This window comes from Camelus dromedarius, chromosome 5, assembly GCF_036321535.1.
Source record: "Camelus dromedarius isolate mCamDro1 chromosome 5, mCamDro1.pat, whole genome shotgun sequence".
Taxonomy (NCBI): domain Eukaryota; kingdom Metazoa; phylum Chordata; class Mammalia; order Artiodactyla; family Camelidae; genus Camelus; species Camelus dromedarius.
In genome coordinates this window covers 69,172,758-69,294,653 of record NC_087440.1, presented here as the reverse complement: position 1 = coordinate 69,294,653, position 121,896 = coordinate 69,172,758, and the positions used below count along the sequence as shown (strand labels likewise).

Here is a 121,896-nt window from a genome sequence, read left to right as displayed (position 1 = left end):
TCCTTGGTCTCTAGCCACTAGATGCCAGTAGCACACATCCCCAGATGTGACACCCAAAAATGTCTCCAGATGTTGACATATGTCTCCCGGAAGCCAAAATCGCCCCAGCCTGAGAATCACTGATCTAGAGCAGTGCTGTCCAATAGAACTTCCTGTGATGATGAAAATGCTCTATATCTGGGCTGTCCAATACAGTCACCACAAGGCACAAGCGCCTATTGAGTACACGTAATGTGGCTAGTACAAATGAGGATCTGAATTTCAAATTTTAACTAATTTTAATTTAATAGCCACACATGACCAGTGACCACTCTATTGGACAGCACAGGTCTAGAGGACCTCCAACATCCCAAGACATGTTATCCTGACTTTTATTTCCAGTGTCAGAACTCTTTCTCCTCATTCTCAGTTCTGTGTTCTTGCACTAGCACCTATTCCGTTCTATCTTGTGTTACTTCTATTCTTTGAGGACTATCTGTCTCCTCGTTAGTGCATTACACATAGGCAGAGGCTGTGTCTAAATAACTTCTGGGTTCCAAATCTCATACTCTTGTCTTAATCGAAGCAGTATGGCTTGGCATGCATTTTGGAAATTTCTGAACAATGGGAGCTGTCCTTTTCTGAATCAGGGAGAGGAAGAGTGAGAGAGAGAAGGGTCCAGGAGGACCAGCGGGAGGGTGCCAGTCGGCCAGCAGGGAGCAGGGACCCCAGGGTGCTTCTCCTTACTTCTTCTTCTTCTTGTCTTTATCTTTGCCTTTGTCTTTGCTCTTGCCTTTCTTTTTGTCCTTTTCCTTCGACGGCATCTTGGCTTTTTCAGGGCCCCCGCTGTAGTCGTGGCCTCTCGCCGCAGCCGGGGCCGGGCTCCGTCTCCAAGGACACCAGGACGCTGCGCGGGTAACGTTCCGCTCGGGCCGTCCTCTGCGCGCAGAGAGCGCACGCGCCGGGGACGTAGCCCCAACGCCACTGTGCGAGCCTCGCCCTCCGGCCGGGCGCAGGGGGCGGGGCGGAGATCGCGCAGAGGGCGGCGGGCGGCCGCGCCGGGGCGGCGCGCGCGCGGTGAGTGTGCGAGCGGCGGAGGCGCCAGAGCCTGACCAGCGTCCGAGCTGGGCTGGCAGGCGGCAGGGAGCAGGCCAACCCCGGGCGGTGATGGTGACGGTCGGAGCGTCCTCGCCTAAGGAGGCTTGTTTCCCTCTGGGTCCGACCGCCCCCCGCGGGGTTGCAGCCTTTCGCGTCTCGCCCTCAAGTTCTCCCCTTCCCTCGCGCCGCAGCCAGCGTGGCCGCGGCCTCTCCCGAAGCTGCCCGACTCTTTTGGTTTCCTTCTCCCTCTCTTGGCTTCTGACTCTTGCTAATTCTGTAAGGGATGGCGCAGTCAGGAGATTTACCAAGCCAAACATTTTTTTGATGAGGCAGTGTGAGGACTTTTCCGAGAGTGATGTTTGGGGGTGAGGCGGGCAGCGCGTGCCGGCGTCTGGGAGCTCGGCGAGGAGAAAAGTGTTGCCACCTGGGGCGGGAGAGGCTCCGGGGCCTCGGGGAGAGTTCTCGGAGAGGGGAGTCCTGTTGTGGCCAGCGCTGCCCTTCCCAGACCCGGCCCCAGATTCCCATTTGCTAGTACCTCATGCATCCGCAGCCCATTTTTTTCTGCACGTTGCGTGAAGTTGAAAGCTCATGTCTTTCGGTCTTGTATTTTTGTTTTATTTTCTTCCCTGAGCACATCTATGAAAAGAGGTATTACTTAAAATAATCGTTTCCCCTTTTCAGGGAGGAGCTCTGTGATTATGTCTTCATTCAGTGAGTTAGTCCTCGAGTCACTGAGCTTCCTAAGATAGGGAATTCTGGTTGCCAAGAAAACAGTTAGGAAACTTGTGATTGAAGCCCTGCTGTGCGTTATCCTCCATTTCAAACTGAATTTAAAATGTCTTTTTAAAACTTCATTTTCCATCTTCCCTCTCCATTTCTCTAGGGAGGATTTAATCCCCACACCCCCTCCAGAGATCTTTGACCGCTGTTGCAATCCCCACCCCACCCCCTTTTATTTTTTCACTTCTGTAGTTTCTGAATTCTGTGGTTAGAGGGAACATGCTGATTTGTTAATGAGCACAGAAAATCTTTTTAGACATACTGTCTTCTAGCATGGTTGTGGTTTACTCTGTTTCCCAGTGCATTTCCCCCTCTATTTGCATGTCATGTTTCCGTGGGTCAATGGCGGAATCACCATACATTGAAGGGGTTTATTTTGAAAGAAATCTATAAAGTTACGATTGATTTTATATGTCTAGGGTTCTGGAAATGCACCCTATTGATAACTTGCAAAAAAGAGAGGATAGGGAATCTTCTATGAGAGGCTTTATATTTGAAATTCATTCTAAAAATTGGTTACTGTATAATATGAAAGTCAGTCCAAGACTTTTGTTGTTTGAACGTAGGCCTACAGACTCACTTAAACATGAAAAACTGTAACAAAATTATTTCTTAATATATATGCATAATAGTTTAGTTACATGTGCTGTATAGTTATTTTATCATACAACATTTTTATTGATTATAAATTTGACTTTGTAGTTAAAACTCTTGTAACTTGAATATGGCTAAGAGAAATACCCAGGTTCACGCTGTAGTAGAGGTAGTTCTAGAATCCACAGTCCTCTGAATCTCCACGTTCTCTGTGAAAGAACTAGGTGTTATTGTTAAGTCATCTCTCTGTAAGAAACATCTGATGGTACAGATAGTAGAGGATGAAGTTCCTGTTTAGCAATTCATCTGGTAATATTTCCTTCCATAATTTCTGGTAGGTAGTTTTACTATGAAGCTTATTTTGCTGAATAAATTCGCTTTGTTTCATTATTTAGAATTTTAAAAGCTAATACTTTTAAAACTTGGCATAAGCACTTAGTGTTTTGTTGACTTGACTTTGTAATTCTTTTTTTTGTGCAGTTTACATAGTTCCTCATCATCATAGAAATGTGGAGTGTATTGGCTGAATCCTCGTGCAAACAAGATCATTATGGTCCTGGTAGGTAGGGCAAGTATCTGGATGTAAGGTAACATGTCTGCTGTCTTAAAGCTGTAAAGTACTTCCTGGGCTCCTGAGTTGGTTTTTTTGGTTTGTTTGTTTTTGTTTTTTCCTGAGTTGGATTTTCTATCTTTGCCAGATGTCCCATTGATTGTAATACCATCAAGTGTGGAGTTGCTCAAGAAGCCAAATAAGGACTATATCTCAAGATATACATCATTTCTGATTTCCTCTTCCAGTAGTTCCAAAATGGGGTTTAGTTTGTAAAGTCATCTGTGGCTTTATTCTGATTTGGCCGGGAGACCAAGTTTCTACTCTTAAATCATCCTGGTACTCACTCGATAGCAGATGCTACTCTATGAGTAGAAGAGACTAGGTGAACAGTTTTTGGTTTTGTTTTCACACAGCCTTTAGAATCCTGGGTAAAGATACTGTCATCCAAACTATAACCGAAGGGACTGATCAGTATTTATGACTATTATGGGAAGTTAGTTTCATCCTACATTTTTATTGCATGTGGTACAAATATAGAATGTTATTAAATAGGTATTATCTTGTGATATAATGACTGATTCATACCCCTACAGAGGATAAAGAATCCCGGAGATAAAGGATTTAGTCTTACCAATTTTCAAGTCTTTTTTTTTTTTTTTTTTTTTTTAGCTTTCACTTATTTGTATACAAAATGTGTTGCCACAGATAATTATTACTTACTGGCAATTTATTTGCAGAATATTCAATTTTTGTTAGTTGTCCATTCTGATAAAACCATCACACAGGACTTACGGTCAGTTCTCTAAGAAAAGTTTTATACCCAGTTTCAGGCCCACTTATCTGCACTTCCATTTCATGGATCTGTCAAATGTTCATTCTTTTAAGAAATGTTTAGTGAGTATCAACTGTATACCAGGCACTGATAGCTTGAAGGGTACAATGTGGGACAAGACAGGGCCCCTGCCTTCAAGTGGCTCACAGTCAGGTGTATAAGGTACTGACCTGGACATTGATCTCTGAGAATACAGAACTTCATTGGCTGCTATGCACAAACAGTTAACCATAAAAATCAACAAGTGGTGATGGATAAAGGGGAGATGGCATGGACTCTAAGTGCTACAGGAATTTGGAGGCATGAAAAGACTGCTGTAGAGAATGTTTTCAGGATGAGGTAGTCTAAAAGTCAAAAGGAAGGCTTTCTGGAAAGGTAGAGCAATATGGGCGAAATCACCGTGTGCTTGAGACAAGGACAAATTTAACTAGAGCAGTGGTTCCCAAAGTGTCCACACATATCAGCATCACCTGGGAACTTGTTAGAAATGCAAATTCTCAGACCCCACTTGGGGCCTATTGAATCCAAAATGTTGGCATTGAAGCCCAGCAATCAGTGTTTTAACAAACCCTCTAGGTGCATGCTAAAGTTTGAGAACCATTAGACTAGAGCAGAGTGTTCTTATATGGAAGTAGTGGGCAAAAACTTTGTTAAGGTAGCCTGGGAATTCACAGTGAAGGACTCAGAATGACAGGCAAGAAGTTTGTCTTTTATCCTACAGAGCAGAGTGAGCAACTGGACACTTGAGGGCTGGATTCAACCCATAAATAATGTTTTATTTGTTCTGCACAGTGGGTTTTTTTAGTTTTTTTTTAATGAAATTAGTTGTCACTGTTTTAAAACCAGATTCTATTTAGAAATCTGTGCTTTTAGCTTATCTTGAAAAAGGAGAAGACCTGGCAATACTGGGCCTATATTTCAGGATGGTAGCAATCTGGAACAGCAAGCAACTGACCTTTTAGGTGGGACATGTGCTTCCCAGTTTGCACAGTCCCCACCACTTCCTGTTATTTTACACACATGTTTACTCAGGTGTTACATTTTCTGCCTGGCCCAGGTAGGCATTTCAGTATTTGAGTTTGTAACTTCTGTTATGGACAGTGGAAAATCAATGAAAGTTTTCAGAAGGAAAATGATGTGACTTATATATTCATTAATTCACTCAACAAACATTGATTAATTGAACATATATGCCAGGTTGTACAGTGTTCAAAGATGAATGGACACCTTCCATGATGTGGGTTACAATCTAGTGGGAAAATGATGAAAATTGCATTTTAGGAGGATGGTAGTGTATGGAGTTGAGGAGAGAGACATTGAGGACTGGAAGACCAGTTAAGAGGCTATAACAGTCCAATCCTGAAGTAATAAAGGCCATACTGTGGATATCAGCAGGGGACTAGGAGGCGAAAAAGAGAAAAAGTTGGGAAAGATGCTGCAAAGCAAAAACCATCAGTCCTTTATAAGAGATTGGACTGTATAGAAGGCATGAGAGAGAATTCAAGGATGAAGATTTTGAGTTGTGAATTAGGAAATTTATGATGCCATTAACAGAAACAGGAAATTAGAAAGAGAATCCATTTAACTCTCTGGTGCAGGGACATTGAGGAAGAGGGACGTTTGGAGATGTCTCCTGTTTTGAGCTTATTGTATTGGCATATACACAATATGAGTGTTTTTTGAAAGGAAAACAATAGAAATGTCATCAAGATTGCATGCTTGGGGTAGATACCACTCATTCCATCCTAGGATACCAAGGGAATATTTGGAGAAGTGTTTAAGTTATAGTCAACAAGATTTAGGAAGACTTTTCTTGAAGATGTTTGCTTTGGAGGCCCTCTAGTTAAAATTTATAGCATTGTTCAAATCCTCTCTTGAGTGTATAATTTTCAGGTTTATGTTGCATTGGTAAGTTTAACTTTTTCTAGGAGAATCTAAGATACTATATAAATTCAAATATTTAAAGACATTTTCTGAGTATCAGCATTACCATCCAGAATTTAAGTCATAATTGGCTGTGTGCTCATGAAGTAGCCGAGGGAGAAATGTTATCACAACTGTTGCTCTGTTAAGACAGTAGCCAAAGGTTTTCCTGTTATGATCATATGTTAGCAGTGCTTGGTTCCCTCTGCTGTTTAAGAAATTTTTTCTACTATGGTAAAATATTTACAACATAAAATTGCCATTTTAACCATTCTAAGTGTACAGTTCAATAGTATTAATTACATTCACAGTGTTGTACAACCAGCGGTATTGTTTTCAGAACTTTTTCATCACCCCAAACACAAACTCTAGACCTGTAAGCAGTAACTTCCATTCTCCCCTCCCTCCAACCCCTGTTAACTCTGCTTTCTGTCTGTATGAATTTGCCAATTCTAGATATTTCATATAAGTGAAATATAATGTCATATAATATCTGTCTTTTTGTGTCTGGCTTCTTTAACTTAGCATAGCATTTTCAAGGTTCATCCATGTTGTAGCATGTAGCTTGTTTGATTTTTTTTAGCTAAATATTATTGCATTGTGTGTGTATGTATCCTATTTTCTATATATACAGATAGAGCACTTGGATTTTTTCCACCTCTAGCTGTTGTGAATAATGCTGTAATGAACACTGGTGTAGAAATATCTGTTTGAGTCCCTGTTTTTAATTCCTGTGGCTGTGTACCTAGGACTGGGATTAACTTGGTCCATTTTAATCACATATTCATACATGTAATAGGAAATGGCCACTCTTGGTCACACTGTAGAACATACAACTGGTATTTGAGTTTTTCACAGCCAAAAAAGGACTTCACAAAATGCATAAACTTATGCCCTTTGTTTATACATTAGTCATTGCTCCCCACCCCAATACATTTGCACACATACATTTACACAAAAACATACACTGCCTTTTAGAGGGAGTGTGACATGCCTCCCTTTGTTATTGCTGATTTTGTAAACAAGTGATGAAGAATGGCTGTGGTTGTAGTTTGAATGAAAAGAAAATGTGGAAGAGGAGAAAGAACCCAAGAGTTCTACACAGCAAGTTAGGAGATAAGCTTGGTGATCTGCTTTCCAAAGACTGAGTAGATTGGAAACAGGAATGTGAAAAGAGATAATTGCATCAAAATAGGCATACTGACAAAAGAGAGAAAAGAGAACCTAGCTCTTATGAGTATCCATGTCCATCTTCTGCAGGTTGAAAAGTGACACATTAATTGAAAAAAAGGGGAGAGCCCATAAGAAAAAGGAAAAATTGGTAAGTAACCCATATAAAGTAATACCCCATTTACAGTCAGATTTCTGCAAATACTGCTTTCTTATTGCTAGCTGAGAGCTCATAGTAAATTGAAAGGGATCAATGAGCTGCTAAAAGCTATCCCAGTATCCACTATCCTTATTCTGTTGGAGAGGCCCTCATTTGTGTAAGTTGACATAAAAGTCTAATGATTATGGCTCTCTGATTCACATCCCACAAAAGATTTTTAATTAGATGGTGGCAGCTTATGGAACGAGTCAGGCATGTGACAACCCTGATCAGTGACAATAGATAGCATCATGTTGAGGAAAACTGTCTCAGAAAGCATAGCTCTGGGATGACTGGGTGGCAGAAGGGCAAACAGTCCTGTAGACCTGTAGTCCCTGGAGGAATCCCAAGTTTACAGGAAAAAAACGTTTAACTTATGATCATAATCATAACCATGAACCATAAATAAAATATGTCACTTTAGAAACATTGTTACCAAACACTTTTAAAATTAAAATGTCATGGTATTTAGAGAGGAAGCATTTTAAAGACATATTTGAGGACCAGTACTTATCTGGAGTCACTATTCTTTGCTTTATACATGGGGTATGATTATAATATTTGCCTTTCTCATGTTTTTCATTTTAATTCAACATGTTTGAAGGAGTAGCTGTTTTTCAGTTGATAACAAGAAAGGGAAAATATGTTTCCACTTCTCTTCCCACAAACTCCAGTATAAACAGTGACAAATGGCACTGATCCTTGCAATTACTCTTCTGCAAATAAGTGCCTCCCACAGTGAATGTGGATTTGGAGGCAGAGAGAGTTTATCATTGTTTTTTCATTACATTTGCTCATTGGGGCAGTATTAATCCCCTCCTGATTAATAGTATCTTCTTCCCTAAAGGACTTTCTTCCCTTAATGAATAAGTAAGAAGAGGCCTTGTGACTTCTGAGGAGAGGCAGCAATAGCAAAAGCTTTTCCTGTGCAGTGATTATTGTAGCTAAGTCAAGCCTGAAACAATGAAGGATGAAATCATGCACCGCCTGAGCTCATGTCGGAATAAGACTCAGATGGTTTCATTGTTCAGAATGGGCCTTTTGACACATGTCTAATGCTGTTTTGATTAAAATGGAGAAAAGTACAGAAAGAAGTCATCTATTTATAGGAAATAATTTTATTTTTGTTGGCAACTACCAGTGCATCAGTTCTAATTCCTTTATTGAGAGTCAGAGTATTTGATGTTAGTGTTGGAGGGACCTTAAACCAGCTGTCCGAATTGTGATTGTGTCCACTTTGGACAATGTGATCATATTTCAGCTGAGCCCTTGGGGCAAGAATTCTTCTCTCCCCACCACTATGAGACAGCTCATATTGTTGGGAAATTCTTCTTCCTGTTCAGTTGCTCCCTTGTAGTGTCCGTGCTCACAGATCTTATGGCTCTTTGGCAACGATCTCATAAAAATTGATTTTTTAATAAACCTTTTTTGTCTAGTTAATATTTGAAAAATGCTTGTTATAAAGCTTTTCAGTGATTTTCAAACCTGTGCCAGTTGTCAGTCTTAATCCCTTTCTACCAAATATCTCTTCAGTAACCATTGTATGATTAGAAATTTTTTCCTGCATTTAGCATGAAGAAAGTTGCTATTCTGTTTTCTTCTTTTACATTTTTTACATTTTTGCTATTTTGTTAATATACATATTTTCACTCTATATCTTCCTTGATTTAGTATTTAATTTTTATTAATCAATAAAGGAATTAGAATTGATGCACTACTAGTTCATCACTTTGGACAAAGTGGTCAGATTTCAGCCAACCACATTAACTTTTATTATTCAATTATTAACTGATGTCTGTAGTCTTAAAAGTAATGACTCATTACTTTTCTTCCCACTCTTTCCTGAAATTATCTGACTTTTATTTAAAGTGCTTAAATTCATTGTCATCCTTAGGAACAAGCAGGACATTGTGTGAGTTATTTTTCTGACTTTAATTCTTTTCCTTAAGTAAAATGTTGGGACTGTAACAGAAAAAAATGGAAGGCTTCAGTGGTGGGATATGATATTTTCAGAGAGTTTTAAAGTGCATTATATTTTTAATTTTTAAGAGTTAATATTGGAATAACATAGTTTCTAAAACAAGGAATATATAAGTTGTGTTAATAGAAATATGTATAAGCTGGGGGGGGGGAGTTGAACACAAAATATTATACAAACACTGGTTATAACTTGCAGCAACCAGCCTCCAAGATGGCTCTCAGTGAGCCTCACCTCCTAATATTTATGCCTCCTAATATTCAGTCCCCTTGCACATTGTGTCAGAGTTAGTCAGTACGACCAGTGAAACATGGGGAAAGTAATAGTGTATGATCTGCAGAGCTAAGTCACACAAAGCATTGCTGCCTCTGCCTTGCTCTCTGGAATTGCACTCTGGAGGAAGCCAGCCACCATGTTGTGAAGGCATTCAAAGCCCTGTGGAGAGCACAAGTGGGAAGCAACTGAGGCTTTTTTCCAACAGCCAAGATCAGCTTGCCAGCCACTGAGTGAGGGAGCTTAGAGGTGGAGCCTCAGCCTCAGTCAAGCCTTCAGATGACTGCAGCCCTGGCCTACAGTATCATGAGAGACCCTGAACCAGAACTGTCCAATTAAGTCAATCCCAGTTTCCTGAACTATAGAAACTATGAGATAATATTTATTGTCCTCTTAAGGAACTAAGTTTTGGGGTTATTTGTTGTGTAGCAATAGATAACTAATGTACAGCATATTATAATATTTATTGGTTTGATATACAGAAGAGAATTTGGACAATGTAAACAATGTTTAGTACCCTTTAGGTTTTTTTTTTTTTTTTTTTTGGAAAGTTACTTTATCATAGTTTTAACAATTTGAATGTGTTTGGTTAAAGAAATTCAGTTTAGCTATAGAACCAGTAGATTCAGAAAAATAAAATTACAGTTTCTCCTAAAACAAATTAGTTTGACTAGATTAGATATTAATTAATTACATTCTCTCTTAACATTTTGTTTACTTATTAAAGTATTCTCCCTTTTTATGTCACTTTGCAGTTTATTCCTATTGTCACTTTGTATTGAGCATCTTCTTGGAGAGTCTTCTAAGTGCTTTGGCATCAAAACAAGATTTCTGCTCTCAAGGAGTTTATATTCTATCAGAGAAACACAGATAATAAGTATAGTAAATAAGCTGTCTAGAATATTAGAATTGGTAAGTAGTACGGAGAAAAAAAGTAGATCAAAAAAAGGGATATTGAGAAAGCAGACAGATAGGGGACACATGAGGAGGGAGGTTATGGTATTAAAGAGAGGCCTCAATAAGGAAGTGTCATTTGAACAATGATTTGAAGGAGTTACAGGAATTGATCAAGTGGATGTATGGGAAGAGATTGTACCAGGCATTGGGGACAGCTAGAGCAAAGGCCTAAGGCAGGAACACGTGTGACATTTCAGCACAAACGTCGATGTGGGTGGAGCAAGAGAGGTGAAAACTATTAGAGAGGTAATGGGGTGGGAGGCAGAACAGGTGGATCCATGACGGCTGTTGTTGGGACTTTCTACCCAGAGGGAAATGAGAAACCATTGCTGGATTTGCAGAGGAGCGACTTATTCTAACGAAGGTTTTAAAAGGATGATGTTAGTTGCTTGTTAAAAACAGAATCTAGAGGAGTGAGGGTAAAAGCAGACATCTGTTAGGACAATATTAGAGTAAATCACATGAGAGATGGTGGTGGCTCAGGCCAAGGTGGTAGTGATGGAAATGGTCAGATTCTGGAAATGCAGTGAAGGTAGACCGGCAGGAAACAGATCAAAACCTCTTGGTCATGCACAGAAAGGAGCTCAAACCACTAAGACTTTCACATCCTGATGCCAGTCTAACTTTCCAGCGTCATCTCTAACCATCCCTCTCGGCTCTACACTCTCCTCCCCACCCCCATATTCAACCTTCCCTAGTCCATACTGGTGACTCTTCCTGTGACCTAGCAGTTAAAACTGTAGGACTCTGGACTTAGACCATCTGGGTTTGACTTCTGACTTTCTTCACTTAACTACTGTGTGCTCTTAAATTACTTAGGCCTGTTTTCTTATTTCTAGAATGGGGATGTTAATAATAGAACCTACCTCACAGAGTGGTATTGTGAGATAAAATGAGAATTCATGTAAAATACTTCACACACTTATTTATTAAGGTCTCAATAAATATTAGCTGATATTATTGTTGTTAGCTCAGATTTATGTTCCTATGGCCACAGTCTTCCCTCTGCATTAAATGCTAACCTTCCTATACCCTCTTTCACTCTAATCTTCTCCTTTTTGTTTTCATTTTGAAGAAATTTAAAAATGAAATCAAACTATCCATAATTCCCTACTGCCTGTCTTCATCTTTTTATGGTCCCTCTGGTCTTTGTTTATGTGTCTCTGTTATTTATGTAGTTACTTCTGTTCATTTTTCAGATCAGTTCAAATGTCATCTCATGCCTTTCTTAATCCTCTAGATAGGGCTAATCATCTGTGCTTTGGGCTCCTTTAGCACTTTTATGATTAACTTAAAAGATGTGGTTATTTGTATGTATATCTGTCACCTCTGCCAGACTCTGAGCATCTTGAATTTAAAAAGTCTGTTAATTCACCTTTAATTCTCAGGCAGCTGGTTCTTAGTAGGCGTCAGTAAACATTTGTAGAATTAGACAAGTGGGTGGAGCCTACCAAGGTGCCCCACCCCAATCCTTCTTACATGTAACTGCTAGATTCATATTTTTGACACTCTCTTACTCAGATTTCTGAATAGCTTCCCATTGCCTGCAAAGTGAAGTCTAAATTCCTTAGTATTTGGTGTGTTCTGCTATCTGATCTCAGGTTTGCTTTCCAACTTTATTTCCTACTACAGTTAAACTGATCTGTTCACTATTCCCCAAGGGCCCCCATCCCTTTTCTATGCCCATATCTTGGTTCATATTATTTCTTTTTCCTGGAAATCACTCCTCTTTAATTCTCCTCCTTACTACCCTCCTCAAATGCCACCTTTCACATAGCCTTCTCTGATCATCCAGCTGGACGTAATCTCTCCTTGCTTTTACTCTCAGAGCATAGAACTGTGCTACTTGTCACATTTTAACTTTACAGGGGTAATTAAATGGGCATGTGTCTTTTTCCTGTTTTCCTGCAGTCTCTTAAAGGGCAGGTCTAAGATGATTCATCTTTTCATGCTGCATTTATGAGTAACGTTAGACAACTGATAATTTCTAGAATGGGATAAATGAATGATGTGATTAAGTAGACTTCCTAGAATAGCACTCCTCTGGGCTGGTTTGGAGGGGCAGTGGGGAATTGGGGATGTGATACCTGGCCATAGTAAGACACTAGGAAAACAGGTACTCCCTGCCCAGTGCTCCTGTCTGTAGATACCCTTAGCCCAGCTGCACCAAGTCTATTCAGGACACATTTACTGATGTTTGACATGTTCCAGGCTCAGTACTTAGCTTTGGGAATACAAAAGATACCTTGTACCTTCACCTTAGATGCTCTTCAAATAACAAGGTGTTCCGGGGCTCTGGCTCTCAGTATTGGATATGTAGGTCTTAAGTTACATCCTCAAATAAGGTGTTGCTCACTATGCTGAAATCTGCCTCAGACTTACCTTATTGGACCCACCTTAGTTTTACTTTGCTTGACTAACTTATGTTGTAGGTGGTTTGACTAATCTATTCCCATGGTTCAGCTTGTTCTTTAAAATTTTCATTCTAGTTACATTTTAAACTTGCGTTGTGTTTAATTTTTAACTTTGTTAAAGCCAGCTTTGCCATGGAACTCAGAAGAACCGGCAGTGGGAGCTTTTACGTTTCACTGTTTTCAGACTTTCTGGTAGACCTTTCTAGGCACCTCTCCCACTCCATTATTTTACACTGTAGGAAAATACTGTCATTTTATTCAAGTCAATCAATGTTTATGTTTGTTTGCTTTGGGAGGAATAGAAAGATATGAGTAACAGTCAGGTGTCACCATGGAACTGTATAAGGAAAGCAAGTCCATACATTTTGAAATCTGATTTGATGCCTCCAGAACCATTCTTTCCCACACCTACCTCTATTCTGGTACATCTCTGTAGTCCACCCATACAGAACTTGTAATATTTGAAGTCCTCAGAATTCTCCTGTCCCTTCCCCTGTGTAATTCCTGCCTCTGATTCAGGACCCGCTTATGCCTCTCATCCCTTGGAAAGCCTCTCAGTCTTTTCGCACCTCCTGCCTTCCCCTTCTAAGATGAGTTATGTACTCTTAACATCCATTCCTGTCACACCCTGTGCATAGCTCTGTCAGAGAACTTGCCACAGTACGCTATAGCTGTTGATTTATTTGTTTGTTTCTTCTAGTAAGCTGAAATCTCCCCAATAGCTGGGACTATATCTGATTTTTCTTTTGTATGTAGAAGCCAGCATAGTGTCTGGTATATATTAGCCACTCAGTAGTGCTTACTAGACAATTCAATGCCAGCTTTCTGCATTCATCTCAAGGATGGAAGAAGCTATCAAGGAGTGCTGTTCACTATAATCTCCTGTGTAAAAACAACACAGAATTCAGTTCCTGAGCAACTTCAGCCCAATAAGCAATAATTCTACTAGTTGACAGTTAGTTAACTAACATGAAAGTAGATGAACCAGATAATCATGTGTACTTAGAAAAAAGGTTGGTACGGGAGGAGTGAAGGATAAAGAAGGGAGTGAGTTAGCAAAATGCTACACAATTAGTTGCAAACTAGCACAAAGGTGAATGTGGTTCATGAAGCCAGTTTGATTCAGAAGGGTTGAAACAGGAGCAAAGAGCAAAAGACATCAATAGTGAAAGCAAGCTTTCACAGGGATCGGGCAGACACAAGCAGGTGAGCACCCAGATGGGGCCCAGGTCCTGTGGGATTGTGGCCTCCCAGGCTCTGGATGACAAGGAGGGAGGGAATCCAGAGTGTGCAGTTCTGGGACGGCTAAGTGGGGAGGATTAGTGTTTACTGCGGAGACAAAGATACACTGAAAAGACCTTGGAAGGAGACGGGCATAGTGACAAACACTAGCTGGCACCAAAGTCTCTAAAGAATTATAGAGGGGGCTTTGTTGAGTGAATAAGGAGGTAGTGAATGAGAGATACTGAGGAGACCAATTCTGAAGGGAGTGGATTTTAACATACTGGTATGTATACTCTCCAGTCTGTAGAAAGTAAAACTATGTATGTTATTTTGAATAGCATAGAAAGCTTTTTATATAATTGACACACTGGAGAAACAATGCTTCCTTGGAAGTTTGAAATCATGTTCTTCATGAAGTAAAAACTGCACAGTCATACTGGATGTTCAGTGTAAAACTTCACTTCAATGGGTAGGTAATTAACTTCCTTTTGAAAAGAAGTCAACTTTATATTCTTATTAAATGGGTGAGATCCAGTCCCTGAGTCCCTAGATCACTGTTCATCCCTCCAGAAGGATTTAACATACTCAAACACCTGCAGTATGCCAGGAACACATCAGTGAACAAAACAGAAAAATACCTGCTCATACATGTATAGCTCACAAGAAGGAGGGGAGTTGGAACAGGGAATATGAAAAAAAAACAGAAGTAGTAAATTAAATAGTGTACTAGAAGGTGAGAAGTGCTGTGGAAAAAAACAGGGAAGGAAGGCAGAAGACGTGTATGTGACCAGGTGGGTTTCGATTTTAAATATAGTAGACAAGGAAGGTCTCACTGAGGTGATATTTGAGCAAAGACTAAGCAGTGTAGGCTGGTGTCATGAAATAGGGCGCCATTCTATATGCTCTAAGTTGTAGCCTTTCTAATAGCATTCTTAAAATACTTAATCTTGAAGAAAAATGAGGTTGGAAGTGGGGTTAGGAGGTAGAGGTTGAGAGCAGAAGGGGCGTTTTCTGTGTTCCTTTGCTTTCTCTAAAATCTACTGTTTAGTTTTACATGGAACACCTGGTATGACTCTGCAGTTTTCACCTCATGAAAACAGATACCTAGTACACATTTTTTTTCCCTTGAAATTTCTTTTGGAAGAAAAACAAATATTTGCTTAAAGGAAGTAGAAGCTGGAGAGGTTTTTTCAGAAGCCACAATAATAGAGAAAATATGAGTGAGCCCTGAAGAGGCTGCTGTGGAATCAATCACTGCGATGGAAGCAGGCCGGTGACTGGGGGGCCATAATACCCTTCCTCAGGGAGAGAAGGGACTGAGTGTGGAGTACGGCTTGAGCTCTGGAGAAGGCAATGATTTGTTAATACTCAGAATCTGAAAAGGTGGTTTTTGTTTTCAATTATTTAGGTTAATCTACATGACCAACCTGGTTGCTGCAAAAGAATCAGCCAAAAGGAGTGATTTAAGATGTGAGTATGAATCTGGCCAGGCAGCTGCCCTGTTGCTGTGGTTGATTTTCTGGGATGACTTTCCTTTGTTTGAGGTTCTAAGTTTTCATTTCCTAGCCAGTAGCTCTCGTTCTTAACTACAGGGTAGAAGTTCAGCCTTGAATAGTGTTCAGACAGATAATTCTAACTCTGCCTTCGTACTACCTCAGAACAACTTGTTATTTTAAATAGTCTTACATTACGAATGCAATTAACTGTAATTTGCTTTATTTTATGTAATATGGGGGAGGGAGACATTCTGATAAAAGGAACCCCGAGAGATCAACAAACTTGAGAATGATTAAGGATTCTCATTCTATACTCCAAATACACCAAGTATCTATTAGAGATAAGGGGACTGGGAAGTGGGGACTTTAGAGTTAGATCTTGTTTAACAAGTAACTATGACTTACACTGAAGTCCAGAGGTGAAAGCTGGGTCAGAACACCCAAAACTGTTTTGACCAAAGTGCAAAACATCAATTAAATGTTAGAGAACAGACATGGCATTCTTCATTAATACCAGGAGAAAATACAGCCTATCCAGGAGACATTTTTCCATGTAACCTTACTCTAGGCATTCTGCATCATTTGTCTCCAACCTCCTGTAATATATAAATCCAAAGCAAATAATGCTAAGCACTTACAAGGTTTTTGTCTTTGCTGAGGGCACTTTAAGAAATACAAGCAGTAATTTGCCATAACTCTCCGCTGACCTGCTTGATGACTTTCAGCAAGTCGTTGAGGCTTTCTGTCTTAATTTCCCCATCTGCTCTAAGTTCTTACGGGGACAGCATGGCCTGAAACCTGTGAAGGATGTTTTAGAAACCATAATGGTTTGTTTAAGTTTTTTTGAATTAAGTTGATTTATTCCCTTAAAATGTCATTGAATGTGCAAGCCACTGGCGATATTGTCGGTCACAGGTGGCAGTCCAGTGGCCTGATTTTTAAAGTCTGTGAACACCCCATGTTAGGGACTTTATAACTTTTTTTTAACTATACTTTAATTCAGGAATTGAAGCTTCTTACCTATTAATCAGAAAGAAAAAAGAGAAGGAGTGTCAGTATATGATCTAAAGACAAAATTGTAAAAATAAGAAGAAAATTAGGCTCAACATTGGGAGCAAGGTAGCAGAGAGAGCCTTTGAATAAGTGAGATCCACCCTACAGTTAAAAGCAGAGTATGGGAAAATACATTTTCAATCCCAGTTTCCTTTTGCAACCAGATATCCTTCAGAAAAGGTGCTAAGAGCATATGCCTCCCTTGTCCAGCTTGTTGTGCTGGTTATTAGGAATAGAGAATGAGCACCTTGGGGAAGAGGGTGGGATTTCTGTAATGGGTGTTTCTTCTTTTACAGGTGTAAACAAAAAAGCCAGTTGGTCTAACCTTGTGTACCTCTGTCCTATAAGCCACTGCAGGTGTATGCACAGCACTGCTTCTGTAACAAAAGCCTACACTCACCACATCTTGGGAAGAGAATGGCCACTTCCTGGGGGGCAGCCTTCTTCGTGCTGGTGGCATCCTGTGTTTGCAGCACTGTCTTCCACAGAGACCAGCAGACTTGGTTTGAGGGTGTCTTCCTGTCTTCCATGTGTCCTGTCAATGTCAGTGCCAGCACCTTGTATGGAATTATGTTTGATGCAGGGAGCACTGGAACTCGAATTCATGTTTACACATTTGTGCAGAAGATACCAGGTAAGTGCAAGTGGTACACTTACCAGACCCTATAAATCCACACTTTAGCATCTCCTCCCAGAAACGTGCTGAGAGTGTGTGATGTCAATTACGGAGTCTTATGGCTACTGAATGTCTTTCTTCAGAGAACACTTTGGACTATAACTGAACACAGATGATTTAATTCATTGTGAAATTAAGAGAGATCTGGACTGCCTGTAGTCTGAAACTCATGTGTCCAAGAAGTATAGCTGTAATTTATCTTTCCTTTTCTATAAGGGTGGTTAATAATCCAAGGTCCAAAATATTGAGAGTGGTCTTGAAAGAAAGATCACTACCATCCTTGGAGAAGGAGTGAGGGGATCCTAAAGATTAACTTTTTCTGAATTTTCAGTGTTCTATCCTCAGGTTACTCACAAGTCTAGGGAAAGGAGTAGAAGCTAGGTGTCCAGCAGAGAAATGGCAGAAGGACCATCAGTGATTACTTTTCATCCTCTATCTCCCTACCCAGTACTCCTGCAAGCCACTCCTCACAGGTGGAATAACTTGGAATAGCTTGAGGAAACAGCAGGTTAATCTAGTATAGTCATATCGTACAGAGCCCAGTATCCGAAACAGCCTAATTTTTGGTACTCAGCCATCTCTTTCTGTTTTGTTCCATGGACAAAATAGGACAGCTTCCATTTCTGGAAGGGGAAATTTTTGATTCTGTGAAGCCAGGACTTTCTGCTTTTGTAGATCAACCTAAGCAGGTGAGTTTTTTACAATTAGATGCTTAGATTCACGAATGCCTTGTTAAGTCTATCACACCCCTGCTGTTAAATATCTCATGCCGTTCACTACTGATATTGAGGTTGTGTATGAAGTCAGTTTTCTGTCCTCATCTAATCTCCTGAATCACAGTAATTGTACACCCTGGGCTGATCAGGGCTTGGGTGGAAGGAGGTATGAAAGTAGATTGTGGCCATGCAGGGATAACACCATCTTTAAAGAGATTACCCACTTTGTATATACTGTTAAAGATTTTGAGCTGAAGCTATCAACTGCATCAATTAATATAGATGCAGAAGATGGATATGAAGTTCTCTATAAAGCAGGAGGTTTACACATGGCAGTTGAGGGAGTGTAAACCCAATAAACTCCATTTCAGAGTGCCCTGACACAGGGCAGGACCATATTCTAGCAATTAGGCAAGAATCCATGACAACGGAAATCTTCAGTAATAGAGGACAAATGTACAGTTCTGTCGTGACTGTATTTCACATTTGAGCTCTCACAACCTGCAGCACCCAGGGTGTCACAGGCCACACCAAAATCAAATAGAATAGGGTGGAATGTTGAACTTTGGTAGCAGACATGAAGGTATTGTTCAGTGTCACAAGTGTAATCATTAACCAAAGGAAAACCTGATGGTAAAAATGACTTGAACTTGGAGAGAAGGATATAGCTCATGGGTAGAGTGCATGCTTAGCATGCATGAGGTCCTGGGTTCAATCCCCACCACCTCCATTAAAATCACTCAATCAATCAATCAAACTACCCCCCCCAAAACAAGAAGAAAAAAAAAAATTTTTAATGGCTTAAACTTGAAAAATCGAGAGGATGTTTGTTTTCTCAGCTCACCATTGACAAGTGGCAAATGTGCTAGAAAATTAGGAGCTGTTGAACATAACTACATTATTAGAAACTGACTTGACATTTGGAGAATAAAATTGTGTTGTGGTTGCTAATAATTATAATGATTAAGAGGCAGTGTATTGTCAGAACAGATGTTTACTTAAGAGAAACAATGGATTTAAAATAATAATTTTTAATTTATCATAATTTGAGCATCTGCTGTGTACCACGCATGTACATGCTGGTAATGCAAAAATGAACCTGACTTGTTTTGTCCTTACGGAGATCATAAAAGGTGTAGCGTAATAACAGCTGCAGCTAGCATCTGTGTAGCAGCTCTGCAAGGTCCGCCTCATCGTGTGCACACAGCAGTCTTGTGTAATGGTACGAGGCATACCTCCATCTCCCAGCTGAGGAAGCCAGGCCCCAGGAAGGCCATGTGACCTATGTTAGCCCACAGGACTAGCGACCAAGTCTTCTAACTCCAAACCTTGTTCCCTTCGCTACACCAACTTTCTGGCCTGAAGCTAGTTTTTGTATGAGACACAAAATAACAATTAAAGTGACCAGACTACAAAAGAATCATTTTTATTATTACTTAAAATGAAATGGCTTCTCCTTCTTCAAAGAATCCACTTCTCTCAGTCTCTCCTCTTCAGAGCAGAGGAGGGTTGGAACAGAGGGCATGTTGAGGGGTAGACAAGCTCCACTGAATGGACTGTCCACTGGACACGTGGGTCATCTCTTTTGAAGGGTGCGGAGTCTGTTCAAGAACTCTTAGAAGTGGCCAAAGACTCCATCCCCCGAAGTCACTGGAAGAGGACCCCGGTGGTCCTGAAGGCAACAGCAGGACTGCGCTTACTGCCAGAAGAGAAAGCCCAGGCTCTGCTCTTTGAGGTAATTTTTGGAAATCTTCTGCATCTTGAATAATTCTTTTTCCCTATATGAATATTTTCTTTATGGGTATTTAGCCCTTTGGAGTGTTACTGCCACCTTCAGTATTGCACCATTGCTAAAGCACTGTGGTGACTCTGGGCTCTTGTTATAGCTGGTTATTTACATTTAAAAAATGCTTGAGTTTTTCCTAAAAAGTTGAAAGTACTTCCTGTCCATGATATTCTTAATTCTCCAACTTGTTAAAGCAGAATTATAGAAGTTGTTTTTATCAGCTTTATTGAGGAATAACTTACATACAATTCAATGTATCCATTTTAAGTGTCCAGTTAAATGAGTGTTTACAAATGTAGGACTTTCCTTATGCCCCTTTGCATTGAATTTCCCCCTCCCCGAAACCAGGTGACCACTGATCTGCTGTCATTATAGATTCGTTTTGCTTTTCTTACGTTTCATATAAATGGAATCATATAGTTTATATTGTCTTTTTTGTGTGACACTTTCCTCTCAGCATAAAGTTTTTGAAAAGAATAATGGAATTTAAAAGTGATTTATAAAGATTGCCTACTTCAATTCTCTGACCGAAACTTTACAGAGAATTTTTTAGGACTTTTTTTGACTTTATGGTACATTTTTATTATGCAAAGAACATGTAAATTAATAAGATTTAATATTATGAAGAATGTTTATAGGCAAAATTTTGTTATAACAAAAATGTCACAGCAGAAACGGATTCTGTTTTACAAGTATGCTAATTCAGTCTTCCAAATCCATTGTTTGTCCGCACAGAGGCCTTCAGTCCCTTGTTCACGGACAAACTGCCTAACGTGTCTACAAGAGAGTCCGAGTCCTGATTCATCATTCATTCATGTACTCATTCATTCATTTATTCAGCACATGAGTGCTTACTATGTACTAGACACTGGTGAAGTTACTGGGGACAGAGAACAGGAAACAAAAGGGTCACTGACCCCATCCTCATGGACCTTAGATTCTAGTTGAAGGAGACAGAAAATGAGTGAATACAAAGTATGTCAGGTACTATAGACGCTATGGAGAGAAATAAAGCAGGGCAAGGCCGATGGGGAATGCTGGTGCTGGTGGCCAGTGGAGATGCTGTTTAATACGGTGGTCAGGAAAGACCTCATTGGTAAGATTCATTTGATCAGAGATTGAGGGGAATGGGGAGCAAGCTATACAAGACATTTGGAGGATGAATATTCCAGGCTAAAGAAGCAGCTGGTGCAAAAACCTAAAGCAGGAACGATCTTGATGTGTTCAAGGAACGGCATCCAGGAGGTCAGCGCGGCCAGAGGGGAGTGAGTGGTGGGAGGGAGGTAAGAGGTGAGGTCGGAGACACATGAGGGCGGGTGTTAGGACTTTGGCTTTTTCTCTAAGGAGGAAACCACTGGAGGATTTTGAGCTAAGGAGAGACATGATCTGACGTCTGTTTCAGAAGCACCACTCTGGCTGCTATGTTGAGAGTAAACTGAGTAAACTTGTGGGCAGGGGAGAGAGGTGAAGGGTGAAGGGAGCCAGAGCAGAAAGTCCTTCTGTATTTAGCCCCATGTGCTTCTCTATCCTCTTCTTAAAAGATTGTTTTTGAATCACTTAACTGACTTTTCCTCATAGAAACAAGGTCCAGAGGTCCCTGCATGAAGTGTTCATCCCATCAGAAATGTAAGCAGATAAGACTAGAATTCCTCCTATTCCTAGCTGTAAATCCTCCCACCTGCCATGATACTCATATAAAAAGAAGAGATAACACCCATATCATTGGCCTATACTTATGGAGAGTCAAAAGCATTTGTGTAGGATCTCATTCCCAGCTCCTAAAATAGGATAAACGGATCTAGATCTGGGGTCTCTCTAGACTCCTGAGGCCCCAGCCACATGCTAGGCTCTGTCTGGCTGACAGCAGAGTACCTCAGCTCATGGGCATGAGTTCCTTTACTAGGAGGGCAGAGACCTGTAGAATTTGATAGGAGAGCAGCAGAAACTTTCCTGTATCCTCAGGAGCCACCCAGGCCAGGCTTCTCTACAATCCCAATTTATCTGTTCATCTAAGAGATGGAGTGGGAAAAGGTCCTCAATAGCCTCCAGTATGTGTTCAAGTAAAATTAATCAGGTGTTTAAAAAAAATTACAGAGTCCTGATTCTGAGCTGACAAGGTCAAATGTGTGCTCTAGGTCCAGTTCACCTATAAATGTAGGTGGTTTGGTTGAGATTTATTTGAAAATCTAAAGAATCCCTGTGTTTTTATTTTTACAAGAAACCAATAATGGCTTGCCTAGTTCCTTCTCTAGTTTTGTAGGGAAAAGGAATGAGTTCTGCTAAACTTTTATCTAGGAAAAATGAAGAGTGTAATTTTCTAAGCATTATAGGATACAGCCAGAATATGGAGATCCGTTCTATTGCCTTAGGGAATCCAGATTTTTTCCTTTCTCTCTAGGTAAAAGAGATCTTCAAGAAGTCACCTTTCCTGGTACCAGATGACAGTGTTAGCATCATGGATGGATCCTATGAAGGTGGGAGAGGTGTTGTTATATATTCCAGCAGGGGAGGGCCAGGGTTAATAAAAGATCTGATTAAAGGAACCAGGAACAGAGATGGAGGGGCTGAAGAAAAAGGAACTAAGTAAGGAGAACAAATAAGCAAGGAGAAACGGGGTAGCAGGAATGGAAGGATGAGGATAGGGAAATGTGTGCTTTAGACATGAAATTTAGAGAGAAAAAGAACAAAGATAGGGCCAGGTAAGAGGGGAAAATGCTCTGGATGTGATCGTTGTCTTTCTTTTTTAGGCATATTAGCTTGGGTTACTGTGAATTTTCTGACAGGTAATACATTCTTAAGTTTATCTAAGACCTTAACTGGGTTTCACACATGATCAGGGAACAAAAATACCTCTTTAATTTTTCCCCTGTATTATTCTTTCTTTTGTTTTTAAGAAACAAAAAAGTGGTGGGGGAGGAAAGACAGGAAGTTAATGTTTATTACCTGCCTTCAAGGCCTCAGCTGCAGCAAGAGTCCTTGTAGTTTAGCATTTGCCTGCAGCGTTTGGGGCTGGGGAACAGTGGAATATTTACAGAATTCCTCCAATATATGACAAAAGCAGGAGAAATCGGAAACAGAGGAGCGTTGGGCTGTCTAGGAGGCAAAGATGTTCAGAGTTGGCTCTCATTCACAGGTCAGCTGCATAGCCACAGCCAGGAGACTGTGGGGACCCTGGACCTGGGGGGGGCCTCTACCCAAATCACATTCCTGCCCCAGTTTGAGGTGAGTCATATACATATGAAGATCTGGTTAGCAACCCACTTGGCAGGTGTATCAAGGTGCTAAGAAAATGGTAGCCCATTTCAGATAGCAGCTCCACCACAAAAAGGCTGAGTAGAGTCAATTAATGACTGAGTGAACTTCCCCTCACTGTTCAGAGTTCCTTTGATTCCTCGAGCTTTGTGAGTTTAGCAATTTAATGTCTCCTTCATCTCTGATTTTTTGGGGGGAGGAATGCAGATAGTGGTGATAACATCTTCAGATAATTGCGATCCTGAATAGTTTTTTGCTTTTTCTGATTTGCAGAAAACCCTGGAACAAACCCCTAGAGACTACCTCACTTCCTTTGAGATGTTTAACAGCACTTATAAGCTCTATACACATAGGTGAGGAGGGGGACAAGGGAAAAATAATAATACTTCACATTGTATGATTCTCCTAACTTTTCAATGCATTTGCACATCTGTTATTGCATCTGACCAGTCTTACAAAGTCTTTGCCAATCCCTGAAGGCCTGTTAACTGAAACCCAAACCACTTACCAAAGCCCAAGGGACCCAAGAGATTTCTCCATTCTTGGCCTCAAAAGTATATAGTTAACAATGATATAGCAAAAAGTAATGTAAGAATTTTTAAAAGGTAATGTAAAAGTAAAAGATAAATAATATAGGAGTAAAAGCAATGTAAGTCAGGTTTTCTCCAGAAAGGAGATGCTTGGAGAAGGTTTGGCCAAAGTTCTGTATCAGCTCCTTTTAAGCTGACTTTCAGACGTTCAAAATCCAGCCTAGAATTTGATCAGAGTGGGGCTGGGCGGTAAGATAATAAGAGATTTCCTGGGGATGGTTCCCAGGGTGGGACCCTAGGAAGTGTCACTATCTCTGGCCTTTAAATCATAACAGTGGAAAGTTCTTGCATGGCCTTGATCTGAATTGTGCAGAAGTTACTGCTTGTTGTCCACATGAAATGAATAGGTCACAGAGGGCTCCCTCCCTCTAGAGGGAGACAGAGAAACCATGTTACTTTTGGATGAAGGACCTTTAGGCTGGAGAATTCAGGACCAGCATAAAATTAGTCAATCCTGTTTTTTACAGTTACTTGGGATTTGGATTGAAAGCTGCAAGACTAGCAACCCTGGGAGCCCTGGAGACGGAAGGTTCGTCTGGGTACCGGTGCTGGTTGGGTGAGAGTGACACCAGTGCTCAGCTTGCCTTTACCCGCCCTCTGCCGTGATTCTGTGGAAGAAAGGGTTATGCAGAAGTAGGAAATAAACATTGTATAATGAGCACAATAATAACAAATTCCTTTTCTACTTAATGGGTTCAGATGTTTGGGTATATATTATTAGCCTTTTACAACATGAAGTCTGTTTGTATAGAGGAACGGTCTGTAGCCAGGAGGCTGAAGTATCTGTAGAAATTCAAGGCTCAGGAGCTTGCTCAAGCCCTTCGTTTTACCTGGGAGGTACAGGCAGCAGCAGTTCATTTACAAAGTGAAATAACTGAACAATTCCATTCCTCTCGTCACTGGTGGTAAAAGGGTTAAGAGCTCAGCTTCTGGGGTCAGGCAGAACTAGGGTCAGTTCCAGTCTTGAGATTTGGAGCCAGCTAGCTCACTTTTCTGTGCCCCTTTCTTTACCTTAAAATAAAAGAGATTTTGCATTTAATGTACTTTGTGTGGTGCATGGTTCACAATAAGGTATTATTGTGATGATAATTGTATAGTATTTCAGAGTTTACATTTTCAAGTGTATTTTCTTTAAATCTCACAACAACCAATGGGAAAAGTAGGACAGTATTTTTTCCTTTTTTTAGAAAGGCAGTAACTTATTCCCATTGTTGGTTTTAGATTTCTTTGAGATGTGATGAAAATCATCAACCCTTCTGCCAAATGCACATATGCACAGAAATTTATCTGTAGTTTCAGGGGGTCCACCAACCCCACAGAACCCATCTACAAACCCTGAGTTAAGAATTCCTGCCACCTTGATAATTCCTGTCAACCTTATTGGCTTCTTGCTTGCCTTCCTCTTTTTCTCTCTCCCACCCTTGCCTCTTACTTTGTGGTCTGATTTCTTTCAGGAATCGATGGACACACTTTCCGGAGTGCCTGTCTACCGAGATGGCTGGAAGCAGAGTGGATCTTTGGGGGCGTGAAATACCAGTATGGTGGCAACCAAGAAGGCAAGTGATATTTTTTCACTGGTTGAAGTTACTTTTACAGTACAAGTCTGGAAAAGTCCCATGGGAAACTTTTTCCAGAGCTCAAGGGAAGCTTGTCTTTTTTTTTTTTTTTTTTTTTTTTTTTTGATGTGTAATCATTTTACAATGTTGTGCCAAATTCCAGTGTAGAGCACAATTTTTCAGTCATACACAAACATATATATATTCATTGTCATATTTTTTTCTCTGTGAGCTACCATAAGATCTTGTGTATATATCCCTGTGCTATACAGTATAATCTTGTTTATCTATTCTACAATTTTGAAATCCCATCTACCCCTTCCCACCCTCCGCCCCCGGGAAGCTTGTCTTTTGCAGGAACTAATTCTAATAGATCTTGGTATACCCCTGAGGAGTGATGTGAGGTGACTGCGAACAGGCAGCCGTCATTCTGCATTCAGCTCTTCCCTTGCCTGTATCGTAGATCCCTTAGAAACCTTTTCTCACCCTAGTCTGATGTATTCAGAGTCCCTGCCCCTCAGCAGGGTGAAACTGTTCCGGGTTCAATTAATGTTTAGCTATTTCAATTATAGTAAAACTGGAAATTAAGATGACAGGAAGAATAATTGATGTTAGGTATTAAGAAAGGCATAGACCTAAACTCACAGAAAGAACTTGATGTTTCTAGCGAAGGAAGCAGACGGACCTCTGCCTACCGTTCTCATGAATACTGTGACACGTAGTGCTTGGCAGCAGCTTGAGGTCGGCTGTGGCTGGTTTTGGTGAACACAGTTTAGAGACAGAGCCGCTGTGGAGAAGCAGGGTCCTTTCCTCCAGGGTGATGAGGCTGCAGAAGTTTGCCCAGCTTTGTCTGTGAGCCCTTTGTCCTGAGCCTCAGCTCGCCTTGATCCTCCTGCTGTTTCTTCTTTGGCTTCAGCAGCTTGCATCTCACGTTCTCACCTTGTTCCTGTGCACCTTTGCCCCAGCAGGGGCGGTGGGCTTTGAGCCCTGCTACACTGAAGTGCTGAGGGTGGTGCAAGGAAAGCTTCATCAGCCAGATGAGGTCCAGAGAAGCTCCTTCTATGCCTTCTCTTACTATTATGACCGAGCTGTTGACACAGACATGATTGGTAAGTTCACTCCAGGTGTCGTCCAGGGAGGAAACTGGGCAAGCTGTGGTGGGAAAGGGAATGGGACAAAAGGAGTGTTGGACATGCTTTGTTGATTGTGTGTCACCCTAGTTGAGTGACACTAGTCACCTAAGTGAGAGTGAACATGACTGAGAATCTCTGGGGGCTGGAAGATAGCCTAAACAAATATACGTGCAGTCTTTTCTTTTTTTTTAACATTTTTATGGAGGCATAACTGATATAAAATGCACATTTAAAGTGTACAAGAGGGGAGGGTATAGCTCAGTGGTAGAATGCATGCTTAACATGCACAAGGTCCTGGGTTCAAACCCCAGTACCTCCATTAAATAAATAAATAAATAAACCTAATTACCACCCCCCCCAAATAAATAAAATAATAATTTTTTAATTTAAAAAAAGTGTAGTTTGGTAAGTTTTGACATATATATACACCCATGAAACCATTGTGAAATTCGAGATAATGAACATACTCATCACCCCAGAAAGTTTCCTCTTCCCCCTTTATAACTTTTTTCTTAATCATAATCATACATTTTGTTTAGCTGTGAGAATGTATATATGTCAGCTGTCATGACCTGAGATATTTTCTAATGTGTTTTTTCAGTGGGCCAATTTTTAAACTGTGGTTAAATATACATAATATAAAATAGACTATAAACATTTCTAGGATAAATTTCTTATGTTTCCTTGAAGGTTTGTTTTGTTTTGTTTTGTTTTGTTTTGTTTTTTGCAGGGGGAGGTAATTAGGTTTTATTTATTTAGTTAGTTTTTTGATGGAGGTACCGGGGATTGAATCCAGGACCTCGTGCATGCTAAGCATGCGCTCTACCACTTGAGCTATACCCTTCCCCCTCCTTGAAGGTTTTTTGACGTCAACTACTGTTTTGTTTCATTTCAGATTATGAAAAAGGAGGTGTTTTAAAAGTTGAAGATTTTGAAAGAAAAGCAAGGGAAGGTAAGTGTCAGTGGAAACCCTTGAAGGCGAGCCTGCGAGACTGCGCCCAGAGTCATCTGACGTGTCTCAGCCAGCTGAAAGCCTCCCAGAAGGCTGCTTTCCTGTCTTTGCCAGGAGTTAAAAGCATTAAGTGGCAAATAAAAATATGAGAATACGAGGGGCTTTGGAGAAATGGTGAAGACCTTTTCTTCTTTCTTCATTTCTTTCTTCCTTTTTATAAAATTGAAATAGAATGTTATCAGTGTTACTGAAACACTGAGCACCAAAATATATGGGAAATAGCCACAGAGGCTTCCTTGAAAGAGTCCATCAAAAATAAAAATAAATGATCTCATCCTCTGGCTCCGAAGTAGGGCTAACTGGTATTTCCCTGTCTTCTGGGCCCCAGCATTAATAATATCTAAGGGACTTAATTGAAGTAAGCCCTAACAATAGGTCATAGAAATTTAGCAAATAACCTAGAACCTGTCTACCTTTGAGTAGATAAGATGTCACATCATAAATATGCAAGTTCTTGAGAAACTGGGGTCCTGCAGAGGCTGTCAGTGCACATTTCTACCTCCGAGACTCCCAGGCATCTGGGAGCAGGAGATTGGAGCATTCTGCTTTGCTTATTCTCAGTCTGTATTTAGAGAAAATCATATACCTCTCAGTTGGCTGCAGACTTGAATGCCATTCTTCACTCTCTCTCTCCTCCAGTATGTGATAACTTGGAAAACTTCACCTCAGGCAGTCCTTTCCTGTGCATGGATCTTAGTTACATCACAGCCTTGTTGAAGGATGGCTTTGGCTTTGCAGGAAGCACTATCTTACAGGTAAGAGAGGACACCAGAGTCACATAACAGTCTTTTTATTTGGGAGTTGGAAAGAAAGAGTTAAAAACTTGTTTGGTAATCAGAGTGGCTATAGGTGGAATTATGAGGTATTTTTATTCAGGCTATGGACAAGGCACTGTACAAGTCACCATGATGTGGGAAATTACCTTGTTGGAATGGCAGCCTCAAAGTACACTTGGCCCTTGCACAACATGGGCTTGAACTGGGTCTACTGATACGTGGATTCTTTTCGGTAGTAATACTACAGTGCTACACAGTCAGCGGCTGCTTGAATCTGTGGATATAGAGACATGACTGTAAAGTTATATGCCGGTTTTCAGGTGCTTGGGGGTTGTACCCATAACCCCCTGAGTTGTTCAAGTTGTTAATATACTGTATATTACCAGGCAAGCTATCCCAGAGGTCACTGAGCAGAAAGGCTTGCAGCCCAAATTAAGATCCCCAGGCCACGTGGTTTATTAAATCAATTTCAAAACTCAGTTGAGGAGCAAGGGAAAAGAAATGGATAGGTGAACGCACAGGGTAGGGAGCGAGCAGGACAGCAGTGCGTTAGTTCCCAAATCCTGGGTTCGTATGTCCTGCCTCTTCTCCACTGCTGATAGTACATTACAAGTACTGCAGTTTGCTTGAGGGGGAACGAGGACAGAGGTGCCTGGGGCCATCACACAGACTTGCTCTGTCTGGAGCAGCACAGGCACGAGTACACTGGCCAGTAGCGTTAGCTCACTCCTTAGCCCGTTAGATGGTTTTGTTTGGCAGAGGACATGAGGGACCAGAAGGGTATCACCAGCGAGTGCTTATTTAAGACCTTGTGAGTATTGAATGCCATGTGTCATGTGTATTTTATGTGTGCCTCATATATTTGGTGCCTCTTGGGTCTTAGGTCCCCCTTTGTCTTCCAGCCTTTTCTATAGTAATTTATTTATCTATTCCAAACACATTTTGAGTTTCATCCATCCCATACACTTTATCTTCTATAGCATAATTGAATAATTGTACACTATAGTTATCAAGATGATTAAGATGTAATCTTTGTCCTCAAATAGCATACACTTTATTAGAGGAGATGTGACAAAAACATAGCTATGGCACAAGGCATCTTTGAACGTGGGTCCAGTAAGTAGACTGTACCTTGTTTACAAAGCCTCCTCCTTCTTTCTTGCCACTTCCCCTTCCTGGGTCCTGATTTTCAGATGAGTTTATATTATATTGCCCCATTTCTTGTTACACAGATTTCATAAATTCATTTCTACAAAGGTATTTGGATTTAGTGTGTTGTTACACCTGCTGAGAATTTGAGTTACTTGCCAGTAGAGTGTGTAGCATAGTGTTTAAAGCATGGGCTCTGTTGTCCATCAGATGTGGATTCAAGTTCTGGTTCTGCAAGCTTACTAGCTCTGTGACCTTAGATGATCTACTTCCCCTCTCTAACTTTTAGGTTCCTCATTCAAAACACATTAGAGTGCCTATTTCATAGGGCTGTTGTGAAAATTGAGATAAAACACAATGCCTGGCACATGGTAAATTATTAATATTGGTATGATTGTTAGTGTAGGCATTTCACATTGACGGATTTGTGGATAAGAGAGGTCATCCTAAGCCCTCAAAACATACTAAGTTAACAACTTCCTCTGCTTAGGCATCAACAATAACCAAGTCATATAAGGACAATTTTCTCCTATTTCCATTTCTAGCATCCTTTTAGTCTTTATTTCAGTGGCAGCAGAATTTGAATCAGGGGTGGGCAATCCCCTTTTCCAGAGATCACTTCACCCCTAGGTTGTCAGCTCAAGTCCTGAGGACAGAGGAGGAGCGTTTGGGGATGGGGATGGGGACACCTGGTTTGACTCAGGTGTCACAGACTGAAATCTCAGAATAATTATTCCCATGCCATTCTTCCCAGTTTTTAACACAGTGACTATAGACCAGATTTCATCAGGTCAACACAGAAGTATTGTGTCACAGGAAGTTAGTACTAGACGGAAAGACTAAACCCCGTCCACGGATTTCGAAACCTTTGTGTGGGGGTGGGGGATGATGGTGGTGTCTTTATTCAACAATAGCTTATGCAGAATGCCAGTAAAATGATACAAATGGAGCTACCTGGTTGAAGCAGAGGTAAGGGGCCTGAAACTCCTTCACAATTTTTGTCTCCTTTTCTCCTTTGTGTTTTTTTTGTTGGGGAGGGAAGGGTGTGAATTAGGTTTATTTATTTAACAGAAGTACTGGGGATTGGACCCAGGACTAGCTCTACCACTGAGCTATACCCTCCCCCTCTTTTCTCCTTTGAATCACTTCTAAGGAACCCCTAGGATTCTGAAGAAAACAATTTGATAAACACTAATCTAATCCCCTTGTTATGTAGTTGAGGACATTGAGTTTAAACTTTTGCCCAAGGTCACTGAACTAACTGAATCAATCGAAGCACGACCCGGCCTAGAATGCCTCAGATGCCTCGGTTGATTGCTGGTGCTTAAGAAGATGCAGTTGCTTACAAAGTATAAAATAGGAAGCTTAGTATGTTCTTTCCTACCCCAAATCTGTTCCTGACACCTGCTATATTTAGTTTCAGGATTAGGGAAAGCATTCAGAAACCTGTCTCATAGGTCCTTCTAGAAGTCTTGTCTGAGACCACTTCCTGGGGCAGAAGATTCAGGGATCAGATTGGCAGGTGGAGAAGCAATAGGCAGTGGCAGGAGGGAAGCTTATAGAGAGGGCTGGGGAAGCCTCCAGAGACTTGGTTTTGGCCTCATGGATGATCTTGGCAGGTATTCTCTGCCCATGTTGTACTTGCTAGAGTTGAATGAAAATGTGAAGACTTTTTTTTCTCCTTCCCAACAGCTCACAAAAAAAGTGAACAACATAGAGACGGGCTGGGCCTTGGGGGCCACATTTCACCTGCTGCAGTCTCTAGGCATCTCCCACTGAGGCCACGCCCTTCCTCTGAGGCCTGCATTTGCCAACAACCTTGTTAAAGAAAGAACGAGAAAGGAGAGGACTCAGTCATGTTCTGAGCTGGGCTAGGGACAGCCTAGACTGAAGCCCAGCAGCTGGTTTCATCAGGAGGAAGGGGCTTTTGTAGAGTCTAGAGTTGGGTTTAATTAATTTTACACATCTAATGTGAACTGTTTTCCTAACCACTCTTCGTGCACAGCTGGTACCAGTGTCTACATCTTTGAGATTCCTTGTGTTTCACAAGAGCCAAAAGGAATAGCTTTGGAACCTAACCTTGGAGAACCCAGGGACAGAAACCTGGGAACCAAAGAAAAATCTCACTTCAACTCTTTTAGTGCCTCATTCCTTTGAACGTTTTTATTTTCCCCTTACACGTTAAATTAAGCTGATTGACTACAATCCCATGACCTATCAACACCAGTATTTCTTTCTTCCAGAATCTTTGCCCTGTCCCACTTTTATCTACACTCATCTGCCCTAAAAAAGAAAGAAAAAATACATGGTTTTGCTTTCCATGTGTAATTTAAAGAGAAAAAAAAAAAGGTACCATATCTGAAGTTGTGACCCTGCTTTGTGTTAGCTCCAATCAGCCAGCGGAGAGCCATCCCAGATCTTAGCGGGGTGGAGAGCAACTCCTAACGGGGCAGATCCCAGCCTTAAGATAGGAGGACATCCAGTTTCTAGGGACATATTTTGGGAGTGTGTGGCTGCCTTGTGTAGACCACCTTCTTTTAATCAACTTTCTATCAGTCAACCCTGGGATTAGTGAACATATCCAGCCTTATAGGAATGTGTGTGTTCAGTGCCAGTACCTCCTCCCAGGCTAATGTGTTTATAGTAATTTGTCATCCTAAGCTTGTTTGCTTTGTATTTCTAAGAAATGCATCTATACCTTAACTTTTGGTCTGTAGAGAGAGGCCTGTGGCTGTGCTGGTCAGGGATCTAGATTTTGGTAATAGCCCTTTTCAGTTTGCCCTTTTATTCTGTTTCTTCCCTGGCCCCTGATCATTTTAACTACCATCATCTAAGTTATTTGTCTAGGTCCAGGGTTTCTGAGACCCTTTGGAGGATACCTGACAGTGGATTTGGTTGGTCATTTTGGCCCACATCAGTACAATGGATTCTCACTTTGAGTTTGAATGTTCAGAGCTCTTGATTTTGTGAATTCTTTCCCCCAAAACTCACTACCTTGTACTTTCCACATGACCATCATTTGCTTCTTGTCTGCCCATTCAAGTGCTCTTGGATGTGAAAGATCTTCCTGTAGTCTGGCTCCTTTGCCTTTTTTCTTTACCTTCAGCTTCTTCCCAGCAGAATATATCTCCCCAGACTTGTAGCTTTCACAGTGGACTCTCTCAGCTTTTTCACAAAAGGTACTAAATACACCCAGCCCTCACACCAGTTCCTGGGGAACCTTATTTTTAAAGGTATTCCATTGGGTCTGTATTTAACATCTGATGTGTACAAGTAACTAGGCAAATTTCTATATCCTCATCCCCCAAATTTTAGTTTTTCAATTCAATGTGAAATTTTTTTCATTCTTCACACCTTTGTTTAAATGGAGGTACTGGGGATTGAACCTAGAACCTTGTGCATGCTAAGCATGTGCTCTACCACTGAGCTATACCCTCCCCGCAACACACACTGATTTTTAATTATACTGAAGTCACCTTTAAACCTATTGTCTTTTCCTTGAAAAATGCTAATACATAATGAAATAGAATCTTCACAGTTGGAAACAGCCCAGATATATAATCCAGTCTTCTACCCATTGCAGAATTCCCTTAACATTTCCAGCTGGTTGTCATTCAGCTTCCATTTAGGGATGTTTTCAAACATTACTCATTCTACTTTGGGATTGCACTGATGTTTAAAAATCCCTCCCTCTGTTGAGCTGAAATCTACCAATCTTCTCAGTGGTCTTAGTTCTGCTCTAATCCCTCCTTCCACAGCCTTTCAGTCTTTTGAGGAAAACTCCCAAGACTTTCAGTCTCCTCTTTAACATAACCACATGGCTTTTGGACCCCTTCCCATCTTTGTCAGAAAAGTAGGGTGTTAGAGCCAGTCATCACACACTAAATGTTGTTCCACATGATTAGAGAGAGACCATTTCTTATTAGAAACCAAGTTGTTGTCCCAAAAGATAGATTAGCCGTGTTCACTGAACACTCCTCCAGCTTGATGGCTCCAGAGAGGTGAGACTCCCTGGTATTCATCACCACAGCACATCTCTGAAGATTTCCTTGTAAATAAAGGCCACATATTGTTCAGCAGTCACCCCAGATACTTTCAGAACTTGGGTAGCTGCGTTGTAACTTCAGAAATATATCTACATATTTTCTGATAATCTTGATTAGACCAACTGGAGAATTAACCAACTTATCCATTTTTAGGAGCAGTTTGTAATGAGAATGTTTATTTCTTAGAAAAAACAATTTGTCTACAATATCCTTTCTATCCCTTGGTATGCCTTTTGGGCCTCTTATTAAAGGGTCCTACAGTCCTACAGGGTCTCATGATGGTGGTTACATTTCCTTTCTGTAAATGTTATATATTTCAAATACTTAGGACATGGCCTGACACGTAGTGGATGTTGTATGTTTGTTGTCACCGTATGAAGAACATCCTCTGTGGGTTCTGGTTGTCCTTGCAAGGTGTGCCTTAAAAATTCATGTCTTGTCTGATTTTGCTGGCATACTTTTGAAGTCCATGTTCTCCTTGTCTGGGCTACTTTCTCATTTTCTGTGAAAGATGGCCTTTTTTTCACTACAGTGACCTTCCTGGACTCTGCCAGCAGTGAAACAGCTTTTCCCTGTAGCTGCCATCTTTCATTCTGGGCACAATTTTCCTGAGATTCCAGGGAAGTTTGTCACACCCACACCTTTTTTACTCTAGTATCATGAATTTTCTGCATTTACCTGAAAATTAACAAAATTTCCCATTCCTTCAAAAATATTTCCCAAGAGTAGCTTAGCTTGGTTCAAAAGCATACTGTTATCTTCTCCTTTTATCTTCAAATCAGACTTCTGGGCAAGATGTTCTTTATAGTAGACAAATCTAATGGATCCAAAAAGCTCTTCAAGAGGCATCTCTGGTACTGTGAGGTAAGCGCTTCAAAAATGCACAGCAAAACCACCCAACCCCCACCTCCCAGCCAGGTCAGCCACCAATCTGCAACCAAACATGAACAAATTCTGCTGCTAATCATGTTTTTCCTTTTGACCTGGTTCCTGAGGTCTTTAAACCTGTGCAATGAAATTATTTATTGTCTTATTACTGAACAGACAATGGTGTCCCACAGAGGAAACAAAAATAAAATTGAACTATGGTGCTGTGATGGGGAAGTAATAACTAGCATTTTAAGATCCGGTTTTCTTTTCAGAAAGTCTAGTATACCTATAACAAAGGTTAAAGCAATTTCTGTTTGATTCTGCACTCTAATGTTATACATTTTAAAACAGCAGTTCTAACAAAAATGCATCAATTGATTATTTCTAATTCTTTATCTAAAAATTATATAAATTTACAACCAGCATTTTTTTTAATTGTATAAATCATCTCTTTAGAAAGGATTGCTAACAAGTAAAAATGAATGAGACAGCACCTTAGCAATTTTTGTTTTAGTAATAAAAAGCTCTTTTCAGTCAAATCATAGTCTTCATTTGGAGTTTTTTCTTGGCTTAGTTGATATGCCCTCTTTACAGCAAATTATCTATCACTCATCATTTGGGCTCCACAGGTCCACTAAGCAGAGAAGAAAAAGAGACTGCAGAATTCTAGTGTAAAGTAAATTTATTAAATTAAATCTTGAAAATATGTGACGGTCTTGGGGAAATATGTTGACTTTTCATCAACATAATCTGCAGAAGAGGAGCATTCACTTGCTTGCAAAAGCCATAATCTGTTCCTGGAGGAAAATCAAACAAAGGGAGTGCTACTCTGACACTGTAAGGCATGAGGATGGGTAAGGATAATACTTTAAAATAAAATTAAAGCAAAAATTTAGCATTAAGTCCCAGATAGATTCTCCTCCCAAGAGTCTCTCCAAACTGTCTTTAAATGGAAGTTTCTCAGGAATGAAGCTGGCCAAGCAGCAAAAGGAGTTTAAGCATTCCTTATCTTTAAAAGTCCCTATTCACTATTATAAGCCCTTCTTATGTACAGTTACTGCTTAAAAGTGGCCCTAGTACCAACAAGTCCAGCAGGGCCATTTTTGCTCATAATAACTGGGGAAAGTACTCAGATAAAGATGATAATTTTACAGCCAAGAAAATTAATTCAAAGAAATTATAAGACTTATTGACAAAAGTCATTCCTCAGTGAGCAAGACTCTTGGAAAGCTGGGAGCAATCTCTTACTTTGAGTGGAGACACTGCATTTGTAGCCTGCAAGCCCCACGTCCTGAGCAGCACGAGCGGAGTGGCCCTGGTGGAATAGAGCCTTTTCAGTAGGTCAGTAGCAGCTAGAAGAGCAGTGTTGTGACGCTGTCGGTCTGTCTCATAACTTGTGAGGTGGCTCATGGAGCCTGGAGGAAAGAAGAAAGGTTAAATCCCTAATCCAGTAGTGAAGTTTTCTTTCCTAGCAAACCAGGTTCATTTACGTCCACCACATCTGGCTACTGCGGGCCATTTTCCTGATCGCCCCTAATTACATGACCTCAGGATTCCCTTCTCAGTTACCTGAATCCTTACCTAAGTCTCTTCCATTGAAGGCTGCAGTACTGAGGTGATGGACCAAGCTAGAGATATCCCCAAAGCCCATGTTGACACCTTGTCCTGCAAGTGGATGGACTCTGTGGGCTGCATCCCTAAGAATAAAGCAGAGTTCAGGTGTGGCCTCCAGTACAGAGTGAAAAAGGAGCTGCCCCGCTCTGTTACAGTCTTACCCAATGAGTGCCAGCCGAGGCCGGACATACTCCACAGCATGTCCCAATCCAAGAGGAAACAGTACTCGGCTTTTGGCGTCCACTCTGGCTACACTTGGGGGCAGCTGGCGAGCTGAGGCCTTAGTGGGCTTCAGAAAGGCAACTGCATATTGCAGCATGGAGCCAGCCGAGTCGATGAAGTCCGTGTGGTTAGCATCACTCCACTGAGTAGCATCAGCCACAAAACAAAGTGAAATTTCATAAGTGACTCAACAAGGCAACCCTCTATAACCACAGCCACGGGTAATGGTATCTAACATGCCTAAACTGATCCAGACCACACGCGACAAGTCCCTCAAATGCAAAATGCAACTTCCCGTCACTCTACACAGGCTTTAGGATCAAGCCAAACTGCTCATGAGCTGCCCCGTCTACCACTGAGCTTCACCTTTCACTACTCCTACCCTCAAAAAGCACGTGCCAGTCACAAAGTAGCTCTACAACATCCTCTTGCCTCCACGCTGTCTCTGCTTAGGATGCCCTTCCACTTCTGGTTCACCAGGATAACACCTCATAGCATCCAGAAGCTGTCACCTCTTTCTGCAAACCTCCCTCCAAACCTTCCTTCATGTGTCTTCCTCCTCCATGCTCCCACAGCATCCCATGCATACTTCTATCACTGTACCAAAACTGTCATGTCTACTTTTCTCCCTCACTTGACTATGAGCTTTCTGGAAGCAGGGACTGTGTCTCATCTGTCTATCTCCAGAGCCTTCTACATAGAAGCACTAGCAACTTGCTGAATGAACATATACTAAATGACCCAGAATGGGTCATCATTTATCTTGGAAGCTACTTCAGTATGTTCAATTCCTTTTATTCTTGTTGTCACTGTAGAGCACTGGAGCCTACGTTCTTCACTGTAAACCGGTGGGAAGTCATCAGGAAGGCAGTAGAGTTCGGTGGTTAAAAGCACAGGCTAGAGCACCAGCCTGATTTCAGAACCCAGCTTTGCCACCAGTTATGTGACCTCAGGCAAGTTACCTCTCTAAAGGAGCAGAATAATAGTACTGACCTCAATGGTTCACTGAATTAAACATATAAAAACATGTAAAACTCTTCACCTGTACCTGGCACACAGTAAGTGCTTGATAAATGTTACCAATTATTATTATTAGTGAATTTAAATAACGTGGCATTTGAGCTCCAAAAATACTGGTGTGTATATTATCTACAGGCTGTGTCTACTCCAGAATAATTACCATTTGTTGAGTACCTATAATGTACTAGGTATGTTCCAAGCCTTTTACATAAATTCTCTCATTTTAAGTTTTTAGACTTTTACTGTTTTTAAACCCTGAGAGGTTAGTGATAACTACTTCTATTTTTCAGGAGATTAACAAGTAGAACCAATGCTGAACCCATCTGTCTACAAAGCTTAGTCTTAAGCATCCCCCCGCCCCCCCACTGAAATGTGCTCAGCCCCTCCCTGGGAAGACTTCTGAAGAATCAGGCCTCAAGCAATCCTACTCCTGGGCATATATCCTGAGGGTACTCAAATTCGAAAAGATACATGCACCCCAATGTTCACAGCAGCACTACTTACAATAGTCAAGACATGGAAACAACCTAAATGTCTATCAATAGATGACTGGATAAAGAAGTTGTGATATATTTATACAATGGAACACTACTCAGCCATAAAAAAGAATAAAATAATGCCATTTACAGCAACATGGATGGACCTAGAGATTGTCATTCTAAGTGAAGTAACCCAGAAAGATAAAGAAAAATACTATATGATATCACTCATATGTGGGATCTAAAAAAAAAAAAAAATAGGACTCTAATGAACTCATCTACAAAACAGAAACAGACTTGCAGATATAGTAAACAATCTTGTGGTTACTAGGGGAAAGGGGTGGGAAGTGATAAATTTGGGAGTCTGAGATTTGCAAATGTTAGCCACTATACATAAAAAGATTTTAAAAAATTTCTTCTGTACAGCACAGGGAACTATATTCAGTATCTTGTAATAGCCTTTAATGAAAAAGATGATGAAAATGAATATATGTGTATATATGCATGACTAGGACATTGTGCTGTACACCAGAAATTGACACATTATAACTGACCATACTTCAATTAAAAAAATAAAATAAAAGAATCAGGCCTCAAAGGTTCAGGTACTTAGAATCTAGTAGAGTTGTTCAAAATTATTCAAGTACCCTAACCTAAAAAAGTTTCTTATCCAAGTAACTACCACTTTCAAGTCAGCGTAACAGCAGCCCACAACCCTCAGGAGAGTACACAAAATTAATTCCTATTGTTACAATTTCCCTGAACCTCCTCCTCCACATAATCCAGATCAAGTGTTACAAATTCAAAGGGGCAGCTGGTTGGTTATTCCTTTTTTCTTACTCAAAACCACCTTTCTGTATCTACCCCTGCAACAAATCATTAGCTGGTGATACTCACAAAAGCAGAGTTAATGGCATCCACAAACTTTTCCTCATCCATGCTGACCAGCTCTGCTGCATGTTCATGGGACGTGGACCAAACCAAGGAACTCAAAGTGTCTGAGAGCTGTGTCAAAAGACATTGATACCAAACGCTAACTAAAACCTCTGTTCTTATGAGCTCCCAAGCATTAAGGAAGATAAGGAGGGGAAACAAAGGCACATTCCCTCAAAACCAGAAAAGGGCTGAGAGAAAGTGAAGTTCTAAAAGAGGAAAGCTGGACACGTTGAAGCAGCCTAGGCAGAAGGACTTACCGGGAGCAGAGCAATGGGCCCAGAGGGAAGAAATCTCTGCCAAGCTACATTGTTCTCTGTGGCCTACAGTAGAGAGAGGAGTTCTTGTGAGAAGTACCTAGCCGATAAAACACGAGCAGGGCCTCTAGCTGGTGGGCTCAGGTTCTCACCTCCGATAAATGCAGAGTAGCCACAACAGCAGACTGGTCATAGTTCCAGCTAACATTCTGGATTCCAGCAGCCTGCCGCACTCCCGAGTTGTGACCATCTGCACCGATCTGCATGGAGACAAGCGCCTACTAAGTCTTATAACTTCTTAATAAAAGAAACTCTTCCATAAGTTTGTCTCTGCCTCCTAAAAGCTTTCTCTTGGCAAGCCCATCTGTGGCAGGCAACTCTTTACCATGCCTGCCTCACTCACAGCCCCTAGAGGGGTAGCCTACATATGTGATCCCTGCTTCAGCTAACAGACCAAAGCTGGGCATCTGACCCAAGAGGTGCCAGCCAGAGGTTAAACTCAGCCAAAGTCTCTCGATATTTGAACTAGAAAGCAATAAGGCAGGCACTGGAGCTGAACAGTCCTGATGTAAGGTTGGGAATGGCTGCCATCTAAAAAGGGGCAGCTGATGAGCAGAGAGAGAAAAAAATGGGAGCTGCAAGAAGACAAGTGCCTACAGGACTCCTGTGAGGGAAAGAACAGCCTCAATTTCTGACACTGGTTCTTGTCCCTGTAAGGCCAGCTATCTTTTATTTCAAGATCTACAATGGTCCAGGAGATTGCTTCCTGTACAGGATTTACAACAGGACCATCTTAACTTGAGCTGGTTGGAGTGGGTACCAGTCCTAATAACCAAAAGCTTTACCTAAAATTAACTTGAATTACAGTATAGATCTAAAACTAGAGACCCCAGAATCTAATGAGATGTGGATATGCAAGACCCCTGGCAAAATAAGAATCTTCAACTACCAACAATTTGGTCTGGAGGGTGCTGCCATCACCTAGGGTAATATGAACCCAAGGGCTGGAGTCTGCCATGGAAAATGGATAAGGCCAGGTGTAGCCGACTGCTTTGCTCCTGTAGAGAACGGTCACACGGTCTAGGGAGGTCAGAAGAAAAAAAAAAACAAAACATCAGACAGTTGGCCCATACAGGCTGAGGGAAAAAATTGAATAAAGCAAGGCCCCAGGACAGCTTATCATGATCTTATCATTTACTCCTAAATAAGGAAAGTCAAGATCTAAAAAGTAACTCATGTGATCAATGCTACAGTCTAAGAGCTGATAAATGACAGAGGCCACAGGGATGAATCAGTGTCAAAAAAAGGAGAAAGCTCTCCCTGAACTCTCACCTGCACAGGCACTTTCTTCCCGTCTTCATGCTCCTGCTCCTGAGATTCACTCTACGCCTAACCCTACACGTGCTTTCAGAGCAAACAGGGCAGGGACACCACAGGCTCAAACAAGTTCTCGGTTTCACAAGACTTTTCTTCCCACTGGAAGTCACTTTACTTTTCTGATCATAAAAATTATATGCTTACTGTAAAAGTCTGAACCAAGAAGAAATGTTTAAAAGGAGGGAAAAATCACCTTTAATCACACCACTCAGAGACAAATACAGTGAAGCTTTGTTGTACAGCTTTCCAGACAATCTCCTACATGTGTATATGCACACGTACACACCCCCGGCACATACTCACACACACAAGTGAGATCATATGACACATACTTTGTTTCACCAATATATTATGGGACACGTCTCTAAGTGATTATTAGATCTACATTATCTTTAAAAGCTACATGGAAGTTCATTCCATGGATGAAGAACTATTATCCCATATCAAAAAGCATTTCACTTGCTTCCGATTTTTCTCTCCAGAACCCTAAAATATTTACAGATCATATACACATGGAATCCAGAGCATATAAAGAACTCTTATAACTAAAAAATAAAGGCAAATAATCTAGTTTTAAAATGGGCAAAAGATTTTGAATAGACATTTCTTCAAAGATATACAAACAGCCAACAAGCACATGAAAAGACAACATTATTAGTCACCAGGTAAATGCAATCAAAACTACAATGAGATACCATTTCAGTCTCTAGGGTGGCTATTAAAAAAAAGGGTTGGGAGGAAATAAGTGTCGGCGAGGGTGTGGAGAAACTGGAACCCTTATATATTGTTGGTGGGAAAGTGACACAGTGCAGCCTCTTTAAAGTTTGGCAGTTTATGAAAATTTAAACATAAACCTATTACATGACCCAGCAATTCTACTAAGTGTTCACCCAGAAGAAATGAAACATATGTTCGCACAAAAACTTATACACAAATGTTCACAGCATTATTCATAATCACCAAAAAGTGGAAACAACCCAAATGCCCATCAACTGATGAATGGATAAACCAAATGTGACATATCCAGTGAAATACTACTGGGCCTTAAAAAAAGACTGGAGTACTGATACCTGCTACAACATGAATGAATCTCAAAAATACATTCAGTGAGAGAAGTCAGACACAAAAAAATACATTTTGAGTGATTCTAGCTATACGAAATGTCCAGAATAGGCAAATCTTGAAAGACAGGAAGTGGATTAGTGGTGGCGGCGGGGGGGACGAGTGTAAATGAGCACGAGGTTTCCTTCTGAGTGATAGGAGTGTTCTAAAATGATACTGTGGTGATGGTGGCACAGCCCTATAAACATACTGAAAATCACCGAACTGTATACTTAAAATGGGTGAATTACATGGTATGTAGACTATACCTGAATAAAGCCATTCTTTACAAAAAAGAGAGAAAGAATAACCCTGAGATAACCATCAGAGAGTTTACTTACGGTGTACATTACCATCTGTAGAAGGAAGGGACCATTCCACTAAGCCCCAGAATAATTCTAAAGCAGTTCACCATCCAGGGAGTGAAGGGAAGATGGAAGGGACAGGAGCCTCACCTGACACAGCCTCCAGCTGCCTGGTGAGAGCATGCAGGACGACATCGTTCTCCACTACATAGCCCATGTCGTCTAAATTGTCCTTATCGAACATTATCAGGGCCTCTGAGCAGCCATCCCACACCTGGAAACCACAGGGAAAGTATGCATTATAACCTAACGAAAAGAAAACATTACTGCATTCAGAAACTGAGTACTAGCTTTTCCAAGTGACTGCAGCAGAAAAATCACAATTTGTCAGTCCCCCTAGCAGGAGACACAAAGTGAGAAGAAAATTCTCTTGGGAATGCTCCCCCCAACTTCCTTAGACTGAGTGTAAACTCTGTCTGAATTCTTCCCACATTTACAGAAAACCTGGAGAATGTGGACTTCAAATATTTTAACATAAGACACACCGAGATGTCTTGCCAAAACTGATAAAGAAGGCACCTGCATTCGCCGAAAGGCTCTGTATCTCATGTTGCAGATGTGGTCCCAGGCACCAAAACCTACAAAAGAAAAGATCTATATATAGACCAGAGCAACCTCAAAGGACCTGCGTCTCTCCTGGGTTCCTCTTTGTCCCTCCTTCCTATTAAGTAAGTGTTCTCCAAAAATAGAAGAATACTCTCCACTTCTATCCTGTCTGATGCTAGGAGCTAAATCACTCTGTTCCCCAGTTCGGATAATACAGCACAAAAAAGACCCAGCTTTCACGATCAAAGGTCAAATCACACTAAAGTGGGGGAAATAAAATAGGAAACCAAACCATAGTGTCCTTTTCTTCATCATCCTATTGAGGTTACAAACTCCCTGGATAAAGACTATTTTTTTTGTCCACAGCACTAAACAGATTCATTTATTAAGCACCAACTATGTACCAGATACACTTCTAGGTACTGAGTACATAGTGGGAACCAAACAGACAACCCCCTGCCATTCAGCAACTGACATCCTAGTTGAAGAGACAGACAATAAAAAAAAATCACATAATAAAATATCAGGTAGTGAGTGTTATGAAGAAAAACAAAGCAGTACTAGGGGCTAGAGAGTGATGCAAGAGTCTAATTTTAGATGGGGTAGTTCGAGATAAGGTGGCCTGCAGGAATAACATTTGGCAGAGATAATCTGCTAACTGGTTCGTGTGCACACACCCGTCTATACCCTAAAAGCATTCAGTACTCAGGCTCCTCGGCACCCTAAGGGAATGAAGAGAGTGCCGCTCCTAGAAATCCTAATTAGTTCCCATATTCCACCATTTCATAATGACCCAACATCATAAGTCCACATGGACCCACATGTCCCAAGGATGTCTTCCTCAGACTGGGAGTTGACAAATGAACAATTCCTGGGGTCCCCATCTTCAACTATGCACTAGACTATCAAACCCACCCTCTTGCCCCACCAACCTCAGTGAGCCCCCTCCTCACCAAATGCTCTGGTGACTCAGCCCTATGGGACACAATGGAAAGTCAGGAGAGACAGGAGATTGGTTCTTTGACAAAGGATCTTCTACTCACTACTGAGAAGGGTTGCAGAGCCAGGGGAAATGGAGCTGACCCTATTGCTGTAAGTTTCTGGCAATTTCCCCAATACTTTCTTTGGACCAGCTTCTAGCAACAGGACTTTTTTGTCACAAAAGTGAGTATCATACCCTGAAAAAAAAAAAAAAGGCAGAAGCAAAATGTTACATCATTTCAGGAAAATCAGAATTTATTCTCTTTCACATTTACAAGAGAAGCAACAGATTAATTCCTTAGATCTTAGGATACAAATTTCCTACAGAACACACAAAAAGGAAACACTGTGTGGAGTCCTAAGCAGTAACGGATATCACCATTTCAGCCACACAAACCACTGCACCCTCGGCTGTAAGGGCCTCTTCCCACAGTCCAACACCCATCACATGTGCAAAGAAGCAAATAATGGGCAAACTCATAATGAGTGAACAGAATGCCCCAGAAAGGAAGAATGAAGAAAGGAAGGCTGCAGTAGTTAGATACTAGATACATATAATCTGCGAAGTATAAAGTCACTAAAAATTAAAAATCCTGTTCAATAGAAAAATGGACTTAATAAGCAAAATTCATTGTCTCAAAATTAAATCAGAAGAGTTTGTAAATGAAAAGGGGGCCAAAAAAACCCACATCAATTGTGTCTATAAATCTGGTCCTAAAACACCTGTATAGGAAAGTAAGAAGGGGACTTGGGGACTTTGTTATTGTGTGACCACAGCACAGACACAAGTTCCCACAGAGTCTCAGAGGAAGACAGCGGTGAGGGAAAAGATAAGCAGAGAGTTGCTACTGTTGCTACTGCCAAGAAAAAAGAAAACAACAGGGATTACCAGAAAGTAGAAACACGGCAGGTTTTAATTAGTCATGGTGAGAGAAACCCCACAAATCCTGACCCCTCTTTCTATTTTGGCATCTAAACGAGAAGAAAGTCATTACTAACACACAACAAAGTATGAAGATCAAGGCTGGCTCCAGGCGGAGAGGCAGCGAGAGGCGCTGAACCCACCAGATCAGAACAGCCCCGCAGAGGACTGCCTTGTGGTCCATCACACCTCCAGGCCTGGAACTGACGGTCCCGGCTCCAGCCGAGTGTCCCCTGCCACCTCCTCCCTACGGGTCCTGCTCGCTCAAGCCTCACCCCGCGGCAGGGTTCTTCACAGCACGCCGGCGCACCTCCACCCCCGGGATGGATCCGCTGCTCCTTCCTCTACGGTAGCTTTCATTTCATTCTTTTTTCTAATAGTTATTTATAAATCTTCCTCCTTTGCTAGATTTCTGAATTCTTTGGGGGCCAGGAATCACTTCTTTCCTTATGGCTATCTATCCCCAAAACCACATGCTATTACCTCCTCATCCATAAAGTATATACTCACGTTTTAACAGACATTTTTGTTAAATGAGAGACCAGAAAATTAAGAGGAAAAGAGTCAGATTTCCAAACACATAAAATATAGCCAGGTTCAATATTTTATTTTTTAGCTATTTAATATAATGTTTTAGGAAACTCAAGAGAAAAATACTAGAGAGTATCATTTACAAATAACAATGTGGGAGGGAAATACGGATTATTTCAAGTCTAAAACATAAAGTAATGTGATTTTGAAGGCGAAAATAATCAAGGAGAACATAAACTAACTTATGGGGAAGTATGAAGAGCCCACTGGAAATTTTTCACATTTAAAGCAGCTGTCAAAAATTTAGTCGATGTTGAAATATAAAGGTCAATCGGCATATAAACTATTGACAAGGAATATTCTTTGGGATACACACCATGATGATCAAGGGGAGACATTAGCATATACAAAATCCCAAGCAGGTAGTTTACTTGACTCAACAGGGACTTGTCCAGGGAGAGAGTCTCCTCACATTGTTCAGTCCCATCCATTCTATGGGGAAAAGCAGAGGCTTGCTTAGTGGATAAATTGCATGAAAAATATCCAAACCTCATGTTTTAACATTCAGTATGTTCTCTGAGCATTTTTCCCCCTCAAGGAAATTAGCTGGTGTGTGACTTTTTTTTTTAACCCACTCTTGGTAGTTTTGACTGACTTAGAGGCAGTGATTCTTACAACCTGATGTATTCAGCCCATGATCTTTCTTTGGTAAACTTACAGAGAATTCTGTATTACAAGTATCTGCTTAAAGTCAGCCTTGACTTTAAGAATTTATACTTCTGTGGAAAAGACAGAAAAATAAACAATTATAAAACAGAATCTTCTGTTTAAGTTTATAAAAGAATTGCTGCTTTTCCTCCTTGGGCTGTGGGTAGAGGGGTGAGGAAAAGAACAAAACAGGAAAGAAAAAAAAGTTACTACAAAGAAGACAGCAAAATACCCATGTTAACATTAAAGTCTTAGTAAGACTAAAAAAATTTTCAGGTACATATCATACAGAATTGTACAAAAAGTTAAGAGGTAAAGTCACTACAAGACAATTAAGCTCTCTCATTTCCCAGCATTTCTCATTCTCAAAGTGTGGTCTTCAGCTCTCCTGCATACATCTCTGGAGGTATTTGTTAAAAATACAGGCTCTTGGGCCCACTGTGGGCAAACCAAATCAGAGTCACTGGAAGTGAAACCTGGGATCCTGATTCTAAAAATAGGCGCCACAAACTGGTAACAATGACTGTCTTTGAGAACTGGGTGGCTAACAATCAAAAATGGAAATCTTACTTTATATACTCTACACAATATACCCTAACCACTTTGTATTTCAAAATTCTTTCTATGTGTTATGTAGCTGTCTTAGTTATGTAAAACCCCAAACCAAAACAAAACCAAAAAACCCAGGTGATTCTTAAATGCATTCAAGCTTGAGAATCACTACATTAGTCCACTTACTAACAGGTACTACCAAAATGGTTATAAGACTGATAAGTTGGACTTTACGAAAATTAAAAACTTCTGTGCTTCAAAGGATACCATCAAGAAAGTGAAAAAGCAACCCATAAAATGGGAGAAAATATCTGTAAATCATTTATCTGATAAGGAGCTTATATCCAGAGTATATTAAAACAAAACAAAACAAAACACCTCCTACAACTCAAGAATAAAAAGACAAATAGCTCAATTTAAAAATGGGCTGAGGTTCTGAAAAGAACCTTCCCCAAAGAAGATATACAAGTGACCAATATGTGTATGAAAGAATATTCAACATCATTAGTCATTAGGGAAATACAAACTAGGAGATACTACTGCACGACCACCAGGATGACAACAAAAAGACAGTAACAGTGCTGTCCAGGATGTGGAGAAATTGGATCCCTCATATATGGCAGGTGGGAATGATAAATGGTGCAGCCACTTTGGAACACCCGCAGTTCTTCAAAATTTTAAATACTGAGTTACCATATGACCCAGCAAATCCAATCCTAGAAATTTATCAAGATAACCAAAAGTATATGTTTACATAAAAGCTTATACACAAAATAACAGTAGCATTGTTTGTTCTAACCCCAAAGTGAAAACAACCGAAATGTCCATCACCTGATGAATGAATAAACAAAATATGCTATAGTCATACAAAATATTATTCAGCCATAAAAAGGAATGAATTACTGGCCCATGCTACAACCTGGCTGAACCTTGAAAACATTATAGATTCCATGCATATGGAAAAGTCCAGAAAAGGCAAATCTATAGAAATAGAAAGTACATGAGTGGTTGCCTAGGGTTGAGGGATTGAGGGTACATGGGCAGTGACTATTAATGGGTTTGAGTTTCTCTTGGGGGGTGACAAAAATGTTCTAATATGTATTGTGGTGATGGCGGCACAACTCTGAATAAACTAAAAACCATTAAGTTATATGCTTTAAATGGATGAACGTTATGGTATGCAAATTACGTCTCAATAAAGCTGTTTAAAAAACCACCAGCACCACCTAGCTCAAAATTCTTTCCAATGGTGCCCATAACTAAACAGCCCTGGGCGGGTCTGTTTTCCCACGTGTTGGAAGGACTCCTAAGGTCCCTCCCACTTTTGACCCTTCAGAATTCTGAAGGAACAAACGCTTGCCCCGGGGCTCCTGTGGGTTAGGGAATGGACCACAAGATCCGAAACGCTCGAACATTAGGCAAACAGTGCCAGGATTCCCACGGCCCTCATCATTCCTCCACGGCCCCGCTCCCCGCCACTACCAGCGTGGAGATGCGCTTACCCAAGGCACAGGCCATGGCGGCGCCCACAAGGCCTCCCCCCGACACCACGACATCATACACGGTGTCTGCCGAGGTGCCGGCCCATCTCCGGCAGGAGACCAGCAGGTCTCTCCGGGCAGCAGCAGGGGCAGCCCCCCACCGGCTCCCAGCCAGCCAGGCCGCCATGGAGTTGACCTGAGCTGTAGTTCGGACCTGATTAGGCCCGCCTCCGGTCGCTCTTCCGGAGCAGAACCCTCCAGTCCCGACCGCTTGAGCCACCGCCTCAAAACCGGAAGTAGAACATGCAAGCGAGTAGGCCAATCAGAAAACGATCCTTGCCTGCTTGGGCGGGCTGGATTAGAGGCTGTCTGGGAAGGAGACTTCATGTATCCCCTGGGAGCCAATCAGAGGCCCAAGCTAGAAAAGGGTGGAACCTGACTCGCGTAGCCAGCGCCGCAACCGCGACAGTCACTGCTGCAATCTCCGCCAATTCTGTCTCTGCCTGGCTGAGAAGATGACCGTGGGGAGGCCTGCGGGAGCCTCCGACGGCGCTCAGTGGAGCCGTCAGGTGAGGAGAGAAAAAGAAGGGGAGCAATCAGGTCTGCGCCCGGAAAGGAATCCCTACGAAAGGAAACTGTTTGACGTTGCCTTGGAGACAGACGGGCGGGCGTGTCACAGGGGTGTGGGATTGAAACTAACAGCCTTTATGGGCGCAGAGGTGGACTCAACTCTGGCACCTGAACCGCTAGGGCCTTACGTCAGGCTCTTCATAGAACCATAGCGATGGCCCTCAGTGTTCACTTGTCCTCTCAGCCACCCCAGGACTAACAGCACGATTGTTGTCTCCATTTTGTAGAAGAGAAAACTGAGGCACAGAGAGATTAAGAAATTTGCTCTCAAATCCATAGAGACAGAAAGTAGATTGGTGGTTGTTTAGGGCCGGGGGCGAAGGGAGTAAGCGTTAGGAGGGTTGGGGAAAATAGGGAGTGACTGCTAACTGAAAGTGGGTCTCATTTGGGGGTGATTAAAATTATTCAACATTGATTGTAGTGATGCTTGCACAACTTTGAATATACTGGAACACAATGAATTGTACGCTTTAAGTGAATTATATGGTGTGTGTGAATCATATCAATAAAGTCGTTTAAATTTTTTTCCCCTAAAATCACACTCTTCAGTAGCAGAGTAAGGGCTAGAGTACATACATATCTTTGACTCAGAATCCAGTGCTCTTTTCAGTATTAGAGCTGGACCTTAAAGAACCCAGTTAAACCATCATCATAGGTCACTTGGAGGCCTGCAGTGGTCTGCCCCCAGCTGGTTTCCAGCTGCAACCAGTCATCCTGTGAAGTCCCATCTGGCCTCAGCCTGCTTCTCTAAGGATATCTCTCACTACTGTCCTCCAACCACACTGGCCCTCTTTCTGTTTCTCCATGAGTCAGATTTGTTCCGGCCTCAGGTCCCTGCCTCAAGGCCTTCACATTTGCTTTTCTTTGAACCCAAAATCCTCTTGGCCCAGATCTTAGTAAGGTTGGCTTTTTCATCAGACGTCAGTCTAAAACTCCTCCACAGTGAGAAAGTAAAAATCATACCAGGACTGCAGAAGTACAACTCAGACTGTAATAGACCCAGATGAGGCCAGCAGCAGGATCAGCAGAAAAGTGTTTCTCACAGGGCCACAAGGTATCTGCAATATAATACCCCTTCCTTTTAAATAATTGTATTTACCTATCAGTTATTTACCCAGACCTACTTTGTTCTTGTCACCTTTCAAATAAAAATTGCTCAGTCACCCACTTACTAAATTGTGCCCTCTTCATGACAGTGTCCATCCAGAGTTGATCCCTGCTTCCCCTAACACTCCTTAGAATCATTCAGGACAAGCCAACCCTGGGAAAAAACCTCCAACCCTAGAAAAAAGCCCCCATTCCCCACCAAATTCCCTATATATATTCCCTATATATAATTTCCTGTGGTGTACTGTATAATGTATACATTACAGATACATTCCTAGTGGTCTTTATGTGATGTGCTTCTATCAACAGAAAGGCTTCTCATAGCCACTCCATCACTCCATAATCTCACAGTTTTATAGCTTCCATTGAATTTATTATCATTTTATATTGTCTGTCTCCCTTCACTAGGATGTAAGATTCATGAGAGTAAGAACTTTCTTTGTCTTGTTCTCAGCCTAATGCCCTAATTCACATTAGGCACCCAATATTTTCTGAATGAATGGAGCATTTAAACTCTGTTGGGTTTCCCACTTTCTAGGACTCTTTCGGCTATACCACATTGTCTCTCCTATTAATTACTCATTCATAGTAACAGTGGAAATTAGCCAGATTATGAGGAAAGCAGAGGTGTAGACAGCGAAAGGGGGAAAAGGAAGATTGGCAACAAGTAGGTAAAACCCAAGTAGGGCCGGTCCCAGACCTGGCCAAGGTCACAGGTAGGATTCCTGGAGTGCAGGGGTGCATGGTGAAAGAAGGTACTCTGTAAATGCTCACCACACTGCATGAACCAGCTTTAGCTCTCTGCTTCCCTTTCCTGTCCTTCCACCAGGCACATCCCAATATGTGAAATTTCTTTAAAGCAGGGAACACATTTTTCTTTGTTTCTCCCCAGTCCCTAATATACAGAGGCTTATTTAAAGTGAAATTAATGGTTATGTTTTGAAACTATTGTTTGACTCACAGTCTATTCTATTTCATTTTAGATATTTCCCCCCAAATCCTCCTCAGACACAGAGGCAGAAGAGGAGCTGTCTGGGGATGGGCTGGTTTTGCCCAGGGCTGGCAAGCTCAGTGAGTTCCTCAGCTCAGAGGAGGAAACAGATTCTACTTCTGACTCAAGTGGGAGCTTTTACGAGACCCTGCAGGCTCTAAGGCAAAAGGGCAGGTGGTGCCTTTTGGAATCCCTTTGTCCATCTGACCCAGGCAGTGGTGAGAGCCTCTCTGAAGATGATGAGGACCTGGAGAGTTTCTTCCAAGACAAAGGCAGGGGGAAGCCGCAGGTGCAGTGCCCTCCGTCTCCAAGGTAAGGCGCTGCAGTTCAGCTGCCTCACTGTGTACTACTCTGGCCAAGTCACGTCGTGACTCTGGGCCTCATCTTCTTCCTCAGTAAAACAAAGACCACTTCTAAAAGTTGCCACCTACCCAGGCTCCAGCTCAGAATCAGCCAAACATGTGTTCTGTTGCCTACCCAGCAGTCCTAAATCACTTTGGGTAACGCTTAGTCACCTGAAGCTTTGGAATCGATTTAAGAGATGCCCTTCCCAAGTCTCTCCCTGAGAATGGTAACCAGGTCCATTTTCCTTGGCCAAGCCCTGCTATATGCGTGTATACTTTATCTCATTTAATATTATTTTTGCCATTCTACAGTTGAGGAAATTGAGGTTCCAAAAGAACCTTGCTCAAGGTTACACAGCTGGTAATTGTTTGAAGCGAGATTTGAACCTGGGCCTGACTCTAAAGCCCTCCTCTGCATTATTGCTCTCTTCTCTCTACCAGTTAAAAATATTAGAGTGTATGTGGGAATTCTTGGATCAATTCTGAGAAGAGACTTCCTACTAGGGCGGCTAGGATGGCCTGTGGGAGAGAGGGAGGCCCAGTTGAAAAACATGCAGGCCTAGAGGCCTGTGGGGCTGTGATGAGAAAGTAACTGTGATCTACTGGAAGGAAGGAGCAGGGAGAAGGATCTGGGAAGAGCCGGGCCTGGCTGCCCTGTCCTCCATGCACAGAGCTGCCTTCTCCCCCCAGGTCTGGCTCCATGAGGCGCTGCAGCTCCTTGAGCAACCTGCCCTCCGACGTTCCCAAGGTTCAGGCTCAGCCACCCTTGGGCTCCAGGCCTCCCTCCCAGCACAGAAGCATCAGTTCCTGGGCTTCATCCATCACCGTCCCTCAACCGTTCCGCATGACGCTGCGTGAGGCCAGGAAGAAGGCCCAGTGGCTGGCCTCTCCTGCCTCCTTTGAGCATGAGAGGCAGCAAGCCCAGAAGCAGGGCCAGGAGGAGGCCGAGTGCCACCGGCAGTTCCGGGCACAGCCTGTGCCTGCGCACGTCTACCTGCCCCTCTACGAGGAGATCATGGAGCGCAGCGAGGCCCGAAGGCAGGCAGGGATCCAGAAGAGGAAGGAGCTGCTTCTCTCTTCCTTGAGGCCCTTCAGCTTCCTGGAGAAGGAGGAGCAGCGAAAGAAAGTCGCTCAACAGAGGGACTTGGCCACCACAGTTAAGGCCAAAGTCCCCAGGCAGAAGGCCACCAGAAGGATCCCCAAGTCCATTCTGGAGCCAGCCCTCGGGGACAAACTCCAGGGTAAAGACATCCTTCCTGCCCCACTGCCTACTCTCTGGGGGTACCAAGCAGTGCTGTGGAGATTTAGTCAGGCTCTGGGTCAACGTGACTTAGAGATGAGCTGTTCAGGTGGACCCGCTAAAGGCTACACTCAGTGCAGACCACAGGCTAGGGTTGGGGTCTCTGTACAGTGGGGGCACCTAGTCAGGATAGAGGAGTGAGAGGTCCTACAGCACCCCCAGTTCATCCTGTGACCTCTGTCTCAGAGTGGATGAAAGGCCTCTGGCAGCACAGGTGCCAGAGCAGAGAACCAATGAGACATCTGAGGGCCAGCGTAGGCCAGTGCCACCACCAGCCAGCTGCCCCCAGGAAAAGCCCCTCCCCCATCATGTGAGGTACTCATTTCAAAAAGTATAGCTCAGTTAAAGGGCTCAGGCTCTATTCACTCATTCAGTAAAATGTGCTACCCTCCAGGGGTGAATAAACAGACATGGGAGGGAGACAGGTGATAGACAACTAATTACAAATGTGGTAAGTCGCTTGCAGGGATTAAAGGGATTAAAGGGGGAAGCCTAGGGATCCTATGGAGCATGTAACAGGGACCTGACTTAGTGTGGTGTGGCGTGGAAACGGTTAGGGAAGGTCCCCAGGGAAAGTGAGCACTAAGGCTGACCCTGAATGATGAGCTGTGGTGAATTCGGTGAAGAGGGAGGCAGAGTGTATCAGGCAGGGGTAATAGCATGAAGAGAAAGCTGAGCATATTCAAGGCACAAAAAGGAGAGGGTAGAAATAAGGAGAGTGTAGGGAGGGAGAGACTGGCACAGGCCAGACCTGGGGCCTTGTAGGCCATGGGAGGGAGTTTGGACTTCATCCCAAGGGCAGTGCGGAGTCACTGAAGGGTTTTAAGTAGGGTGGCTCATAATCAGATATGCAGTTCAGAAAGCTCACTCTGATTGCTGTGGAGATAATTCAAGGGGGATGGGCACAATGGGAAGCATGGTGATCTATTTCAGTAATTCAATTGAGAAATTATGAAATTAGTAGCAGAGAGGATGAAAAGAGCCTGGGCCAGAGAGAGGTTAAAGAGGAACCTGTGACTGATGAGATGAGAGAGAGAGGAGCCAAGAATGATGTGGGCAGTGGGCTTGGGCAATTGGGTGTATGGTAGGGCCTCTGCCTGAGATGGAGAGACCTGGGAAAGGACCAGGTGACTGGCCCATCTCTCCTGCTTTGTCTCTGAAGAAAGAACTATGGAGGGCACTCAGTAAGTGTAAATAGTAGCTGCTTCTGCAGCCTGATTGGCACATAGCAGTGGTGTCCTGGTCATTCATTAAGGAGCTCTCCAGAAAGAAAAACAAAGCAAGCTGATTTGTAATGTTTGCCATTTTCTGTGGTATAAATACTCCTATCCTGGCCAATTTCAAGCTTCCAACATGATGCCAACTGGCTCACAAAATTCCTGAAAAGTGATTGATTGGCTCCAGCCAGCACACTAACTGCGAGTGTTTAAAAGAGGAAAAGTTCTCTAAACCTTCTGGTATGAGGATTGGTCCCCGCTCACCCACCATCACTACAACTTCTTCTCCACAGAAGCTGAGCTCTTGAGGAAAATTCGCATCCAAATGAGAGCCCTGGACATGCTCCAGACAGCCTCCTCCCCCATCGCCTCCTCCAGGAGCCGGACTGACCCACGGCCTCGAACAGCCTCCCGAACCCAGGAGGAAAAGCTTGGCTTTCTGCATACTGACTTTGGATTCCAGCCTCGGGTGAATCCTGCTGTTCCTGACTATGAGGGCCTTTACAAGGCCTTCCAGAAAAGAGCTGCCAAGAGAAGAGACACCCGGGAGGTGACTCGCAACAAGCCCTTCTTGCTGAGAACCGCCAGCCCGCGTCGCACTCAGAGGCCCTGTGATGCCGCTGCCTCTGAAGGAAGGAGGGTGAGAGGCCAGGCCGCTGTGGGAGGGTCAGGGCTGAGGCTGAGATACAGGCTGATACAGGATGGGCCAGGGTAGAGGGCACTTCTCATGATATTTTCTGTCTTAATTTTTTTTAAAAAACACTGGCTCAGCTGTAAGCAGATTCACAGTTCCTAAAAATTTAAGACCACAAGAATACTTCCCTTCCTTCCCTCTCTAAAGAGGGATTTTTCAGAAATAAATCCAAGCAAGTCTGGGAGTAGGGAGTTGCCATGTCCCAATACCAATTCCAAAGAACTCTTCTCATTTGATCAAAAACTCTGAGACTGATATCCAAGTCTTGGCCCTGTTACTAAATTCAAGATCACACTGCCTTTGCCTTAATCCCAAGAAAAAAATGAAGATTCTGTCTGCCTAGTCCTTCACTGAAATTAAATTCTAGTTAAGATAGAAACTAATTGCCCAGGCTGTCCCACCAATATCAGCCTTCATTTCTTCTAGGAATCTCCACAGCCACCTGCCACACCCCTGCCAAGGAGTCATTCTCTGAGTGGCCTTGCTTCCCTCTCTGCTAACACCCTTCCTGTGCACATCACAGACGCCACCAGGAGGAGGGAATCTGCAGTCAGGTGAGTGGTCAGGCTGCAAGAGACTCACAATGCTTGGATCTTGACCCAAATACTGGAAAGCACTCCGCTGCTGGACCTCCTCTCCTGTTATCAGAGAGACCAAAAGGGTGAAGGGGATTCTCTGATCAGGAATGCACATGACCTTCCACGCTCAGTGCTGGAGGACACCTAGCCATCACTCAGCAAATATTCTTTGTGCCAGGCACAGTTTTAAGGCTGGAGATGATACCTTATGGAACCTATAGTTTAATACCTAGTCTGAAATACAGAAAAGCAAAAAAGCAATATCATATCTTGTGAGTAGTACAACGATGGGGGAACACAGGGAACCATGGGGGCATTGGGCAGCCTAGGGCAGCAGTCTTTTGTAATAGATGTCTAAGTTGAAACCTGAAGAATAAGGAGTCAGCCAAAGGCTGGAAAGAAAGAAATTTCCAAACAGAATAACATGGGTGAAGACCCATAGGTGAAAGAGGAAGGAAGCCATTAGGAACAGGAATTCAGAGCAAGCACAACGGCAGAGGGCTGACCCTGCTACAAAGAAGGCGAGGCATCCATTGCATATATTTGAGATTCTCTTGATATTCATCTTGGGGAACTATTAGAAGTTGATTGGGAAGCAGGAGCCTCCTTATTTTTAACTCTTTAACTGACCTAACTCTCATACTGGTATTCTTATCCAGCCAGCTTTCCAACAAGAGTTCCTCCACTAGGCCTCTAAGCTGAAGTCAGAAGAAGAGGTCATGGTGTAACAAGCGGCTTGACCCTGAGAGATGACTAGCGTCTCAGTGCCTTCCTATGGGGCTCACAGAGGAGTACACAGAATCTACTTGGCTCTTTAAGACCCACAACAGGGATTTTAGAAATGAATTTAGAATCCAAGGGATACTCCCTTCTTCCTCAAATTTCATAGCCAGAGCTCTAAATCAAGGCTAAATGCTTCAGTATTCAGAGGTCCCACTAAGATAGGTTTCATGAACCAGAAGTTGGCCCACCTACAGAGGATATCCACATCCACATCCTAGCGATAGGGAGTTTGACATATTAGCAGATTAAACTTTCGTGCCCTCCTTCCCAATAGGTCCATTTGAATATAAACACCCAAATGCGTGTAAGAATATTTTAAGTTACATGTTTTTCAGTTCAATTAATGAACTTCTCCTGGGGTAAAAACTCAGTCTTTAGTGCTGGGAAGGCTTCATCTACCAGTGCATATAATCCCAGAATCTTAATTCTTTCTGAAATGCCAGTGTGGTAAATTACTCACTCTCATAGAAAACACCAACTGACTTTCCAGAGAGGTAACTTACATTGCTTTTGGGTATGCTCAAGTTGGTCATCTGTATTCTTTTTTTTTTTCCCGACCTCTTCCCATTAGAATTTCACTTGAAAAAAAGGACAAAGCAAATGAGAGTACTCACTGGTTGGAGATGCACAAAAAGAAGTGTCAATCAATATCTAAATCCGTGACCTTGCGTGCAAAAGCCATGGATCCCCATAAAAGTCTGGAGGAGGTGTTCAAAGCAAAGCTGAAAGAGAATCGGTCAGTGTCCTCCATGTGTCAAAGGGATAACTGTCTTGGGAGCCAACAGGTCATTGGCCTTGAAAATGGCAAAATGGGATTATTACATCAGGCTCCTGTAATCTCACAGAACCAAGGATTTTTCCAGGCACAGTTAGGAATGTACAATGTCTGTGGGAGTTATTCTGCTTAACTGGAATGAAGGGCATTCTGGATTGGCAAAAGCCAGAATTTGTTCTAAAAATCTTGCTAATTCCAGGAACAATGACCATAAAAGAGCAAAAGAGTATAAGAAAGAATTGGAGGAAATGAGGAAGAGAATACAAGTAAGGCCCTATCTCTTCGAACAAGTTACCAAGGTAAATCTAAACCATCATTCATTTTCTTTCTGTCTTGGATGAAAGGGCTCTTAGAAATTTTGAAACAGTTTAATATCTGGATATTAGAGATTTCCTTTAGTTTCAGAAAGATTCTAAATCTGGTTCATTTTATTACTACCGTCTATCCCCAAACGTTGTTTGGACTGATTTTATCCGAGACTGGATTCCAAAGGCATCTATAAAGGGATAATTTACTTCCTGGGGTTTTCACTATAGCCTAGCTTTCAGTTTGAATCAGAGTGGAGGTTAGATCCCAGAAACACAATTGACAGTTTGGCTGTGTTAAGAGTATCTTTAACTTGCTAATGTCATCTCTCTTCTGCAGTGCTGGTGCCCTGGGCATCCCCAGCCTCTACAGCTGTGGCACACATATATGTCTCCAGGGGTTGGGGTGCTCACAAGCACCCAACAAGGCCTTTTCCAGAATAAGTGGCTTTCAGGCTGGAAGAATTCCTTTAAGATATTCCCTAGACTTTTAGGGAAGTCGGACTCAGCTGACATCCCTACAGAAGCTAGGGACTACTTGAACAGCCTTAGAAAGGCCACCATCTCAAGGCAGCTTTGGGCTGCATCAGGCTCTGTAGATCTCTCTCCTGTCCAGAGTTTCAGAAAAAAGTTAGGATTCCCTAGTGACCTGGTTCCAAATGCTGGGCATTATCTGTCTTATAGCCAGTGCATTGTTTAGGCATTTCCTGGGTCCAGTCCTCCCCAACACACTCACACACATGCTGGACTGTCTTGGATTTACTTAGCAACTTGCACTCTCTCATACTAACCTTTGCTCTTTATGTTAGCTTTTTTAAAGCAAGCTCACTCTCAGATCTCAACAGATATCTCACTACTCTAGGAAAAATACAAAGTACTCTATGTGACTTTGCTCTTGAACACTTTAAACAAACTTTTTTGGTCTACCATGCAGACCATCCATCCTGTTAATGTCACTAGTGCAGTGTTATTTTTGTATTTTCAATTTGTTATATTTTAATGTTCCTAATGATGGTGTGGTTGCTTCTAAATCTTAAAATGCTTTTAGTCCATCTTTTTCATTTGGGTCTCACTTGGTCTTCCAGAAATCTAAATACTTGCCTTTCAAAGGTGTGGCTCCCAAATCAACAGTTGGCATCTCCTGGGAGTACTAGAAATACAGAATTCCAGGCCCCATCTGAGACCTACCAAATGAGAATCTAATTTTAACCCGATCTTCAGGTAGTTCCTTTGTACTCTAAAGCTTGAAAATAAGGCTCCAAGTAATTTTCATGCAAATCTGTGCCCAGCACTAATGGGGGTTGGGGTGGGGTGGGAAACCAGTATTGTTAAGCAAGCAATTTAGAATTATCTGGTAATTCACCTATGGCAGATTAACTTCCATTCCTCAGGACCTTGCCAGGAAGGAAGCAGAACAGCGGTATCGAGACACCCTGAAGCAGGCTGGGCTGGACGAAGACTTTGTGAGGAACAAGGGTCAGGGTCACCGGGCTTTACAACGGAGGGAGCAGTCAGAAGTCCATGATTGTCCCAGGTAACTGCAGATACTGTGGTCATCCTGCAGCTCTTAAACTGCATCTCTAGTAATGCCACTGGGAGGAAGCTTTAGAACAGTCACTCATATTTTGAGGTCACAATCCTATAGTACTGAGTACTGATCAAGAGATCTCTAAGTAACACATTTAAAGTTGGTGAATAAAATATAACCACTGGATGTTAGGTTTAGATTCCTTCGGTTTGAAACAGATCATTTTTCCAATTCCAGTCCAATGCCATCAGTCAAAAGTACTTCCACTTCACCTTTGAAGAAAAATCGTGTATATATTTTACTTCCTCTAAAATGGTACACTTTATTTATTTATTGGGTAAGTAAAGACAAAACTCTCTATAGACCCACAATAAAAGCTCGAATATCCTGAACAAAGTCTTTCTTTTCCCTTCAGCTTGGTCACCATGGCTTGTTAAAATCAAGCACTTTTTAAAAGTTAACTCATTAGCACCACCCCCTCCACTGGTGTCTTATAAGGCAAAAGGAGAAAAGTACAGTATCTCTATTATTCTCAATTTCTTTTTCTTTTTAAGTCCTAATAGCCCTTCCCCTAATTCCTGTCTGTTTTCCTCCTAGAAATTCGCCTTTATACCCCATACAAAATAATGATAATGTTGAAACCATCCTTAAGCCTGACATAATGCTTTCTTAAAATTTTTAAGTTTTATAATGCTCTAATTTATTCTGCAGCATTAATGAAACTACAAAACTCGGCATCAGGAATCCACAGCAGGATTTAGAAGAATCTCTAGAACCGCCTACAAACCCCAAGAAAGAACTGGAGGAGCTGTCTTAGGACTTACCAGATAATCTCCGCTTTTGAATAATATCAAGTAGCTAAGTTGGGGTTGAGTCAAGGCAGGCAAAACTTGGGTTTTGAGTCATGGTTACTTTTGGAGAATGGGGAAAAGAAAAGTAGATAACAGAGAATGGTTCAAGTAAATCAAAGTGAAGCAGCTCAGTGAAAGAATCAGAGCTGACTAAGGGTTTTTGCTTTGTGCCTCACACTTAAGCGTAGAGGTCCAGAAAAAAGGGCACAAGCCCAGTACCTACAGGGGCTGGTCAAGAAACAGATGGGTCGAAACAGCTGGCTGTAAGACAGCAGGAGATAGCAGAGACTGGAGACTATCAACCCTGCTGGAATACAGACCCAGAATTGCCAGATAAACCACATTTTCAACAGAACCAGAAATCTGCATGTTGGCAACTAATTTATAAATTACTTGAAAATAATGCGTGGGCAAAACAAAACATTTATATATCAGGTTTAGCCCATGGGGGATGACAAGTTTGCAGCCCCTAATACAGGATTTCTCAGCCTCAGCACTGTTGACATTTTGGGCCAGAGGAGCCTTTGTTGGGTGTTGGGAGACGGAGCTATACACTGTAGGATGGTTTGCAGTACCCCTGGCCTCTACTCACTAGATGCCAGTAGCACCCCCTCCCCACTTGTGACAACCAAAAATGTCTGCAGATATTGCCGTAAGTCCCCTGGGTAACAAAATGTTCTCGGTTGAAAACCACTATTCTAGTATAAAATAAGGTTACTGAAAGCCAAAACTGGCATTTTAAGAATATAAGTAATTGATATGAACTCAGTCTATGTAGGACAGGATGATTATACATGTCATTAACAAATTAAGAACTATAATTATTTTATTTTAAACAATTATTAATTCTTTGCTGTTAATCTGTTTAGAATGTGCCACAGTGTCCATGTGTGTATTGTATCAGCATGAGGTTTATTTTAATAAATTTGAAACCTCTAACAGCCATGATTTTCTACTAGTCAGTGATCTTTATTTTTCTTTCCACCAATAATTAGATATTCTCTCTCAGTAACTCTAAAGGCAGGATGATAGCAAGAGTGCCTGCTTTAACAGAATAACCTTTCTCATGCTTTTTAAACTGTCTTTCTGGCAATATTAAAAAAAATCACCAGATGGTCCTTTCTGGTGATGACAAGCGTGATACTCCGGTAACTACCATGTGGGTTTGCTAGTTGGAGATGAAGATGCTCATGCCATGTTCCCTAAGACTCCTGAGCTCAGTTTTTACCCGCATGGACTCCTAAGGGTAAATCAGTCCCCTACATTAAAGGGAAAGACTGAACTATTTTCTCAATCTCCTAAGAAAAATTTTGTTTAAAACAAGGAGCCAAAGAACTGACCAACTGTTTTGTTTATTTAAAGGAAAAACCATTGTTCTGAATCATTTGATTTTTAACTTAAAAACAAAAAACAAACAACCTCTTAACATGCTACTATATGTTCCATGTTCCATAAACAAAGAAAGCAAAATGGCCAAGTAGAGGTGTATAGGACAAGATAGTACCTCAGCCTGGGCCAAGCAGGGATTCAAGTAATTAATTTTTTTGCAGCCCAGTGGCAGAGAGTTTCTTACTCAGGTTGCTAAAGGGAGAATGTCACAACAGAACTGACATTACTCCCTTCTCCAAAGCAACAAGGCATCTTGAAAGCTCAACTTCTTGGTGAAGTTTTATGGTTGGTGGCAGGATTTAGTTCACCCATATGAAAACTCTTCATAGGAAAACCGCCCCTCAACAGTCATACTGGGAAACTTCAGCCAACACGTAATCAAATTCACTTTTGGGAGAAATCCATCCCAAAAATTCTGCAGTGGGAGGAGAGGTAGGTACATTTACCCAGCCCATATTCACTGCTTTCTTCCTTGTCTGAATGAAATGGTAGTTGAAGAGAAGCTCTCCTACATTCATCTTCTATGTCAGGAAAGATGAGCAGAGGCAAAAACAAGGTCCTATCCTTCACAGATTCATTTTGGTTCCGGCATAGTGTGAGCCATAAGCATCCTGTTCCCACTATATGCACTCTGGGATCAGACAGAGCTACTCTTCCAGCAGTCAGCACCCATGCTCATGTCCGTCTTTCACTTAAATCTCCTTGGTTTAGTAACTGTAAGAGATTAAAAACAAATCCAGAGTAGGTTACCAGTGAATAATAAGAAAAATAGGTCATACTAAAATGAAAGGTTTACAATTAGGTTTACAATTAGAAGTGAGGAATGCACTGCAGGGGTGAGTCAAGGATATCTATTTCCAAAGCAGGAGACATGCATAAACTAACAGCTCTCATTTAAATACTGGCCTTGGGACAGCACTTGGGCCACTTTACGATGCTGGCATTTCCACTAGGGCAATAAAAATATCCTGAGTCTATAAGCCAAACTACTGTTTGTGTAATCACATCCTCACTAGTCAGTGATGGAGGAATCTGTAACTCACAGGGAAATCAGAAATGGTGGAACCAAAAAACTTTCATCAGTCTGTGTTAGCTGAAGGCTCAAGGAGAAGTAAAAGGAATGGAAGGCTACTCTCAATGAGTTCTCTATGAGAGAAAAAAATATAAATAAAAAAAATTCAGGGGTTCCCTGGGCTTAAAAAAAACTTTTCCTGTGATGAGGCAAGACAAGCCTGAGAGTCTCCAACAGGGTGGTAGCTACCATGGACATTCTACTTTACACTCAGGGTTCCTGCTGAAAGGTGGTTTTGCATACTAATTGATGAAATTTGGTTCCATTTTATTATGAAAAGAAAATGAGATGGGAATAATACAGTGTAAACAGAAAAATGACATAGGTTAAAATCTAATCTGATAAATTCTTGTGCTGAGATGTATTTACTTGGTGATCTTAATTTAGATGAAGGTAATTTATATAGTAGAATTTAATGATACAGATTTTTTTTAAATTTAAAGAAAAATTTAAAACTTAAACCACAGATTTCATCTGATGCTGCGTGGTAAAGATGTAAGAATGGAATGTTTTTAATCTAGACCAAGATCCAGATGTTTGCACTCAAACTTAGCAATGGCACTCTATGAGAACTGTTAAAGAATTTGTCATTTCTGTTTTCCTCCTTGTTTTATTTGGGAAATATTCTATGGTACAGTCAAAGCTACCTGGCAATCACTTATATTGGTTCCTGAGTTTAAGAATGTGAACTCGGTGTGGCTATGGAACCCTATTTGGGATGACCTTCAGTCCACAGGAGATCCAAAAGCCCCAGAGTCTCAGCTGGGCCTGCACAGTGAGTCCTCTGATTCTCAGAAGACCAGCCACACTGAGGGGAAATCATAACTGTCCAGTCTGAGCCATCTGAGAGAGAGTCACCTTGCAGTTTTTCATGTATTTTCCATATTTTCTGATACTTGATTTTTCGTTCTCTGATATTCTTAATAAGTTATTTTTACTTTTAGAGCGTATTTATAGGAGTCCAATTAGAAGTGCATCAGCAGATTCTTACAGGTCTGACCTACAATGCCTGGTGATCTTTAAACAACAATTCTGAATGGGCATGTGGCATCTTCAGGGATGCTACTGCCTTCTCCTTCTCTGGTATCTGAGAAACCCTAAGGAATCAACATTCCTCACCCACTGAAGGAATGGTCTGTTAGTACCTAGACCCTGGATGAGGAAACAAAGCCTGGAGCCTTCAGTGGCTTAGAGTTTGAAAAAAGTGAAGGTACTGGAGGATGTGATAAGCCTACCTTGAGAAGGAAAAGGAGGAGATGAGCAGTGGAAATGCCTTGATAAGAGGAAGATAATAATGGTAATAGTAAAGGAAACACAAAAGGAGTGAGGCTGAGAGAGGCTGTATTTGTAAATACACAGGGACCCAAGAGGAAGAAGTGATAGTGCAGGATTTTCAGCTACATCTAAGGGCAGCACTTTCCTCTCTGGGTTGTTAAATATTTTTTCTATTAAATGTCTGAGGCCCTTGTATCCTTCTAGGGTGAAGACCAAGTTTTCTTTTGTTTACTTTTTCTTAGGTAGCCTGTGTTACTGTGTCTGCCTGAGGCTGTGAGTGAGCATCACCTAGACAAGGACACTCTGAAGCCAATTCTAGGTTCAAGAGAATAAATGCACTATTACTGGACTTTCTGTATACACAAACCTGACAATGTCATACCCCGTTTAAAACCAGGCAGTGGCTCCCAAATGCCCCAGGATTAAGTCATGTCCTGTAAGGCCCTTCAAGAGAGGGACCAGCTTGTCTTTCCTGTTCTCATTTTCCCATTCCACACGCATCTCTCCATTCCATGTCCATCACACTCAACCCTTAGTGATTCCACAGTCATGCCCTGCTCCCTCTTAACTTCTGCCTTTGTATACACTGCTACCTATATGCTGGTTGAATTTCTTCCAGTTCCTCCCACTTCTCCATCAGGATGATCGCTAGTCATCCCTCAGGTCTCAAGTTAAACTCTAAAACTTATTCCCTGATTTCCCCCAAGACTAGCATTACTGCCCTGTATAAAAATTGCCAGTTTACTGATCTGTTGCCCTTCTCCAGCGGCACCATTTATGTAGTTACAGAGTTATAAAAGGTAGAAGTTAGTTAGTCCTAACTCTGACTGTAAGCTCTTTGAGGCAGAGATTGTATTTTGTTTACTACTGTATAACTAGTACCCAGGAGGGTGCCTTGCACACATCAGGTACATAATGTCTGTTGAATGAATTAAGTTTTTTTTTAATATACATTTTTATTGAAGTACAGTTAGTTTACAATGTTGTGTCAATTTCTGGTGTACAGCACAATACTTCAGTCATCTAGGAATATACATGTATTTGTTTTCATTGAATTAAGTTTTTATAAATCTGGCATTTATTTGGAGTAACATGGAGTGCTTCAATAAAAAAAGGTATTTAGCAGTCTGAGAGAGAAAATCTCCAAGATTTCAAATATAAAAAAAGAAAATGCTGAGTGTTGTGGATTGGTTTGTCAGGATAATTTGTACTAGGTACAAAGAGAGGGGGATGATTTTTCTGAACTATTTCAGAGCAACCCAATAGTTAATGAAAGTATTTCTTTTATAGAAAAATCACAGTTAATAAAAGCAAGTGGGTAAGAGAATTAGGATATCACCATTTGCAAGCCCTAATGAAAAAACAGATCTAGGCCATGATCAGTAACAGTTGTCAAAACTTTAACATAACCCACTTGTCAACCTTGAGATCAGTAAGACACATCATGTGTCTCCTGATGGGATGTAGTAGGAAGAGTACCACCCATGAAATACTCTTGCCAAGGGATAAAAACAATCATGAATCTAATCAAGCCTCTAAATGTAACCACCAGTTTTTAGGAAATCTGTGGGTAGAGAAATACATCAAATAAAAAAGGAGTTAATCAGCCAAAAACCAGAATGTGGGAAATTCTACAAGACAAATAACCTAATTCCTTAAATAGATAGCCACTGAAAAAAGAGGGGGAGGACTATTAGAGATAAAGAGAATTATTAACCAAATGCAATGTATAGACCTTGTTTGAATCCTAATTCAAACCAACCAACCATACAAAGATACTTTTGAGAAAAAAATGAAAAGGCAAGGTATTAGAGGATATCAATCAGTAAATTATTGTTAATATTGTTGGGTGTGATACAACTATAGTTATGAAAAAATCTTTAGCTGTTAGAGGTACATATTGAAATATTTACAGATGAAATTTTATGTCTGTTATTTGATTTAAAATACTCCAGCATAAACAAAACAGCAACAAAAACAGTAGGAGGGAAGATACAAGAGCAATAGAGAGTTAATTGTTGACGATGGGTGACAGGTACATGGGTCCATTATACTATTCTCTTTCTCACTAAATATGCTCTTTGAAAACTTCCATAATAAAGATTTTTAAACAGATAAATGAAGGGGTAAAAATAAAGGCAAAGCACTTAGAGAAGGCAACATAGGAAAGAACCAATGATACCAATAACAAAAACTTTCAATATAACAAGCAAGAGTGAGACAGTGTGTCACAATGATGAATACAAGGACAGGTCCTGGTAGACACATTAACATGCATACCCAGAGCCTTGTGATCCTGGGTATCCTCAGGAATATCACAGAAAAATTGAGAATATTCAATATAGGATGCAGAGTCATTTGAATGCTATAGTCAGCCACAGCTAACTGTGGTCTGAAGGTTATAATGAAAGGAAAAGGGAAAATACAGGCGTGCACCCTGAAAGATACTATAATACTGAAAGGATCCAGGCTACACAAGTTTTTGGCAAAAGCCTGTGCCTAAGAAACAAGCAGGTGATGAAGTCATCTGTCTCCGTGATGTGGGCCAATGAAATATCCTAAGATTTTAGAAGCCTGACTGGTTTTCACTCTGTTTTCTGGGTCAGAGCCAAAACCATAGGGTTAGGAGTGCTCAGAATCAACCTAAAGCCCTCTTAGATTTAAATGATGTTTCTTACTCAACAACAAGCAAGTAAACACATTCCTATATGCCCAGTTAGTTCAGCCCGATATCTCCCAGATACATGACCCTAGTAAAATGAATGATAATTATTAATGATTTTGTCACTACCTTTTTTACTCAAGGAGCACTCTGTCTCAAGATGTTATTTTCTTTATAAAGCAGCATCCTCATCGCAAGGGAGGCAGAGAGCAGTAGGAGCTGATCTCATTTAATTAAGGAATGTGTATAAAGGAAATTAGAGTTGAGGGTCCCAGCTGTGACTGATCAAGCTCCCAATTCAGGAGACCCTAACACTAGGGCTCCTTTCAAAGCTGGACTCATGCTTAGCTTAAGGGAAGATATTCTAGTCAAAGTTTCCAGGAAAGGGAAATTGGAGAATTTTCTTCAGCGCCTCTAAACTAGATTCTCAATCATTCTCCACATTAATCTCCACAGAAACAAAGTAACAGCAACAGACAGATTTACCTCCTGTGGATTTACGGCAGTTAGGACAGAAACCTCGTATGACTGCCTCCCTGACTGCATGGTCACCAAGTGATGTGTCACATCAGGCACTGAAGACAGGGGACGTGGGGATCCTTCAGCAAGCACCTCTGAAACAGCAGAAAAATGTTTCAATGCAAAGTGAATCCAGATATACCTACGTGAATTACCAAGTCTCTCATTAAGAACACTAAAAACTGTTCCCCAAAAAACCAAATCCCACGTTCCTGTATTTCTTTCAAATTAATTTCTGACTAATAATCATTATCAGTGAATTTGGAAAGTATTGCAAAACTGGTATGAGAAGAAAAGGCAAAAAATTTTGATATAAGAGTTGCCCATTTTTCACTATACCAATTTAAGTAATACGGCTTTAGCACTATCCACTGGATTAAAATTGCACATGAAACAGGTCAAAAGCTTCTTAGGCAGGCAAATGAGGGAACCAGAGCCAATGCTAAAAGCAGTCACCAGTGATACAAAGAGTGCAATACGTGCAGGTCAAGACCTTAAACTTGGCTTTAAAGTTCCTACTCACTATCCTTTCCTCCCTTTCTTCCTTATGGCTAAGTAGCTCCATGCAATTTCTGTGCCTCGGGCTTTAGTTATCCGCTAGTACCATTTATGAAACAGAGGAGGCTTATTGTGGAAGCACACTCTGGGCCTCGTGGGCTCTATATATTAGCTACAAAAACATGGCCATTCCACCCAAAACTGACTGAGTGGGATGTAAGTAACTAAAACATAGGACCTCAGACTTATTAAGTGTTCATCAGTGGGATCACCAGGAAAATCTTCTGGAAATAGTTCACACATATACCACTTAGCTCTCAAAGAGTATCTTCTAAGGGGCCTTCTAGCTTACGCTGCCCTTCCAGACTATACCACATAACAACATCGGCTTACGTACTATCTCCTACTCCCTAGATGCCATTTCCCACATGTAAGCTTTGACCTCTCAGCTAGATTTTTAAGGTCCCTGTCCTCTACTTTTATCTTTCCCATGGTGCCAGGTACACAGTAGGCACTGAATAAATGCATGCTGACCTCACCTGTTAAGTTTTTCAGAGAAGAGGGCCTGGCCTGTGTAACTTGGGTGAAATTTCTATACCAGAGAGGAGCAACTGTTTCCTAGAGAGCCCTTTCTTTTCTCCAGAAGATATGGCTTTTGAAGGTATGGAGAAATTGCCTTAATTCTCCTCTGTAAAACCTGGTTATGGTCTGTATAAATGTTTTAAAAGTTAAGTTCTTCCATAACTGCAATAGGAAAGATAGAAATAGTTGGGCTAGGATGCTAGGATTACAGATAATTTTCTTAATTTTTTTTTCTCTTTATTTTTTTGTTACATTTTCAATGAAAAAAAAATTTTTTGTTTTTTTTTACAGATTCACTTACCCACCCCAGAGACAAAGAACACAAATGCTACTCAATCATACTACTGCTACTCACAAGAAATGAAATTAATTAAAACCTCCATTTCAGAGACAATCCCATTTCTTAGTCCCTGGTTGCAGTCCATTTTCCCCAAATAAAGGAGAGTTGAAAGTCTTACCATCATCAACTCCTAAGATAGAATTGGTATTTGGTAGGTTCAAGGGCTCTCCACCAAGGCTGGGCTGGGAATTCATAGACACCAGGTTTTTACTGGTTACTGAAGCCTCTTCAAGCAAACTACTGCCCATTAGTGGCTCAGCTGCACAGAGAATAGGATGTGAAAGACATACAGCAGTCAAGGCTATGCCTGGTCCCCATTTTCCTTCACAGGAAGCTGGCTTTTTCTTTCAGAACTAGAAGTTAACCTGTATCTTGGATGCCACCTCCTATTTCACTTACTTTTGGAAAACAAAAATAAACCTAGAAGGGAGAGTTGAGCCTCATGGATAAATATCCTTGCTTGTGATCAGCATCTGGATAATTAACATATGAAATGGGATGGATGCATCCTTAGAAAGGAATATTTGGAATAGAATAACTGATTAAGGAAAGACATGGAAAGGAATAATAAAAATGTATTAAGTTAGGGTGAAAAAAAGGAGTCATGAAAGTAAAAAACTTCCTTGTCATACAAAAATCTTAATCACGGTGATACTCAAATGCTGGTTCATAGATCAGCACTAGTTACCATCAAACTCACTAGGAGAACTTTTAAAACTATAGACTCTGGATTTTGCTCCCAAGTAATCTCCTTTATTGGCTGTTTTGCTCAGCAGGATGGGGTGGGGGGGGGGAGGGTGGTGGACAAGCAATACAAAATACATGTTTTAAAGCTTGCAAACGATTTTACTGTACAGCTACATTTGGAAACCACTAGTCGGCTACATGAGACCAGTCTCTCTACCCAAAAGACAGAAAATTTCCCTATCAGACAGGCCAGTTATTTGGCTTTTGAACCCCCAAAATATAGTCCTCCACTACACCCTCTTCTCCTTACCAGTTTGTTCCTGCTCTTGACTCCCAGCTGCTCCCATCTGCAAGTGATGCTTTCTCATGTGCACATTCCTGCTCCCACTTTGAGAGAAGGTCTTCCCACAGACTTGACACTGATGAGGCTTCTCTCCTGAAACATGCACCAGGTTAAGACAGGGTAACCAAAAAGACAGGGTATATTTCTGACAGCAAGAGAATGGATTCAAGCCCTACATGAAGAAGCCCAGAGGATGTTAAACTAAACATTAAGAGGCTGGTCCTTCTCCCATTGTGCACCTCCCCTCAGCCTCTCTCTCAACCTTCAGCACACGGGAGAAGGCCAGAAGAGTACACCAAGAAGGCTTAGAACACTCACTACTCCCAGCCTCCAGTTCTTTCCAGACCCACTGTAGTGCTGCTTTCACAAAACAGTCTCTTTGGTATAAGATCATGGCAGCCACACAGAATACTGACTTACCTTTTCAGATAGTTTTCCATGACCTCTAGGACATGTACTATCCTCAAGGATTCCAACACTGGATTCCAATCCTGCCACAACTCTCAGTCTTCAACATTCGCAATGGTGGTTCTTTTATACAATGATCTGAACTATCCCCTAAGTCCTGAAGTCTGAAAGCCTCAATCTCCATTCCACCTACTTAAGACAGCCACACCCAAAGGAGGGTAAAAAATGCATGCCTACAGGGGACTAGTAGGCAGCAAAAATTAGGTGAAATGGCCAGAAAATTCACAGAAGAGGCAAAATCTATAGAGACAGAAAGCTGGCCAATGACTGCCTGGATCTGGGGTGGGAGGAGGAATTGACAGCAAAGGGGCACAAAGGAACTTTGTGGTGTGACACAAGTGTTCTAAAACTGAATTGTGGTGATGACTGTCCATTTCTATACACTTTCTAAAAATCACTGATGTGTATACTTACAATGGGTGAATTTTAAAGTATATGCATTATAGGTCCAAAAGCTGTTGAAAAATAACTGCAATGGATTGAAATACAGTGAATATACAGAAATCCATGAATTCAATACAATACTGAGAGAGAGGAAAAAAGCAATGAAAATGCCACTTATCTGACACTTACTAGAAGTAACCAGAACACAATATCTTATTCTGAAAACACAACTGAAAGAATTACACATTTATCCTGCCTTTCCTGTGCAAATTACCAAACAGCCCTAGTGAGACTCATTATAGAGAAGAATTCCAGCTAATGAATGTGGATGAATAATAGAATTAGAAAAATCACCATTTCACAATTCTAATGAAATAATGAATTCAGGCATCATTCAGAGATGAAACCATAAGGCAAAAGGTTGCTAGGGAACTTTACAATGGTGTTCAAGGGTATTACCACCTGAACCAACAGATCAGTTTTGACAACCAAACACCGTGTACCTCCTAATGTGACATTAAATCATTGCCAAAAGCGGAGGCTTTTAGGGCTTACTTCTATTTATAGGAAATATAGGGGAACAAGTTAAATGACATGAAACATGGGATGAACTACAGTTCATCTGTTACTCTGTTGTGCAGTAAGTCTACAGCATGAAAAAAAAATTTAAGTGTAGACAGATCTAGATTCAAGAAGACTTACTAACAAATATAACAACAGGACCCTGTTGGATCCTGATTTAAATAAACCCACTTGAACAGACATTCTGAGTCAACTGGAAAGAATTTAAACATAGACCAGGTCTGAGATAAAGCTAAGGAGTTATTGTTAATTTTGACAGGTACAGTAATAGTATTATTATTACGTAAAAAAAAGCATTTTTTCCTCTACTTTTACTACATTTGACATAATTTTACATAGTAAAATAAAGAAAATAAAAACACTCTACAAGCCAAGCAAAACACACCGGGAAGTCCACATCTAATCCACAGGCTATCAGTTTGTCACTTCTGCTTAGAATCACCATCACAAAAAAAAAAAGTTGCTCCACCCTAGGATCTCAGCTCTGAAATTCCTCATCCCTGACTGATTACACCTCTCCAACTCCCTTGCTCCCACAGAACTGCTTTGCTGTCTTCATCATATATAACTTCCAGTTCCTTCTCTCTGCTCCTCCCTTTCTGGTTTCCCTTTGCTTTCCATGGCTAGCTAGCCACTTGAACAATTACCTGATTCCATTCTAGAATCTCTCCACTTTGAGTTCACCCCTGCCTTGGCAAGTCTCTGCTCTGAATAACCTCCATGGGCCATATCTGAAATAACTTATAAGGCACCCAGAGTAGTGCCAAATAAATTTGTTGATCTCCTCAAAAAAAGGTCTGGATTAGAAAGCAGTTCAATGGCTCAGTTGAAAATAATAACAATTAGATTCCACCCTCACTCACTATACAAGCCTTTGAATACAAGTATCAAGGGCCTTGATTTCTGATTCTGTCATGATGAGGAGGAAACTTTACAATGAACAGTTTCTTTCTTTTTAGATTTCTTTATACCGCTATCCTAACCTTTTACTCCTTTGGCTCTCCACCTTCCCTGAAATTTATGAATGGAACAGGTTCTAGTACCTGAGTGAACCACCAAATGTTTTCGAAGGCTAGAATACTCAGCAAAGGAACGGCCACATCCTTGGGCTTCACAGAGGAAAGGCTTCTCTCCTAGAGACAGAAAATGAGATAAAAAGTCAGTCTTCTGATGAATTAACTATCATTCTCTTTTCCCATCAATCTTTTCCTGTTTCCAATGGCTTACTCTGATTTCTTGAATTCATGCTACGTAATTTCAACCAGGGTATCTAGCAGGTGTCACCTCTCAGTGATTGCCTGGTACACAGCCCTCCAGACAACCCTGCTCTTTTCTTTAGAGTGGCTGCCTCTGAGCATCATATTTCCTTCTCTCTCCTGACTAAGTGCTGAGCCCCAGCTACACTGAACTACCTTCTGCAGTGATCTCATCCCTTTGGGGGATATCAAGATTAACACTGCATATGCTCTTAGGATTTTTACATCAATTCTCTTTAAGATTCAGTTTCTAGATTCATTTAAAGTACAGGGGGGTGGGTATAGCTCAGTGCCTAGCATGCGCGAGGTCCTGGGTTTGATCCCCAGTACCTCCATTAAAATAAACAAATGAAAACCTAATTACCTCCCCCAACAACAACAACAAAATAATAAAAATGCAGATTTTTAGAAGTTATAAAATAGATATTACATAGTTCCATTTTATAAAGCAAACAAAAACAGGTGTTTAGTCAGAGGCACGCAGAAAAAAATCTGTAACAATGTGTTAACAGTTGTTATATCCAGACAGTGGTATTAAGGATGATTCAGTTTCTTTTTTGTGTTTTTCTGTAATTTTGATTTTCTACAGTATTACTTTGTTATTTTAAAAATCAAAGATGCATGCTAAAAACTGAATAAGGCCTGTAGACTGACAGTACTGCTGACTTTTCAATTTTGATGTTGTACTATGACTACGCAAGACGGCACTTTGTGGGGAAGCTGGGTAAAGCACATACAGAACTCTCTGTACTCTTTTTGCAACTTCTCATGAGTTCATAATTATTACAAAATAAAAAGTGAAAAAAATCAGACATGAAGTTCCTATCTTCCAAGGGTCACAATGTAGTAAAAGATAAATGTATTCATAAGTAACTTTAATACAAATTCCTGTACAAAAAAAAAGTGGCATTTAAAAAGGGGAGGAATTATTATTGTGATAATTTTTAAAAGAAGCTGAATTTAAGCTGAACTTACAAGATGACAAGGAAAGGAAATTTCAGGCACAAGGACTAATATGAGCACAGCCTTGAAACTGAGAGTGCCAAGAGCAAGTTCAGAAAATGACAACTGTGAAATAATAAGTATGCATTTTGGTCTTTGTCTGTGGTTCTTGACACAGGAAACCCTAGTAAATCCTAGTAAATAGGGATGCTAGGAGAATTTTTTTTGTTCTAACATTTGCTCTTAGATACCAGTTCCTGATGCAAAGCTCTTAAAACTTTTGTAATTTTTTAAGTGATAAGAGCATTAGGATCATCTTTTGTTCCGGTATTTGGTCTTGGACCGTGATTTCTGACAGAGTTCCTAAACCCCTTGGAATTTCCTAGGTGACAGCAGTGTCTTTTGCTCTAATGAGGTGACTCTTGCTGGGCTCCTCGATGGGGGCTGGCCACCAGAATGCCAAATCAGGATTAGAAGCTTGGGATTTTCAGCTCTACCCCTCATTCTCCAGAGAGGAGAGAGGGGCTGGAAATGGGAGTTAATGATCAATCATGTCTATGTGATGAAACCCTCATAAAAATCCCAAAAGTACAGGGTTCAGAGAGCTCCTGGATTGGTGAACACGTCCACGTGCCGGTAGAGTGGCACACCCCAACTCCACAGGGACAGAAGCTCCTGCACTTGTGCCTCTTCCAAACGTCACCCTATGTATCTCTTCGCCTGGCTGTTCATCTGTATCCTTTATCACATAATAAACTAGTAAACAGTAAGCTTTTCCCTGAGTTCTGTGAGCTGTTCTAGGAAATAATCAAATCCAAAAGGGAGGGTTGTGGGAACCTCCAGTTGGTAGCCAAGTCAGACAGAAGCTGTGTATAACTTGGAGACCTGCTATTACAACTGGTATCTGAAGTGGGTGGCAGTATTGTGGACTGAGTTCTTAACCTTGGGATCTGATGCTATCTCCAGACACTGTCAGAAGTGAGTTACACTGGAGACACCCAGCTGGTGCTGCACAGAATTGCCTGGTGTCGGGAAAAACACATCTGGTGTCAGAACTGTTATGAGTGTCATAGTGTGAGAGAGTAAAACAGAAACAAGAAATTCAGCAAGTAAGGTTGGCATGGTGACGACACGGGAGCTGGGCCTTGAAGGAGGGAGCAGCACAGCTCTAGATGATACTGTTCTTTCAGACTGTACCACACAGTCTAATGTTTCTGATTTTCCAGTGGTCTGTAACTTTTGAAAGATATCTGTATACTCACACTGACTAGGCACTCAAAAAGTTACCAAATGAATGAACAATATACTCATGTACATGATAGAATAAATGTTAGGAAAACAGAAAATTCCAGTTAATAAACAAGGTTAAATGTTTAGCAAGATGAACTTGAGAATCTTAGAAAAAGGGGCTTTCCAAAAATATGCATCAGAATCTAGCAGCATGAACCTCTCCATCAAGCTGACTTTCTATTTGGAAACAGAGAGGATGCTGATTTTGCTGAGATAAAAGGACACAGAAGAAGAGGAGGTTCAAGAGGCAATGCTGCATAATAGTTAAGAGCACAAGCCAGTTAACCCTGAGTTCAAATCTTGGCAGTACCACTTATTAGTATAGGAAAGATATTTAATCTGAGAATCAGCTTTTTAATCTATAAAATTAATGTAATACAACCTCAAAAGATTACTTTGAGGATTAAATGAAATAATACAGGTTAAATATATTAAGCATAGTGCCTGGCACACAGTAAGTCCTCATAGGAAGCCACTAAAATTGGCAGTAAAACTGAATTACTATTGTTACTACTAATAAAGATGTGAGGTCAGTTTTGACACTTGAGATAAAATGAGTTGTAGGCATTTGAAAATAAAATCCTTAGAAGAGCTCTGGAGTCAGATCAGAATTAAAATCCCAGCTCTAATTTGACGTAACATTGTAAAATGATTATAAATCAATAAAAAAGTTTAAAAAAAAAATCCCAGCTCTGCCATTTCCTAGCAGCATGACGTTGGGCAAGTTATTGAACTCTCTAATCTTTGTTTCTCTGTCAATAAACACAGTATCTAAAGGAGAAAGATATCTTGAAGATTAAATGAAAAGCAACGTACATGTGCTTGGCACATATTAAATTACCTCAATAAATGCTAACTTTTACTATTATATTAATATTGAGATTCAGATCTGTGAGGCATCCAGGAAAAATGATTAAATTGACGCCTAGATTGCAATGAGACAGCACACTGGGTAAAATCGGAGAAACCTGAAATTCTGAAATTGGTCAACAATTAGGAGATTAACAAGGGAGAGAGAGAGCAAGAGTCAGAATGAAGAGAGAAAATGACATCATACTCTGAATAAAAGAAAGCATTTAAAGATGTTCAGTTTTATCAAATGCTACAAAGATAACGAGCAGCACAAAAATGAAGAGGTTACTGAATTTAATAAGGCATAGTGACCTCTACTACTTTCCTTATCTATTCAGATACGTGGTTTTCCTATTCTCTTATTCAAACTGCTCTCTTGGACCAATACAATTTACTCTTTAAAGAAAGAGCTGAGAACAGAGCTATTCTGCTCTAAAACACATCCAGTGGTAATGTCAATCTAGAAGTAATCATACGGACATGCCTGAAACAAATGTGCTTCTGCTTAGGTTTCACTTTTTAAATGCCATTTAATTGTACTTTCTGTCATTTTAGCAATGCATGAATAAACAAAGAAGAGAAAGAGAAAGTGGCAAGAAAGTGGGGAAGAATAATTATATATCCTAAGGTAGTAGTCTGGGTTCAGTGATTAAGCTCCAGCAAGAAACTTAGCACAGCTCAGCCCAGTGGCTTGGAAAGTCACCTTTAAACTTTTAGATTAAAAAGTCAGGTATCTTTACTTTGCTCCTTTAATATTAATATGTTGTTTGACCCAGAACAAGTGACTTACCCATTCTGTTTCTCAGGTTGTGAGACTCTAACAAGAAAGTAAACTCTAAGCCAGGGATTAATCTTAGTTTTTGTATTTCCCCTCACCTTACCCCATTTAGTGCCTGGAACAGGGTCTGTGCGGTTTGTATGAGTCAATAAATGTTAATGACTAAAATTACAACTGTGCAATGTTCAAAGATCTCTAGAAAGACTCATTTTTGTCTGTATCTCATCATATCATTGTTATCAGAGAAGGTCTTATATTCCTTTCCTAGAGGCAGAAATCAACACTGTCCAACACAGAGGTGACAAATGTTATTGGAAGAACTGAAAAGTGCCATGAGGCATTTGAAGAAAGGAAATTCCATCTTCAGAGTTCTAGGAACAACCCCAACCTTCAAGTCTAGTCACACCTCATAGCCTTTCCTAAGGACAGCCAGCATGCGCTGAGCCAAGCAGTAGACTGCCTGCAGGAATGCTGGGGTTGCACACACCTGTGTGGATGCGCAGGTGGTTCTTCAGGTTTCCAGCTGTAGTGAACTGCTTACCACAGCTGGACTCGGGGCACATAAAGGGCTTCTCTCCATTGTGGGTCCTCATGTGCACCTTCAGCCTCTGCAGTACATAGAAGCTCTTCCCACAACCTTCTGCAGGGCAGATGAAGGAGCGGTCATTTCTGGGGAAAAAAAAAAAGAAAAGAAAAAAAAAAGAATCACATATGCAACAATACCTGAAAATGCTCTCTACTAGAGAGGACAAGTCAAAGCTCCTATTAGTCTCAAGACAGACAACAAATACCAAACTGGATGTAACAGAATCACTTGAACTTTGTTAAAATTACAGATGCCCCACTTCTTGAAATGCTGATTTCATAGGTTTAGAGTGGAGTCTAAGCTTATGTATTATTTTTTTTAAGTTCTCCAAGAAATTATGCTTTATAATGAGATTTGAGAACTCTTGCTCTAAGGCATTTAGGTGCCAGATGTCTTATTAAGTATTTGTCAAGAATGGGGTAAATGACATAATGCAAATGTTTTCTATTAAAGAACAAAAACATCTTAACCACAAGTGATCTGGAGCCCCTGCTTTCTTTTAATTTGTGAAGCTGGGGGACAAGTTCCTCTGGAAGCATTAATGTTCCTGAGCTCCAAGTATGGAATCTAGGATTTGCTCACCGATGAGTTTTGAGGTGATACTTGAAGTGAGCTGGCCACACAAATGTCCGGTCACAACCTTCAACTGTGCACTTGAGCTTCTTCTCCACTTGAGGAAGGGGCCCAGAATCTTTGGGTTGCCCATCACCAGAACCAAGGTGGACATTTTCTCCTGTAACAGAGTCACATATTTGTAATCTAGGGAAAGATTCCACTCAGATACTTTGGTTCAAACAATAAAGCCACTCATTAATCAGATATCTATCTTAATCTTCCCCAGGTCTCTCTGTACCCATTTAACAACAGAAGTGAGAGTGCTCCACATCCCCATCTTCTTACTCCAGAGAACTACCAAAAGCCACCTTGCTTTGTTTCACGAGACTACAACTCTTTGGCAAGTGTAAGAAATGTCCAAAATGGTTTCATATCAAAAAGCACAGTTAAACCTATTTTACAGTACAAATTAGTGAGAAAGTAGGTATACCAACACCCAGAGTGAGGTGCTACACAAGATGACTTAAAGTTCTAGGTAATAAAAACTTGTATTTTAAGGAGGAGCAGCTAGTCTGGCTTAGTAGTGAACTTACAGTAGTCACTTCTTTTGCAGATGGCCATTCTTAGATTTCTATCTTCTGAAGGCAATTTACAGGTTTCTATCATTCTAAAAAATAAGAATAACCTTCTAATTTCTAACCCTTCTTTGTTACAAAATATTTAAGAATGCAAAACCTCAGATGATTTTAAAATTTCTAACCATATTTTTAAAAGTCAGAGATAATACTTGCTCAAATTTTTTGTCCAATAGACTAAAACAAGGGGAGGAGAGGAGCATACAGCGCAGTGCCTTCCTTAAAGTTAAATGACATCAATTAACTAAAACTTTAAATAAATTCCAGATTAGTAGGTGGTGCATCCTTTCATTTTCTTCAGGACACAGTTGGACATCACTAGAGAAAAATATTCACAACCACTTAAATCCACTATAAGCATATGGAGTTTATTTTTTCACTTCACATACACCAGGAATAAGATTGATATTTCCAAATATAAATCCCTCTCAAAAGCCAAGAGTAAGATAATATGTTATACCTACACACTCCTTGGAAACTGACAGTTGATAAAAGGCAGTTTCTGTCCCATCTATTAATCTTATTCTCTTCCTGCCCTATGTTCTCCCACTGTTAATATTAATTAACTTGTTCTTTTTTAATATTGTTCCACATAGTTTTTATTTGTTTAATTGAAGGGGGTAAAATTTAAACAGCACAGAAGTGCATATATTGTAAAAGAAATTTCCCACCAACTCCAGAGCTCAGCTAATTAATTTCTAATGAAAGGTCTGTAGAAACCCCACGCTAATCCAAGATTTAAACCAGTGACAGCTGGAGCTTTCTACATTCAATTTTGTAGATACAATGAGAACACTGATATAACCATAAAACAGAAAAAAAAAAAATCCCTCAGAAAAGAGTGAGCTGCCTTGTATTTGAGTCCTTATAAAATCTCTCAAAGGAGTGTTCCCTAAGTCACCTAAAAAAAAAACCCAAAGCACTGTTTGCAGAAGATAGATTAGCTTAAAATGACCTCAGTCAATGACAGATTTGGATATTTAGAGGTCATCTGATGAACTTGCTCCAAAAAAAAAATGAGTGAGCTAGACAAAGAAATTCCATACCTCATATTTCTACCTGTTGGATAATACTGTAAACACTTTAAAGATCCTACAGTTATGTGGGTAACGTCTTTGCATTTGGGATAAAATTTCCAGTGAGAGCACTGTATAGAGCAGGGGTCAGACAGCAGATATTTTTGGCTTTGAGGGCCATATGGTCTCTGTCACAATTACTCAACTTTGCCACAGTAACAGCCATAGACAATGTGTAATTAATGGGCATGCCTATGTTCTGATAAAACTTTGTTAACAAAACAGGTGGTTATTTGGCCCTTTATTGACCCCTGATATACAGCATCACATACAAAATTAAAATATTTCTGTATCTCAACCAACTTAGATGGAAGTGATCATTTGTGGGGATGACAGTATGTACCTTACCTTAATAATTTGTGGTATAACCTTAATTGTCACAGATTAAATGAAGAAATACAGAGGCAGATCTAAAACAAAAAGTATTATGGCATGCTACACAAGCAAAGGTTTTGCAATGGTGTGGGAGTGGTTTGAATAGAGCCACAGTCCTTAAGATTTAACATGCTCATAACCATAAAGAGGGCTTACTAAAAAATTCCAAATTTCTGCTTCAGTAAGATGATGTCTAAGAATTTACATTTCTAAATTACCGTTGATGCTAATGATCCAGGGACCACACTGAAAATTACTGAATAAAGAAAAAGTGGCACAGGGGAAGGGTATAGCTCAGTGGTAGAGCCCATGCTTAACATGCGTGAGGTCCTGGGTTCAATACCCAGTACTTTCATTAAAAAAAAAAATATTAAAAATTATACAGAAAAAGAAAAGAAAAAGTGGCACAGAGTAAGTAGTACAGGCATGCTGAACTCAAAAGAAACCATATTATACCCTACTTGGATATTTAGAGGTCTTCTAATGAATTGGTTCCTCCTCACAACCCCTCACAAAAAAAGGAGAACTATGGTAGCTGCTAATTGCTAAACTGCCATGAGCAGCAATTTAATTTCAGCAAAACATCATCACTTGCCATGCTGACAATTTTATTCTCATGGGTTCTGTAGCTTTATTTCTATTAATTGATAAAACTGTTATAATTTCATAATGCTGTAAAAGCTCTAGGTATAGAACATTACAATAAAAACAATTCAAGATAACACTGAAATCCGCAAAAAATTTTTCCTTCAAAAGGGGCTCAGTACATTATTTAAAGCTGACAATTGAGAATGCTAGTTTAGTTGGTTCTGCACGTGAATCTGGCACAGCTGAGTTACTCTATGGAAACTAAGACAATTTACACATTTCTAGCTTTTGCTCTCCCCAGTAAAGTAATTCAGATTATATGCAACTCAAAATACAGCCGTTTTATTACCAAAATCTCTGCACACAACAGTGGAAAGGAAAATGCCACAAGAGTCTCACCATTGCTGCTGGTTTTTGCGTTCTTTGCCAGCTGTGCACGAGTAGCAGCAATCAAACTGTCATGGGCCAACTCCTGAACCCGGAGGAACCATGGAATGCTACTGTCCGTGCTCTCACTGGAGAGGAAATCATTCCCTGAATCCTCTGCCTCATCTTGTACAAATACTAAGTGTTCGGCTGAAGAGCCCAGACCTGGAAGAAGCAAGAGAATATATGAAAATTAGCTATCAAGTAATCCTTTGATCCACCCTGGCTCAGAAACTCTCCGTGTCCTGAATCAGCTATTCCAGACTTTCACCTCTCACCTCAAGCTTCTGTTCTCATAGAAGATTAGGTTATCACCTTTCCACTCCCAGCTGATAGGCTGGTCTTTAGCTTACCCTCTCCTGTTTCAGAGGCAAAGCGTCTTTCCTAGCAACCAGGCCAACCCTCAGCTCTAGGATTCCAGTCCAATCCTTTATCTCCTCTCTCCCATCTTCAACCTATTCCTCCCTAGCCGCCACCTTACTGCCTCCCTTTCAGCATTTAAATCTGTCTAAACTCAATTCTCTTCCATCTTTATTTTTTAAAAGAGTAGAAAATCCCAAGTACTCCTCTAAATATCACCTTCTCACCTGTTCCTTCAAAGTCACATTTCTTGAAGTTTCTTAACTTCTAACTTGTGTATATATCTTCTCACCTGCCATCCACTCCCCGTCTCTTAAACCCTGGGCTCTATCTCTAGTACCTCAATAACAGTTGCTCTTGCTAGTTCACCAAACATATACTTCTCAGTCCTCACCTCACTGGCCCATTGTGTGGGATTTGGCATGATTTAGTAACTTTTCTTCTTTAAAAATGTTTCCTCCCTTGGCTCCCCACCACCCTCACTGTTTTTCTTTCTCCAGTAGCTCCTTCTCATTGTTACCCTCTTAAATTTTTTTTTCAGGGTCCTAGATTTGCCTTCTTTTCTGTTTATGCTCCAGACTACTCCTGAATCAAAGAATCCATGCCCATTGTTTTATATATTTCCTGAATGCTGATAAGGACTAAAACTACGTATTTCACACCAAATATCTCTAGAATCCTGGATTCCTGTTTCTAATTCTCTAAAGGACACATCCACCTAAACGTCCCTGTGAAACCTCAACATCAACAGGCACAAACTAGACCTACCATCCTCCTCCAGCCCTGTTCTTCCTGCGTGCACTGTCTTAGTCAATGACACCACCTAATTTCCCAAACAAGAAACTTCTGAGTCATCGTACAATCTCTCTCTATACATTCAGTTGATCACCAAACTACACCAATTCTCCAAAATAATAAAACAAAGTTTCTTTCCATTTTAGTATGACTGAATTAATGATTCCTCACCCCCAGTTTTCTTTTTTTTTTTTTAAGCATGAGCAGAGTTCAGAAAAAGATAAAAGGATACCTGCTCTTGTTAGGTTAAGAAGAATAAAAGAAGTGCTATCACTTGGCTGTAGATCTTGCAACAAGCTAGGAGACTCTGGAGTGGACAGAAACTCCGGGGACTTCTGTACAGTCTGTGCCCTTGTCTCCTCTCCGTCTGGGCCCACATTCACCTGAAGGCTTCTCAACACAGCCGAGGAAGGGACCTCCTTGGAGGAGTTAGTATGATTCGGAGAATCATCTAGTAAAGGGAAAATACCACAGCTTTATGTAGCACCTATCCCCAAGGAGTTCACCTTTTGATACATAGCACCTAATATCCTTGTAACATCCCTTAGTATCTAATACCCTCATAGAAGCAGACAGTATTTTTTACAAATACAAAATCTGCCTCAGAAAAGAAGAGTTGAAGCGAGCTAAAGCTTCAAAGAGAGTCAACCAAAATGTGAAGGGCAGACTCCTTTGACACTTGGCAGTAACCAAGGACGAACCATCCACATTTGGGCATTATAGACCTCTGTCCTTCTAAGGCAAAAATCAGTATCTTTCCCTTGAAAAATATAGTTATACAATGAATATTAACTCAAGAATAGGTTCTAAATTTTAAATTATTTTTCTTGGGGAAAAAATGCCTTCCTTTAATTTTTATAACATGTATGTGACATTTCTGGTGAGTCATTAGGAAAAAAAATCATAGCCTGGGAAATAACTGGAATTTTATAGAATCATCATTATGTTTCATTATTCACTATTTCAGTTCTGGGTTTACATTGGATATAAAGAAATAATTCAGAAGCCTTGCTCTCAAGAACTTTATTCTAAGGGAGGGGATGAATTACCAAAGGTTTTAGTTGGAATATAATATTGAATTGCACTACAGTGCTGAAGCATCCAATATTTTCAGGGGTCTTATTCATCTTCATAAAAGGCAGGTTATGTTTTTTTTCTTCTTTTAAGGAGAAAACAAGTTAAGATTATAGGAATAAAGTAGAAGCCTAGGGATGGTACTGCCATTCCAAAGTCTAATGAAGTTGTACAACAATGTAGATGTACTTAATGCCATAGAACTCATTAAATGATATATTTAACCGGTTACATACATTTTACCACACACACACACACAAAATGTTCTCAAAGAAAGTTCAGGCAGCACTGTTTGTTAAATACCACACTGGAAAACACACATTCATCATCAGTGGCATGGATAAAGAAGTTGTGGTACACTCATATAACAGAATGCTATACATACAGCAATGAAACCAAACCACAGCTACACACAACAAGAATGAATCTAATAAAAAGGAAAAGAAGAAAGGTACCACATACATTCAAATGATTCCATTCATCTAAAGTCCAGTTAAAATTAAACTGTACTACTTAGACTTGGGTGGCTAAACTTGGAAAATAAAGAAATAATTGTCAAAAAATTGAAGACAATGTTAACTTATGGAAGAACAGAAGTTGTCCTTATCAGAAACCCATGGAGGGCCTAGGAACCAGCAATGTTCTATCTCGATTGGTTAGTGGATATCTCCTTTATAATAATTCTTCAAAATGTATACTCACATGGTTTTGTACTTTTCTCTATCTATCATATATCCCAACTAAAAAGAAAACTTGCAGGCCATGCAGGAAATGATACACACATATCTAGGAAGGAGGGGAATGAAGTCAGCTATATGAAGATACGTTTCTGTTTGTAATACATGCTTCATGAGTTGGGAGGGGAGTACATGGGGTTTAATTTACTATTGCCTATAACTGGTTGTTTAAAATATTTTAAATCAAAATTAAAACTAAAAGAAGATAATGTAGAAAAGAAGATGGATTCTTTTGTTTCTGTTTTCACTTCCTTTACTATTAATAAAATATTTATTCAATAAATTAAAATAGGAAAAGAAAATTCAGGGGAAAAAACACCTACTGAAGATCAAAATTTATCAGCACATGGGAATTTTCACATATGGAAAATCCATGAGCATTTGGAAAAACTCCCAATATACCAATAGAAAAATGGGAGTTAAGAGATGGAAGATGTCAGAAAGTCAGGAGATAGGTAAAGAAACCTTAAATCTATATTGGTTGGTTGAGTATATCTACCCTTAAGTCACTTCAAAAACCAATGAAAAAAGACCACCACTAGAAGACAGTAACCAGAAAACTTTATAACAAACAAGTTGTCACCAACAGGTGACCCTCCCCTGATTTAACATTGATAATCTAAATTTTAAATATTTCAATTTCCAGAAAATAAAGAATTCACTGCATCTAAAAATAATGTTCTCCTTGCTAATAGTCAAGCGATAGGATCTCCTTCTTACCATCCAAAGCTCATCTCACTACCCATGCTTGGCACTCTACTTCCTCTTAGCTCTCCTGGACCCTCCTCTGCTATTATCTACTCTTTTTGTTTGCAGCTTCTCTTAGCATAAAACAACTCTCTAATTTTTCAGATCTTATAAAAGAACTCTTTCACCTACTTTATGTCCTTCTCTTTTACCTTCTTCATAGTAAGAGAGCCTTTAGAAAGTATAATTAGTTACTTCCTCAACTATACTCACCTTGCACTGATATCTCAACCCACTGTAGCCTGGCTTCCCACTCCCTCTCCAAGAACAGGTCCTGCACAGGTCAACAATGACCTTGGTGACCCATCTCACTAGGACAGTCAGTATCTCATTGTGCCTTGTAGAAGCATCTATCACACAGACTATTCCCTTGGGTCCCTTGCCTGCACTCTATGACAGTATTCCTCCTGTTCCTCTATCCTTTCCTCCTTCCCTCCTTCACAGGCTCTCCTGCCTTACCCTGTACCCTGAATGGGGAGTTCCATGGAGTTCTGTCTTGGCCTCCTTTTCTTCTCACTCTCTACATGTGTTTATATCCATTCCTAAGCATTTCTGAGTCCCATGGTTGCTCTTTCTCCATTATTCCTAATTTTTGATTTCCACCAGTCAGTTATAAAAAGTCAGTTACCCCATTCCACCAGTACTATAGAGTAGGCTAAACTCTTAAGACTTGTTTATCTTATCTCTGGTGATCTTAATTTTTACCTGGTAACATTAGCCGACTGCATTCTGAAGCCTCAGTCACAGGAAGAAGGGACAAGCAAGTAATGTCTTTAGCTTCTGATTCTACTAGCCCCTGTCCCAATGGGATGGATGTATTCTGAACAAACTGTACCAGGAGCTAGAGAGAAAGGGGCGGGGTGTGTGTGGAGACAATAAATAATACAGTAGTTAGGAATGAATCTATACTTCTGAATTTACCAAAGATGGTGATGTAATTAAGTCTTGACTGCTCACTAGTCTCAGTCTTATTCACAGAAAAACTAGATTAAGTATAAAATAGTATTTTATATTATTTTTATCAAGTGCTCTGTTCTAGATTTTAAAATTAGTTATATAATTAACTTCTATCACCTTCCATAAAACAGAGAAACAATTTAAAAAATCATATTTTTAAATGGTGGCTATTACAAATTCAACTACATTGTACTGGTTACATTTTACAAAGCACTATTCCATGTATTGGCTTTTGTAATCCTCACTGTAACTCAGTAAGACTGAACATGTGTTTTAAAGATAAGGAATCAATTTGAAGACACTAAATGATTAGTCTAAGGTCACATCACTAGTTACAATCAGTGTTGGTCTTCAAACTTAAGTAACATGATTCCAAATCCAGTGATCTTTCCACTAAGCGACACAGATGTTCTAAAATTAAAGTGAGAAAAATGAATAAAAAGTTAAAATGTGTAAATACTCTCACCACATTTAGAAAGAAAACTTTCATATATATACAAAATTAATTAAAAAAGCAGTTTATGGTAGTTAATATTTATATATGTATACACACATATGCCATATATAAAATAAAACTTCATCATTATATGATTATTTAAATGTATAATAAGCTAGATTTATTTAGATAACAAATATAAAAAGCCATAAAAGGTAAAAACTGAACCTTAAAATCTCTGAGAAAGTACTTAGTAATAAAGAAAACAATAATCTTGTAGTTACAACCAAAACCATATGACCCACAAAACCTAAAATATTTACTATCTGACTCATTACAGAAAAAGTTTGCTGATTTCTGAACTAAGAACAAACTCTGGAGTAAATAGGCCACCAAAAGAAAAGAAAACAAGATGCCTGGGCTCACCTCTGGTTTGGATTCTAACTCATCTGATAACATTGATTCAGCTTCCAAATCCTGTAGCTGTTCAGGGGACAGGTTAAAAATTTAATTCAGAGTCAGTGACACCCTCTTTCATATTCTTTCATATTCCTCTAGGAAGTGCTATGCTTTTCCCGAAAGATGCCGGGCTGAGTGGATAATCAATTTAGCCTAAAAAAGGAAAAAAGAGAGAATTAAAGCAATAGGAAAATGTAGCTAAATAAACAAAGGTACTTCTTTACATATCCAAAAATCACACCAAGAAAGCAAATGAAAAATTCAGCCCCAAACACCTGTTTTAAAATAGAAAAAGCCCAATACATACCAACACCCACAAAAAGTTGTACTTTGATGTAGAATTTCTACTTCTAACAATCTATTCTAAGAAAAGGCCTTAAATATGAAAAAAGCTGTATGCCCAAAGAATTTCATCTTTTCATCTGTGATAAAAAAACAACTGTAAGCAACATATAAGTACACATATGTATTCAACAATTAGAGAATGATTGATTAGATCACAGCATTGTCACTTAAAAAGTTATGAAAACAATGCAACAACAAAAAATACTAATGATGTTCAACTAGAGAAACAAAATACAAAATTATATCCTTGCTGTTATCAAACTAGTTAAGATATGCATAGGAAAGGTAAAAGGAAGTTCACAATAGCTACTGATAGTAGCTATACTGGGTGGTAGGCTGGTGTAACATTTTTCGTTTCTTGATTGCCCAATTTTTTACAAAGGTAGTTATACAGTCAAAATTTGAACAGTGTTTCCCAAAAGTAGTACTCCTGGGACCCTGATGAAGCTATTTTCCCCCCTTAATTTAAATTCTTACTTTCTTAAAGCTTAACTGTTCTTTCAGGATTTTGGCAAGTGAGTCTACTTTATTTTGTACAATTATTGCTAAAATTGGGAGCACTATTATATAAAAAGCATACAGTGTAAAGCGTACTCAAGATGGGATTTTTAAATTAATACCACGGTAGAATGGAAAGTTAGAATCAGATAGACTTTTTAAAAAGGGCATTTAGAAGTATGTGAATAAATGTTTATTGTCCTGTTGGTTCAACCCTCTCCCCTTGCTAGCTTCCAGAAACCCTCATTTTCATCACAAAAAAAAAATTACAAGATATAAATGAAATGCTCATCTAATTTTAAGTTTATCACATAAAATAAAGTATTATAAATCTCTGATTTTTCCTTTCACATTCATTTTTCTTATTCAAGCACTGTAATAGCTCAATGTGGTTTATCCATCCCTCTTTCACAGAAGAAGGAACCAAAGCTCAGTACAATAACTTGCCCAAGTTATTAAGCTGCAGAGCCAGCATTCCCATCCAACAAAGGTTAGCCTGAATAGTGATTATCTCTCTCTAGGTTTGATCTTGAATTATCAGGGTTTTAAATTCCTTTTCCCCAATTCAAGCTCATTTCAAGAAGCCAAGAAATCACCAAATGTTTGTTTAGGTTATCCTTAAGGTTCCTCCAACTTTGAGATTCCAGGACTGTAAAATCTTTAAGAAACTAGACAACTATTTTCTGTCCTTTGTATTTGTTAGGTTTCTTAGAAACTAATGGCGCTGGCTCCATTTCTGTTAGCCTTACCTAATGAAAAATGAACAAAATTAAGTACATGAATTTGTGCATGGAACAAGGGGGAAAATAGATACACTAGATTTTAGACATTTTTGCAAAGCTGTAAGAAAAATTTAGAGACGGGAACTGCCATCTCTTTTATAGTTTAAGAGCCACCTCTAGATCACTATTTCTCAAAAGTTCATGGTTATCTATGATATCTTTTTATTTTAGTGTTTTCATTTCACTTTTAAAAAATTAACACATGCATCTTATGAAACAAATGGGTATCCATATAACAACTTAGTTCTGCCATACAATTTTGGTGCCCAGTTTGTGGTTTGTGTATGTGTGCTGCATGAACAAAAAAGAGACTGGTGGGATGCAGAAAAGGTAGGATGACCTCAAAAGAATCTATATTGGAGCACTCAGTACCATATCAAGTGTACTAGGTGGATCTTATCTTTAACACAGCAACTTGCTATACGTACATCGCTGGAAGTGTGATTTTATAGTTGATTAAGAGTTGTAGGGGTTCATTGTAGGAGGGGTTCATTGTAGGATTGCCTAGCTTTATATTTGAGTATATTTAGAGTAATTACAATAAAAATAATTTGCCAGAGTTGGAGTAGGGGTGTCCAATGCAATGTTTTTCCTTCAAATGCAATTTACATGACACTACAGCGAAAGGTACTGCTCTTACTCAAAGAAAAGCTGTTTTCAAGATAATTATAGATCTCAGAGGAAATTTCTTCCCAGGTTTTCTTATGCTATTAATTGAGATAAGAGATTAGAGACACAATACAGAAAAGTCACCTATATCACCCAAAGTCCTTTAATGCAGACAGTAATACTTGTTCATTTTTATTTTGTATCTTTAGCTGGTGGACAGGCAAAATTTATATCCTTATTTCCTTTTAAATAGAAAAAGTACTAATTTAGCTCCATAAAGAATAAAAGAGAAAATGATATTTAACTATCAGCAACAAAGGTCAAGCCAATCAAATCATATTTTACACAAATCATAAAAATGGAATCTTGGCTCTAGATAGAGTTCATAACAAAACAAACTGATATCAGAAAACTAAGAATTGGTCTAGTAACATTTTTCCTCACTGTTCAGACCCTTTTCTTCCTCTTCCCTCGGCAAAAACTGAATTTTACTGTGTGCATGGTTCCCTGTGGCCATCAAAGCATATTAGACTGCTTAAAGAAAACAATCTTGGTCCAGCAAATATTGTATTTTTTAGAAATCCACTGATGCTGACACTGTTATTATTGAATATATGATCCCACAGTCAGTCTACAGGTTAAAAAGAATGCAGGCAACACAAACCTTTGCATGAACCAAAGCAAAGAACACAAGAAGCCCTGAAAAGTTCTGGGAATAAGTAATGAGAGAACTCATAACAATAGCAAAGCAGATTTAGGACAACAGTGATCTCTGTGATCAGGACCATCCTGAGAACAACACTCCTTTAGTTCTTAGCCAAATAAACAAACCCTGTGAACTGAAGTTTGATAAACTATTCTTTTTCTACAGTACACTCAACATCATCCAGCAAATTATGCATTAACACTAAGTGGGCTGAACAAGTCAAATAAAGAAGCTGAGCTATATTTGAAACAACAACAATCCCAAGGTCTCTAAAGCAGGAATCTAAATTCTGCCTCTGATTTGTTGGTTGAGACCTGGGCAAGCTACTCATCTTGTTGGCCCTGGGAAACTCATCTGAAATACAGAAATGAAATAAATCTACCCTAAGATTATTTATATATCAGTCAATAGAAATAATTACAAAATTCTTCATAAACAAAGTTCTGCCTAAGTGCCTAAGAAACTAGTAAATCTATCAAACACTTAGTACACTATGAAAAGTTAAGATCTCTGCTTTTTGTTACTAAGTCCAAATTTCCTACAGAGCAGTGGTTTTCAAACTTTTTTGATGGCAACCCACAGTAACATAACATACATTTTCCATCATAACCCAGAGAATGTAATGCACAGAGATGCACACAAACAACATATTTTCATAAAACAGAACAGTAACTTATGCTAATCTTACGCACTCTGAATTCTTTTTTAAATAAGATCCACTAAACTGATCTCAAAGGCTATTAACAGGTTATGGCCCATAGACTGAAAACCACTATGAAGTATCTTTAAATGTCTAAAATAATGCATGTTTAACACAGAATCAGCCATTAAATATAAAGCCATAGATATAAACCTGCTATAAATATATATTACAATCAGCAGTTATCATTGATAGAAATCTTGGTGAAGCTGAGATTACTTGAATCTTGTCCTGAAGCCCTTCCTTGAGATCTGCAGAGTAAAATATTACACACTAGGCACCTACTAGCAAAGAAAGGCAAAGTAATCTCTAATAATTAACCAGACTTTGGTTCCACACCACCATATAGAACTCTCACATACTACACAGGAATTAGCAGTAACACCATTTCCCTAGAGTAGATAAGGCCTAAAATCAATGCAGGCTACATAGAGAAATACTGGGAGGAAAAACCAATCCAAAGTAAACAAACAATAGGGGAACAGAGCTGATACAGGTCTCTTGCCCTAGTCCTAACTACACCAAAGGGAGTACATTCCAAACAGAAAGATACCATGGGCCATCTCATGAAAGAGAACATCAATCACTGTGTCAACCTCTGAAAAGCAATGTGATACCACCCTAGAATACAAAGCCCAGAATACCAGGATTGCTTTTACTTGAGGGAGGTAGAAAGTGCCTTGACCTTGACACAGTTTTGGAAAGAAGGTGAAGTGGGGAGGGAGGTTGAGAAAAAAGAGGGAAGAAATTGCAAAACATTGTGCTCCTCCAATTGGTCACTATTCACAAAGGTTAAAATAAAGCACATAATCTCAACTGAGAGGACTAGTTTCTCTGACTGTGGGCCCATCTGCTTCTTAGCTCTCGCCACCTCTGCCTGTGGCTGATCACAGATACAGACCCAAACAATACTCAATAATGCTTAAAAAACAAAAACAAAAATTCCACTAATGTTAGTGAATTACAAAGACCAAAAAATTAAAATTTTTAAAAGAGCAGGTTTAAGTTTTGGTATAAAATGGTAGTACAAGGGACAGAAAAGCCAAGTAACTTTTCATATCATATCATACCTAGCATATGATAAAGCATGAGAGTTGATTAAATTCTAATGATAAAGTGGTAACAGATATCAATGAAATTTGGAATACAGAACTGTGAAGCCAGAATCTCAGAAACCGTAGCATTCATCCTGGCCCTTCCCTCTTCTCTTCCCAGGATTGTCTAGGGTGCTCCATTCCCACAGCCTCCTTTTATTAGTTACCTCTCCATTTCTCTGCAATTCTTCAGAGACAAATTTGAAGCCACTGATCTTCATGTTGCCAAATCCAATGGATACTTTGCTGTCCTCATCTTACTTGACTTTTGCAGGGACAACTACTGTTTTTGATTGTCCCACATTCATTCCCCCTGCTTGGGTGACAGGATCCACAATTTGGGGATCTAACACTCCCCCCCGGATACATTCTTGGTGGGACTGTAGATTAAGGTGTTCTTTCCTACCCTGACCAACTGTTGGAAACTCAACTCATAATGAACAAATCAGATACTCTTCCTCAGAATGTGAATTCGAAAAGAAGTACTAAGGTGAAAACTGCTGTAGCAGCCCATTCACTCCAGTACTGCAGTTAGCAGCCTCCCTCTGGGGCTGCTCCGATTCCTGTCTTCTATGAAGCCAGCGCCTTCAGCATTTCCTTGGATTCTGTAAGCTGCTCACATCCCTGTAATAAATTCGTCTTCTCAAGTAAACTGGTCACTTGTAACCAGAATCATAACTGGTATTTTCCCTTAGAAGCACTGACTCATTTCTCAAACATTTTACTTACTCTCTTTGCTTCCAAGATAAATGTTCCTTATTTTAATCCTACCTCATTGGCCATTCCTCCAGTCTCCTTTGGTATCTTCTATATTCCTTTCCACTCACCCTCTAAATATTAATGTTCCTCAGTATAGTTTGCAGGTCCTCTCCTCTTGCTGTATTCTCTTCCTAGTGTGAACTCATGGCTTTAAATGATACTGTCTCCAAAATTTTTATCTATAGCCCAGATATCTCCTCTGAGCTGTAGATTTGTTATATATATAATTGCTTATTTGACATCTCTAATTTTATTTTCCTATCTAATTTTTTGATATCTCAAATTTAACATGTTCAAAATGAATTCCCTCCCAAGCCTCTTTCCCATCTTTCCCTGCCAGCCCCTCTCACTACAACCTATTACTCAAGGGAGGACCACCATTCACCCATTTATGAGTCATTCTTACTCCTTTCTTTCCTTTGCTCCCAGTATCCAGTCCAGCTGCAAGTCTTATAGATTCATCTTCAGAAGAGATTGCAAATCCACCTATTTCTATCTCTACTGCCACTACCCTACTCCAGGCCACCATCACCTCTTACCTTAAAGTACTGTTACTGCCTCCTAACTTGTCTCCCTGCTTCTGCTCTTTACCTCCCTCCATTCTATTCTCTTCACAGCAGCAAAGATCATCCTAAAATGTGAATCCTATTATATCACTCTCCTGCTTAAAACTCTTCATGTGGCTTCCCAATGTATTTAGAAAAATCTAAACTCCTTATCCTGGCCTACAAGAACATACGCAATCCATTCTTGCCTCTCCAAAAACAGTCCAGAGTTGTTCTCCCTTACTTGCTCACTAAGTTCCAGCTAGATGAATATCCCTTAGTTACTTGAACATACTGAGCTTTTTCTTATGTCAGGGATTTGCATGCATATTTCCTCTACCGAGGAAGGCTTTCTTTTCCACTGGTTAGCTCTTTTTTATCCTTCAGGGCTCTGTTTAACTATTAACTCATATAGAAAGGCTTTGCCCAGTCACCTTATCCAAGGAAGGTTCCCCATACTCTCACTTTTATTTTCTATCTCTACTATCTCCATTATAGCACTTATCACAATTTCTAATTCTTCTGTTTTTATATAATATTAACTTTTTGTCTGGCTACCCCCTAAATTGCAAGCTCCATAAACAAGGCCAAGAAGTAGTCTACCTTGTTCACTACTGTCCCTCCCAGAAGAACCTGGCAAAGTACTGTATGTAATTCATAAGGAACTTGGTTCTCCAAGAGTCTCTTCTGTTACTGTGAAGCTCTGAGATTGTCTATACTATGAGCTTAAAGAGCTTTTATACAAGATTCCCTGTAAGCAGCCAGTAGGCACTCGATAAATATTTGTATGATGAATGAATGGCACTGCAAATTTTTGTCTCTATTCCTGACCTCTCTTCTGAACTCCAAACTTTCATTTCTAACTGCATGTTAGGTATCTCCATGTGGATATCCATCTCAAATTTAACAATGTCCAAAATCCAGATTGTTATCTCCCCTACCAAACCTGTTCTCCTTCCTGTATTATCCATTTCAATTATTGCCCAATTTTCCTTTCACTCAGCTGCAAATTCTAGGTCTTAAACAATCTCTTTTGTCCTCCATATTTAAATAATCCTAGTAGATTCCCCCAAGTTTATTCTTACCATAATGTCCTGTTTAGGTTTTTCATTATCTTTCAACCATTAAAGTTGCCTTCTAATTGCCACACTACCCTTAAAATTCTCCTTTCCAATCCATCTTATATGCAGTCATTCGAGTTATGTTTCCAAAACACAGAAATGCTTATGTCACTTCCCTTACTCAAAGTTCAGTGCCTCAGAGCAACAGTCAAATCCCTCAGCATGGCATCTCAAATATTCAACAGTATGTCCTCAAACACTGTCCCTGTTGCAGCATTCACTATATTCTTCCATGAACCCTTCACTCCACACTGGATTGGCTACTAAATGAACGCTCCAATCTATTTCAGCGCTCAAGGCCTTTGCTTGGAGTAGCTCTTCAATCAGTAATACCGCCCCCCAAGTCCAGCTGTCATCTTTTGAAATATTTTCCAGCCTTTAAAATCCAATTCAAATGCCATCCTCGATGAAGACTCTGATCCCTTCCCTCCAGTCAGAATAAATCTTTCCTTCCCTAGTGTTCTCACAACACAGTTTAACCTTTCTTTAACAGTTATTTCATCCTGCCTTGGGTGTTGGTTGTCTACCTGCACAGTCTTACTGATTAAGGTTCGTTGAATTTATTCATCCTTCTCCCATTAACTCAGCATGATGCTTTTGCATAAACTAAGTATTCAGGAAATATTTGCCCAAAATAGGTAAGCCCCTTCATTTACAGAGGAAGACAAACAAAGCTAGAGATTAAGTAACTTACCAGAAATTAGACATCTACTTACATGCAAAAAAATCAGAACCTAAATCTGACTGCTAGTTTGCTGACTTGACTTTGTCCTGCGTGAAGATAACACAAAGTGTAATTTCTCATTCCCTAACGACAACAAAATACCCCTAGTTTTATTTCAAAATGTTTTTTTATTCTCTTTGTAAATGTTGCATTGACCCTTGTGCCAAAGTGAAGAAGTATAAATTCTTAAATTTCAAGTTAATATTTAACTTTCAAATGGTTCCTCAGTGCATTTCACAGCCTCATGAACAAGTGGGGTAAACTTTAATAAACTAATTGTATTCTTTTCTCTGAAGAAACTTTAGAAGATAAATTCAACCCACGAAATGCATACAGGCTGTAAACACTCACAGCCCACACCCTCGCCTTGAAATGACAGGCGAAGGAGAAACCCAGCCCCTCCGAGTCGGCAACCTTCCTTTTTCTAGACGCAGAAAGTGGACGTATGAAAGAAGAGGGTAGATCAGGGCTGAAATGTCCAAGGCAGAATCCTCTTGGCATCCTCGTTCCCCCATGACAAGGGCCTTGGAGGAAAAGGCCCCAAGGTCCGCAGGCAGGCCCCGCTGCGGGTGCAGTCCGGGAGCCCCCATCTGGGACTCGCTGACTCCAGCTTTCTCAGTTCGGTCTTCCCATGCCCCTGCCCCCAAAACCAAGCAAAGGAGCCGAAACATCGGCCGCAAAACTCCGCGAGGGTGACGAGCCCAAACCCAGGGGCTTCAGACCGGCCGCTCCCGGACGCGCCAGATACGGGTGGAGTGCTTCCCCCCCCCCCCCAGGGTGGGTGGGCGGTTTCCCTGTCCTCTCCGGGGGCGAATTCGGTCCGAGCTCCCGAGGAGCCGACACTGGCTCCCTGCCCTTCGAGGACCACCGAGCCAAGCGGGTGTGGTCTGGTCCACCCACAGAGCTCACCTTCCCGTCCCGGGCAGCCGTCCGTCCGTCTGTCGGTCCCGAATTCCGTCCACACACAGCGTCTTCCGGCTCCCGCCGGAAGCATTTCGAGCGCGGGACAGGAAGTTTGGCCGCCCCCCCCCACGCACACAACCACTCGCTCGCCTCCGAGCCGGGCGGCGGTCGCTTCTCGTGGGGATTCAGCCCCAGGGGCCACTAGCCAGCGGGGGCTGGGCTGGTGGCGCAGGGCTTGGCTCCGGGAGGGAAGGAACCGCGGGCTCCCTCCTCCCACTCACTCCCGGCCTTTGGAGCTCCGTGGTCTGCGAAGCCCAAAAAACGGTGTCAGTCAATTCTAGCCGTGACGTCACTGCTTCCCTGCTGCAGAGGATGGGGTAGTTTTTCCTCTCAGCTGAGGAGATCGGTACAAGTTGCAGTGGAGGCGAGCGAGAAAGAAAAAGATGACTACTGAAACATTTATCAGAGTTCTCAGTGAAGAGGACCTCAAAGCTTCACTGCCCGAGAAGGGAACTTGCAGAATCCAATTCTGCACTACACACGGGGAAGATTAAGAACTGAGGCTCAGTGATGGGACTTTTCTGGGGAATATGAATTACCTTGAGTATGGGTTCCGTCAGTATATTACGATGTAATATACTCTAGGGTGTATGGGCGGGCTAGAACACTTGAGATTCAGGCTGGGTGCCACAACGTATTAGAGCTTTATGTGTTTTGACTTTTTGAAATTACTAATTTTTGAACACTTGCTGGGCGCCAAAGGGAGGGACTCAACTAAGATAGTGGCAGTGGGAATTAAAGGAGTTCTCTAAAAAGAGCATTTTCAAGGTTAAAGACAAGGTTGAAGAAACTAGGGGGCACAAAGGATGGTGATTTAAAAAACAAGAAACACGTTTCAGGGGAAGATAATTCCTCTTTAGATAAGCAGAGTTTATCAATCCCAGGTGCCTACGGGGTATTTACTTGGAAGTAAAGCTCCCTAGCTCCAGAGGTCAGAAGTAAGATACCGATTTGAAAGTTACCAACATACATACAAAAGATGAAGCCCTCTCTGAAAATGAAATGGTCCAGGAAAAATAATATAAAATAATAAGTGAAGCTTACTGAGGTCAACTGTAGTGACTGACTACTAACAGTTCGAATCTACACAAAAGTATATTGCAATGTGTAAACAGCTAACCATAAATCAGCCAACACTCAAGAGAAATAGACCCAATTATACTGTATTAAAGAGTTGATTACAATTAACAAAACAAACTCTTTTATATAGAGGTACATTAGTAGATCTTGAACATTTGTGTTTACAACTGTTTTTTAATTTGCCGAGTCCTGTCATTACCTGAAGCTGTACTTGTTTAAATCTTTTTCTTCATCTAAAACTCCAAGTGATGTCTATTTGCCCTCAAAATCTTTATAACTATTTGACAGTATATGCCTGCTAACAAAATAAATATGGTTTTATCAATGTATATTTGCGTTTTGAGGCTATACAGTGAACTATTTGGCAAAACACAAATAGATCATCTTCTGTAGTAAATCTAGTCCCTTCATCAACCCAACCAACCTCAGTTACTTAAGTTTTCATACTACTCCCAACACAAAGCCTCTGCTCTCCTATCCCAAAAACTTCCACAAGCTCTGAATTCCTCCAAGGCCCTATACACACATTCTGCCATTAAGCCCCCTTTCCATCTACAATATGGAGAGACCATCCCAATTCTATTCTTACACCAAGGTTCAGTTCAAGAATTATCTAAAGTATTTCCAGTTAAATATATATTTACTAAGTGCCTTCTCATGCATTCTATTTTCAATAAAAGTAACTAATTTAAAAAAATTATTTTGTATGATCCATTAAACAGCTATATCAAATTTCCAGTGGTTTCAGAATACCTGGTATAAATATCATGTAATTTTAGTTTTAGCAAAAGACAGAAAAATATTATTTCTATAATTATAAATAATCATGTTAGATGTAGAGTATATATATGATAAAGAAGACATAGGAAAGAATTATCTTGTGCAACTAAGAAAATATCACCTATGAGCCCATTTAAATCAAAAGGTATCTGTACTAATGTATCTTGAAAATCTTTGTGCAAAATAGAAAGAAATCTGTGTATTTCCTTGATGAGGAGATTACAAAGAGGTATCTTCTGAAATGCAAACTATCTGCTTTCCAATGTTACCTCCTGTCATCATGGACTGGAATGCAGCTGGAAAGAAAAAAAACTAGATTATCTGAAAGCATAAATGTCACTGTCAAACATTGTCAGTAGGTCAGGCATGTACAATTAATTTGAATAATTTCTTCAATGATTTTAATATTAATTACAGAAGGAAACTGTCATGGCGCAGGGCTTGGCTCCGGGAGGGAAGGAACCCTCTGGCAAAGTTACAGGACAAACCAACCCAATTAACATCTTAAAAATTTGTTTTTACCCAAACTAGAAATGTTTCATTGGTGTCAACATCAACATTCACTGTTACAGAGTCTGAGACTAGAGGCAAATAAGTATGAGAAGGAAAAATGGACTACAGGTTTTTAAAAATGAGGCTAAATCAGCAAAAACAAATTTTAAATAACTTAAAATATTAAAAATCTAATCATAAAGTTTTACTAAGTGAAATACATATCTGTTAGGCAAGTGAAATTTATATTTCTGTTTAGTAGACATTAACAAAATACATTAAATTTTTTCCTCAAAAAGGAAAAATTATCAGTTTGATTTAATCCTGTTCATTTGAAACCAACAAAAGACAATGCTGAAACCTGTGTATGTTAGGGGAAAAAAACCCCTAAATATTAAAAATTTGCTTAATGTAATCTCATGATACCTTAGAACCATTCAATCTGAAAAAGTTACCTAGAAGCTAAATGACTTTCATAATTCTTCTTTTTTTTGACTTTCATAATTCTTAATTTTTTTCATAAGTTTACAAAACAAAAAAAACCCACTTATGATTTGAAATGTGAAAACAATACCTCTTAAATACCACTAAATTGAACTGTCATGGAATGTGATTAAGATATTTATGGACACCTGTAGGATGCTTTTACAAAAAGAAATGATTTAAAAAGAAAAAAACAATAGATAAGTAGAAACAAAAGAAAAAAGAGAATATTTGTGCTGAACTCACATATATAATAAATTGACGTTCATCTTACCTCCCATGTTTTCCAGTCCATTTATCATAGTCTCTTTGATCTGTAAATTAAAATAAGTATATTTCATACTTCAGACTTCAATGTTTCAAATTATTTAATAGTTTTCAGTTTTGCAAAAGGCAGCAATACTATTTAGCACTTTCTGTCTAAAAATAGTTATTCTTCATTTCCTGTAGGTAACTCAAAAAAGTTTGCTACAAATTTGTTTTTTAAAATAAAATCCTACTTTCCCATGGTCTAAAATTCAATTGGTAACATCACATGCTATGCACCCTCTTTCAGAAAACAAAGTATATAAGCACACACACATACAACTTTGCCTATCATTTGCAGGTTTCAAGAACATCCTAGGTCAGGGTCTCCGGCCCCCAGACTCGTAACTCCTGATTTGCAACCACAACCATGAGATCTATAAGAATGTCCAGGGAGGGCAGGAAAGATGTATGGCGGTGGAGAGGTAGGGGTACTAGGAGGTGTGTATAAGATTTTTGAGAAAGCACAGCTTCTTACACATAGTAACATCCCATAAATTTTTGTTAATGAATATTATAATTTGGAAAAACAAAAACCTATTGATCTTATAATCTAAGAAAAGTAAAGATTAATCAAATTTTAGATAAAGGGAATAATAAGAGAGGGCTTCTCAATCAGGAGGTTATACTCACCTGGGAGGTAAAGTTAATTTGTAATATTCAGTACATTTTTCTCTCGTAAGAATTTTTATTATGAAACTTTAATATTAAATTCAAATAATACAAAAGTGTATCAAGTAGCAGGAAGAATGATATTGATAAAGAATAGAAGCAAGTTCTACCTTTAGCTTTCCTTCTTTAAACCACTGACTCAGCTGTAGAATACCAGACTCAAATTTGTCCTTGTAATTTAACACCAGAAATCTTTCTCTGTAGTGGGGAAGAAAAGGGTAACAATCAGAGACTAGGGAGGGAGGGAGAGAGCCCAAATCAAATCATTCCAGAACTCTAATATCTGTTAATCTTTCAAACATTAGGACCTAAACACACAGAGTCTGGTCAGATACAGCTTTAGGTATAGCTACAATGTACACTTCTAATTTAAGTGGACTTCTATTGTTTTGTCTCCCAGCACCTATGTCATTTGGTAAAAACACTGTGATTTTACTTTGTGGGTAGCATCCTTTCCCCACCACCAAAGCCAGGCCAGTCTGAGCCAGTAAGTATCAGCCATGGGTCTTAATAATTAACTTCAAGGGAGCTGTTCTCTTTTTGCTTGGATTGCTAACCTAGTAAAATATAAGAGTAAAGAGAGCAGTCATCCTCTTGCTGTTGCAAGAGGAGAGCCTGCAAGGGAGCCCAGCCAACCCAGAAGAAAGAACAGCCCAGGGGTGAAGAAAAACTGATTTGTGACACCACTATGCAAACCTTTTATCCAGCCAAATCTAAGTCAGTACTAATATTGAACTTCTCAAATATATGAGCTAATAAATTTCCTTTGCACTTAAGCCAATGTAAGTTGAGTTTCTGTCACTTGCAAAAAAAGACTTGCAGAAGATTGATAGTAGAGGGGCATTTTTTAAAGTTTTCTGCCAGGGAGCTAGTGAACCAAAACCTAAATATTGAACCACCTTAAAATGTACATTTTCAAGTTTTACTTAATAAAAAAAATTATATATGCAGAATAATGTATTTCTTATACATCTATGATCTTTAAACCCTTTGAATCTGGTAATTAGGGGAAAGGGTAGAACACACCTTGTGATGTTTCTTTCTTTCCGGATTGCTTCTACAGCCAGGGATAGTGGAGGAGGATAAGGCACATCTTTGTTGTACTGAGAAATTTGACCACACAGGATGATGTGGCTGTTCTGATTCATCTGTTCAGAGAAAACTTATGAATATACCCTAAGATATATACCTTTTCTATGTTTATTGATTTTATGACTGCCTCAATGAAAGCCTCCTTGACTATGGTATTTAATCCTTTGTGCCAAATTGATTTTGCTTTGAAGACTTACCCATTATATGTATTAGTTTCAATTAGCTAGAAAATAAGTCTACTACAAAGGAACATAGAGGTAGAGTTTGGTGGTAATCAGCAAAAGAACTGCATTAGTTGTCACTGTCATCATTGTTGCTACTTTTATTATTAATGATAACTCTAAAATCCAAATTTTTTAGGTTTAAATAATTTAACCTCAGTTGCAAATTATTTTACATATAGTAAAGGGCAATGCAGCGTTAATAGCTAATGTTGATAAATTATAATACTGTCAATTAAAATATGCAAATACCTTCAATCTATGAAAATCCTTTTCCTACCCAAAGTCAGAGGGCCATAGCCATGAATTGGTTGTTGGTTAGAAGTGAGTTAGAGGTTAAAACTTCATTTGAACAATACAAATGTAATTTTTCACAAAAATAAACTGCAGGTGAAAATATAACACTGCCAGCGAAGAACTGAAATTGATGCTCATAGTGCAAATCTGCAAAGAAATGGAAGTAGATTCAGCAAGCTCTTCTGTATCACTTAATTATAATACTGACCATCATGTTTTTCACAAACCCTACAATTTTATAAAGTATTTTTCCTTCTTACTATGAGGTAAAAAGATATCACATCAGATAAAATGTAGTATTCAAATTTAAAACAAACAAATCGGCAAACAACCTGACTTATCACTGCATCACTGATGTCACCACCGACATTGTCAAAGTAAACATCCACTCCAGCTGGGCATAATTCACGGAGCTGTTCTGCCACATTCCCCTTTTTATAATTAATTGCAGCATCAAAGCCTAGTTCTGAGGTCAAGAGGAGGCACTTCTCATGTGTTCCACAAATTCCCACCACTCTGGAACAGCCCATCAAATGGCCAATCTAGGGAGGGAAATTTTTGAAAATTAGACAGCTTTCTATTATCACAATTTAAATGTAAAAATGTAAAAGTATGCAAGATAATACAAGTATATGAAAGTGCTGATCACAATTCAGGTTAGATTATAGGGTTTTCAGCTAAAAGTTATTTGAAACCAAGAGAATTGAGAACAGATATAATGTCATTCTTTAAATTAGAATAAAATTAGACTTAGTTTAAATGTTAAAATCTCACAATCAAAGCTGACTTCATAAAAGGAATAGTCAGACCCAAAACATCTCTATCTCGCAATTTTTGAGGGCTGTGAGGAACTAAAGTTACTACTAGGATAAAATGTTTTGTTTCAAGGGTTTCATACTATAAAGGCTGTTATTCATAAAATAATGTGCTTTATAAAATTCTGTATTTACTGTATTTCTAAAACCTAATAAATGCTTCCTTATTTGAAGATTTTTATAGACGTAGGTACTCTACGATTTTCTTCCACATATTGATTAGAGCAGTGCTCCAGCATTTACCATGTCATTTTTGGCTAAAAAAGAACAAAATACAAAAATCTGTAACATTTTTCATATTGTTATTACCTGATCAGATAATAACACCATTTCTACCAGATGTGTAAAATAACACTATAAATTTGTTCAATAGTATATTTTAAATTACATACACATATCCAGAGATTCAATTATGGTTAGTTTTTCAGAAAGTCAAATAATTCTCAGAAAGTTTACCTGTCCAGCCAAGGATCCACAAGCACCAGCAGCCCCACTAACAACCATTGTCTGATTAGATCCAGCAATTATATGACCTTTTTCTTGTATCCCAATCAAGGAAGTCAAACCAGGCATCCCTACAGCTCCAAGAAGATAGGAAAGGTGTCCATCCACAAGTTGTGGGTCTGCCTAAAATAAAATTTTAAAAATAATACTAGAGCAGGGAGGGTATAGCTCAAAGTGGTAGAGCGCATGCTTAGCATGCATGAGGTCCTGGGTTCAATTCCCAGCACCTCCTCTAAAAAGTAAATAAATAAATAAACCTAAGTATCTCCCCCCTAAAAAAAACTAACTTAAAAAAAAAAAATTAAAACAGTATTAGAAAGTTCTGTTTTAAGTCAAGAGGATAGACACAGCCTGTTAAGGACTGTATTGTGTCCCCCCAGAATTCATATATTGAAGACCTAGCCCTTAGTGTGACTATATTTGGAGATAGGGCCTTTAAGGAGATAATTAAGATTAAATGAGGTCATAAGGGTGGGGCCCTACTCTGACAGGGCTTGTGTCCTTAAAAGAGGAAGAGACACCAGAGATCAATCTTTCTCTGCAAGTGCACAGAGGAAAGGCTGGATGCCTTGTAAGGATACAGTGAGAATGTAGCCATCTGCAAGCCAGGAAGAGAGGCTTCACCAGAAACCAAACTTTCTAGCACTTTGATCTCAGATTTCTAGCCTCCAGAATTGTGAGAAAATAAATTTCTGTTGTAATAATAAATTTCAGTCTATGGTATTTTGTAATGGCAGTTCAAGCAGACTTATAAACAACCCAATATGGTTTCTAAACAGTAAACCATTCTTGAGTCTTGTTAAAATTCTATAATTTAATTGTACAAAGTAAAAACAAATGAATATTACTTCTCATTATAGTTATTAAAAAAAAAGGCAAAACTGTTAAAAAAAAGATTTGCCACATAAGACACTATTCTCTGTCAGTGCCCCAAATATATCAAAAGAGAGGAAATATTTAATAGGAAAACACTAGGTGAAGTTAAAAGGTTTTAAAATCTCTGAGCAATTCCAAAGTAAATATTTATCTATATAAAAATCAGCTTAAACTCTAATAGTTCTCACTCCTGTCCTTAAAATGTTCCATAGAAATGTAAGGAAGGTGTGATACAATTTCTTCTAGTTTAATTTAATGAAGTCTCTCTCAGCTTTTTAGCATTTTCTATTTATATGTTTACCAGGCCCAAGCAATAGTTAACTATACTTCTCTTATATTTTCTGTGTCTGTTTTCTTATCTGTAACATAGGGTGAATCAAAAAAAATTAATAATTTTAAGGAATTGAATAATTTTGGGAAAAATTTAAAAAACCACCAAAAGTAATCAAAATTTACCACCTTGTTTTGATTCGTAGTTAAACTGCCACAAAGAAAGAAAATGGCAGTTTGTAATCATCACTTTTAAATGGCTGTCAGTTAAATCTGCTGTGTGGTTAAAGGTAAGTCTACAGTACACAGAAAGGTCTAAAGCACACTACACAGAAATGTATCCTGCAGGTAATAGTTACTCATTAGTAAAGCCAATATAAAAACATTGTGAGATAAGTTTGTGTTCAGCAAATATCATTTTTCCATCCCTTCTGAATTTCCTCTTCCTCATTTCTAATATCTACTCCTCAAACATTTCTAAACTCTCCCCAACTGCTCCATTTCCCACTACAGCACAATGACAGGGAAAACCAGAAACTGCTGAATGTTTTTTTCACTTCCTGCTAAGCAATTACTAGTTAAATATATTTTACTAGTACCATTAAGATGACAAATGACTGCATAATGTCCCCTGCCTATCACTTGTATCTTTTTCAGAATTTATAATCACAAAAAATACTAAAATTTTATAAAGCTTTTTACAAAGCCTTAGTCACATTTACCATAGCATTTAATTTTCACATTCACTTGTGAGATAGCTATTGTTTTCTCTGACACAAGATGGAATTTCAAGCATAAACGAAATGAATTTCTTAAGTCAAGTGGTAATTTCTCAGGAAACTTTAAAGCATACAACTATAAGGGGCCTTCTAGTTCTTAGAATAAAACATTTTTTTATGCTTATAGCTCAGGTTTTATTTTATATATGTAAAATATGAGAAGTAAATATGGAAAACAACACCATTCTTTGGCAAGCTAAGAACTGTCATATAAAGTTATAGCCAAACAGTGGAAAAGGAATAAAGGTTTTTCCACATTCTAACAAATACCTTAGAAAAAGTATGCTTTTATTTTTTCCCTGATAACAAACAGAACTGAATGCCAAATGCAAAAAGAAAGAATTATAGGGGGAAAAATCAAATACTTTATATTATATATCACCTTTTCAAGGATATTTCCATCCAGAATAACTTTGGTTTGCCAAGGCCAATAAAAAGAAATCACAAAATCGCCTTTAGTAAAATTTGCGTGTTTGCTTTCTTCTATAATCCCAATACCTCCACCATCAACCACCTGAGACAGCTGCCAAGGTGTTATATAATCAGTGCCAGTGTCTTCATTCATTCTACAACGCTAAAAAAAGAAAACATGGATTAGGATACTTCTGACTGATGATACTGAGCCAGTTTACTAATTTACCCAGTGACTGAAAGAAAGTATATAATAAGTAATGTTACATACAGTTAGCCGAACAAATAAAGTTTATCTTAATTTCTCTCTACCTTTCAGTTATTTTTTATCCTGAAAAAAATGCATCCCCTCTCTAACAAGTAAAGAAGTGAAATTAAAATGAAATTTAAGTATGTTCCAAAATTAGACTGTGGTGATAGTTCCACAACTTTGTGAATAGACTAAAAACCACTGAATTGTACACTTTAAATGTTTGAATTGTACAATATGTGAATTACAGCTCAATAAAGCTGTTAAAAATTTTAAATAATTACTTAAAGAAATGTATGTAATATTGCACAAATTATGCTAGCAAAAATACAAGATATTGTGTTAATGGTTTCAATGGACTGTAGCAAATTAGGTACACTTACGTACCGCTGGTATTATAAAAGTGTCCATTTTTTAATAGAGAACAAACCAGCAACACATAGACCATAATATTACTCATTTCTTCAGCCTAGAAATACTGCTTCCTCAATAGAAATAACCCGAAAGAGAAATGAAACAATTTTTATACAGTTTTTCATCACAACTTCAGACCAAGCATTACATCATATCCCATAACCTCACGTGGATGTTCTCTTTATTCTGCAAAGACAAAATGTAACAATAGCACCACACCCTTCCATAGGACTATAGGGCTAAAGACCTCTCTGTGAAGTAATCAAGGGTCTCTTCTCTGTGGCTCACTGTTGCCTCCTCTCTCATGAAAGGCCATGGTGTATAAGCCTACAGTGTAGTCCAGAAGATGGAAGAGATCTGGCTGCTTGGTTAAGGGGCCCCACATGGTCTAGTTCAGTTTACCAGGGGAAAAGACCACGTAGGGAACTGAAGCAGAAGCTTCTATGGGAATATACTACATTTCTGCTGTGTGCCCTTCCCATGTATTCTTGAAAAGCAAGTGCAGCAGCCACTGAATACTGGCCAGACCAAACCTGATGCTTAGGGCTAGTAGGAGAAGTAGGAATAAGTAATGCCCTATAGGTAAGCAAATGATGTTGTATAACACAATAAAATGTCATATAACCACCAAAATAATAGTATTTGCACTTATTTTTCATATGAAGTCACAAATATGAAATCCAAATAATGCATACACATTAAATATAAGCTTATAAAATACAGTATATGCATAGTGATTAAATTAGTTGTGAGCTTGGAATGATACTAAAATTTCAGTCATTTAATGTTCATCAGATTCTTTTTTTTTCCTTTTGAAGTTGCTTTAAAAAACAAAAATGTCTAGTGGAAGCAACCAAGGTGATTTTCTTCCTTCCTTAAATACTTAATAAGTACTTATGCTAATCACTGGAGATACAGGGATAAATAAGACCTTTGTCTTCATAAGTTTACTTTTTATTATGGAAGACAACTATCTAATAACTATACAAATAATTATTAATTACAATTGGGATATATGCTGAAGGTCAAGGTACTGTTTTGAGAAAATAGAACAAAGAGGACTAGTCTGAAGGTTCAGGGTGACTTACCAAAGCAAATCTCTTTAAAGCAGGCTTCTAGGGAAAAACAAGTAAAGGGAAAGGAAGTTTTCAGATATGAAGCTTTGTTTTAATTTGTACCCAGGATTTTGTTTTAATCATGTATGGTAACAGGACAGACACAGAGACAACTGCTTTGAAAGAATAGTTTATTACAGTTCCCAAAAGGAAAGGTACACCATACGACACAGAGCCACATGGGGAAATTAGTCAGGGGGCAAAAGCAGCAAAAGGAGAGCATGGCCCAGAGCCTTTATTGTGGTTTCCAGGAAAAGAAATGGGCAAGGCAGAGTAGGCAAACTTGAGTAAATTTAGGATTGGATTGATTGAATAATTTCGGTGGGCTCTGGCTTATGGACGTGTTCCCTAGTTGTCTGGTACCTAGCCCTGGCGTGGTTTAGGGCAGGGGAAATATTTGCCTGGTATGCAAAAGTTAGATAAAGGAGGTGATTGGAAATATGGGCTTTAGGTAGATTAGTTTACATATGAAAGGTGTGTCCAAGGAAAAGATTTGTTATCTCCAAGTCAGCTAGCACTAGGAGGGGCAGCTCTCCTGAATTAGCAACCGCTCCTAAAATATCAAAGCATTATAAAACACAGAAAATAAAAGACACGATTATACAAGGCTTGAGCAAAAAGGGACATTGGTTTGTTACAAAAGAGGTCTATTGAGGCCAGGGTACAAGGTTAAGAGGTAAACCAGAGTATAGTGAGGCTGGGCAAGCAAACAGGCCAGACTACTTTAGACCACATCCAGAATGTTAATCTTAATCCCAAGACTAATGGGAAGCCATTAAAGGATTTTAAGCAAGGTGACATGATTAGTTGCTATTATAAGAAGATCACTCTGGCTACAGTGTGAAAGATGGATTAAGGGGACAAAGAGTGTATACAAGGATACCCCATTAGGAGAGAAACAATGGTGATTCAGACTAGGTAGATGTCCTCAGAGTTAACTGAGAAATGGACTGGATTGAGAAGTACTTAGGCAGCGGGGTCCACGGTATCTGATGATGGAGGGACAGAATATAGAGAATGAAGAGACAAAATGCTCAAGAAAGGCTGAGTGCTTCCCAGCAAGAAATGAGTGAATGGAGGAGCTATTTGCTTCCCTGGAGGAAAAAGGGTTTTTAAATTTTTTGTTGTTTTGAGCTTAGGGGTGTTTAGAAGTAAAGGCCATGAATCCAATTCATGTCACAATCTCATTGTTTCATCATTTCTCCACTCCTAAAATCTTTGGGTCATAAATTTCTCTTATTGTAAGACTCTCAGAGGGAATTCTGCTGAATGGGGAAGTTTGTTCCAACTTAAAGAATTCTATAAAGAACATATCTTTTTTTTTTTTTTTGCTTGTTTTCATCTACAGCTGACTCAAACAACACAGGAGGTTAGGGATACCAACTCTATGTCGAAAATCCATGTAAATTCTGGGTATAACTTAAGAGTCAGCCCTCTCTACCTGTGGTTTTGCATCTTCAAATTCAACAAACCTCAGATCATGTAGTATTATATTATGTATTTAGTGAAAAAAATGTCCATGTAAGTAGACCCCTGTAGTTCAAACCCAAGTTGCTCAAAGATCAACCGTGTTCCTTTTGTCTACTCTGTTTGATTTTTAAAACACTTCTAACCTTGAATCTTGGCTTTATTTTGATAAATTTTGTTCTCTTAATTTACTTTGTATTTATTATCCTGGGTTTAAGTGATATTTTTAATATCGCACTCATTAGGGCATGTGTAATCCTTAGATACCCTGAGCTAGGTTTTTATACATTGAAGTGTAAAAGTCTTAAGAAATCCAAACCAGTCACCATCAAGAATTAATTCTGAATACTAAATAGTTCACAGTCATTTTTCTCCTGAATTTGTGATAATTATTCTCCTTACATGATCTGCTCAGCACCGTCTAGAGTGATAAGGCCCATGGCTTGAATGAGCTTGCCTTGGCTGAAAGCAGAAGAATCTTCAGGTCTGTGGGTAATCAGTGACCCATTTTACCCCTCTGTGTCAACTTGAAATTTTGCCCATTTAGTATGTTTCAGACCAAGCACCACCTCATTTCCCTCACCCATAAAGAAAAACTTGCTACCCCTGGGAAGAATTTTGAATGAAGTCATCAAGTTGCATTCCACTGTAAGTGTAATCAAGTGTGACTGGTCTCACTGGAAGACAGAGCCTGAACTGTAATCATGGATCAGAAGGAAGAGGGGCCCTCCCAAGGCTACAACTGTCCTGGCAGAAAGTGGTACTGCCCATTGGGTCTCCATTGTTAAGTGCAGCCTAAGGAGAGATAGAGCAGGGTTCTATTTATCTCCCACAAGGACGCTCTAGAAGCCAAAGAGACGATAAGAATATACACAGAAACAGTAATCCAGAGAGATTATAAATTGCTTATTAGTAGTCTTTGCCCAACTTCTACTTTTCACAGATTAATGTATAGGAGCTTTCCACATATTAGACGTTATCTTTTTTCTTGTTATTTGTATTCTAAGGTTTTCTAAGCTTGCCATTTATTTTTTCATTTTGTACATGCTATTTTATTGTGTTTTACAAAAGACAGTATTTTTTTTTAAATAGTCACATTTATTAATCATGTTCCTTCATATTATCTGGGTTTGCTGTTACTCTTAGAAAGTTTTTAATTCCCCAACACCATTCAATTGTTCAGCCATATTTTTTCTAAAATTATTTATAGTTTCTTTTTTTCTTTAACTTTTTATTATCTGTTGGAATTTATTCTGGTGCAGGGGTTGAGCCAAAGATACAATTCTTTTCCCAGAAGTATATAGTCAACTGATCCAACACAGCTTACTGAATAAGCCATCCTGATCTTCTCTTAACTTTTTATTTTAATAAATAAAGACTCACAGGTACTCATTTTGTACTATAAAACTAGTACAAAGAAGAACAGAAATTAATGAAATACGCAATAGAAAACAATACAGAAAATCAATAAAATCAAAAGTTGGTCCTTGGAAAGATTAACAAAATCGACAGTTTTAGCTAAACTGACTAAGAAAAAAATAGGTAAGACTTAAATCATTAAAATCAGGAATGAAAAAAGGGACATTACTACTACCAAACTTTTAGAAATAAGAAAGGATTATAAGGGAATACTAAGAATAACTGTATGCCAATAAAGTATACAACTTAGATGAAATGCACAAATTCCTAGAAAAACACAAATTACTGAAGCTGACTCAAGAAGAAATACACAATCTTAAGAGACCTGTAACACATAAAGATATTGAATTAGTAATTTTAAAACTTCCCCAAAAGAAAAGCCCAGGCCAGATGCCTTCATTGGTGAATTCTACAAATCTTTTAAAGAAGAATTAATATCAATTCTTAACAAACTCTTCCAAAAACAGAAGAGGAGGGAACACTTTCCAACTCATTCTTTGAGGCAGTATTACCAAAAGCAGGCAAACGCATCACAAGAAAACAATGAATATGGTCTTACAATCTTATGGATGCAAAAATCCCCCCCAAAATTGTAGCAAACCAAATCTAGCAACATATCAAAGCAATCACACACCTGGACCAAGTGGGATTTATTCTAAGAGTGCAAGATTTAATGTCTAAAAATCAATTAATATAATGAATCATATCCATGGATTAAAAAACAAAAACTATATAATCATCTCAATAGAAGCAGAAAAAACGCTTTACAAAATCCAAAACCCCTTCTGAGGGGAGGGGTTAATGGAGATTTCACTGCTTAATGGGCACAGTTTCTGTTTAAGATGATGAAAAAGTTCTGGAAATGGAAAGTGGTAATGGCTGTACAACACTATGAATGTCCTTAATTGTACACTTAAAAATGGTTAAAATGGCATATTTTATGTTATATGTATTTTACCACAATTTTAAAAATCCAACACCCCTTGATGATAAAAACAATCAACAAACCAGGAATAGAAGGAAATCTCCTCAATGAAGATAAAGGGCATCTAGAAAAATCCCACAGCTAACATCACACTTAATGGTGAAAGACTGAATGCTTTCCCCCAAGATCAGAAATAAGACAAGGATGTCTGCTCTTGACACTTCTGTATAACATTTTACTCGAGGTTCTAGTCAGGATAACAGGCAAGAAAATGAAATAAAAAGCATCCGCATAGGAAAGGAAGAGGTAAAACTACTTGTATTTATGGAGCCTAAGTCCATGTGCCTGACGACTTCTCAGCTGCAGACCCAGGCAACATATACCTTCTTTTAAATAAATCTCCTTCATCTAGAAATAGCGTAAGTGAGTCTGTTCCTTTAAAAGAGACCAACTAGAATAAAGGTGTTGTACAGGGTCTGCCTTGTAAACTAGATCAATCTGAGGTTTCCAATCTTAATTTACTGTCTTCAAGCTCTACTTACTACTGGGAAGAGATCTGGACTTTTGGAGGAACCTGACTAACCATATGCACTACTTGCAATACATTCCTTCCATAACATTCCTTAGTAACAGTGAATAAAAGCAAAGGCAATCCATAATTCACAGGTATCAAGATATAATTGCTCAAATATTTATTAATCATGAAGATTGAACAATAAAATTTAGAAGCAACACGAAAAATATGAAAATAAAATTACTTTGACTAAATCACAAAATCCTGACTCTTACCATGTAAGGATCCACAGAAAGATAAAGAGTTCTGACTTGTACTTGTCCTTCATTGATGTTATCTGGTAAGTTTACCTCTTCAACTCGGAAATTTTCTGCCACTGGATTACCATTTTTTCCTAAAGTATTAGGCAAAAATATAAAATCAGAGAGTTACGTTCCCATAGAATTATTTATTATTCTTTAAAAGGTCACTCTAGGATTCAGAGTACTCCCTTTTAAGACAGGCATAAATAAATCTGTATTGTCTTGTAATTTCTCTGTAACTCAGCATAAATTCTTCAAATAGTTTCAAATGTTTTTGTTTTTCTCCAAGAAGTTCCTCTGGCATATTGCTGTCAACATCAACATTTCTTTTTTATGATGATTACAAGTAAATCAACTCATCTGTTTTAAAATTATAGGAAGATTTCAAAAAGTGAAAAATCACAGCCAGCTTTTTTTTAAACCATGAAAGTTAAAATTTACAAGGTAGCAGAAACACCACATTAGCCAAAGTAAATTGGTAAACTATCCTTCCTCATTTTAAGATGAAAACAGAAACTTAAATGAATGTAATTAAAACTTCCTATTTGTTGAATCATCAAATTTCTAAAGTGAAAATAGAATGTAGGCATTTTAATCCAACTGCTCACTTTACTAAAACTGAGAAAAGCTAAGTGACTTCCCCAGGCCACACAGTTGGTAAGTATCAAAACCAAGGCAACATGGGTCCAAAGCTCTCAAGCTACTTCCATACCTAAGCTTCTATGATTCAGGTTTGATGACCTATGATGACACAGGGCAGTGCTTTTCACATAAAACAGAAAAGCAAATTTTAAGAATCAGTGATATACACTATAAAGAAAAAACAAAAGCCACATATATATGTAATATACCTTCTTAATATTACAGTAATTTTAAAATAACTTACTTCTTCAATAGATGGCCTTGACAAGTTATCATCTAAAAATTTGAATATTATATTGTTTAGAGTTGCTTCTAAAATCTCTACTAGTGTTAATATCTTTCTACTTTAATTTACCACATTGACATCACATCGCTTCTTGTTCCTTTATATGCATTAATAATTATCAAAGACCACAGCTATTCACTCATCACAAATACATACCAGGTCGGGAATTCAACACTACTCTCTGCACAATCATCACCTTGTTTGCACAGTGGTTTCACAAGACTTCTGTATAAAGTAATTCCTATAAACAGAAAAAAAGTTTAATCACAATTAAGTTATAAGATATTCAACAATTTAAATTTTTTTAAAAGGTGCCCTTGTGTTTCTGAACAAGGAGAGGGAAAATCATATTTAGGATCTAAAAAAGACAGTCTCCTGTCAGAGCTTGTCTCCTAAAGCAAATATATGAAGAAAGACTAAATCTAATTAGAATTTTTGGCTAATAGGAAAAAAATTTATTGAAGACTGAATGGGAAAAAATGTTTCTGGCCTCATAATTCAAGCACATTCAACTTTATGCCATCATGATTAAGCTTCCTACTGTGGCTTGATTAAAAGAAAACAACATGATATATTCCTCCAGAGCTAGCCAGCTAATCTAGTAGCAAAATAAAACATGAGCTGCTAAATTGAGATGCAACAAAATTTTCAAAAGTTCCTTTTTATTCATTTATCAAAATGGAAATTTCTTAATAGTTTTGTTGATTATAAAAGTAATACATCAAAAGCATTTTTAAATCCTCACTTTCTAGGAATTTATGTAATAAAGAATGGCCAAATAAAGGATTAATTGGGGCGGGGGGTGGGAAGGGACAGACAGGGATTTCAAAATGTAGAACAGATAAACAAGATTATACTGTATAGCACAGGGAAATATATACAAGATCTTATGGTAGCTCACAGCAAAAAAAAAAATTTGACAATGAATATACGTATGTTCATGTATAACTGAAAAATTGTGTTCTACACTGGAATTTGACACATCATTGTAAAATGACTATTACTCAATAAAAAAATGTTAAAAAAACAAATAAATAAAGGATTAATTTATTCTGGTTTACAATCTGAGCTAATGAAACCAGCAAAATGAAGTTCCACTGCTGGCACTATCTGATTTGGGCCTGCTTACTTTGTCCATCACTAAAAATGAAAACAGACCATTAGCATTACTCTGTGCCTAGCAGTTGTGAGTGCTATGAAATATATATATATTATTATCCTCATTTTATAGATGAGGAAACAGCCTTAAAGGGTTTAAGCACTTTCCTACAGTAGTGGAGTTGAGATTCAAACCCAAGCTGACACTCCAGAGCCAATCTCTTAACTACTACACAAAAATTTTCATCCTATTATGTCTAAGTTGTTTGATTTTTAAGATACTAATATTATCCTTTTTAAAATTAATATATTTATTTACTACTTCTGTCTTCTCTCATTACTTTGTTTCATCATCTTCAGTACCTAATAACATTGAGAAGTCCAAGAAAAACAATTATATTATTTACTTTTTATGACAATTACAACATTTTAAAATTTATTTTTATTAAGGTATAGTTGATTTACATTATTATATTAGTTTCAGGTGTACAGCATAGTGATTCAGTATTTTTTACAGCCTATATGCCATCAAAAGTTACTACAAGATAATGGCTATAATTTCCTGTGCTATACAATATATCCTCATTGCTTATTGACAAATGCACCATATTTAGTTCTTAGCATCATTTCCAAGTTAATACAGCAGCAGCACACTTAGACATTTGACAACCATCTGTAAATCGACCTGGTATTTAATAATCCTTCCCTGCAACACTGAGTAATTTCATTTACACATGACTCTACTCTTAATCTAGTTTCTAAATGTGCAAGATCCTTGAATTTCTTCATTTATCTCTGTATCCCTTATAGTATCTGCATATCCTATATATACCTGAGATTTGTACATACTGCTCAGGAAAATGTTACATAATTATCATGGGGTATTTTTCAAATCTTGCTTAATATAGTATTTATATGGAGATAATTTATGGAGAACTTCCACGCAATTTCCATTACTTATTTCTTAAAACAAAGTATATAGACAAATGTATTACTATCCTCATTTTACAAAGGAAATTGAGGTCCAGTTTGTACCCAAGATCATACAGCAGGTAAGCAGAGGAGTTGGGACTGAAATGTAAATCTCATCCCAGATCTTACCTGTCCTCACTCTTTCCACTATTGCCCCATAATCTCCTCCAAACAGGGTTTTTACATATTCAGCCATATAATAATGTACAACTCTCCTGTAGGTACCCTTTCCTAAAGGAGGGGAATTCGCTCCTAATTTAGGACTAAATGTCTGACTTATTGACATTCTGTAAAATAGGAGACTATGGATATCCATCCTATTTGCTTCCTTACTTTTTATAATATGTACACTTACAATCTCACTGGTTATGACATTATGGATAGTTGCCCTCAGTATCTACTCTCTCCTTCTGGACACCATGTTGCCCAGTTAAAGATTGCATTTCTCAGCTTCCCCTTAAAACAAATCCCAGACATTACCCTATTTCATCCCAAAATCCCTCAGTTACATACCTTTAATAACAAATTGCTTTAAACATAAACACTATGCTGTTAATCTAACAGAATTAAGTCTAGGTAATTCCTTAACATTATCTAATACCTAGTGCATATTCAAACTCCTTGATTATCTCAGATATGTCGTTTACAGTTGGTTCATTAGAATCAAAGTCTATTGGGGGGGAGGGTATAGCTCAATGGTAGAGTGCATGCTTAGCATGCACAAAGTCCTGGGTTCAATCTCCAATACCTCCATTAAAATAAATAAATAAATAAACCCAATTACCCTCAAGAGAAATATAAAAATAACTTTTAAAAAAATGATCAGAATCAAAGTCTATATACTACATTTTGAGTCTCTTCTTTTTTATTTCATTCCATTGACTGTTGAACATTTGTTTCTTCATTCTTTTGTCTAGACTGTCCTTTGATCGCTTCTTCCTACTTTCATTTACCTCATTCTTCTATTTCTCCTCTTATCCTTGGTTGGTAGTTAGATCTAAAGATTTGGTTAGATGCACGTTCAATTTTTTTAGGCAAGAATCTTTAAAAGTGGTGCTGTGTGCATCCTATTTCATCATATCAAGAAATCCATAATGCCTTGTAGGAGTAAATATAATTTTTAAAGAAAAATTTTTATTGAATTACCTTGTGTATAAATTACATAAGGGTTAAAAAGCAAAGTTTTCCAAATTGATGCCAGATCCAAAGATAATGGATCTTAAGTGGTGATTAACAGCATCACGGGATGGCTAAATTTTCAATGAAAGGAGTCTTTCCAAATGAAGTTTCATATTTGCCCTTTTCTCTAATTACTTTCAATGTGTGCTTTAATTCTTTAAATTATGCAAACTGTAAATCTGTCCAAATACTGCTTATCAGCATGAAAAGTACACTATTAAAGTTTTCTCCCTCTGTATTAAATTAGAAAGTTTTAAGTATCATACCCTACAATTAACTACTGTAGGATAATCACCCAATATCCCTCAATAGCACAACAAACACATTTAAAATGTAAGGAACTTAATTTAATCAGAAAATTAAAATCTAAAATACGATACACCAGTCTGAATTTGAAAAGGAGAGGTGGTGATGTGTTAAATTCATCCCAAGTGGGATTAAAAACCTCAAGTCTTTATTGACTGGTATTAAGCAAACCACATTTGTCTGGTATACTGTGTTCCTAATTGGTGTAAGCAATATTCCAAAATAATACAAGATCAATGATTAACCAAAAAACTCCAGTGCCGGTCAAAAGAGTGTGTTACCTGAATGTGTACTTTGCAGCCTAATGTAAGGGAAAGGGCACCCAACTAAGAAGAGCAGAGTACAGTCCTGCTTCTAATCACGTGGGATCTTGGAAAGTTCCTTCTCTCAGCCTGTTGCCTGAATGTTCCTAAGTGCCAGGAACTCAGCCTACGACTTAATAGTCATTGTCTCCTAACCCCTCCACCCAACAACCCTATGAGGATGGTGGTACTTGTCACTGCCCCCCTTTTCGGGGTCCCCACGTTTCCACGAGAGGCTAGAGGCATACAGAGGAAAAGGAGGCAGAGAAGCTTAATAACCTGCCCATGGTCGCAGAACTGGTGACACTAGAACCCACAGGCAAACAGCACACACACACCACTGCCTTAATATGAGCTTCCTTATAAGTTAAAAAAAAAAAATTCTCTATCCTGATCTTGCTCAATTATTCTGCCACAAATGACTGTTAACCACTGCCTTGTTACAAAACATGCAGATCTCTGGGATTTCCTCCACTTTTTCTGGACGGCTTCGTTCTTCTCTCTTTTGAGACTTCTAGTTTCCTCCTTCCTTTCCCCAAGTCTAGTGTGTGGGGATTCCTGCCTGGCTCTCCCCTTCTCAGTGACTTCACCTTCCTCTATGGCTCCCACTACTCACCACTCATATATAAATTACTAAAGTTCTGCGTCTACAGCCCAGAATTTCAAACTGACTTCCCAGACTGCAGGCACCAAGAGGACAGGGACTCGTGCCTGTTCTGTTCAATGATTTATAGTCATCCTCTATGCCCGGCACATAAAATGTGCCATTAAATAGGTGTTAAATGAACGTTCCAAACACAACTATGTCCAAACTTGAGGTTGCTTACTACCAATAATTCTTTTTTAAGAAAGGCCCTGCTTCTACTGCTTCTCGAGCCTTCCCTATCGTAGTGACCTAGACAATGACGCCAGCGTCTCCGGTAGCTCCGGGAGGAAGCTTCGAAGTCACCCTGTTCCTTGACCCTCCCTTACCCGGAAGGCCCGACCCACCTCCGGATTCCCCAGCAACAACAGCCGGAGACGGCGCTCCCTCGCGCTTCACTCACCGCCGAGGAGCTCCGGAAGAAGTCTCGCGCGGTTTGCGGCGCTTGCGAAGGGCTCGCGCTCCGCCTCGGCCCTCCGACCGCAGTACGCAGGCGCACAACTATACATCTGCTCCTCACCCCCTCCCTCCCACGAATGAGCTTTTGAAGTTCACGCTGGATCTCGCGGTCACCACGTTTCCGTGAGAGGCTAGGAAGGTGCGGAGCTTTAAAGACTGGTCACCTGTCTCGGCAAAGTGTATTAATAAGTTAACCAGGATTGCTGCCCGATGGCCGCCCCTACTGCTTGTACCCAAATAGCAAATTGTTTAATCTTGACCAATGACTTCACGTCTAGAAGTCTTTGAAGGAATTTCGTTTTATGGATTTCTCCCTGAGCTTCATACTGGAAAATTACAGCGAGACAGGGGCCGTCAAACCTACCCTTCGTCTTATAGATGGGGAAACTGAGGCTCAGAGAATTGCTGTAATTGGACCATCTATCTTTCAGCTGGTTAGGGGCAGTGCTGGGGTTAAAAAGTCTCGGCAGGCTGCTGGCCCAGGACCCCTTCCCTTCCAACAAAGCTGCCTTTTACAAAGAATCCCAGCTTCCTCGAAGATGGATTACCCAGTGTGAGCTGGTTTCTCAGTTTCATAATTGTTAATTACTTCCTTTTGTGTTAAACTGGGTTGAGCAAGGCTTATTCCTAGGACAGCTTGGATCCCCAGGGACTTCAAACCCTGAGGGAAACCATTCTGAATTAGGCATGTGAAATAATTGCTATTTATATTATATTCTTGTCAGAGCTAATAGCTCAGCATAAATCGTGGTATTCAGTAGCTGAAAGATGACTGGGATGGTGAACAAGGGGGTTAAAATCATTTAACAGGTTGGAGTTCCTGGCAGCTTCACCTCTGAAATTTTTGCTTCTTTGGAAAAGCTTCAGGAAAGAACTAGAAGGATTACACGACTATGCAAACTCTTTCAGGGAGGAACTTACCTCTTTCATCTGTCTTGTACAGGTAGACCTTCAATAACTTTTGTTGTAATAATTTGAACCAACTAATGAAAAAGAAAATAATATGAATATGAAAATGAATATATATGTATGACTGAAACATTATGCTGTATCCTAGAGATTGACACGTTGTAACTGTCTATACTTCAATTTTAAAAATACTTCAACAGATTAAAAATAATAGCATAAAATAAAGATAGTTGAGAACTTGATCTTAAAAGAATCTTTCTAGGTAGAAAAGAAACCCTGCAATATTAAGTTAGTTTTGGCTCTTTTGATATAGGGTCTGTGAACTCCTGTAATAAGCGTGAGTTTTCGCCCCAGAATGTGTTCCCATTTCCAAAAATTCAAGAAATGGGTGTGTTAATTGTGTCCTCATGAGAGGAAACTTTTCCAGAAATACCTAGTTAAACCTCTCCCAAAATCCTGAACCTCAGAAACTGTGTAAGGTAATAACTGTTTGTTGTTTTAAGCTGCTAAGTTTTGGGGTATTTGATTATGCAGCAGTAGATAAGTAATATGCCCACTAAAAGAGAATTAGGACTTCTTAGAGAGATGGCAGGTTCCAGGGCTGGGGCAGGGTAGTTACCAGATGAGCCTGAACCTCTTTTTGCTAGAAATTAAGGAAATGTTCCCCAAAATGAGGAAGCATGTCACAGGGACACAGAGCCAGCTTGAAGGGGATCCTACTGGCCAAATCTGGGACAACTTGAGCACCAAAATAATTAATTACGATAATGTTTACAAACATTGTAAAAATAGAAATTCGTGAGTCTATACCAATAATAAACAGAGAGAATGAAGGGTTCTTGCTTATTGTAGTATGCTGAGGGCCAGTTGATAAATTTAGAGAAAGTACTAGGGTATCATAAATACTAATTGTAAAATACTTTACTAAATGTAAAATACCAGAGTATTTTACAGCTTTCATAGTAAAGATTGGATTAGACAAAAATTATCAATGGATGCTAAATCTAGGGGGACTAATATTCTGCACCCAAATTTGGATTCTGCACCCAGTTCCAATTAGGGGGGTTTCCCACATACACTAATCAATAAATGCTCAGACACCAGCTTGGGTGTCTTACAATTCAACTCAATTCTAATACTGCCGACTTGGAGAAAGCATCAGCTCCCATAGGGTAAGGGCTCAGTCCTACGAGACTGCTCCCCACCACACATACACACACACACACACACACACACACACACACACACACACACACACACACACACACACACACACACACATATTCAGGTGCCAATCTAAAGTCCATTGTCACCTGTGCTTCTGACAAACAGGCTATAGGTTTGAGCTCCTGACAGTCCCCTGCTTGGGAATTTTCTAGAGCAGTGCACAGAACTCAGAGAAACATTTTACTTACTAGGTTAACAGTTAATATAAAAGGATTATAACTCAGGAACAGTCAGATGGAAGTGATACATAGGGCAAGGTAGGGAGAAAGGGTACAGAGCTTCCATGGCCTCTCCTAGCTGGATAATATCCCTGCATCTCCATGTGTTCACTAATCTAGAAGCTCTCCAAACCCTGTCTTTTTGGATTTTTGTGGGGGCTTCATTACATAGGCACGATAGATTAAATCATTGGTCATTGTGATTGAACACAATCTCCAGCCCCTCTCTTCTCTCTGGAGATGCGGGACTGAAAGTTCCAACCCTCTGATCACTTGGTTGGTCCACCTGGCAATCTGCTCTCATCTTTAGGTTATCCATGGGCTTTCCAATAGGCCCCTCATCAACACAGCAAAAGATACCCTGATGCTCTCATCACTTAGGAAGCACCAAGGGGTTTAGGAGGTTAGTGCCAGAAATGGGTAAAGACCAAATAGATATTTGTTATTATAAATCACAATGTAACAGGAATATTGTGTTGAGGAACAGAATACTTGTATGGTCATAAAGTGTTTCCACAAAGACTTATTAGTGTAAGTAAGAAAAAAAAGTAGTGATTATACAGTAGAAAAATCAGACAATGCCTTGACCAAGTAATCAAAATTAATATCGTCAGTGAAGGACAGATGGATATTGAATGCCTCTAGATATAATAGAGAAAGTATACTACAGAATACTTCCAACTGTACTACAAAATACTATATTAGATGTAGAGTATATATATTAGATATAGAAATTATCTAAATCATCTTTTAAAGAAAACATCAACACAAAAATAAACAGAAAAGAATCACATTAAGATTAAAAGTCAGTATATTCAATTTATGTTCTATGCTCTATGTGTACCCTAATATCTTTGTTAAAGAAGGAAGAAAAATCCATTTGAATTTCTTCTTAAACTGGATTCAACCAAGACTGCAAGGGCTTTTATTCTAAGAAAGAACCATCTTGCTTTATGATGTTAATACCTGTCACCTAGGTTGGAAGGAACCTCCTGGCATAAAATTGTCCATAATATTCCTTTAGTAGAGTTCTTGGATGTGTAGATTGTCTTTCAAATCAAAGAAGTTTTCAGCCATTATTTCTTCACTTTTTTCTGCCCCCTCTTCTCTCCCCTCTCCTTCTTTAATTACCATTGCATGTATGTTAGGGTCCCAGTGTGATCCCACAGGTCTCTAAAGCTCTGTTCATTTTTCTTCAATCTTTTTTCTATTTTCAGACTGAATCATTTCTGTTGATGTATCTTCTGGTTCATTTCTGCCACCTAAAGTCTGCTGTTGAGCCCCTGTAGTGAATTTCTCAGTTATTGTACTCTTTAGTTTCAAAATCTCCACTTGGCTCTATTTTTAAATTTTTCTTGGGGGGAGAGTATAGTTCAGTGGTAGAGTGCATGCCTAGCATTGACAAGGTCCTGGGTTCAATCCTCAGTACCTCCATTAACAATAAATAAGTAAATAAATCTAATTACCTCCCCCCAAGAAAAACAAAAAAACTAAAATTAAATATAATTTTCTGTATCCTTATTGAGAACCTCTGTTTGTTGATACATTTTTGTTATGCTCTTTAAATCAGGTCTTCTAGTGGGGGAGGGTATAGCTCAAGTGGTAGAGCATATGCTTAGCATGCATGAGGTTCTGGGTTCAGTCCCCAGTACCTCCTCCAAGAATGAATAAATAAATAAACCTAATTAACTTCCCCCACCAAAAAAAAAAAAAAAAATTAAGGGATGTATATATAAATAAGGTTTTCTGTAGTTTTTTGTACATATTTATAAAAATTGCTTTAAAGTCTTTGTCTGCTAAATTCGACCTACTGGGACACTGAAAAGCCATTTCTATTATTAACTGGTTTTCTTTCCCCAACGTATAGGTTACACTTTTCTATTCCTTTGCAGGTCCCATAATTTTCTGTTGAAAATTTAACATTTTAGATAATATATTGTAACAAATGTGGATTTTGAAATTCTCCTCCCTGAAGGTTGTTGATTCTGCTGTTTTTGTTGTTTTTTGGGGGTAGGGGAAATAATTAGGTTTATTTATTTAATTTTTTTTTAAAATGGAGATACTGAGGATTGAACCCAGGACCTCTTGCATGCTAAGCATGGGCTGTACCCTCCCCCTGTTTCTGCTGTTTTTGTTTCTTTGTTTTGTCCCTTCTCTTTTTCTTCTTTCCTTTCCTCCTCCTGCCATTTTTCCCTTTTTTTCCTCCTTTCCTCTCTCCCTTCCTTCATTCTTGTTCACTTGCTTTTTTCTTGCCTGGGCTACATTTTTTTTTATCAGCCTCGTATCTTTATTTATATTTTTTAAATTGAAGTATAGTTGATTTACAATGTTGTATTAGTTTCTGGTGTACAGCATAGTGATATATGTGTGTGTGTGTGTGTGTGTGTGTGTGTGTATGTATGTGTATTCTTTTTCATTACAGGTTTTTATAAGATATTGCCTGGGCTACATTTGTGAAACCAGTCTCCTATGCATTCTGATGGCCACTGATACCTTTGCTCATTTTTTTTGTTGTTGATGATGATAATGATGTTTTTTGTTTGTCTTAAAAATATTCTTGTTTTTATTTTTAAACCTGGCTTCCTAGAGGTCTCACTCCTGTGTCCCATGGCTGAATCGTTAGACAATGGTTAGTCAATGGTTGGACAGAAGTATGCTCAAACATCTTAAACCAGTCTTTCCTCCTCTGTTCATAAATCTGTGTATGTTTAGGGGAATACATTGAAAATTTAGGCTATTTTCAAGAAGGCCCAGGTTTTATTTTCCAAAGAATCTTTCTGAGTCTCTTATGTACATACATGCAGCCCCAGGCTCAGCCAGGCATATGTGAAGAGCTTGGACCCTCTTTGGTGTCCACTCTGCACGTATGCAGCCTCAGCTAGGAATATGCTTGCTCCAACCACAATTGCAACCTCAGGCTAGTGGAGCCAAGCTTCCTGCTCACCTGCATTGGAGATACTGACAATACCTCTGAGTGCGGGCATCGCCCTCTGCTCCAAATAAAGCATCTCCCTTCACCCACAGCAGAAAAGCAGAACCGCCATCCTGGCAGAACCTCCACAATGAGCTGGGGTGGCCGGGAGGGGATAGGAGTAGCACCAGGCAGAACACCTGTTCTGACCTGAAGTCAGCACTTCATCAAGCGTAAATGCTTCTCAGGTTGTTGTATGCCTTTGGTCAATTTCCAGAGCTCAAAATGCTTATTTATGTTAACTTTATTCAGCTTTATAGTTGGTTTTGAAGGGAATGGATTTGCCAGTATCCTCACTTGGCCAAAACTGAAAGTCTGTTTAGTTTATTTTTTAGTTCCAAGTAATTTGAGAAGAACTTGAGGTTTTTTCATGCCTCAAAAGAGGCATGGGCTTAAAAAAAGCATTTGAGGAACTCAGATCTAACTCAACTCTCTCATGTACAGAGGAAGAAAAAGAGAAAGAAAAGCTATATGATTTACCTGAGATCAAATAACTTGGTTAGTTTTTAAAATAGTAGTAAGTTAAGCTACCATTTATTTAAATAGCAGTGAATAAAGTTACCTTTCCTAGAACATTTTTTCCCAAATTCCTTAAAATACTGCCATCAGTTGATCACTTCTATCGTTTCCATGTACTGTTTCTATGACTACATGACCAGGATTTTTATATATAATGAATAATGGGTGAAAATTGTACCTGGTTTCTGTTCCTGTTCCCAAAAAAGCATTCATGTTTAAGCCATTATATTTAACAAAAATAATACCAGATCTAAAATCTCAGAAACATAATGTTGAACAGAAAAAACAAGTTACAGAAGGAAACAGCAGTTTGATTCCATTTATATAAAGTTTAAAAACATGCAAAACAATACTGTATGTTGTTTATGGTTACAACTTATGTTGTAAAAGCATAAAAACCTGCAAAGGAATGATAAACTCCCATCCATACTGAGAACGGTTATTTCTGGAGGGAGAGAAATGAGATCAGAAAAGGGGGACAAACACAGTTGTATTTCTTAAACTGAGTGGTGACTATCTCGATGTTTGCTATATTAGTCTATAAACTTTCTGTATTTGTAAAATATTTCATGATGACAAAAAAAGTTAAATATCAGTTATATTATTTTAAGGAGGACATGAGAATTACACATCAAAGAAAAAGATCAGGTTGGCTTTTTGAGCACGCAATCATCTATGTAGAACTGAGATTTTTATTCCGCTCAATGGTTTTATCTGAGTAGCACAGAGATTTTAGCCTTCTGTGGTTAATCTTTAAAAACACTTTATTTTTCTGAAAACTTTTCAGAGAAATGCTGAGCCTTCACACAGTGAAGCTTTATTTGGAGGACAAGTTGAGGGGTCTATTAGTGTCAAGGAAAATTGTGAAAGACTTTCAAGTGGGTGAGAAAGATTACTAGGTGCCCAGTTTAGTAGAATATCTACACCCTTCATTATCTTTGAGCTAATTTACAACTCTGAGTTACAAGAAACTGATAGCAGTGCGAATGATTCTTGTCCATAAAATACAAGCACAAATTGTTCTAGAGTGCAATTGATCTCTCTTCCCCTCCCCTAAGAAACCAATGTTGTGTCTATTAAGCAAATTAATGTCAGCATTGCTGAAATATATATGTGTCTACTCTTTGGATTATCTTTTGAATCAGTTGTAATATCTTACCGGTTCCATCATTAATTAATGAGTTAAATAAAATCTTAGACATATGTTAATTTTATATTTGTATGAGTCATGATTTTGCTTTTTAAAAATAATTATCCTTTAACAAGAGGGAAGAGGACTCTTCCATGTCATTTCTGCCAAACCACACATATTACACAATACATGAGGCAGCTCCTCCCTAGCTAGAGACGCTGGCCCCTTGGGATTATTTGATCCTATTATTTCTCTCCTGCTCCCTTCTTTTTGCTCCTCCATGTTAGATGCTTATAAGAAATCTATTTTTAAACTGTGATTCTTTGCTCCCTTAGCAACTGGAAATATAACAAATATCCTTTACTAAGCAGGTAATACATAAGGTTTTTTTTTTTCTTTCTGTGAGTAAGGCTAGATTTACAACCACTACATGACAAAAAAAAAAAAAAAAAAAAAAAGTAAGTAATTAGGGAGTTTCATTCAGACCCATTCCCAGCTTCTTCCTCTCCAACCTCCTTCCTCTCAAACTCCGTATTTGCCTTTATCATAGTAAACACACTATTACCCACTTGTCAAATGAATAAACAAGTGAATGGATGCCCATTGTGTGCTTAATGCCAGAGTAGGTGTTAAGTGGTATATTATATTATAAGTAAGTGAGAATTCCTGACCCATGGGAGTTTACAGTCCAGTTGGGAAGA

At 39.4% G+C, this 121,896-nt stretch overlaps 5 protein-coding genes and 1 long non-coding RNA gene across 11 annotated transcripts; 2 read left to right on the top strand and 4 right to left on the bottom strand.

Moving 5' to 3' along the window:
- Window positions 1-2,458: 2,458 nt before the first annotated feature.
- ENTPD5 (ectonucleoside triphosphate diphosphohydrolase 5 (inactive)) lies at window positions 2,459-34,624 on the top strand. Of its 2 annotated transcripts, none has more exons than XM_064486105.1 (17): window positions 2,459-2,785; window positions 2,932-3,010; window positions 7,020-7,080; window positions 15,383-15,444; window positions 16,872-17,157; window positions 17,809-17,888; window positions 19,507-19,650; window positions 22,100-22,175; window positions 22,449-22,484; window positions 22,835-22,923; window positions 23,227-23,306; window positions 24,011-24,099; window positions 24,998-25,099; window positions 26,068-26,208; window positions 27,128-27,184; window positions 27,884-27,999; window positions 30,862-34,624. In XM_064486105.1, the coding sequence occupies exons 5-17, from the start codon at window positions 16,941-16,943 to the stop codon at window positions 30,946-30,948; spliced, it is 1,314 nt and encodes a 437-aa protein (XP_064342175.1). In that variant the 5' UTR covers window positions 2,459-2,785; window positions 2,932-3,010; window positions 7,020-7,080; window positions 15,383-15,444; window positions 16,872-16,940; the 3' UTR covers window positions 30,949-34,624. The 2 variants fall into 2 exon arrangements, with proteins under 2 accessions (XP_064342175.1, XP_010974831.2); XM_010976529.3 differs by having other exon boundaries at window positions 2,470-2,785; window positions 24,011-24,072.
- On the bottom strand, window positions 24,014-27,946 carry LOC135321325 (uncharacterized). The gene is made up of 3 exons (XR_010381029.1): window positions 27,831-27,946; window positions 24,374-26,251; window positions 24,014-24,151 (listed from the first exon to the last, which is right to left on the bottom strand). It is a non-coding gene; the product is annotated as an uncharacterized LOC135321325 (long non-coding RNA).
- A 125-nt stretch (window positions 34,625-34,749) lies between the features above and the next one.
- Window positions 34,750-47,415, bottom strand: COQ6 (coenzyme Q6, monooxygenase). Of its 2 annotated transcripts, XM_031454025.2 has the most exons (13): window positions 47,196-47,336; window positions 44,810-44,925; window positions 43,043-43,177; window positions 41,973-42,031; window positions 41,544-41,667; window positions 39,560-39,690; window positions 38,763-38,870; window positions 38,614-38,676; window positions 38,318-38,425; window positions 35,861-36,063; window positions 35,667-35,782; window positions 35,334-35,500; window positions 34,750-34,882 (listed from the first exon to the last, which is right to left on the bottom strand). In XM_031454025.2, exons 2-13 carry the CDS (start codon window positions 44,922-44,924, stop codon window positions 34,853-34,855), a joined length of 1,359 nt encoding a protein of 452 aa, XP_031309885.1. In that variant the 5' UTR covers window position 44,925; window positions 47,196-47,336; the 3' UTR covers window positions 34,750-34,852. The 2 variants fall into 2 exon arrangements, with proteins under 2 accessions (XP_031309885.1, XP_010974825.1); XM_010976523.3 differs by lacking the exon at window positions 44,810-44,925 and having other exon boundaries at window positions 47,196-47,415.
- A 139-nt stretch (window positions 47,416-47,554) lies between these two features.
- FAM161B (FAM161 centrosomal protein B) lies at window positions 47,555-59,225 on the top strand. Its single transcript, XM_010976531.3, has 9 exons — window positions 47,555-47,743; window positions 49,895-50,214; window positions 50,937-51,487; window positions 53,057-53,403; window positions 53,884-54,011; window positions 55,390-55,554; window positions 55,793-55,892; window positions 57,290-57,432; window positions 58,138-59,225. The coding sequence occupies exons 1-9, from the start codon at window positions 47,690-47,692 to the stop codon at window positions 58,241-58,243; spliced, it is 1,914 nt and encodes a 637-aa protein (XP_010974833.1). The 5' UTR covers window positions 47,555-47,689; the 3' UTR covers window positions 58,244-59,225.
- A 385-nt stretch (window positions 59,226-59,610) lies between these two features.
- Window positions 59,611-92,925, bottom strand: ZNF410 (zinc finger protein 410). Of its 3 annotated transcripts, none has more exons than XM_010976532.3 (12): window positions 92,795-92,924; window positions 83,970-84,155; window positions 82,856-82,991; window positions 79,825-80,043; window positions 78,411-78,602; window positions 75,365-75,515; window positions 74,684-74,865; window positions 70,122-70,211; window positions 67,612-67,737; window positions 66,733-66,873; window positions 65,162-65,289; window positions 59,611-60,380 (listed from the first exon to the last, which is right to left on the bottom strand). In XM_010976532.3, exons 2-12 carry the CDS (start codon window positions 84,000-84,002, stop codon window positions 60,342-60,344), a joined length of 1,437 nt encoding a protein of 478 aa, XP_010974834.2. In that variant the 5' UTR covers window positions 84,003-84,155; window positions 92,795-92,924; the 3' UTR covers window positions 59,611-60,341. The 3 variants fall into 3 exon arrangements, 2 of the variants coding, with proteins under 2 accessions (XP_010974834.2, XP_031309884.1); XR_004137433.2 differs by lacking the exon at window positions 59,611-60,380 and adding an exon at window positions 66,232-66,436 and having other exon boundaries at window positions 92,795-92,925; XM_031454024.2 differs by lacking the exon at window positions 79,825-80,043.
- Window positions 92,926-93,995: 1,070 nt separating this feature from the next.
- PTGR2 (prostaglandin reductase 2) lies at window positions 93,996-114,252 on the bottom strand. Of its 2 annotated transcripts, none has more exons than XM_010976533.3 (10): window positions 114,108-114,252; window positions 109,417-109,501; window positions 108,306-108,424; window positions 101,898-102,089; window positions 99,543-99,713; window positions 98,604-98,813; window positions 97,688-97,809; window positions 96,772-96,859; window positions 95,958-95,997; window positions 93,996-95,004 (listed from the first exon to the last, which is right to left on the bottom strand). In XM_010976533.3, the coding sequence occupies exons 2-10, from the start codon at window positions 109,451-109,453 to the stop codon at window positions 94,928-94,930; spliced, it is 1,056 nt and encodes a 351-aa protein (XP_010974835.1). In that variant the 5' UTR covers window positions 109,454-109,501; window positions 114,108-114,252; the 3' UTR covers window positions 93,996-94,927. The 2 variants fall into 2 exon arrangements, with proteins under 2 accessions (XP_010974835.1, XP_010974836.1); XM_010976534.3 differs by having other exon boundaries at window positions 114,164-114,238.
- Window positions 114,253-121,896: the final 7,644 nt, after the last annotated feature.

Excerpts from the sequence above, each read along its gene's own strand:
- ENTPD5 (XM_064486105.1), top strand. The coding sequence starts at position 16,941 with ATGGCCACTTCCTGGGGGGCAGCCTTCTTCGTGCTGGTGGCATCCTGT. Across the intron at positions 24,100-24,997 it reads TGGGTACCGGTGCTGGTTGG|GAATCGATGGACACACTTTC; the intron begins GTGAGAGTGACA and ends GATTTCTTTCAG. Across the intron at positions 26,209-27,127 it reads TGTTGACACAGACATGATTG|ATTATGAAAAAGGAGGTGTT; the intron begins GTAAGTTCACTC and ends GTTTCATTTCAG.
- PTGR2 (XM_010976533.3), bottom strand. The coding sequence starts at position 109,453 with ATGATTGTGCAGAGAGTAGTGTTGAATTCCCGACCTG. Across the intron at positions 102,090-108,305 it reads TTTCTGTGGATCCTTACATG|CGTTGTAGAATGAATGAAGA; the intron begins GTAAGAGTCAGG and ends TTCTTTTTTTAG. Across the intron at positions 99,714-101,897 it reads ATGGAAATATCCTTGAAAAG|GCAGACCCACAACTTGTGGA; the intron begins GTGATATATAAT and ends ATTTTATTTTAG.
- FAM161B (XM_010976531.3), top strand. The coding sequence starts at position 47,690 with ATGACCGTGGGGAGGCCTGCGGGAGCCTCCGACGGCGCTCAGTGGAGC. Across the intron at positions 47,744-49,894 it reads GCGCTCAGTGGAGCCGTCAG|ATATTTCCCCCCAAATCCTC; the intron begins GTGAGGAGAGAA and ends ATTTCATTTTAG. Across the intron at positions 55,893-57,289 it reads TCTTCGAACAAGTTACCAAG|GACCTTGCCAGGAAGGAAGC; the intron begins GTAAATCTAAAC and ends TCCATTCCTCAG.
- COQ6 (XM_010976523.3), bottom strand. The coding sequence starts at position 47,361 with ATGGCGGCCTGGCTGGCTGGGAGCCGGTGGGGGGCTGCCCCTGCTGCT. Across the intron at positions 42,032-43,042 it reads CTCTGCAACCCTTCTCAGTA|GTTTTGGTGCCTGGGACCAC; the intron begins GTGAGTAGAAGA and ends TTTCTTTTGTAG. Across the intron at positions 36,064-38,317 it reads ATGCCATTAACTCTGCTTTT|TGGAGTGATGCTAACCACAC; the intron begins GTGAGTATCACC and ends GATGCTACTCAG.
- ZNF410 (XM_010976532.3), bottom strand. The coding sequence starts at position 84,002 with ATGTTATCAGATGAGTTAGAATCCAAACCAGAG. Across the intron at positions 78,603-79,824 it reads TCTTAACCTAACAAGAGCAG|GTCTGGGCTCTTCAGCCGAA; the intron begins GTATCCTTTTAT and ends TGCTTCTTCCAG. Across the intron at positions 75,516-78,410 it reads CGCAAAAACCAGCAGCAATG|GAGAAAATGTCCACCTTGGT; the intron begins GTGAGACTCTTG and ends ACTCTGTTACAG.